General features: G+C 47.2%; 2 protein-coding genes and 3 long non-coding RNA genes across 6 annotated transcripts; 3 read left to right on the top strand and 2 right to left on the bottom strand.

The window, feature by feature from the left end:
- The first annotated feature begins 200 nt into the window (after nt 1–200).
- LOC133221986 (uncharacterized) lies at nt 201–2,144 on the top strand. The gene is made up of 2 exons (XR_009728145.1): nt 201–611; nt 1,336–2,144. It is a non-coding gene; the product is annotated as an uncharacterized LOC133221986 (long non-coding RNA).
- Nucleotides 2,145–4,141: 1,997 nt separating this feature from the next.
- ST8SIA2 (ST8 alpha-N-acetyl-neuraminide alpha-2,8-sialyltransferase 2) lies at nt 4,142–34,236 on the top strand. 2 transcript variants are annotated; one of them, XM_061371289.1, is made up of 6 exons: nt 4,142–4,346; nt 19,168–19,230; nt 21,120–21,248; nt 21,764–22,021; nt 24,276–24,569; nt 33,814–34,236. In XM_061371289.1, exons 1-6 carry the CDS (start codon nt 4,249–4,251, stop codon nt 34,097–34,099), a joined length of 1,128 nt encoding a protein of 375 aa, XP_061227273.1. In that variant the 5' UTR covers nt 4,142–4,248; the 3' UTR covers nt 34,100–34,236. The 2 variants fall into 2 exon arrangements, with proteins under 2 accessions (XP_061227273.1, XP_061227274.1); XM_061371290.1 differs by lacking the exon at nt 19,168–19,230.
- A 23,724-nt stretch (nt 34,237–57,960) lies between these two features.
- FAM174B (family with sequence similarity 174 member B) lies at nt 57,961–77,488 on the bottom strand. Its single transcript, XM_061371288.1, has 3 exons — nt 77,146–77,488; nt 69,090–69,221; nt 57,961–61,775 (listed from the first exon to the last, which is right to left on the bottom strand). The coding sequence occupies exons 1-3, from the start codon at nt 77,418–77,420 to the stop codon at nt 61,772–61,774; spliced, it is 411 nt and encodes a 136-aa protein (XP_061227272.1). The 5' UTR covers nt 77,421–77,488; the 3' UTR covers nt 57,961–61,771.
- A 5,707-nt stretch (nt 77,489–83,195) lies between these two features.
- LOC133221891 (uncharacterized) lies at nt 83,196–84,396 on the bottom strand. Its single transcript, XR_009728098.1, has 2 exons — nt 83,696–84,396; nt 83,196–83,522 (listed from the first exon to the last, which is right to left on the bottom strand). It is a non-coding gene; the product is annotated as an uncharacterized LOC133221891 (long non-coding RNA).
- A 4,714-nt stretch (nt 84,397–89,110) lies between these two features.
- LOC133221983 (uncharacterized) lies at nt 89,111–90,953 on the top strand. Its single transcript, XR_009728144.1, has 2 exons — nt 89,111–89,300; nt 90,537–90,953. It is a non-coding gene; the product is annotated as an uncharacterized LOC133221983 (long non-coding RNA).
- Nucleotides 90,954–107,618: the final 16,665 nt, after the last annotated feature.

The raw sequence follows: 107,618 nt of genomic DNA, 5'->3' as shown, positions 1-107,618 counted from the left end.
TCAACAGGGGACAGATCACAAAATATTGCAGACCCCTCTAATGTGGCTAAATCCGATGTCTAAATGCCTGTGCTAAGGCTACATCACAGTGCTGTCTCCTCCTCAAAAAGAAACCATATTCATATCCCTCTGCCATGACAATTTGTCCAGCATTGGCAGGGGGTTGGAACTAGATGATCTTAAGGTCCTTTCCAACCAAAACCATTCTATGGTTCTATATGGGAGTCCTTTAGTAAGACCTCTACAGGAAGCAGGTGAATGCATTCTAGTAATGGACGTAACTGCATTGGGATCCAGCTGGAAAACATCTACCCAAGGGTAAATAAAGCCAGGTGAGGAGACTGACAGCTCTGGAAGGTGCTTGGTGATACCAGTGTTTCTCCATCTGTGAGCAAAGATGCTGGATTGTTAAACTCCAATCCCTTGTTCTGCACAGAAACCACCAAGAGCATTCAGGAGAAAATGGAGGGCATCAAACCTACTGAATCAGCATCCTTCTTTCCTCCTAATGAACTTAACTGTGGAGGAAAAGACACTTCACGCCCCTCAAGAGTGGCCTGACTTTCATGGGAGAGACTGAAGGTTTCACTGGAGAAAGCACCTAGAAGCAGGTTCGTTGCCAATATGAGGCAGTGAAACATGACAACCTGGTTAATAGAGGCTCCCATTCGTCATGCCCATTCATCAGAGTACTGTTCAGCTGTATAAAATGGGCTGTAAACTTTGTTCATTTGGGCTGACAGGTATGAGGAAGGCCATGTGTTTATTATGGTGTTACGAATTTGATGGAGAAAGGTCCCCTGAGACCTCTCGCTGCACCAAGCCTTCTCATTCGTCATAGTACAACAAAGACCTCATGGGTCATCTTCTCTGTCCCTCCTTTGCTTGTTCAGGAGCCACTGCCTTTCTCAATAATGCTTCTAAAATAGGTTAAAAGCATTTTAAATATGTATTATTTTTGCACTCCCTGTGTATCTGTGCCTTTCATACCCACATCTTAAATTCATCACCTCTCTGCCAGTTGTTTGTAAATGTCCCAAGGTGTTTAACTCTTATTCTCTGAATCCTCTGAGCTATTGTTGGTGAATGTGGCTATTACATATTCCTGATATTTCTCAAAGGTCAAAAAGAAAATGTAAAATGCCATTTCTTTTCTCTTCCCCCTTCAAAGCAGCAACATGCAATATTGTCCTGGTGCACTTACTTTTGCCTTTATGCCAAGATATTTTTTTTTAACTACACGTTATTGTATTTACTGCAAATGTTCTGGATACAGAATTATTTCCTCAAATTATTAGGAACTAGAAGATATAATAGCCTTTTATTCTGTTTCAGGACGTATTACTCTAGCACAACAGTCTATTTGCGACAGTTTGCTCTCATCTTCCTGCAACCCATCTTACAAATGAGACATAAAGTTGAGGCTCTGGATGCTTACAGACCCAATCCTGCAACATTTACGCACCTGTTTAAATCTGAATCATGTGAAGATTCATAGCGAATGGGATGTGCAGGACGACTAACACTTGAGGAACTACAGCAATTTCTCCAGAGCAGTTTTGCAGTTCTTCAGGATAACGAGCAACACATGAAACGAGGGTACATTATTTCCTCCCCAGATCTGGCCAGGATGCTGTAAAGGATGGACTTGGAGTGAATGCAGAATAAAATGTCCTCTCCTGCAGTCAGTACCTATTATATTCATTTCTTTCTACCACTACAGTAAGACTCCTGATCATGCAGAGCTTAGTACAACAAGATCTGTAGGTTTTCATCTCAGAGTCGCACTTGGTGATGTTATACAGCCTCGTTAATTGATTACACAATAATTCAGCAAGCTGCTCTATTCCTGCATCCCCTATATTGCTTGCTGCCTCCTCACTCACAACCAGCTGTTCTTCAAGGTCCTGGTCCCTGTGTTTGAAGCCTGATCAGCTGAAGAATGACCTTTTTCTCTGACCTACATCTTTCAGAGGAATACAGCAACAGATGACACCAAGTAGAGGATTCAGAGAGCTCTTTGTGCAAGCCCCTAGCAGCAGAGCTCTCCAGTGAAGGGCATGAAGCTTAACTCCCAGCTTACCCTGCAAGGAGGGGTTTTATTTCATTTCAGTGAACAGCAGCATTTCCATTGACTTATGCAGGAGCAGAGTCAAATCCCAGCATGTCTTTTAAGACAAGCTACTCCTCAGCAGACAGGACGTCCCTGCCTCTGAGAGAGTCCTCATCCAGGCAAAGCAACTCCCACCACACACTGACCAAACCCCTCACTTACTGCACAGATTTCTGCTCTTTCACGTCACCATCGTGATTGGTGACTGGAACAGAAAGACAAAAGAAGCCAAAACATCACCTGGGATGGAGCTGAAAGAGATGTAGGAGTAGGTATCTCCATCTGTATTCCTGTGGATGCCTGCATCTCGGGAAACCCCTATGTCCATCTCTGTACCAGCAAGCTCACCTCAAAGCCTGAGGTTTCCTCATCCTCAGGCCAGTCACACTGCTGTGAAACTCTAGAAACAGCATGAGCAAAAGGAGCCCAAGAAGAATAGAAGGAAAAAATGAGACTTTTCTCAGGCTTATGAGGAAGGTAAATTATGGGGCTACTTACACCACCTAAAATCGCTTTCTCCCCAGAGGCCTGAATGTGCTCTATTACAAAAGCCGTGTATGGGATTGTAAATTTGCCATACACACTACAGTGTAATTGTACCAGACTCAACTATGTTGTATTTTTTTACCTATAAATGTAATGGTGATTTGTTTGTCTCTTTCTACACGAGTTTCAGAATTTCCAGGAAAGTACCTTCCACCATTTAATCCAGATAAAGAGAAAAGTCTTTTGTTGAGCATGCCTTCCCATACACAATACACAACACACAACAGGAGTTAGTTACACCTTCCCATACTAATGGACACGCTCCTGTGCAGAGCACCTCAGCATCCTCGGTAGGAATCACACATTGACAGTGTTTCACGCCCTGAGCAACATACTTTTGTATTGATGCAAAGCGCCGTGCACTGAAGGGAAGGTGGCAGCTTTCCAAGTGGCCCCAGTTAATAGCTCTGTTTTGCTTAATGGTGCCTCCCATTCAGACTAAAGATGCTGTTTTAAATATGTAAGCAATTAGTATCTCTCTCTCTCAACACATCTGTGCTTCTTCTATCTGCTGCATTATAAATCCACCGCGTCCCTCGTCCCTCGACAGCCCGCTGGTGTGTGTATCGCCAGATATTGCCATTATCAGCAACTTTCTGGTCTGAAGGGATTATGCTTGCATTTGGAGACTCTCGGCCAGGCTGGCCTTGACTCACCCCAGCACAGTGGGATGCTCCTCTCCAAGGCTGGCCCTAGACTAAGATAACAGGGGTATGACCTCTTAGGCTTTTTTTTGGCTGTTCTTGGATCCAGCCAATCCCTTTCTCCTTCTTCCCAACTTTCCTCCACTTTCATCTACCTTTCTAGTTAGAAGATGCAGCCTTTTCTCTCCATGACAAAGGCTGCAGGAGGCTGCTCACAGGGGCTGTGAGTGTGGCAGAGACTCATCCCAGTGTTTCAATAGCAGAGCCCCTTGTGCACCTAGGGCTGAAATAAATCCTGCCTGTTCAAACTCCAGGGAGATTTAAAGAGATGTGGCCAGACCCGTATGGATGTCATGGTTTGTATTTATAGTAGAGCAAAGAATTATTGTTACTGAAATAGGAATTAATAGTGATGGAGGTAATTAATGGTGATTGATAGTCATAGTGATCATCCTCTCCTTTTACAGTGTTTTCCATCCCAAAAGGTCCGCTTTACTGTGCACACCTTTCAAGGGAGGACAAGGTGCCGCCGCCACCACCCCCGCGAGCAGCAGTTGGCTTTGTCTGATTGATGACAGTTTTCGTCCTTTCGGTGAGAAACCTCCCCCCACCCCCCCCACCCCCAAACCCCTCACCCTGACCCCGCCGCAAGGGGGGGGATGCTCCGCGGCCGCGCAGCCGGCAGGTCCCGAGCGTCCCCCGCGTGTGCCCTGGGGGGGACGCGCCGCAAACTTTGTCTGCGGGGGGCGGTGAGGGCAGAGCCCGCCCCGAGCCCCCTCCCCGCGCCGGGAGGGGCGGGACGGGCGCTCCGCGGGCGCCGGGGGGCGGAGCGGCCCCGCCGGGCGGCGGCGGCGGCGCTGAGCCGGGACGCGGCTCCGCGTTCCGCACCCCGCGGAGCGGCCCGGCTCGGCTCAGCCCAGCCCAGCCCAGCCCAGCCCGGGAGCCATGCCGCTGCCGTGCCGGGGCTGGACGCTGGCGTTGCTCACGCTGCTGGTGGGGTTCCTCATCTTCGCCGATATCTCTGAGATCGAGGAGGAGAGCGGGTAAATAAATACCCCCTTCCCCGGCGCGGAGGGGGGCGGAAAGGCGCGGATGAGAGGGGTGCCGGAGGCGGCGGCGGGGAGGCGGCAGTGGTGGTGGCGGCGGTGGTGGAGGAGAAGAAGGGGGCGGGCGCCCGGACAGTTTCTTTGTCTCCGGCTCTCCGGTTCTTGCCGTGCCGAAGTGGAAGGAGCTCGCTCCGCTCCCGCGTAGTGCAGCGGAGCCGGCGCAGCCTCGGGCGGGACCGCCCCGCCGCCGGGCAGGACGGGGCGCGGGGCCGCGGTCCGGGCAAGGGTGCGGGAGCTGGTACCGGTCCCGTTAGAGACGTTGAGGTGCCGGTCCGGGTAGGGATGCTCCATAAGGTGCAGGTCTGGGTAGGGATGCTGGAGCAAATACTGGTCTGGAGAGAGGGGTGTGGGCTCTGGCAGTGCTGATGGAGCTGGTGTTTAAGCGGGATGTGTGCAGGCAGTCTGCTGGCCGTGGCTGATGGGGCAACTTGCAGCCCAAAATGTTGGGTGCTGGTCCAGCTGGGCGTGGTGGAGAGGGCACCAGCCCGCGGGGCTGATAGGTGAAGGACCAGTCTTAAGGGTGGTGGGGCAAGGACCTCTCCGCGGGATGGGAGAGGGTGAGCAGGGACCAGTTGGCTGGTAGTGATGGAGCAGGGTAAGAGAGCTCAATCCATGGGCTGCATCTGGGGCTTTGTGATTACCCCTTCCCGATCACTTCCATGGTGGGTGTTTGCCTGCAAGTGCCCTGTATGGTAGGGGCTAATGCAGCCCCTAATTCTGAGGAGATAAACAGCACCCTCCATAGTCCATAAACCACATCTCTGAAGGCTGCTGGAAACTTAGGGGATGAGAGGAGCAAATGCAGAGAGTAGGGTTTGCATTAACTTGAGGAACTCGCTACGGCGGTGTGGGAAAACAAATCATTTTAAGAAATGTGGGGTGCACTCGTAGTGCACAAATGGCACAAGGGCTTTCTGTGCCACTGTCCACTGCGTTACAGCAAAACAAACACCTGCCTGAAATCATAAGTGAAATGCAGTGATGTTTGTCATTGTTTCATTGTTATATTATATTGGGTGCTGCAGGCAAGAAGTGTTTAAAGGTCAGGAGCCATGTCCAGAAACATCCAGCACCGGGCTGTAGGTTACCAGGCTGGATGAATTGTTGCTCTGCAATGAGCTGGCACTATCTATATAATAATAAAGGAAATGAAAAGCTTCTGAGGCTTCCTCCCCCATCGGACAGGCTGCTGCGATCCCTTTGCTTTCCTCCCATCTTCTTTTCTGGCTTCTGTTCTCTCTCCTTGCCTATCTGCTAGATCTGCCTGCTAGAACTTGCTGTGCCCTTATTGGAAATCTATTCTGTTTTGTTACTTACTTGTCCTGTTTTTCACCCTGGTTCATTAGGGATTCCCAGTGTTGTGGGTGCACTGGAAATTGAATGTTTGCTGGTTGCTTATCTCCAAGCCCTCGTATCTGAGTTTGTTGCTGTAGTTTCTCCAAAGGAGTACTGCCAAGCAGTGCCATGGCAGAGATGGCTAAACCCAGGACACAGGGTCAGATGAGTTCTGTAGAAACAACAGGCAGCTTGTTTCATACAGCATTCCAGCATGCACGAGGTAACTGGAAAGGAAAGAAGCACTCTAGACCCCAGGTTGTAAAGGTCCTGTGATTTCAGTACCGGGAAGCACAGAGCAGAGATGGGACCCTGCTATATCAAGAAGTAATCATGAAGTAGGACAAACTGACCCTTTCTCTTGGTTTGCCCTGTCTCACACCCTTTTCCCCAATTGCTTCTCCAAAATGGTTTGGGTTTGGTGAGCTCAAACACAAACACAGCAAGGGGCTGAACAGTATTCATCTTACACCTTAAGCTCTTAGCACAGGAGCCTGGCACAAAGAGCACTTCATCTCTGTGCTGCAGTGATACCAGGAATCGTCAAGACAGTGCTCTGACCTGGCTGAAGTACATTACTGGGGAGATGTGGAAAAGCCGAGTGCCTCATCTGCAGTAGGTCAAGAGATGATGAAGGGTTTGAACTTTGAGGGCCCCATGATAACAGCATCTTCTGCAGACAGGTCCTGCAGGTAAAGGGGACTGTGTGACAGCAGCAATGCAAAACAGTGTAGAGAAATAGACCTTTACAAAGTTTTCCAGGAGCTCTCTATGTGTCTAGGAGGGAATAACTCCTCTTTGTTAGAGGCTTGCGTGGTACCGTATATTTGTGCAGCTCTCCCCCAGGTCAGGGATATTTGGCTGATGGATCCTGTAGCTCAGCATCCTCCTCCATACCCCACAGAGCGCCTTGGCTTTGGCCAGTGCAGCCCAAGCCTTAGGAAAAGCAAAGAGCTGAGCAGGCACAAAGGGGGGGCTGGGAAATGCAGGCAGGTGCAACTCTTTTCTTCTCTTTCCTTGGCATCCAAACACTCTCTAATTATTGTGAGGAGTGAACAGCTTGCCCACTTTTACACATACCCTGCCCCCTGCCTGCAATTTGGATTGTCTTTGGAAGAATATGCCTCATACGGGTGGGAGCAGGGGGGAACATATTTCTCTCACCTACAGATACTGAGAATAAAGTAAAAATACAATATTGCTGGCAAACGCACAAAAAGACAACCCAAGAAACAAGCTGTTTTCCCAGAAAATAAGTTCCCATCATCACAGGTGAAGGGAGGCAGGAGCTGGGGGCGACTGGAGCTGCTCTGCCTGCCAGAGGCTGCTGAGAAAGATGTTTGCTCCTTAAGCAGTCCCAGTTTGCTCCTCCGGGTATTCCTACACCACCTCTTGCAGCCCAGAGATGCTGAAACAAAGAAGTGTCAGGGCAAGGATGAACATTCAGCAGTTTTTTGCTCTCAACACTGTGTCACTCTCATTACCCTGTCCCTCCCACCTTGCAGCCACCCCTGCCACATCCCTGTCGTTGTGCATATAGATCACCCACGGACACAGCGCTCATGCTGCGGGATGGCAGCGGGCAGGCAGATACGCTCGTCCCGCTCGCCTTGGCTCGCTCCTCATCCTCACCAGTGTGTGCTGCCGCGGTGAGGTATTGCTGCTACGAACGGTCCTGGCACTTTGTTCCCAACCAACCACCTGGTTCCGGGCTGCTGAACTTTTCCTGCATCCCAGTGGCGCTTACGTTTCCTTCCATCGCTCAGGCTCTTTGTTTCCCAGCAAGGAAACAAAAGACACATTCAGTGTCTGTCTTGGGGAACACTAATGCAATCGCAGCCATTTCTTCATCCACCCCAGGATAGGCGAGCGGGACAGACCTCTCGTTGCACAGGGAGACAAAGGACCCGGCATTGAGTGGAATAATTGTTGCCGGTGACGAGGAGAAAAATTCTGCTCCAGTTTAAAGGGACTCTTTGTTATTATGCGTCGGCGGTAGCGGTTCTGCAGGGGTCCGGCTGTGTCCTGATTGTCTGTAGAGGGAGCTGCTGACCCGCTGCCACCAGGTGACTTCTCAAATTAGCGCCTGAGCCATCTTAGGGAACACTTGACACTTGGTAATGGGCTGGTCTTAGTATGAGCCAACCTTTTCTCTGCTAGCCCAGGCCACATGCCTTTCCATCCTCATCACCAGAGGAATTACATTCTGCTCTTTTTTAAGTGATGAATAGGAGCATCTCATATTTCCAGCCTGCCTGGAAGCTTGTCAGTAAATTGCTGCTTTTTCCATGCGTGCCCTTTCCTAACGCCTGCCTCTCAAAGGCTCAGGAATGCCACAGAGAGATTTCGCATCCTTTATGGTGGCTGATGTGCTTGCTGTGAGTGGTCTGTAGCGTGCTGTAGTCATAACGCTTCTTGTCAAGGTTGGTCCAGGGAGTGTAAATGTCCTGCTTAGATGTTTCAGGCTGTGATTTACTGCGCTTGACCCAGAGTTAGTCTAAGACTTGCTCTGCACCAGAAGGTTTTGTTGGAAAAGGTGCTGTATTCTACCAACATGCACTTTTTTTGCACTCACACAGCAGGTGCACGCAAGCCAACAATTACTCAGGTTGGTCTGGAGGAGTAGTAGCTCTCTGCAGGACAGAAGCCCACAGATACCCTGTACCTATTCATGTAAATGGAGCCAGTGGAGAGGCCTTTGTGTTCATTTGGTATGGCAGGGCTCTAACAAAAGCCCCATGATGCATTGGGCTTGAAAATAAAAGCAATGTTGGAGCACTGATTTGAGTAGGAAAATACTTGGTGCTGGCTTTAATTGCACCTCTTCTGACAATAACTTGAGCTCAAGCAGTGGGTGTCAGGTAGGCTGCAGAGTTCCCCTTCCTCCTTGTGAAGCACTCCTTCACCTCCTGCAGGGGCAGGGGTGGCTGCCACAAAGATGCATACAGAACCCCTGTGCTCCTGCCTAGGGCAAGCTGAAAGAGGTCATAGAATCATAGAATAGTTATGGTTGGAAAGGACCTTAAGATCATCTAGTTCCAACCCCCTGCCATGGGCAGGGACACCTCACACTAAATGAATATGATACATGATATATGAATATGAATATCCATAGCTTGTTTCCTTAAGCTTAGCTCCGAGGGAATGGCAGGAGCAGTGCTGCCTGCAGGGCGTTGGTGTCCTGCAGGAGGGCTTGGGAGCAGCAGGATGGAAAGGACTAGCAACCGCCCCATATAATCCAGTGAAACAAAAAGAAAACCCAGCACCATGAACATAAACAGCCCTTCTAGGGGCTTTACAGTGCAGTTAGTGAAAAGCTACTCTTTGGTCCAGTCCTGATTGTCAGCAGCAAGACCCCCAAGGATGGAATTTCTTAGCTTGCCAGTGAGAATGGCAGTAGCTGTGACAGGAGGATGCACATCTCCAGCCAGCACTTCTTAGGTGCAGACTTGCTGAAGCCATTACCAGTTCCCACCCTCAGAGCAATGAAGAGAGCAAAGCAGTTCCCACAGGGCTTCAAGTTTCCCTTTTGCCCAAGTGTGCGTTTTGTTTCCAATCTCTAAGCCCACAAATGCACAATCCCAGTCTGGGAAACCTTCTTTTCACCCTGCAGAGAACAAGGAGTTCCAAATGTTGGTCCATTTAGTGAAGGCTTGTTGAGCAGCTAATGGTGGGGTTAAGTGATTCAGCCATCAGCAGTACAGTGCCCACTCCCCCACGCTATTGCTGAACTCATGGGCATAGAGTGAAGCCCTGGGATGGTGGCCAGCAGTGACCCAGCAGATCCCACTGCCACCCGGAGCCCTCCTGGCTTCTCCTGGACATTGATGAAGGGGTCGTTTTCTGTTGTGTTCTCTGCAGCAACCATGGTTATTCTGCTTGGACATCTGTTCTTTGGTGCCTACTGGCATGCCAGATGTGCTTTTGATCTTCCAGGAAAGCGTTTGATAAGAGCTCCCTTACCTTTCCTTGAGCTTTCAGGCTACAGGTATTTTGCTTTTTCATCCCTGTGACCAGCACTGCTTAAGTACATCTACAGGCACAGTTGCTATAAAAACACAGATGTTCCAAAGACAGACTTAGAATTGCCTCTGTTATTTGTTTTCCCTGGGCCTAGGTCATCCTCCGCAGCAAGAAATAAACCCACACTGCAACATTAGGCAATAATTATTTTGCTGTTTCTCTGGCTTGTGTCCCCTGTTGCCTCTGGAAACAAGGGAGTTTTTTGGCACAGTAAATTCACTGTAGGAGTGGAGTTTCAGGTGTCCTTCAGCAGTCACCACAGCAGAGCAAGCTGGTGTCAGCGGTGCTGCCCCTCTCTTGCAGTATTAAGAAAAGGGGAGGGGGGAAGCAAAGAACCAGGACAAGAGTGTCTTTACAGCTTCTTTTTCTTTGTGTTCCCACTGTAAAGATATAAAGAATTTCTTGTTTTGGCTGAGCAGCAGCCTTGGTGTTGTTGGTGGACTTGGGAGATGCTTCCTTACCAACCATGACTTCAGTCAGGATGGGAAAGGGGCAGTCCAGGGACATGGGCATGGTGCTGCCAAAACCTGCCATGGAATTGGCAATGGTGCAGGGTGAGAGGGCAGGGAGGAAGATGAACTGGGAGGGTAGCACATGGTTAAGGTGCTCATTGTGAGGGTGGTGGGACCAATATGGTCCTCCTGAAGCAGCAAGTGATGCCACAGCACAAATCTATGTCCTGTCATCATGTAACCCAGTCTGATGTCTTTGCACCAGCCCAGGAGTGATGGTCGCTCTTGGAAGTGACACTACAAGGCAGAAACACCACCAGCATCAGGAATGCTCCCCTTTGCCAGGTGGTTAGCAGCTTCATCATCCTGATCCCACTAACTGTGCCAGCCCTGCTCTTGACCCTTCTGAGGTTTTCTGATTCATCAAGCTGGCTGCTCATGCACCAGGTCAGCTCTTTCCCAGTTTAAGTGCTGGACTCTTTCTTACTGCTACTGCAAGTAAAGTTCTTGTTATTGCATACAGAAATCCATTGAAGTTATCACAAACAAACAACAGAAAGATACCCAGCCTGGACATCTGCACGCTGAGTACGCCATGCGCATCCAGCACTCTCCATGAGCAGGGCTGCTTTTAAAAGCATGTACTGTCACAGTCTGTGACATGGTTTTTTAAGTGCTCTCTCAAGGCCTCCCTCAGTCAAACAGCATTGTGGTGGCCCCCTGGTATTGCCGTGTGTCTGGCAGCTCGGAATCCAAGGATGGTTCTTCCATGGAGACCCGTTACCTCCAGCCCCAGTTTTACTGGCATCTTCAAAAATGTAATTCAGCTCTCAGCCAGCAGCTACAACAGGGGACGTGATTCTCCTGAGAAGGTTAAGCATCGTCATAAGGCGTCTCCAGCATCCTTTCAGGCATCCAGAAGCACACTCAACTGTTGAACAGCAACTTGAGCTGGTCACTAAACATCTCCTTACTGCTGCCTGTGTTTCCATGGTGTGGCTTTATGAGCCAGGTGAGGAGAGAGGAGGCCAAGCTCTGAAACCGCTATTGGCTTCTGGACATTGTTATCTGGGGACTAAGTTCCTGTGAAGGTCCTTGCATGGCTCCATTGCTACTGAGTGTCTATAAAGGTGGGGAAATAGCTCAGACAGCTGCTGGTTGCAGGGTGTAGCTCTCATCCAGGAGCTCCCAGCTCTCTTTGTGTAGGCACCAGATGTTATTTTGAGGATGCTCATACAGAAGAACCACTCCAGGAGGATGTCAATGCCCAGGAGAGGTCCTCAGCATCCACGTCAACAGCAAAAGAGGAAACCAGACCTTGAGTATTCCAAGGGGCTGCGCAGACCAGTGGGAAAAGTAGGCGAGAGATGGGTATGGGAGGATGAGCCAGAGGAACCGCAGCCCCTCAGACATGATATCTTTTCATATTGCACCATTCCCATTTCCCAGGGTACGTAGCATCCAAGATGCTGCAGGAGCCAGTGGGATTTTTGTCTTTTGGGATGTGAATGCTCAGGGTGACAGATCTGCTGCAGAACTGATGCTCTGCTGTTTGTGCTCCCTGATAGCTCTGCTCTGCTGGCTGAAAAAATTATCTCAGGGAAAATGTATAGTGTAGATCTGTTTTTTAAGCAGTGAGGCTTTTCTCTCAGCTCCTTTCTAGGCCTTCAGTGGGCTCTTGGGGTTTTTTTCCTTCTCTGTTCCAGAGGGGGAAAGCTAAACACACAAACACACCCCAGTCCCAAACTCCTCACTGCATCCTTTTTGCCTGCTTCAGCGTCTTTTTCTGTGCTGTTTAATTAACACAGCCAAAGAAACTGAACTGATGCCAGGAATAAACTTCTAATGGAAGACCTGAGATGAAGGAGGGAATAAGGTCCTGTTAGTACATGGGATGGGGAGAGGTGAGATGTGTGACATTTGAGCCCTGCCAGCACATGAGCATTTTGTCTTTAGAGCAGCGATAAAACAAGAGCATCATGGGGTGATCGGGTCAGATTGTGCTGATGTGATGGTGAATGCATGTTTACGTGAGAGCTGACACTCCACACATGCAAGGGAGACTGTTCTGGCTCAGGAGAAGCACTTGTCCTGCACCATGGGATTCCTGATGGACAGCAGTGACCATCAGGCTGCTCTGAGTATCTTCCTGCCTCTTACATGTCCTTCAGAGCAGGTAGCTCAGGGCAGGGACAGGGATTTGGGTTTAGTGCTGTGGTTATCCCAGTGCAGTGATCCCCAAGCAGTGTCCTGGTGGCAGGCTGCCACGAGTGTCCCTCCCATTGCCTCATGTCCTTTAGTGATCAGAGCTGCACTGTTCCTGCTGGTTCTTCGCTGGTTTTGCCATATAAGCGTTTCTGCCTAATTGGCTGATTCTCTATTCAGCAATAGGTGTCTCTGTTTTGCAAACTCATGTGTCTTGATTCCCGTGTCCTCAATGATCACACAGTGATTTGTAACCAGGCAGAAATCTCAAAGCCAAACCCTCCTCTCATTTACACAGGAGCTGATGTAAAGCCACAGTTACCACCTGGCAGGGAGGAATGCTGAGCACCTCTGACCTTTCTGTCTTCTTGTGGTCCCTGGGAAGGAGCCTGAAGGATGCAGGGGCATGGGAGGAGGTGACCAGATTAGCAAGGCTGGTTTGCAGGAGACGGATAGATCTGTGTTGCCCATGGTGGGTAATAGCAAGTCTAGGAACATCATCAAGACCATCAGCTGGTGCCTTTACACCAAGTCTCCTTGACTTGCTGGAAGATGCTACACCACAGGCCTGGCTGTACAAGCACTGCCCCTGCAGGTGCGTCAGAACCCCAGCAGAGCAGAGTGATTTTCCTGAATGCCATGATATGGGCGCACTCTTCCAAATGCAGAAGTATGAAAGAATAGAAAGAATGAAACTTGGGAGTAGTAAAAATAGCACCTGATATTTAGGAAGTTTTTGACACTCAGGCTGCCAAGCTGTGATAATGTGAACAAGTGAGATTTTAAACACATGGAAGTGTGATTTCAAATGTCTCATCAAGATGTATTGCAGGATCTTTCATCCTAGCAGACAGAATGCTTTAGAAATGTCTTTCCAATTAATCCCTGGGGAGGGAACCTTCCTCACTAGGAGCATGTGTGTACACAAGTTTACCCAATGGCTACCAATCCTCTTAATTGTAATCTCCTCCACGCCCCTGGGATGACAGACTTGGAAATGACTGATGAAACGTCACAGGGAATGATGTGCAAGTGTCAGATGCCGTGGCTCCTCCTGGTGTGTTATGAGATGTGACGCACGAAGGCAAGATGAGAAGGGAGGCTGCGAGAGCTGCATGTCTGGGTTGGGGAATGCCTGTGTTAGGGAGGATGCGTGGTGGTGTGTTTGAGCACATGGTCTTAAGGTTCCAAAATGCATCTCCCATCCCATTGGTTCTCACCTGGCTTTGGCTTTTGTTTCTGATTTGCACAAATTCTTCCCTGTGAGGGTGCTGAGGCGCTGGCCCGGGGTGCCCAGAGAAGCTGTGGCTGCCCCATCCCTGGCAGTGTGCAAGGCCAGGCTGGATGGAGCTTGAAGCAACCTGCTCTAGTGGAAGGTGTTCCTGCCCGTGGCAGGGGGTTGGAACTGGATGAGCTTTAAGGTCCCTTCCAACCCAAACCATTCTGTAGTTCTAAGCAGCAGCAAAGTCTTTCCTCTCTAAATTCGACTCTGATAGAAGAACATTTTATGGATATGAGTGGGCTTTTACCTAAATGCCACAGAAACCACTTCAGTATCTAGTGAGAACCTCACCGGGGGACTTGCTGATGAATATGGCCTTTCCCCATCTTTTCAGTGAGACCTGATATGCAGATGGAAAGCCAGGATATGGTACCCAAGAAATCCTGGTTTCCAGCCTCTGGGCTGGGTTCCTGCTCATTTTGGATTCTCAGGACACCTTTGCTTTTCCACCCTGCAGGACAGGCTGGACAGGTTGACACTTGGAAGGCAATTATTTCTCTTCCACAGACAACTGGAATCACATCTGCTGCTCTGCTGGTCTCAACACAAACCCTGAATTTCAGGGAAGAGGAGGGAGATTTGAAACCTGTGTCCTGATCCATGTCATAGCTCTGGCTGGAGGGAATCCTGCCCCATCTTTGAGGACTCAGGGAGGGCATGGTTTAGCTTAATGACTGCACTGCTCTTAGTCAGCAGGATTAATCCACTCACTCAACAGGGCAGTCGGTGCATCCAAGCCCATCTCCAGCGAGGTGCTGTGCAGGTGTCAGCTAGTCCCTGGCATTGCAAGGTCTGGCTTATGCCTGTGAATGCACATGGGATTATATGTGACTGTGTCTGCAGCAGTGAGTCTGTCAAGTCTGGGAGGAGGGGGGAGATCTCTGTGTTTGTATTTGTTTTGCAGTGGCTGGGCAGTGTGCCCCTTTTCCCAGTTACAGTGACTGGGTCTGCCTGGCTGTGAAGCAGCATCCTGCAGAGGGGCTGTGAGCAGCCTGCTCCGCATCCTGCTCCACATCCCCTCCTCACACAGATGCATTGGGAAGGGGAGGGAGAGCAGTGATTTTGAGAGGGTGGTGCCCGAGCAGGCTTATGTGCCCTTCAGATAGAAAATAGCAATTCTGGCCTTGAGGACAACATCAGAGCAATCCTTAAAAAGCAAAGTAAAGATAGGTGGTGGTTTCTTTTTTTAACAGATACAGACTGCCTTACGAGTACCGCCTGCAGCCATTTCAGGAGACCAATGGCTGCGTGTGCTTTTCAGGCCAGTGAGACCTTTATAGATTGATTCCTGTGGTCTACTGGGTACGTATCCTACCCTCTCACCCTGCAGGAGCCATACTTGCTCTCAGCAAGTAAAGAGCAGCATTTTCAAGAGGGCTGGTGTGCTGTAAGCCCATATCAGTGCTCCTGTCCTGGCTTGTGGGACTGTCATTTCTTGGTGTTATGGGCCAAGCCACTTCCCCCCGCAGTGTCCCAGCTGTAAAACAAGGGTCGTAAAATGTACCTAACGCAAAAGCAGGTTGTGAAAACTTAATTAGTGTGTGTTAATCATGTGAACCCCCCAAGATAAAAACTGTGGCAGTCTGAACTCTCTTTCTGTGGAATTCAGATGGGGGATTGTTAAGCAGAATTTATCCAAGGGATCATTATCTCGCTTTCATATGGAGAAGGGAGAAGAGGAGGACCTGGGTTAGGAAGAGGCAGAGGTTTTGTTCCACTGGGAATGAGCTTCACAAATGTGACTAAATGGGTGGTTAGGTATGGATGAAATTCCTGGCTAGCTCTTACTTCTCATGACCGCTTCCCATGTGTACTGTCTGCAGCGGATGCTGGAGGAAGCAGGACTCAGAGGTGTGGGCATTGTAAAATATCCATGGAAGAAAGGTCTTGGAATTTGTAAGCCCGACAATATGAATGCATAAAGCCTGTTCTTAGAGATCTGCTCACCCAAAGAGGCTGTGTGACCTACTTGTTCAGTCAAAGCAGCTTTGATTTCACATATCGAAATTGCTGGAAGCAAGACCGAACCGTACCTCGCAATAATTAAGAGAACCATTTAAGAAGTAAGAAATTATGAAAGGGGATGCAAAAATCCCCAAACAGCCCATTCATAGTGGGTGAATAGAAAAGTCTTCACATATCTGATTTGCCAGAAATTATTCAGCCAAGAAAATTTGGACCTGAACCATAAGAAAATTCTTCCTTTTTATCCTCTGATATATGAATCAGTGTCACTTTACATCTGAGCACAGAATGTTTTGACCTATATAATATCTTAGATAGTGGAAATTCAGCTTGAAAATCTCAAAGCAAAAATGAGAAAGGATGGCATAAGCCAGTAATATGGCATTAGCACATATAGATGCGATTTATCACTGGAAAACATCCCCACAGAAGTAAAAAAAAAAGAGTGTTTTGTAAATAATAGGATTAGGAAGCAGGTTGGTACTTTGTGGAGCTGGCTATACAATCAAACTGATAACAACCAGATTAATAAAGCAATTCAATCTAAACACGATGTAGCACTAGAAAGCTTTTCAAAATCAATGCCTATCTGTGCAATTTTAATCGAGGTTGTTCTTTGCCTTTTGAAGCCAAGAGATTTGAAACTCCAGGTCAGTAAGGGATAATAAAATGGGCTGAGTTTTTTTTCTGAACCTGTGCCTTCTAATTAGTGCCCTCAATTTCTTAATGTTCTCCTCTTCCCAGGTGGGAGGAACGAAGCAGTATGATGATACTGACTTGCTGTGTTGGTAATGAATTATGGTAGACCTTGGGAAATACCATGCTTGGCTAAACTATGGGTGTTTTGAGCAGCTGGTTTGCCAGGCTGGTACCCACTGATGAGCTGAGCTCAGCAGGGCAATACACCTCATGGTATGATAGTGTAAGGCGTCCCTGCCCATGGCAAGGGGTTCAAATTTGATGATCTTAAGGTCCTTTCTAACCCAAACCATTCTATGATTCACAGTGCGCATTGTTTTCACCTGTACAAAGGGAGATTGTAAGGAAGATATTCAGAAGTTGCAGTGTAAGATTCAAAGGGCCAAAAGGCTGATGGTTTTGAAGCCACAGGAGCATCTTAGGATTCATTGAACCAGCTAAGACCTTCAGCCAAGTTTCATATCCCAGCTTCAGGCAAGCTCCATGGCTCTGAGAGAGATACCAGGCCTGGTAGAGGGAGCAGTGGCTTTGTCAGTATCTCAGGTGAGAGCATCCTGGCTGCTGCCAGCCAGAAAGCAGTGAGCCCAGTGCCATGGAGCAAGTCATGGGAAGGTGGCTAGCAGCGAAGCCCTGCTCTCTCCCCCATGTTCACTTATGACAGCAGAACACTTCATGCTCTGTTGGCACTACAGTATGTTGAAAACTTTTGCTTTTCAGTGTGTGAGGGGGAAAGAAACTGCCCTTGAGGGGCTGCTCAACAGCAAGATCCCCTTCCCCACCACCGCTGCACACAGTTTGCTGGGAGATGTGCTCTCAACCTGCCTTCCTCACATCCAGCATTGATGCCTGCCTTAATTTCAGGAGGAGACATGCACAGACCTGTCGCTGGTGGCATGTAAAGCTAGATTGGATAAATGCATTTGAATAATACGATGTGATGCTTTGGATCAGGCCTGCCATAGCCACAAAACAGGGATGGGGTGGGAGCTAACAGGTCCTCTTCACTTTCTGATTTCTGTGATTTTTTTTCCTTGTCCTTTCACAGAGACTGTGAGCGAGCACTTATTCAGGGAGCAGCATTTCTTTTTCTAAGCCCTTAATCCAGTCCCTATCTGTCGTATGGCAAGTGTGAAGGAGTGTGAATCCCATTTGGAAGGCTCCTTCAGAGACATCTCAGCAAGTGTGCATGGTTTGCACACTAATCCAGTCTGCTCCCACACCCTGCAGTGAGCCCCATTAAAGCAGAGGTTGTTAAATGCCAGTAGGCTCTAGGAATAAGCTAGTCCTGCTGTTCCCTTGATGCACCAAAAAATGAGGCAGCTCACCAACTCTCAGGTTTGCCAAAGGAAAGAGGGTTGGAGCAAGAATCACTCTGACTTGACTGTAGATGGTCCCCAGCATGAGGGAGGAAAGGGGCAACCACTGTTGTCCCAAAGGTTTGATGTTAGGCGGTGCTGAGGGCTGTGCTCAGCCTAACAAAGGGATTTACTTTGCATTCCCCAAGTCTGATGGCACCAAACGTTCACACACTCTATTTCTTTTTCATTTATGTCTAATGCATTTGGGATTTTTTTCAGGACTGGTAGAAATACGTGCTCCTGAGATACATTTTCATTAAGGTATATATTTCCAGGTAGCAGTATTTCTGCTGGAAGAAAATTTGGTTCTCTTTATGAGCATGTTCATTTGGATATCTGTGCAATGGAAACAATAAAACAGAGCAATGAGCACGTGGCAGTTAAAATGCGTCTGACTAGGAGCCCAGGTCCCACTGAGCATCAGGAAGTGGGTGACTTGTTCTTTGTCACCCTTTGGAAAACAGCAAGTTACAGCAAAAAGGGGCTCTGCAGCCAAGTAGATGCAGACCAGTACTTGTATGTGTTTAAGTGAGGATTCACAGGTTGTATGAGTGGTGGTGGTGGTCTCTGAAGGGTCTTGGTCCCACCTATTCTTCATTATAACACTATACAGGTGCTGGAAAGTTTGGCTGTCTGCTCCCTTAGGTCTTGCTCAGGCAGGTCTGGTACCTGTCCTCCTGCAGTAGTGTTAAGCCATGGGAGTGACAAGGATGTCACTTCAGATCTCAGCTCCAGCGTGCGAATGACTGTGGTGAATTGGCCTCATAGCTTCAGCCGGGTAACACCAAAGCTGAGGACAAGGAGCTTCAGGGCACTCAGGAGTTGGAGCAGGCTGGAATGAGACTCTGGGTCTGGTTTGGGTCAGTGGGAGCTGGGAGATGGTGCACTGTGAGGATGAGGTGACCCAGGGGACTGGTGGCTTGGTCTGGGTACAGTAGAGATGTTGGGTGGTCTCAGCTGACAACCCAAGAACACTGGTGGGAATCCGGTCCAGATCTTTCAGCTCAGTCCCCATTTGAAAAGGATACGGAAAGTCCCTTGGCATCCTGGGGATAGAGGAGACCTCAATGCACCGCTAGCACCTGACTCGTAATAAAAAAGTAGAGATGTATTTAATGCAACCTGTAGGCTGCATGCTGATTTGATGACAGAGACCAGATGTCTTTGATGGCTGGTTGGATTGCACAAGTATTATTAATTGGGGTGGTTAGGAGCTTTTTTGTGGGAATGGTTTTACGGTCACAGTAGGGCAGCAATGACGATGGATGTGAAAAGCCCTTCACAGGCATGAGGACTCATCCCTCCTGGATGGGGTGGGATAAGGTTGGCTCAGCAGTGTCTCCGTTCAGAGCCCTTCAGAGCAGGATCTCTTGACTGTTGAACAATGCTTGGCAAAGAGGCGCTGGGTTTATAAATAATGCATTTCCTTTGTCTTGCAGGAGTTCTGGAGGCAGAGGTACAATCAGATCAGCTGTGAACAGCTTACATAGCAAATCTAATAGGTTTGTAAATTAGATTTTGTGTTCATTTGTTTTTGCTGTAAGGCAGCTATTAATCTGCTTCTCCTCTTCACTGGATAGTGCTGTTCTTATTTAGCAAATGTATCTGTTTCTTTTCACTTCTGCTTTGCATTTTCTTAATCGTTTCTCCCCCTCCTTCCTCCATCTCAGTGCAATAATCATTTGCAAATAACCAAAGATCCGCAAGTTGTGGTGATTGAGAGAATGAGGAACAGAGAGTTACTTATTGTGAAAATAAGTCAGCATTGGAGTTGCCATTTTCATAGGTTTACTAAGTGATGTTAGAAGAGAGACCACTGTCTTTGACACTGGAACTTCATTCGGCTTTATAGTAAAGCACTTCAGTAACATTGCTCCATTGCAGTCAGTTCATGGCATCACAGCTTCATTCAGAGCCTCTCAGTGTGATTTTCACAATGATTTCACATCAGCGCAGCATTACCAAGCAGCCCAGTTGCACAGCTTAGTGATGCCATGTGAGAAAGGGGGATCTCATTCTGTGATGATGCCACCACCGGTGATCAAAACACAGAACATGGGCAAAACCAACAAAAATCTTAGTTATTCCCAAGATTTCTTTACCATGTTTCCTTTATGATTTTTGACACCTTTTTATAAGCTTTGCAAGACACAAAGTGATACAACAAAATACACGATGGATACAAAGCCATCAGCCTCGACTGGCAGGTACTGTACAAACACAAACAAGGACACTGGCAGCCAGCTTTTATAAACACATTCCCTTGCCTTTCCAAAACACTACATAGTGTGAGCCACAATGTGTCCATGGGAGCTCCTTGCCTGGGCCACCAGCTCTGCTCCATCTCTCTTCTCCCTCCTTGGAGTTTATGTGCTTTTTTATATGTATGTATTTACAAACCATTTCCCAGCTGGAAGAAGCCCTTTGCATCGGAGAGGGAGATTCTCTTTAGCTAATAGTGAGTGCTCTGCCTGTATGTTTTTCAGAGTGCTCTGAAGTGTGAAGGTTTTTTTGGGGCTGCAGATACACGCACAGCCTTCTGATGAGATGCTTGGGTATTCTCTTTGGAGAGTGGCTGGATGGCATCAAGTATTCGGAGGCTCCCTTAATTCATGCCATTTGATGTAAGCAGCACTGAAGTGCTGGGGATGGTTTGCTCCTTAGGGCAGGGTTTAAAAGCTGGGGGCTCCCAGTGATCATCTCCAAACCACAGCATCTAGTTGTTGCCTGTCCCCCTGCTCATTTCTGGTCCTGGAGCAGGAATAGGGATGCTGAAATCCTCATTCTAACAAGGGAAAAGTTACCAGCAAGCCAGCTCCTCCCTGTTCAGTATGGGATGCTCATAGCCCAGACTCACAAGCAGCACCCAGCAGCTCAGCTAAATTAATCTCTCCTCTGGGTGAAGATTGCACTTCTCTGATGAGGATTCTAACCCTCTCCAGGAGCTGAGCTGGCTCCCATTCAGAGTGTTCACATGTGACCACGAGGCAGTAGGGTCCATGTAGGAAATGTCTTGGGGAAGTCAGTGGGCTCCCGAGGGTCTGCGGTGTCTTGCCTGTGTAAGTGTCCATCTGCCAACCTGTCTTAGCAGAGCCTGCTCATGTTTGTGTGTGCATGCCTTTCTACAGCTACATGTGTAAGATTTCTGTATTGCTGTGCCTGGCTGTAAGTCTGTGTTCATGTAAGTGAGCAGGTATTTAAGGATTTATGTCTGTTTGAGTGCAGCAGAATACAAACAGGCTTTCAGTTCTTGTTTAGCTAATAACTACAATTTTGCTCTTCTGATGAAGTTTGAATGCCAGCAGCCAGAGCTGAAGACAGTGATTAGAAGTGCCATTGGGATGCTAACGGATCCTGCCTCTCTCCCTCTCCCCATCTTTCTTTTCTCTAGAGCTGAAGTAGTAATAAATGACTCTTCGTCTCCAGCTGTTGTTGACAGAAGTAATGAAAGCATTAAGCACAACATTAAACCAGCCTCATCCAAATGGAGACACAACCAGACACTCTCTTTGAAGATCAGGTACTGGTAATTACCTATAGGACAAGAGACAGATTTGGTCCTCTCTAGCGCAAGCTGGCAAATTGCCTCTGTATATCATCTAAAGAAGTCAAGGAAGAAATAAAAGGCTTATCTCCTGCTGAGCTAGGCTTCATATCTGTAAGCGATCACTTGGAAATGAATTCCCAGCTGAACCAGCTGGCCTCGCAACAACAACATAAGGAGAACTTGAGCCCCTGTTTTCCAGGTCAAGTGGGAGCAGCATGTGCTGTCAATGGGTCATGGAGGGGAGAAGGACACTATCTTCCTGGAGTAAATGCAGGCACCCTCCACTAATGTTGGGCTGATGCTAGTCTGTGCTGGGAAGGGATGGGTGGAAAAGGAGCAGGAGCTGAGATGGCGATACCCATTTGTAAGCTGTTCCTGGGGAGCATCTGTTGGATGGACTGGCCACAGAGCAGCCAGGAGGCAAGAGTTCATCTCATGTATGACCTCTGTACCTTATCTGATGGGGCTGTTTTCTTCCCTGTCCTCAGGAAACAGATCTTGAAGTTCCTGGATGCAGAGAAGGACATTTCGGTGCTGAAGGGGACGCTGAAGCCGGGGGACATCATCCACTACGTGTTTGACAGGGACAGCACCATGAACGTCTCGCAGAACCTGTACGAGCTGCTGCCCCGCACCTCGCCCCTCAAGGGCAAGCAGTTCCCCACCTGCGCCATCGTGGGCAACTCAGGGGTCCTGCTCAGCAGCCACTGTGGGCCTGAGATCGATGCGCACAGCTTCGTGATAAGGTAAGGACATAGCAGGGTGGGGCTGAGAGGGTCTTGGGTGGGGCTGGAGCAGTGACTGGAGTCCTGGTGGCGTAGTGCTGTGCAGCCCTGCAGCCCCATGGGCATCATGTGTATTGTTCACCGATGCAAACACCGTGCTGCAAGCTCTTCCATCCACCACTAAATGCTCACCCATTGTTCTTGCAAACACACCCCGTGCCTTCTCATGGTACACCATTAACCCTCATCACCACCAGTCCCAAGCACTCCCTCTTCTTTTCCCACATGCTTGCCCTCTTGCAAACAATCCCTGCCCTGGACTCTCCCATGGAGACAAGCTCAATTCTTCCCCAAACCACTTCTGCCTTCAAGCACTGGGTGCGCCACACAGTGCCCTAGCACCACACTTGTGCACACCCAGCTCTGACGCTCCCCTGTCACCACTCCATCCCCAGCACTGATGTCCCTTCAGATGTGCTGCCCCATGTACCTGCAGCAACAGATCCTGACCCCCAGTGGGACACACACTGAATCGGTTACAGAAGATGCTTGAAGCGGAGAGGAGGAGCATGCCTGCCCTCCTATCGCTGACACCTGTGTACATCTGCTAGCTGAGGGGCTAGAGCAGCCTTCTGATGATTTATGTATGTGCAGACATTTGCTTTCTGGTGAGTCTATTATGAAGACAGCCCAATCCATCAGCGGCTCACAGAGGTGGTCCCCAGTGTGACATGGGAATGAGGATAATGTCACCTCTGCCCCCTGCTCAAATCTGGCTGCTCCAGCCTGCCTGGCTGCTAGCAGTTTCCATCCTGTCCATAGGGGACAGGGTGTTATCGTGCACATCCTTGTTTAATCAGAGTGAGAAAAGGGGAAAATTGCTTATTGCATTTCTGGCAAAGTTTAGGGAGAGGCTTTCGTGTCAGGCTGCAAAGCTGCAGGAGAAAAGCTCTTTTGGGTGTAAGGACTGGGATTTTGAGCAACTTCTCCCCAGATAGTGCAGCTCTGGCATGGTCATGCTTTTGCCACCATAGGTTATCTGAGCCAGCACTTGGACCTCATCTTCCTGATCCATCCAGGCAGCCTTTTCAGCAAGGCTGACAGTGACCAGTGATGGGCTCTGCATCCAAGATACAGCTCTTCAATTCAGTGTTCATTTTCAGTGATTTTACTCCTGTGATGAGTGGACCAGAAGGGCTCAGTGTGCCAATAGCTGGATCTTCTTTACACCGTTCCCTTAGTTTCTCTATCTGTAAAGCAGAGAAAACAGTAGTGATGGCTGATTATCGACACAGATGGTTAGGATGCAATTCCTGCTCGTTAAATACTGTAACTTCTCTATAAAACGCCGCAGGAGAACACGCAGTGTGCAAACACGCATCTACCCTCTGGTTTACCACGCTGAACGAGCATCTCTCTGCATCTTCCCATTAGCTGGTCCCTGGTGCCATTTACCCGGTGCCATTTACCCAGTGCCATGTGCATGGCACAGCTTAGTGGCAACAGATCCCTCCTGAAGGAGCTGTACGAAAGCACCATATAACAAGGCTGATTTGTTGGCAGTTTATCCCACATCCTTGGTGTGACTCAGGAGCCGGTGGCACAGGAGCTCCTGGAGAAGCGTGTGTGCCCATCCCTGCGTGCACAGCCTGGGAGGAGGCACCAGTTAATCCCACAGAAAGAGATGGGGTTTGAAGGTCACAGCCTTCAGACAGCCAAGCCCTGTGGAGACCATGTCCTGGCATCCACCTCCTGCTGGTGTCGTTATCACTGCTCGTGCCACTGCGCCTGCTGTTAGCAGAGACGCACCAGGAGGAGAAAAGAGATTAAGGGTAATATTACCCTAGCAGGGTAGACATAAGAGGCAAGCACTTTCTTTGCGTGGGAAAGGCGGTTTCACTGCAAACCTGCCGTGGCAGCAAAGATGGGAGGTTTGTTGCTATATGTTATTTCTGAACCGCACCAGAAGAGATACCAATCCATACGAAGCCACCCACCAGACACCAGAGTTATGCCTGTTATTAGCATTGCCCCAGAGGAATATGCATGCGCACGCCGTCATGCTGAGGAATGATGACCTGGTATTAAGATGGCTCATCAGTACTGGGTCAGAGCCTCTCTTTATTGCAGAGATGCATTCTCCCTCCTCCTTCTCCCCAAAGCAAGGGCAAATGGGCACATCTGGCCCTGGCTTTTGGCATCAAGTGCCCCTGCTTGTCACTGCCGTTGTTTGTCACATCCATTGCATAGGGCTCTTTGGTGTTTCTCCCCACAGGTGCAATCTGGCCCCTGTCCAGGAGTACTCGCAGGACGTGGGCATGAAGACAGACCTGGTGACTATGAACCCCTCGGTCATTCAACGCGCCTTCGAGGACCTGGTGAATGAGACTTGGAGGGAGAAGCTGCTGCAACGCCTCCACAGCCTCAACGGCAGCATCCTCTGGATCCCGGCGTTCATGGCCAAGGGGGGCAAGGAACGAGTGGAGTGGGTGAACGAGCTCATCCTGAAGCATCACATCAACGTCAGGACTGCCTACCCCTCGCTGCGCCTGCTGCACGCTGTCCGAGGGTGAGAGTGCTTCTGGTGTGCTCAGAGCCAGGATTTCATGAGCTTCCTGAGCTAGAGAGAGATCCATTGGTTTGTGCTGGAGCTATTTCTTTCTTCAGGAGCTCCATAGGCAGTGGCTGGTCCCTAGATGAGAACTAAGGACCACCTCACAAGCAGGGGCTCCCTGCTCTGCTCTTTGAGTGTGAGGGCTTTTAGTCATGCAATGTAGTGAGCCTAAGTCTTGCAATGTTTTCCTGGGTGTGTTGACAACTCCCCAGCCTATGGTTAGACCTTTCCTTGGAGAAATGTGTGTGCCAAGCTAGTGGTGAGGTTTGACACCTTGTGCTTGAGTGAGGTCAGGGAGCTCAGAGCAGCAGCAGGGCTGTTCATGTGTAGCCTCTGTGATGGTGCTAATTGCACTGCTCATCTTAAATGACCAGCCAAGCCAAGGAGGGGATTGATACGCTCTGGTCCTCTTGATTAGGTAAATAGGGCCAGGTGGTGGTGAAGGGACTTACTTGGAGGGAAGGAATGGGTCTTTCTGCTCTCTCCTTATAACTTCAGGTGTGTGGGACACACAGGTTGTGGTGGAGATGGGCAGGTTATAAAAGAGGGAGCCCCATAGGTGAGAATTGCATGTAAGTGGCTTCAGGATGGGGTGGGCTGTTGCTTTCTTGCTTTGTTTCTCTAAGGAGAGTTATGATTCATTTAGGGAGTCTAGGCTGGTGGTGGCTTATGCTGGAGTGGCAGTAGCTGTTCTTGTTGATCCTGACTAACCCTGTTGGTCTCCCAGGATGGGAATTCACTCATGTAGCTGATGTTCTCACCTCTAGGTTTCAGCATTAATGTTTCTTGATCGTTTTGAGTACTTCTAACCCCACACATCTCTGAACCTGATCTCTTCTGGTCTGTTGGTCCATGCTGGTTGTTGGTCTGTCTCAGTTCAGGTTATGTGTAAGCACAAGGGGTGGGCAGGGATGGATGTGGGGGTCATTTCCTGCAGGAGCAAGCTTAAAAGGGTGCTCCAGGGAAGGGATGTGAAGGGCAGCTCTGCAGACAGGCTGGGAGGAAGGGAGTTTCTGATACCACAGTGCATCACAGGCAGCAGTAATGGGAGAAAGAATGAACTGTGCTGCCCCAAGTGCCTGTGTTTGAGGCTTCCCTGGGCTGGAAAGGCATTTTAGAGAAAATGCTGGCTTTGAGGTAGGGGAAGGGAAGTAAATGATATCACAACTCTGTGAAAGGGAGGAGAGAAAGTGGAAAAAAAAACCCCACAACCCAAATTCTGAGCTATTTCTAGCTGTAATTGACTTACTTTCATCTGTCAAAATAGAATTAAGCTCCTGTAATAAGCCCTTTAAATCAACAGGCTGCTAATCCTGTGCTGGCAACCATTCCCAGTGCCAGAAACTTCCCGTAGGAAGCTTTGTGGAGGGATTGGCAAGGCTTGGGCATCGCTTTCCTGCAGGAGAGGAGGAGGATGCCTCAATAAGCTCTGCTGCTGAGCTTCCAACTCATGGTATCTTCCTGGTTCTTCTGTGCCACAGCCTTGTGGTCCAACTGGGCTGGCTGGCACTGTGGTTGTCCCTGTGCATCCATAGAGCAGTGTTGGAGCCTGGCTGGAGGGGATGCAGGGATTCTGGGATAAGCCCAGGGCTTCAGCATTGTCTCTCGGTGTATGGAGTGATGCACCCCTCTCCCCTGTGGCTTGGAGAAGCGTCTTCTTTTTGTGTTAGTATTCCTGGGGGTTTTAATGGGGGTCTTGTGCAAGGAACATGGGTTTGTGCTTCTGAAAACCTGGTACTCAGGGGGATTCAATCAGTCAGGCCAGAGAGTGAGTCAAGTGGCTGCTCTTGGTGGGTGTCTGGGATGGATGTGGTACCCGCATGTGGTCAGACACTGGCAGATGCTGATGATAGGCTCTCGGTACCCAGTCTGACCTACAGTGAAGACCATGGTCCTGTCCTTTGTGCTGGTCACCATACTGAGGGCAATGGAGAAAGGTGGGTCCTGGCTGCACAGAGGCAGTACTAATTCAGTTATATGCAGAAGCCAGAGCTAATCCCTGTCAGGTTGCCCTCTAAGCCAAGGGAGCTGCTGCCTGACCTGCCCTCCTGCTCTCACACTTATCAGCAGGAAAACAAGGATACCTGCTAATTAACAATTAATATGATTAAAGCTGCAGCTCCCTAGAAAGCCAGAACTCACAGGAGCACTTCAACATCCACCCAGTGTGTGTGACCTGGCCAAGGAGCTATGGGACCACCCAGGGCTGGGGGCAAAGGGCTGTGCTGTTCTGGGGGAAGGCTGGAGTCGGTATTAACCCTTTCCTTGGTGCAGCCTCCTCAGGTTTGGGCTTGAATGGATTTAAGAGTGATTCAGGCAGTATTGAATGAACTGGCAATAGCTGGGAGCGGTGGTGCTGATGCTCTTTGTCCTGTATTAGGAAGTCTCTCAAGTACCTATAGGTACCTGAAGGAGGAGTCTTTCCTTCTTTCCTCAGGTCAATCTGACCAGAATCACTAGGAGTTTACTTATTCATCTTCTGTGAAGCTGCCTAATTCCAATAATCATCCTATGTTTTTGCTTTGGAGCTCCTTGCTGTTACAGGGATATGGTCTCCAACGACTTCCTCTGTCTCTCCAGCTCTCTTTGCAGAACATGCCAGTCTGTAGCATCCTTTGACAGATCCTTTGACAGATCTGAGATTTGTGAAATGAATACATTTTGTGGCATGTAGCGTGCAGCAGAGAATTGATAATCCACAAAGCCCCACAGAATATCCCTCTGTGCTGTGCTCACAGAGATGGCCCGTCTTCTTTGCTGGATCTAGCTACCCTTTCTGATCTATCCTAAATTGATTTGGAAATCACAAAGAAATGCGGGAAGTCTTTCAGGCAAGGCACTCTTTCATATATTTTGTATTTTTCAAGGAAGAGCACTTTCTACAAAGGCTGCCATCTCAGCCAGCTTCAATTTGGCTACAAAAGCTTTGCCTTTTCTCTTCTTCCTTTACTACCAGTGAAATACTTTTGTGAGTTCTTGACTCCCCCTTGAACCGCAGTATTTATTGTCCTGCTCTGCTTTCCCCCAGGCCAGAATGCATTTCAGTGGCAATTGAGCGTTTTTCCCTATCATTTTCAGTGCATTTGGGGCATTTGTAGAGTGTGTGTTGCTGAGATAAGTAAAATGCATTTGGTTTTGTTGTCCTTAACAGCATCATTTGAGACATCACCTTCCTAGCTATGAGGATGCCTTAAATGCTTGCTGATAGCTTTTTTTGTGTGGATCACTCTGGATAATCGGTGCAGGAGGACAGAGCCTCTTCTTACATGGTTAATCTCCCCATCTTCATGCCAGGAGGGCAGAGAGCCATCAGGATTTCCATGGAGGAGCTCAGAAGGAAGGTGAGTCGTTACCTAAGGCTGAAGAGGAAAGCTGTGCCATAGCAGGGAGCCAGCTCTTGGGGATGGTGCCATGCGTTTCAGGAGTGTGTGATTCACTTCGGAGCGATTCTGTCTCCTGAGCAATTCATCTGGCGAGCGCGAGCGCGGTGCTTGTCTCCTGGCTGGGAAGCAAGCAAGCCACTTACAAGTCCTCTGTGAGTGTCTCCAAAAAGCCTTGTAATCCCTATTGCCAAGCAGCTTTTGTTGGAGAAATAACATGAAATGCAGGAGGCAAGGGAAAATAATTGTGTCTGGAGGTCTGACTATCACTCCTCACGGAGAATTCATGGACACGTTTCAGTTTGCCTTGCCGAATCCAGTCTAGCATTTCTCACTGTGTCCATCACAAGGGTCTCTTGGCAGTCTCCAGTTCTAATCCCATAAGATTTTGTCAAGAGCTTCTTGAAAGAAGAAAATAAATAAATAATCAATACATCTTCCAGCTCCTTGGCGAGGTCTCCGTGAGGTTTAGCATCCAAATAGCTGTGACAGTTTGCATGCGATCTTCATGACGGTGAGTGCCTTGCTCAGGGTCTGTAGCTTGTGTAGGGCTGTTCTGCTGTATGTCCTCAAACGTGGTGCAGGCTGGTGGGGCATCAGGTGGATTCATCTTTGCTTCAGATGTCTCCCTGGGTGCTCGCACCCAAACAATGTCTAAGCCTTTGCTGGTTTTTCAGAGCAGTGATGCTCAGCTGCGTTTCCTATCCATCAGTTGGGTGGAAGCCTTCCTTACCCTGTGTCCTGATAAACTTGAATCCTCTCTAACAGCTTTGCCTTGCTTATAGCCATACAGGACACACATGTGCAGATTGTTCTCCTAACCTGTTGCTTTCGTTGCATCACCATGCTCTTTTGTGTTCATCCACAGGCTCTCCTTTTCTCTAGCACATCCTGCCTAGGCTGCCGCGTTTCCTTTTCACAGCCCTTCCAGCTCATCTTTTCTCACTCTGTGTCTCAAGATCAGTTCTGCTGTTGATTAGCCAGGGTCACCCACTTGTGGGTTTTCTAAACCCGCTGCTTCATGCTTCTTCCCTTATGGTACTTCAGGCTTACAGGGGCTCCTCTGAAACATCTACCCTGGGGACATGTGCCTTAAAAGCCCTTCCTCTCTAGTCCCACAGATGGTTTAAGGACAATGGTCCTGTGCTCAGGTGGGAAACCAGACCCAAGCCAAGTCTGTGTATATATAGGCCTGATTTGGTGTTTGGGCTTTGCCCTGCTTGGGGATACAGCTCAACTCTGACTCCAGATCCAGCTTTAGGAGTTAGTATTAGCATGAATCTGGATGTGGACATGCACAACCCTACCTTGTCCAGCACAGATCTCATCACTGTATGTGGTTCTTGGCTATTTTGGTGGAAGTGACAGAGGAGACTGGATACATGGACAGGAAAAGGCTGGAAGAAGCTGGATGGGGGATAGCAGTTGCTCCCTGCGCTCCAGCACTTAATCTCCATCCACCCAGTAACTGGGATACATGCTGTGCCCTTCCAGCACTGGTGGGTCCTGTCCTCTCCTGCACCAACCCGAGCACAGGGCACTGCAGGGGCACTTGCTCTGATATCTGTAGCTGGTTTTTCATGAGTACTAATGGGAGCAGGATGTGTGTAGCAGACTAATAATATGCTCCTGACAGTCAAGGACTAGCACCTCCACAACAGCTTGTGTTTGTATCATGCTTTTATGAATAAACTGGTTTAAAAGGGCCTGAAGTTGCATTATTTCAGCTATTCTGATTTGTATCATTAGATAATGCAGCTGATACTGCTGCAACTTGATTTCTTCATTGACCTGAGGTTTTTATTCATCAGGGCAATGGATTTTCTGTTTACTTTATCCTGCAGGTTTTAACCCTTACCCTCCAGGTACAAATTACTTCAGGCTTTCCTCATACCTTCCCCTCAGTAGTGGTCCTCAAGCACTGCCTCTGGGGGCAAGTTTTTTACCCGGTGTTTCAGCCCCTATCAAGGCCAGAGTCTGCTCTCTGAATTCATCGAATGGTTTGGCTTGGAAGAGATCTTAAAGCTCCTCCAATTCCAACCCCTGCCACAGGCAGAGACACCTTCCAAGCTTCAAGCTCCATCCAACCTGGCCTTGAGCACTGCCAGGGATGGGGCAGCCACAGCTTCCCTGGGCACCCTGTGCCAGCGCCTCAGCACCCTCACAGGGAAGAATTTTCCTAGTGTCTAGTCTAAATCTCCCCTCTGTCAGCTTAAAGCCATTCCCCCTTGTCCTGTTTCTACAAGCCCTTGTGCTGTCAGTGCGGTGTGGTGCATGCTCTAGATGTGCGACGTGGAAGTTGCCACCTTCAGTGTGAGCTGCAGCTTCCTAGGGGAGTTTCAGAGTGGTTTGTCTCCTGGAGTTCCCACTGGGCTTTAAGGTCCAAATGCAGTGGTTGCCTCACAGGAGGCTTACACCGGTGGTCGGGCAGGCGGTAGCAATGCAGTGCAGCTCTGCTTAGGAGGGTTCTTAAGCTTCTTGGAAACCTGTTGGAAAATTGATGTCGTTGAGGAGCAACCAGAGGCATGTACTGTTCAGAACAAGACTGAGCTTCCCTTCCTGAAGCCTCTGTCCTTGGCTACCATCATGTATTAGTTCAGATAGGTTCTACAGCTTATGTGTAGGCTGCCTTCTCACAAAAGATAGCCTTGAACATCTGATGACATTTTCTATCTGTCACTATCATGATCCAAACCAAGAGCTGTCTTGGACAATTTTTGCCTGACAGCATCACGGTTCCTGTTCATAGCTGCATCCCACTCAGGCACCAGCCTATCTCTGTGGCTGCTTCCACCCCTGAGGGTTTATTTGCAGCAACAACACAGCACCAGCTTTTGAAGGAGGTCCACGCTGTGAGAATAGCTCTGAGAAAGGAGGGATTGGGTTTCAGGACTGCTCTTTGCTCTTCTCTTTTAATTGCTGCCTGTTTCCATAAAGTGATGCAGTTAATAGTTATGGTGATTGGTGTAGCCAATTTGAAAAATAATTACTGTCTGCTTCAAGATTATCTTTCCTCCTAATTAAAATCCCGGACCTCACATATTAAAGGTGTGCTGTTGACACAGCATCCCATGTGTGCCCAGACAACCTCATTTGGATTTACAGAATTAATTAGGTTTTATTTCCATCCCCAGCTGTTCTTTCCTGCACCAGGAACATGGCCACTGTCTCAGTTGGCCAGTGGTGGGGGAGGAAAGAAGGAGATCTTCCTGCAGAGCTCCCACACTCCTATCACAATCCAGTCATTTAAAACAGTATTCCCCAGACCTCACCGGAGAATTTCCCACCTTCACTGTGCAGGAAACAAATTGCAAGTGCTGTGGCATGGCCTGTGTTATGGTTTGGGCAGTATATATTAGGTATGTCATCTGTGTGTGTGGGCTGGGACAGCCTGGAGTCCATCACCCCCTCCCAAAGCTGCAGCCAGCAGTGAGAATTTATGGTGTTGTAGGAGCAAGGTTTATCATCCTTCTCATTTTCACAATACCATGCCTGCAGTAGAGTGAAATACAGATAAAAGAGCCAGGTTTTTTACTTTGTGTTATAAGAAACTAAATTTTAATTGTTCCCACCCCAGAATTACTGAGTGAATGCTCACTAGCTGTGTGTGCTGAGGTGGATACGCTTGGTTGGTGTTGGTAGGGCTGCTTTTGGGTACCAGTTGCACATGCTTTGTCTGTCTTGGTAAGGCAGAGGACAGTGTGCTTCTGTCGGGCACTTCTGTGTTTGATCCAGGTCGTTTTTGTCACCATTAATACACTTGAAAAATTGGTGGTCACATGAATGTCCTGTACCCATCTGCAAGGGTCACTTCATTGTGCTGTTAAGGTCACTGTGTGTTCATAGAGTTTTTACAGCCTCTTGGCAAAACCCAGAAGTCAATACTTTGGGCAGGATTAAGGTCACCAGTGTCTGCCTGTGCTCCAGCTAGTAAATTGATAAAAGGGCAATTTAAGGCTGAGGCAGCTGCAAGACAAGCCCAGCCAGTTAATGTGGCTTGACAGTTCTTCCCAGGTAGTTTCCCTGCTGCATGAGGATACCCTAATTCACAGTGTTAAATGGTTGTGATAATCTCCCATTTCTCTCCGCACACCAGGGGTCTAATGTGCTTACCCATAAACTCATCAAGGAGGCTGTTTTATGGCTACCTGTGGGAGAAGGGCGAGCTTCGCTGTGTCCCTACAGCACAAAATATACCACTGGGCAAGCCTAGAAAACGCTGATGCTGTGCCAATGAGATACTGGTGTTCCCTGTTTCTTGGTCCTTTTACATGCTGGATACCAAGATAAGTTAGGCAAGCAGACCTCCTTACCAAAACATCATACTCATCCTTTGCTAAAGCTGCAGGCACTTTGACCCCAAACCCTTGGGGTTTGGGACCATGATAAACCCCACGGTGACCTTCCTGCACATGCTCAGGCGATCACTCTGCTTCCAGAATTTGATTTCCCAGAAAAGTCAATTTTTCTGTTATCTGGCTGAGAGCAAGCAAGTACATTTTGTGCGTTGGTTGCTAAATCTTAATGGCTTTCGTGAAAAGCTAATTTGCAGGATTAAGGTTCAGCTCTCCCAAGGGTTCCTGCTGTCTGAGCACCAGAACCTCAGCAGCCCAGCAGAAAGTGCGAATGAGGAGCAACACTTTCCGTGGCTCCCCATCCCTGTTCAGCATCCCAAACCTCTGGAAAAAGCACAGAAATGACACATGCTCCCCTCCACTTCCTCACCTTTTATCCAAAGTGCTGCAGTGGCTTGGTCTGTGATATTGATCTCCTGGGTTGATTGGAAGATAATTGTAGGCTGAATCTAAATGCAGGCCCTTTGAAATATCTATTAAAGATAATCCATGGGCCTGAACAGGCATCAACAGGATGCGCTGCCTGCATTAGCCCTGCCTGCTGTGGGGCAGCACCAGCATCGGACTTGCTGGGGGAGAAGGGGTGGACCCTGGAGGGGACATCTACCTTTTTCTTTCTGATTTTGCTCCTCTGACAGTGTTTTTCTGCTGAGGAAACCACATAAGTTGCCAGTGCAATAAACGCTGGGTGATAGAACATCTTCTTACAGGATGTTGATGCTGCAGTAACTTTTATCAGCAGCCCAGAACACCACTGCTGATGCTCGTGCATCGCTACATCCTTCTCCTCATAAATACTAACCCACTTCTCAGCAGAGAGCACAGCTGACCCCTATATTACATATTATACACTGCAGTATCCCATGCTGTGTGTCTCATGAACTGATGTTGCAGAATGTGGTGATGTGTTTTGGTCCAGGATCACAGCAGCAATCACTGGGTTAATGGGAATACAGCAGTGTGTTTTAGCTCTTTCAGCGTGGTGACCCTTTATTCCAAGACAAATGATTTTACAGCCCTGTTGTGTTTACTGTCAGAGTAAATATCTCCATCGATGAAAATCATCAGCATGTGTGTATGAGCATGTCTGCTTCGAGGGGTTTGATGGAGTCTACTTGACGTGTGGATGGTTTGGTCTGTGATACTGATCTCCTGGGTTGATTGGAAGATAATTGTAGGCTGAAGTAGTGAAGGCCGCTGTTGCAAGCGATTTGTTTTTCATAAAGGATTGCCGAGGCATGAGATGCTTCAACGCCATAGCAACACGTGTGATGTAACTGCAAGACAGAGAGCAGGAGGACGCTTATTCATGAAGCAATCCCTGGGGAGGCTTTTTCTTGGCATGGAGAACTCTTCTGCTAGTCAGCAACCTCTCACTTTGAATCACCAATATAACTCAGTCAGAGGCTGGAGGGATAAAATGCAAGTGCAGGGGGAATAACACACTTTGCTCTCCCTTTGCAGGTACTGGCTAACCAACAAGGTGCATATCAAGCGACCCACCACCGGCCTCCTCATGTACACCTTAGCCACTCGTTTCTGCAACCAGATCTATCTCTATGGCTTCTGGCCCTTTCCCCTGGACCAGAACCAGAACCCTGTCAAGTACCACTACTACGACAGCCTGAAGTACGGCTACACCTCGCAGGCCAGCCCGCACACCATGCCCTTGGAGTTCAAAGCCTTAAAGACGCTGCACCAGCAGGGAGCCTTGAAGCTGACTGTGGGGGAGTGTGATGGGGCCACGTAGGGTGGTCACTGGCCACGTTCCTGCACAGCCACGGGAAGAAGGGGAGGGGGCAGAAAGGACAAGTGGTGCCTGGTGGGGTTGGTTGTCTTTGTCAATGCGCAGAACAGCGACACAAATATATATACGTGGTACCTATATATATTGACCTGAGTATTTTAACTGTTTGGTGTTCACCAAGGAAGGGGCAGGAGAGATGCTGGAGCATCTGGCTTGACTGGCCTGGGTGAGACCCCTTGCCGTGGGCTTGCTGGGCTCGCCCTACGTCCGAAAGGTGTGAAGGTGGCCTTGGTTTTTGAGGGTATGTTAGGTGATGGGTAAACGTTAAGCCATTTGTCGTGACTGGTCCAAGGTTGGTAGTTAGTTTGTTTGGCCAAGGATGCCAGCGCTATGCAGCAAGACGCGTTCTTGGCCCCGTGCTCGTGGTGGGGAGGGGAAGGGGCAGGGAGCGGGGTGGGCAGGGAAGGTTTGTTGGTGGCTCTCACAGCCAAGGGACTGCCCATGGAACCAAGCAGGACCTGTCTCCTGCCCTGCAGGGATCAGTGCCCGGCAGTGGTGTACAGTTCCATCCAAAACATGGACCACCAGGCTGAGCACAGCCTCCAGAGAGGTGAGGGTGAAGCCTCCAGGGCTGCAGCTTGATCTTCAGGAGGTGGTGGGGAGCAGTGCTAAGCTGATCCTAGTGATATTTGCTCAGAGAGGAGATGTGAGGGCCTCTGGAGAACGGGCACATCGGTGTTGAGCCAGGCAGATGGCAACAAGGATGCTGAGCATGTATTTTTCTCTTCCTTTTCTAAGGAGTAATTTAGAAAGGAGCCAAGATGCTGGAACGTGGCAGAGAGGAGGTTCGCTGCTGCAAACTGGCACCATTAGTATGAAGTGTCTCACTGTGCCACAGTCGAAGACACTCAACATCTGTCAGGGCTCGTGAAAACCATAAGTGCATCTAGCTCTTAAGTCCCAAATGCTACCTGCTAAGCAGCCTGCCTTCTCTCCCTCTCCAGAAACAACCACTGAAGTATTGGTGATAGGCCTGAGACCCAGCCAAGCAGAAAGACCACAGGACTTCAAGAGACTTTGTCAACTCTGAATACTTTATTCTCTTTCCCCCCCAAGAACCAGCACACAGCGCTGCACTCCCGAATCCCGCTCTGACCTTCCTGTCAAGCTTTGATTAGCTCTTACTCTGAACAGTTAAATGAGATGTCAGATGGACCTTGGTGGGATGCTTGCCTAGTGATGAATGTCAAAGAAATAATCTTTTCCCATTATAAAGGAATATATTCCAAATATATATTGGAATATATATATTTGGAATATATATTCCAAAATATAAAGGAGCTTTTATAACCACATTTGCTTTTCACTAAGTTTTGGGTTTTTTGGGGGGAGTAACTAGATTGATCTGATTAGCCTGTTTAATTTTCTGCTTCTGCAGCCTGCTCTGTTTATCTCCTAATTAGCACTCAGTGCCAGGATGCAGGTGAGTCCGGGGTTCAGTGAGTGCAGTTTGGGTTTAATGTGCGGGAGAATAAATAACACTACACAGGCAAGCCTCAGATGTGTGCTGAGGTGCTTTCCTGGCTGGGTATCATCACCTTTGTGCCTCCTCCTACTGCTGTGTTTTGTAGGTTAAAAAGCGTACAGTTTGGGGCTGAAATACTTGACATTGTCTCTTTAAAAAATGGAGTGTTTCAAGTGGTAAAAGGAAGAGCTCGCTTTCATGTTTTGGGATGTAGAAGCTACTGTACCCGTAGGAGCCTCCAGCCTGCTAATTAGTGTCAGATGAAGATGCCTAAGATTAAGGTATAAGCAACATTATAGTGGATAAATGTGGGCTAATCTGCCACCGAGGGGATGTTCCTTTCCAACTCCAGAAAATGATTTCTTTTATGTATTTTCCTAAAACCTGGCACTTTTTTAATTATCTTTTTTGCTTGAGTTTCATTACACGATAAAGCTCAACCTGGCTGTGAACCTCAGCATAAACTGTAGGGGTGTCCTGAGACAGAAGGAGACAGAGTAAAACTGCAAGGTGGAAGTAGTTCTGCAATCCCAAGGAGCTTCCCGTGATTCAGGAGTGGTTGTTAAAGCTGGGTAATTCCCTGGCTTGTCCCTAGCACAGAGGAGGGACTGCTAAAGCCAACTGTTGTATTGAGGGGCCTGGGCACGGTACTGATTGCTGTTAGCAAACCTTCTTTTTAAATAAAAATACAAGAAATGAAATAAAAGTGCAGGGGTTTATGTTTGTTTTGTATTTATTTTTATGGACCAGAAGGGTGAGAAGAGGGGCAAGACCATAAAATGCCATGAGATTAAAGGAGAGACCCTGAAACCTCCTTTGCCAGTGAAGGAAAGGGGAAGGCTGCGCTTATTTGCCCTTCTGGGGTGGATGTCAGTGCTCTGCCAGGGGTCATCCAAAGCCACCAAGATGTCTTCCCTGTGCCTACAAAGAGTACTGAGCTGAATCCAACAGCAGCACAAGTGGGATGAAAAAGGGATGGGAGAAGGAACGTTCTAGTGCCCTTGAAACAGCTGCTGGATCAAAGCATAGGCAAGTTAGAGGCAAATTATTCAGGGAGATGAAATTGCTGGTGATGTTTCCAGAGTGGGTCCTGCTCACCCCTGCTTTAAAAATACATTAAACCAAGAGCCAAGACCCTGCAGCTACTGAAATCAATGGCTGAGCTCCCATTTCACGGCCATGCAGGTTGATCCCCACTGAGTTTATATGCACAAAAACACCTAGAAATTTCTCCTTGCTTTAGTGAGCTGTGTCAAGCCCTCCGGTCTGGTTCTCTGAGCAGTTCCTCAGGTAGGAAATGCACTTTATCATCTCTATTTCCAGAAAATAGCTGCGACCTGGCTTCACCAAGCCCAAACCCCTGCAACTCGGCAAGCCCATGGAGTAGCAGCAGTTTCAGGTCCACCTTCTGCTCTGCACAGGGAGCAGCAGTGCTGGTGGTAGGTGGATGATATTTGGGCTACTTTGGGGCAGGCACCAGCAGTTGATCAGCCACGGGGCAGCAGCACAGCGCCTGCCAGATGCTATGGGGACCTGATGCCACACTGGGCTGCTGCTTGATGAGTTTCTTCATGCCCAATTAAGGCTCTCCTGTCATCAGGAGAGGAACAAAAAGAGTATTGATGCTATTCAAGCATGTGTTGCGCCATGAATGTACTTAAATGCCCTAAACAACAGCAGTAGCTCCCTTTGGTCTTTGCTCCTCCATCCTGCTGTTCTCTCCAGCAGTGAGGACAGCCCAGACTGGTGATGCTGGTTGCTCTGAGGTGGGGAGCTCCATCCCATACGTTAGGCATATTTGTGCCAAAAGGCTTTCAGATGGTGACAAGTAACCTAAACTTGTAAAATGGAGGTAAACTTGAGTCTCTACCTGGCTAAGCCCAGAGTTTGAGGCTGTGTTTCCCAGAGTGGTTTTGGGCGGTAATAGTCTAATGGATGATTCTGGCTAAACCCATCCTTTTCCTCACCATGTGCCTCTGGTGCATTTTCTCTTTACAACAGCTTGGGGATAGGATTCTTATCTTCCAGCACAGCCACACCATGGCCAGAAGCACAGCTGCCTGGTCTGCTTTGCTTTTTAACCATGGTCTGCCTGCTTACATCCCAGCCTTCAGATCTGCCACATGCTTCTTTGTGTCCCCAGGCTAACAGCCAGCCCTGCCATGGAACCACTGCGCTCACAAATGCTGTCGGGCTGCTGGCTCCTGTTTTCCTCTCCCCTGGATTACTCCAGTGATTTTGTTCCCTGGTGGATGCACCTGTCATTACAGACCTGCCCAGGCTGAACAAGGATCGTTCAGACAAGAAGTTTAATTCAGCTCATTCCATGCTCGTTGCTCCGTGTGTGTGCTGCGGAGCCATGCAGAGGAGGAATGCAACAGCACAGCAGTTTTGTTCTTCCTATAACAGTATCTATATATCTACAGTGACGTGGCCGTTGCTCTCCTGGGGGAGATCTTGCCTTTATCTTGCACTGGCACAGAGTATGGTTCCTCTGGAGCTGCAGAGTCCGCAGGCTCCGTGCTGCCAAGATCGCTTATAACTAATGCTTGTTCTGCCTTATTTAAAGCTGACCTGGGTGAGTTGCAGCAGCTCCTCTGAGCGGTGGTGCAGGACCCCAGCTGCCTCCTGCATCCCCAGCCCCTTGTCCAGGCAGGGCTGGCAGAGCAACCGCTTCCCTCCCAAGCAACTGATTGATGGATGATGGGATGGAGGAGGGACAATCACCTTCCCCTCAACGCTTCATCAGCCAAGGCTTGGTGCAGGGTCAATAACCAATCCTCTGCTTCAGTCACAGCCCAGATAATAAGTGAACAAAGTGCAAATAGCCGTTGTGAATCAAATTACTTCTTTTTCTCATTTATTTCAAGCTGCCTGAGGGGGTTTTAGTTTAATGCCAAGAGACTACTGAATCATCTTCTTTTTTTATTCTTTAAGACACCAGTCTTGCAAACCAGGAAGATACAACATTTTGTTTTGAAGGTGTAATGAAAATTGTTTGCATTTTTACATTGCAGTTTGGATACTGCTTGGGAATAACACTGAACACTGTGGACATCACAGTCTCGCTCAAAGGACACAAATGGTTTCAGCTGATCCCAATGGAATTTGGTTTTAATTTTGTGTAAAACAGTCTAAGAGAGGTTAAGCCATCTACAGATCTTGAGATGTAGATGCTATTTTTTGACCACCAGTCCTTTTAAAGATTTAAAGGATCCTATTTCATGCTAGAGAGGCTTGAAACTATGGAAATTAAAGCTTAAAGCTTTGAGAGACCCACAGGGAATGGCAGGGAAGTGGTTTTACTCTAGAGTGCCCCGCAATGTCAGGAGGTAAAACCAAGCTCATAACCATGGTCTCCAGGGGAATGCTTTGTTAAACCACACATTTCTCAGCTCTTTCAGTGTTTTACTTGCTTTCCTTTTTAGACTTCTCACAATTATGAATGGTTTATTAACACCTATTTTCAGCTCTAAATGTTACCATAGTGCCTTTGGCATCAGACAGCAGAATTTCACTTTGGGGTCCCCCCTTTGACTACATCAAATGCTTTCTAGGTTTCCTTTTATTCACCTCTATTTAATCTTATTTTTTCCCTATGATCATAACTGAGTACCTACAAGCTGGCAAGTCTTCTCTGTGACTCCAGTACCATCATAGGATGGCTTGTATCCAAACTCTAAGTCGGGTCATCTCATCACTGTGGATACTGCAGCATTCCCAGCTTAAGCTCCAGTTTGGAGAGGGAATGGGCCTCATGTCTTGTTTCTGCCCCCAGACAGTTGCACATCACCCATGTATGTAAAGAAATGACTGAGAAAGACCTTGGAGAGAGGCCTGAATGATAACCAAAAGAAATCATACTACCAAGTGGATGGACTTTTCTCCTAGTATTAGCAATGTCAAGGCATTCCTTTTCCATAATAAACTCTTTCTCCAGCTGGAAATAACTCCTGTTCAGCTCCATCAAACCTTGCCCGATGCAAGAGCAAAGCCATCACATGCCAATTACATTTACAATCCAGCTGAAGGCAGATGCATTTAGCTGCTTGACATCATCTCCAAGCAAATCTACAAGCACTTCTACAAGAAGTGCAATCAGCACCCACCAACCCTTCCCACTGTGATGCTCTCATGACCTTGTGAATGAGCTGAGAGCAAACATGAAGTAAGAGCCTGGATGGAAATATCTCCTTCTTGGTTAGCATGAGAATCCTCAGCACTCAGCCAGCAGCAGCTACCTCCAACAGCTTAAAAAAGGCACAGGACAAGAGGAGGGTATATGCCAGGGATAGCTGAGGAGATGTCACCTTAAAGGAGATACCAACCTTCCTTAAGACTGCACAGTGCAAGCACTGACCGTACTGCTCACATGCTCAAAACAGAGGTGAGCTGTATCTGTTGCACTGTTTCGATGAGAAAAGCACAGAGTTTGAGCAAGGATTAGGCACCAGGACAATGCCAAAAAGCAGCAGGGGTGTTGTCCCCCCTCAAAGTGCCAGAACAACCCTGCCAGCACTGCTGCAGGAATGCAGCCAGAAATAAAAGTTAAGCCTCTCTATGCTGAGATGGTGGCAGGCCATCTGATACTAATCCTGTGCCTCCAGCAAACAAAACCTCCCAGGCGTTGTGCAACATCCACAGCTATTTGCTGGTTTGGTTGCTCCAGGAATCATCTCCAGCAAGGGCAGACGAAGCATTCCATGTTCTTGCACAATCCAGGCAGCAAAGGTTAAAGCATATTGTAGGGATGTAATGGGGTTTTTAACTAGCACTCTGAAAAGCCTGACACCGCTTTCTAGAGAATGGTGTAATTTAGGCTTCAGAGGAACCACAGAGCAAGGGAAATATTGTGCTTGGACCACCAGTCTTGCAGCATCTTGCTGCACAGGTTCCATATGAACTTGCCTAACTCTGCTCCTGCCTGAAAATGACTTTGGATTTGAGATTGCTAGAAAAGAGGAGAAGAGGCATGCTCTGTTCCTGGACTGCATATTAGTGTTCCATATGGGTGCAGAGCCAAAGCATATGGACCTCCATCTGCTAGGCAGGCCTGGCCTGGCCCCATGGATGGTTTATAATGCGTGTGTAGATTCATCCAGATTTGGGATGCCTCCAAAGCAAGAGGCGAGCCAATGACTCAAATATTGTGTAAAGCCATTGAAACTAATGGCACTAAACAACAGTCATTTGTCTCCTGTTTGATTTTACTTGCTGTAAAATAATGAATTCGTTACGGGGGTGGGTGAATGTTATGTTGTGGATGGCAGCTTTGAAGGAAACATGGTTAAAAGAAGACAAAACAAAAATCATCCTAGTTATTCTGTATCATCTTACTGCAGTGTGTTATTCCCCAGAAAGTAAGCTGTGTCCTTCAACTTCAATAACATGGCATTTGTGGTCCATCTGTGATCTGATTTAAGGAGGTTTACAAGCATAATTCAGGAAACCTTCAATGACAAATTCAAGCAAGCTGTAGAAAGGACTCTTGAAGTTCTTCCATAACTAAGATAACTCTAGGAAAAATGAACTTCACTCCTACAAGCTCTATATTAACCACAAGCCCTGGATTTGGATGTTTTCTTATGTTTAAAACATATAATGAGCCCAAAAGAGTCCAAGTCTTTCTTAGTATGCAATGCTGTTCCTTGTGTTGAGAAGCTAGCGTATGGTGGGACACATTCTGGCCTCGCTGCAGTCATAGAATCACAGAAGAGTTAGGGTTGGAAAGGACCTTAAGATCACCCAGTTCCAACCCCCCTCCCATGGGCAGGGACACCTCACACTAAACCATCTCACCAAAGGCTCTGTCCAACCTGGCCTTGAACACTGCCAGGGATGGAGCATTCACAGCTTCCCTGGGCAACCCATTCCAGTGCCTCACCACCCTCACAGTAAAGAACTTCTTCCTTATATCCAATCCAAGGATTGTCAAGAGGCAGCTTCCACCAATCCCATCAAGACTGTGATTTCATCCACTGCATCAGAAGCTCACATCTCCCAATTCAAAGGATGGACCTCAGCAGCTCGATTTCAGGCACCGTGTTGGGAAGATTTCTGCTGAATCTTCCTACAGAACTGTGTGGGACACATGATTAAAGGCACGGGATGAGCGCCAGGGATACAGGCTATTGTGTCAGCCCCTGGGAGAGTCCATAGCAGGAAGAAATCCCTCTTTCCGCTATAAGAATTAATCACCATGCATGTTAGCTCTGTGGTTTGGGGAAATCGCTGTGGCCTGATTTCCTTCGGCACTTTTATTCCTGGCTGGAGACCAGGGGAGTTGTCGAGGCTGCTGACTTAAGACACCGTAACAAATGCCTAGAAATGACTGGTCAGGTGCTGTGATTTGTAACCTGGGTGTCTCACCTGCCTCGATTACGGGCTTCCTGGCATCTCCCCTTGGGATCTTAAGGAAGGGGCAGGTTTACAGGCATGCCACCCTGCTCCTGGGCTTTCCAGGAGGACACAGATCTCCTGGCTGAAACCCATCTGAGAAGGCAGGCAGCTCTGAACATCCTGTGGTTTATTCTTGGAAGGAGTCATTTTGGTAATTGCATGTGTTAAATGAAATGCAATTAGGGATGGAGGGAAGGTGTTACATGTGTGTTGGAAGAGGAGCCAGCTCCTAGCCAAAGGATCTGTTAATAATGTGGACCCCCTGGAGCCCTGCATGTGCTGCAGGGTAAAGGGAGCAGAAAGGAGGTTCTGTAGGGGTGTGTGGTTATTTATGAGTGTTTAATGTGAAACGGGGTATGGAAACAGTTGCATCTGTGATGTGTCTTTTATGGTCTTCCCAAGGTTTTAATTAAAAACGCAATAAAAGCACAACTATAGGAAACCAGGATGGTTTAAAAATCATCTGCTTGAAGTTGTTTGGGAGGGGGAGAGAAAGAAAGTTAAAGAACAACTGTTTGTATAAAAGCTTTCAGGACACTGAGTTCAGATGGAGAAATAAACCCTTTGGGAAAGGTTTTCCTGTTAGGAAGCACGTGCTGCATGAGACAATAAAGTGCAGGGAGCAGCTTCCATGCTGCCACAGGGATCTGCTGGGCGGCTGTTTCCCCATCGGATGCATCTGGCTGCAGTGCAATGCGAGAGGATGGAGAGCAGGACCACATGCCAGGAGGTGGGATACAGCGGACATTGGGATTTGGGCAGGGATGATGTTTGGATGGCTCAGAAGGGTTTCGGCTATAATTTGCAAGATGATAGAGCACGATGCATTTTGTGCTTGGCGACAGAAGCACTACAATCATCCTGTGCAGCACCTGTTGCTTCTGACAGGGAACAACAGGAAAATGCTGGCACGTGATGGAAAGGAGGTAATGAGGCCAGGAGAGGCAGCTGCAGGGCATAAGGGCATCATCACTGGTTGTTTTAAAGGGGTTATATGAGTTCATGGTCTTGGAAGCAGTTAGGGGTTTGCTGCCTATGGCTGCCCACGCCACCTGGAGATAAACGCAGTGGACATCCCTGAGAGCTGGAGCCCTTCCTCATGCCTGTGAGTATTGACATTTCTCAGCAGAGGAGGGAACCCTGGGCCAACCACCCCAGCACTCCCTGGCTCTTTCTCCATCACCCCCCTAACCTTGGTGCTTTTAGACCTTAGTTTTCACTATGCATGATACTTGGATTTTTGCAAGAAAAGAACTGCCTACACCCCAAAATGGTCCTCATTGCTCCTGCAGAAGCATCCTGGATTAGTTTATCCCTGACAGTGTTCAAAAGCTTGGAGCAACTTGGTGTAGTGGAAGGTGTCCCTGCATGTGGCAGGGGATTGGAACTGGGTGAGCTTTAAGGTCCCTTCCAACCCAAACCATTCTATGGTTCTGTGGTTTTCTGTCTGCCTTCCAGGTGAATTCAAGCAGTGGTGGCTCCAAGCAGCCCCCAAAGACCAAGGTTCCCTGAGCTGATAGCTGAAACAGCAGAGATTAGCTTCTAAAATTTAACGAGTATCCCTGTGAAAACAGAATCCCAAGGATAAAACAACAGCCGGGGAAAAAGCAGCCCATTGAATGCTGATCCAATTAGGGCTCCCAACTGATCCTCATTACACATCCACTCCTGACATTTGACAGCGCAGTTTAGAGCGGTGAAAAATCCCCTTGAAAAGGCAGATTGACATTTTGCAGAGGAGTGTTTTCATAGCGCTGCTGTTGGCTTTCAGCCCCCAGCTCCTACCCTCACGTGGGAAAAACACACCCTTGGGCTTGGCAAAGGGGTAAGGAACAGCCACGCTGACTGATGGGGAAACTCCTGGTGAGCGAACTCCTCGCTGCAGTGAGCACAGGCAACCCCTGGCCTTGGCTTTCCACACACAGGGTCCTCAAGAGGGAGCATTTAATAAGATACAGAAGCTGTGTTTTTTTGGCTGAGCAGAATATGAAATCGCCATGGCAACCTTTCTTCTGAGGTGATCCGAGTCAGGTAGCAACGGCAGAGATGAGTTAAAGGTCATCCCTGCAGAGGAAGATGGGCACTGATGAAGCACTTTAACAAGTCACAGGGGAGGTGGCATTTAAAGCCACCCAAAGGGCTCAGGCAGACCCATGAATGGAGAGAAACCCAAGAACAGCCGTGATTTGGGATGCTCCTGCCTAAGAGCAGCATCTACAAGCCAGCAGTGCCCAGAGCTCACTTCATGAGGGCACAAGGAACCAAGAGACACAGGTCCAGCCCCAGGTCTCCAGGAATGGAGATGGGTTTGCTTAGCAGCTTAGCAAGCAAATGCTCCTGCTCTGGAGTGAAAGCAATAGCAACACGCAAGAAATGAGACCTCGTGCTCCAGCAGGGAGATACAGGGAGAAAATCATTTCAGAAGCCGTCTGACTAATTGCAAACCGATTTTCACCAGGACTTACACTTCCAAATGCCTGAGGTCCTTTGAGAAACGTCCGCTCCCTCCTCGGACGAAAAGCTCAGTGCAATTTATGACAATGAGCCAATGCTATTATCCTCACTGCACAGATAAGGAGAACAGAGGCACGAAGGGTTTTACTGTCATCTCCATAGCTAAAGCCAAGCACTTAAAAACAGAGCGTGGTGTTCAGCAGAGGTGGGTGCACTGTATTTCTGCAAACCAACTGCTCACACGGTGCTTTGGATGATACAGGATGGGGTAGGTTGGTCTAAGTGACCCACCGCAGGTCAGGTAGCAAGTTAGCGGCAGGGTCAGAGAGAAAAGCCCAGATTTCCTGGTTCCTGGACCTCTGCTCTGCTCCTTAAATCGCATCAACCAAAGCATCCTTTGCAGGTAGCAGGCACCAGACAGAGGCATGTGGCAGAGACAGACACTGTCTGGGTCACTGCAACCCAGGGTAGGAGTGGGAGGACAGAGCAAATTCCTATGAAGGACTCCTGCCATTTCAGGATGCTTCTCTCTCCTGGGAAGGAAGTACAAGCGCTGGAGCCGGTAACTGCAGAGTTCAACCTTTCTCCCAGATCGCAGCAGTATTTTGGTAGAGTACCTGTGGGAATGTTTCTGTATGCCATCTATTTTTAATCCTGTTATGTTTCTCTGGTTCTTTGAGTCCTTTTTCAAGCTTTTTTCCCCTGCAGCCATGAGGGTTCGAAACTTGCAGCTTTTGTTGTATTAATGAAAGCTGAGCATCGCAAATAATCTCAAGTTCAAGAGCTGTGACTTCAAACACCCCAATGTATCACATGATCTGTGAAAAAACCTTGTTCTAGCTCGCAGCACTTCTGTTCCCCATCCCTGCAAAGCTCAGCTTTTCCCCAGAGCTCGCATCATGCTCTCAGCTGTAACTTCATCTCCTCCATGGCTGCAGCTCCTGAATCAGGACCTTCACTGCTAGAAATGAGGTAGGAAAATCTCTTCAGGGTAAGCTCAGTGACTGGGGGAGAAACCAGAGGTTCAGGAGATATTAAGAGCTTGTTCTCACTCTGCTGGGAGCAGAGACCTTGAAATCTCCTACCACCTTCAGCCCTGTTGTCTCAAAGCCCCTTTACTTTGCTGCACACCCTTCAGATCCTGCCTGCGCGCACTGGTGGATTTGTCCAACCCAATGTATATTTACTTGCAGCAAAAACGTCTCCGTAGCTCTATTTTAGGGGGAGGAGACCAGGAAAAGGTGGATCTGAAATGAAACCCAAAGAAAGTGCCCTGGGGACACTGCAAAACACAAGGAGGCCACAACTTGCCCGGACCCCAGGAGTTTGCTGGTCCTTGCTGTGATTTCTGCTTCTCTAACCAAAGCCACATGCTCACTGCTGGCCCCAGACCTCCTGGCTGCAAACCCAACTGAACGCAGCATTATACAAGTGCTTTGTGCCTGTTCCTCTTTCCAGAAACTGGGACAAACTAAACCATTCCGCTGTGCTTGTGAGCAGGGTCAGTCCGCACCTTCCTCAGGCATTAGAAGCTGGAGCTGCCATCGGACTTGTCATCAGAGCTGCTCTAATTTGAACTAATGGCTGGGAAACTCAGTGCTGGTCACAGGGCACTGACAGGCTCCTGGCTGTCAGCGTGCAACCACAACAAGAAAACAATCTCGCCCTCCCCAACCTGGTAGGATGCTATTTCATCGCATTGCCAAACTGGGCTTCAGCCATTTGTTTTGACAGCTGTAGTTTTAGTTATTTATGGTAAGGTTTCACAATGGTAAATGGACTGCAATTTCATAAAAAGGAAGAATCAAGTCTTGCAGTGGGCTGGTCTCAGGGCTCTACTAAAGCGGGAGGGAGAAACAGGGAAAGGCTGTACCAAAGGACCTGGGCTAGCAAACTTCTACAGACCACAAGGGAAAGCTGTTTCCTTTTGGACACCTCAATAGTTATAAAGCTGAGTGTCTGGACAGTCCAAAACTTCGTGGCTGGACACAAATAGGCTCTATTTTAAGCACTCAGACTTGCTGCAGAAGGGAGGGGGCCTGTGAGCAGGACAATCAATGTAATCCATCCCTTTGGAGCTTTAATCTCATCCTGCCCACCAGGGGGGAGAGGAGCATTCCCACTGCAGTGTCTCAGCATTTGCTTTCTTGAGGAATGAGGAGAAACCCCATAGAAAGAGAAAACCACAGAAAGCCACATACAAGGGCATTAGGAAAACTAAAAACCTTTCAGCCTGACACTCACCTGTGTTGCTGAACTGCCCCACCAGCATCACAGCTTGGCTATAACACACCCTGGTGCTCCTCTGCTAATCACGACACTTCACTGTGGGGCTTTGGGGTCCATCATTTAGATGAAAACGCACCTGAAATTTGCAGGTCAGATCATCTCGTCGTGGCTTGGGTTTTTCTCAGTCAAGAACATCTGCAGAGATCCTGTTGTTCCCATGGAAAACTCCGAGAACACACAACTGAGAATTTCCTCGAAGTATATTTAATGGGTTTTATTTCCTGGTGGCAGCCCTTCAAATAAGTGAGCTTGAGGAGGTAATTTAGTGTTTCTGCTGCCACTCTTCATTTTCTAAAGGAGGAGAGAAGCAGTAGCCCACCTTGTTAAAGCTCTCGAAGATAGATTGCTGGAGAACATTAAATAAAACCTCACTGCTGCTGTTATACAAGGGAGCATTGAAGGTCTATGCCATTCTCTTGTGAAGTTGGATTTACACCATAACTGGTGCTTGATTTATCCGTGCCCATTGCAAAGGTTGTCCCAGAGACACAGCCATCATTACATTAGCATTAGTCTGAGGGGACCCATCACTTCAGATATGATTTTAGAGAGGTGCATTAAATGAGCTGAGGCTTAACACCTGCACATCTAGAGAAGATAGATATAAAGACTTTCAGTATCTCAGACAGGGCGTCAGGCTTGTCACCTGCTGGTCCTGTTTGCTTGGATGTGTTTCTAACACAGCAACTGGCCTAGACTTTGCCCATCTCACAAAATAAATTAAGTTATTTTGTCCAAGTCTTTGAGACAGGATTCAGAAGGGGTCCTTGCTCTGGCAAGTGCCTTCTGCTGTGGTTTTCCTCACATGATAGATCCCTTTGCAGTGAGACATGGCTGTGCCATACCCACACTGAAGGACACACTCCAACTCCAAACCATCCAGACTTCAATAACTGGTTAAGCCATGCCTGAACAGTGTGCGCCCACCCCTTCTGTGGTCATTTACAGCGCTTTAAAGTCCCACCAGGTCATTTCCATGGTCACACTGAATTGATATAAATGACTGCAGAATACGCAGGGCAGAGGAGATTCAGACCAGCAGAGCGTTTCGCAAAGAGGATTAACAGCTGTGAGGGGACAATTATTATCATTAGCGATGTCAGAAGGAAGGGAAGTGGAGAATTCAGCATTTGGTGTTTTGACAAAAGCCACAGGGTCCAAATTTGCAGTCAAATTCTACAAAACGTTCTGTGCTGAGGATTGAAACAACAAGGAAAAACATTTATTATACCAATACTTCTTCAGTTAATGTCAAGACAGCTGAGCAGGGTATCTAACACTTGATCGCTCGCTAAGGCTTTGGTGATTGCAGCTGCTAAGAAGACCAATGACACTACACAGGTAGTGCAGAGGTAGCAGCACACGTGCTGCTGGGACTTCCAAAAGGGCTGCTAATTGCCCAGTGCTGCCAAGAAACTTTGTGTCCTGGCTCTTGACCTCCACACACAGCCTGAAATCCAGCGTGCTCCATCTCTCCAACATCAAACACGCACCCAGGAGGATGCGTTTGGACCGGGCACAGCAGCTCTGGCTCTCATGCAACGTGTGAGAGTGCTGCACTGGTGACCTGAGCACACCTCTGCAGAGCACCGTGATCCTCCTCTGAGCCTCCTATTGCTTCAAAGGGCTGGGTTTTTCCTGCAGCTGCAGTTCTTGAAGCCAAGTCTGTGCTGTTTTCGCTTCCGAAACACTAACTAGAAGACCTTGCATGGGGCAGGGGGTGCAGAGAAGTGTGCTAATAGGTGAACAATGAGATGATCAAATTAATTGACAACACTGTACAAAACACACTGAAGTACCAATGAATAAACAAATGAGATGCATTTGGGAGCTTCTAAAATCCTTTCAAGGCAGTGTTTGAGAGCCTGAGGAGGGGCAGGAGCAGTACTGCAGAACATGGGCCTGGAGGCAATAGGTGGAATAGGAGCTGTGACTCAAGAGAGGAGCAGATCTCATCTATTCATGCTCCTAGACAGCCTGGTTCATGGAACTCCGCTAAAATACCCTGCTTGACCTAGGGCAAGCCATTTAACTTCTTCTGGAGTAGTGAGCCTTGGTTCTTGCTGGGAAGATGAGCAGCTGGGAGATGTACAGCTCCATACAGCTCCCATCCGCACCACAGGCGTCCATGACCCCTCTACCCACAGCCACTCCAGGGTGCTCACAGCCCTTCCAGTACAACTTCAATATTGGCTCTGTATTTCCAATGCAAACTGTACTTCCCAGTTTAGTGCACCTCAGTTTTCCCTAAAACAGGCCATGTCCTTCCCTATTCCAGACCTTTGACGAGGTCTTCCCCCATCTCAGGGACAGTCAGGTCACAGGGCTCAATGACTGATGCTTTATTCTGCAGTTTCAAACCTGGGAAATGCAGGTTGTTCATCTTCAGCATGACCTACATTCATGGCTCTAAATAAGTCCCTTTTCCCAGTATTTCCTAGCTCCAGGTTGAATCTGGGATGCACACATGAATGCCCGGCTTTGCCAGGGTTTCCAAGGAGGGAAGTTATGACCGGATGCTGCTGAGACCAGCCATGTCCTGCACGTGTGCCTGCAACCATGCACTGCCTAAGCCAACAGCAAACTCAGGTCTCTGTGTAAAGGTATCTACTCACCCAGGACTATCTGTATGCTCTTACAGGAGAAGAATGGACAACAAAAGGAATTTTGCCATTCCTATTGTCTCTCTGATACTTTGAATGGATCTGGCAGGGACAAGCAAAGGCACTCACACACTGTGTGCCTTGGCCTCACTGGAGGCAAGTTGTTCATTCCACATTTCTTCTTCCTTCATATTGGGGAGGAAAAAAACCTCAACCTGGAAAATGCTTTTTGTGAATAAGGGAATTCTTCGGATGCTTCATCCATCTTTTACAAAAGCTCCGATTTCACTGATCCCTTCAGACCTCATCCTCACTCCATCCATCATGTCACCTCAACAGCAAGAATACCTTCAGTCTTGAGAAAATATGAGTAATACTAGCTGGATATTGTGCACAGGGAAAAAGGAAAAGCCCTCACATGCCTGCTACATTCCGCATGGTTGGGAGGACATTTTAAATGGTGCTAGGCTGTTATTGGTAACTCTTTGCACAAGCTGAACATGAAAGAAAAGACAAATTAATATGAAGGAGGAGGAATGGGGTGAAGAAAGAGGGAAAAGAGAAAAAGGAGCATCCTGCCATGATCTGGGGACAAAGCATAGAAAAAGAACATCATTCCTGGTCCCACACACCCTGTGTAATGTTAGCTATTACATGCTAACAACAGCCACCCAGGTCACCTACCTGTGCATGGTGGCTATTGAATGACAGTAATATCTGAAAGGACAGCAGTGTTCACCCAGGGCATGTCTCCAAGCCGTGGATAACCTGACATCAGGGAAACAGCACGGCTTGAAGAGCTGGAGGAACACAAATAGTCTCAAGTCTCTCCCGAGCTATTTATTTCAATACTCGGGTGCACTGGACAAATCACCATCGATGTTCCTCTTCTCTTCGTCTCATCTTTCTGAGGCAGCCCAGGGAGAGATGTATTTGTCACTGATTTCATCTCGTTATCGGCTGACGGGAAGCAGGTCAGGCACCTTGGTTTGATTTAGCACCAGCACACTTGATGCAGCACTGATCCCAGCACTAAGGGTCCAGCTCCAAACACTGCAGCCTCCCAGAGCCTTCCCAGAAACTACACATCCCTTCCGCCCTTCCCCAGCTCCTCCATCATGTCTTGCTTCGGTTTGGGTCCCATGTATCATGTAAAAATATAGGTCATTGCAAAGACTGCATCTCAGCAAGCTGCGAAATCTCAGCTTAGCCTCTTTTCTTACGTGCAAGAGGATTTTCTCACCTCCTATAGCTCCAGGCTGCTGCTACACTGAGTTCTTCCTTCTCAGTGAGTCCGTGCTCCCCAGTGCCAGGAAAACTCATCACAGCAGTGATGGTAAATACCCACTGACAATGCAAACGTTTCAGACTGGAAAGGAGATTGAGCTGTGGCAAACCCCAGCATCTCACATGAAAACCTTTCATGCGACCACCTATCTATCCACCACCCCCAATGCCATTAAAATGTCTCTTTAGCGTGTCTCCCTTCTGTGCACTGGGGTGAAAAGAAAATCAATCTATCTGTCTTACATGCATGAGGCATTGATATTCCTGCAAGCAGTGGGATGGCTCCACGCTTGCGTTGGTGGCAGTGGGAGCAGGATGTGAGAACTCAAAAAAGGAAAACGTGCCTACATCCTGAGACCTACAGTGTGCTCAGAGATGCCACCCTGTATTCCCAAACACCCGATTGATGGAAGCTGGCCAGTGGGATGTGATGGAGAGACAGATGGAGCCACAGAGTGAGATGATTTAATGTACTGGCCACGTTAAACGTGCAGCAGCAGGGTCTGAGCTGAGCTTCACAGCAGCCAGAGCGACAGGAACAGATTCTTCTCCAGCTCTTCAAGTCATGCTATGTCCCCTGCGCCTTCCTACTTCCACCCCAACAAGGCTTCTAAGCCACCAGGATGTGTTTTGCTCTGTGCTTAGTAAAAATAGCTTCTAACAAGGGGTATTGGTTGGTCTCTGTTCTAGCAGCTCATGCGTTTTTGGGAGGGTCAAAGATGGGGGGGCAGAAGCTCAGCTCTTCAGCACTGCAATCACCAACATCCCACCTACTGAAAACCTGTTATTTGTATTCTGCGCTCAGGTGTCCTGTTTGCACACATTTATATTAGCCCTTAATAGGCTGCATTGAAGTATTTTCAGGTTCTGCAGAAAAATCAAACTGCCAAAGGAAGCCTAGAAGCTGTTTCCAAATGTCCTTCCTCAGGCTTCAGCGTTTTAGACAGCGCATCAGAAAAGGAACATAACGAACCTGCTGTTATTACTGATGCTTTCCGCATTATTTGAGTCGCAGGGAACAATTAAATGTCATCAGTGATACGCTGCCACACTTGGGTACGCTGCCAAACTGCGGCTCCATTCACCTTCTCTCCTCTACTTGTGCTCTTCCCCACCTGCTCCCCATCAGAAGGCAGGGGCACAGCCGCATTGCTGCGCTTCCTCTGAAATTCAAATCAAAGACAACTCCAAACGCTCCCACTTCCTTTCAGGAAAATACAATTGAATGAGTGCAGAAAAGCATCACCTTCCAGGGGCTTCTGCCCTGTCACTGTGGCAGCCCCTTGATGCCACCGGTGCAGGGAGAATGGCACAGGAGCTCCCCTGGACAGAAGGAGCCCCACCTTGTGCCCTGCTGCCTGTTCTGCTCCTGAAGAGCCCAGCAGGGCTCCTCAGTTCCCTCTCCAAGCTTTTATGAGCCAGACTCATTAATCACCTCTCCCTTACCAAGTGAAACCTCGCTACACACTCCCTGCTTTGCCAGCTCCGGATAGAAAAAGAGCTGGATGCGGGTCCTGAGGTTTCTTGGAGCTTTATGCTTTGCAGCCCTCTGCGCAGGATGGCAACGTCCTGTCCCACCTGGGAAGCCCTGGTTAGGAGATGGAGCTTTGTGAGGCTGTTCTGGTGGCTCAGGCTGCACAGATTGGCACGAGCAGCACGCTCAGCCTTGCAGAAAGCCGGTGGGCAGCAATGCCAGGCCCAGGCGCACTGTTAACCGGGTGAATAACACTGCCCTAGCACGGGGATAGCAGATGTCATTCATTCTATGGCTGGAAGCAGCCAGGAGAAAGCATCTTCTGGGGCCGGGGAATGCAACACCAGTGTTGCAGACTTTTGCCTTGTGTTGTGAAGTTCTGGACACATGGCTTCCAAAACCAGCATGTTGATTGCATGATTCTATGATTGATTCTGAGATGACCTCTTGTCCTTGCCAAGCCCTGAGGCAGTGCTGGGGCTCATTAGAGAAGGGTCTTGGTATTCACAATAATCCATTAGTGACCTGGTTTAGTGGTGGACTTGGCAGTCCCAGGGTATAGGTTGGACTTGATCTTCAAGGTCTTTTCCAACTTAGTTGATTCTATGAACCCTGCAGTGTCCTGAGGAAAGTACAGCCATGGTGCAAGCACTGGGACAGCCTTAGCATCCTTGCGCTTACAGGGCTGTGACTTCGGGAATGTGCGTAACTCAGAAGCCTTCATCCCAGAATTATGTCTTTACTCAAGCTGCCAAGTGTTTTGGATCTGTGGCCTTGTGCCTTCTTAATTGGGATTCCTCTTCCACCTGGGCCTGATAGATGAGGACTGGGGTGGGAGGAGTCTCTTTAGCAACAAAGGTACCTGGCAGGCATTGGGTCACTTGATGAGGTGTGAAGGGCGGGGTGGGAGGGGTGTGAAGACCAGAAAATGATAAAGGGCACGAGTGGAGCAATCACTGCAAGTGGTGCATCGTGGCTGGGATGTGCTTCAGTAGTAAAGGGCTTGTGGAGACCAGAGGAGCTGAGCACTCTTGATGAGGATGTGCCTCCAGGGGCTTCCTAAAGAAGGTAAGTGGCTTTTCCTGTGCATCTAGAAAGTGTTTTGGTTTCATTTTTCAGTGAAAGAATGTTGGCATCAGAATCATATGTGTGTATATGTTTGCTCATGGGACATGTCTGTGAGTAGTTTGTTAGTGCTCTGGGCTAGAGATGGGATGCCTGAAACATCCAGCTTTGATACTGGGAATGGATGACCAGTCTGTGATTTCCAGCATCAGTTGGGTGAGATGGAGGAAGGTGACAGGGCATTTGTATCTTGTCTTGAGGCATGAATACAACAAGGAGGGCATCAGCATTCTCCTCAAAGGTACTGAAGCTTAAAACACCTTGAGATAGAGTGGCTGAGTGCAGTAACAGCAACTTGGAGAGTGCAGGTTGTGTTGGACAATGTGTTTATACAGCAGCAGGGTTGCACTATGTTGTGGGTTTATAGCAAGCAGAGTGGGGAATTGACACATTCTGAGTACTGTGTTCTGTGCTTGGGGGTTTTGAGCCATCTTGTGTGCATGGATTCCTTCTTGCAAAAAGCCCTTGCCTCTGCTCTCGCACTAATGAGAGATTCCTGCTCACTTCTTCATTACCCTGGCTCTAATTTCCAGCTCTCTGACACGAGCAACCGTTTTTCTCTGGAAGGCTGAGATCACATGGCAGGATTATAAATTTACTCCTGAAATGCTCTATTAATAAATAATAAAGTGTTTATAAATATGCAAAATAGATTATTAGTCAATTCTACAGGAATCTTGACTACGGGAGCATAAAAGTGTGCCCTGCAGCTTGTGTATCTATTATGAAGGAAGAGGAAGAAACCAAAAAGGAATTCAGATTCGCTTTTTAATTTCCAAGCAGCAAATGTTGAATAATTTACTTCTGATAGTGATTATGTTAAAAGCACATCATTTGTTTCCTTGAACAGCAGCAAACAATGTGCTGTGAGTCGGTGATTTAAAACATATTACATACAGGCAGAGGGACAGAGCAAGTTGTTCATTCAAACAGCTCATTCAACAGAAGCTCTTCAGCAAAAGCTCACCCTGTCTTGAAGTATCCTGAGTGGTATTGTTTCATTTAGGCTTAGCAAGCTTCAGGAATGCTAATACTGCTTAAATAGACCTGACTCTTAACTAAAGGAGCTCAGGCTGGAAGCTTGAATTAAGTCTTACTGAAGCTTGCTTGTTACCAAGCAGAACTGGCCAAAGGATGGTCCATGGCACCCATTACCAAGCCAAAAGCCAATCCATGGCCATGCAAGAGGAGAAGTGAGTGTGTCTGGGTACTCAGAGACATTGCTGTGCACAGAGCATGGCAAATGCCACCTCTGAGTGACTGATGGATGGGGCAATGTTAGTGGCAGAAACATCAGGGAAGCAGTTTGGCAAATGGGACTGCATTCACCTCTTGAGCTTTGAGAGCACCATCAGCAAGAGGATCCAGGAAAGGAAGTGTGAGAAACTGCCTAAATAGACTGGGTGTTCTGTTTACTGAGAAACATCTTAATGCTACTAGGATCTGTAAGGTAGAGAGAGCTGGGTAATTTCAGACACTGTCCAAAAGGTTCTACTGAGACAACTCTACTGACAGCCAGGCAGAAATGAAATGGGGAAATGCCAAATGTTCTTGACCTGAACTTAAACCTTTATGAATTGAGGGCAGAAGAAGAGGAAAGTGTGTATAAAGAGCAGCTTCTCTTCAGCTAAATATGTTTGTATTAGAGCAGAGGCAGGAAACTGATGGAGGGGATGGCTTGGGAGAGGCAAAGAATTTACAAGTGATGCTTCAAGGAACTGGTGGATGATGGTGGCTCAACAGCCTTGCAATGATTATTCGGGGGGGGGTGTGTGTGCATCAGAGCTGATGAAAACCAGCCCCATCAACCCAGGCCCCCACTGTGTCCCTTAAACAGACTCATTACCTGGCAAGAAATGTACATCTGAAACTAACAGCTGAGGATTTACTGTGAGTACGGCCAGAGGGTCTGCAGGAGGGAGTTCGGCTGCTAGGATTCTATAGCCCAGAGTGAGCCGCAGTCCTGCCTGTAAGTGGGAGTGCAGCTACAGTGGTTTCACTGGCTTTTAAGCTTGTGCTGCCCAAGGGAGGTCAGATGTCCAAACTGCTTCATTGGGTTTTGGAACTGGTTAAGGTGCTGAGCAGGTATCTGTTGCTAAGCCAGAATAACAACATGCTTATTGAATTATCTAGAAAGAGCCAGTGTAAGAAAGCCCAGAAGAGTCAGGAAGAGCTTTAAGCAGATGATATGTTACCCTTCACATAAAACCCTTGAAATAAATTGACTTGGCTGAGGAGCTGCAGTAGGTCATCTGATCTTTATCTCCTCATTTTTCAAACCAACAGTCCCCTATCTGCACACTACAAAAGCTGAAGCCCTGGCCAGGGAATCCTGGTCCTTGCTGCACATGCAGATCGGTAGGTTCCCTCCACCATGGGGAGGGATGGAGTGAGCAGTGACAGGCAACAACTAGGAGTGTATTCTCAAGCCAGGGCTGGCAGGCTTTGAAGGCTGGCAATTAAGGTCATAATCTCTTCCAAAATAGAGAATAAACATGCTGGTTGAAGCCATGAAGCAGCTGTTCCATCTCCTCAGGACCTTCCTTCCCCTGCCTCATCTATCCACAGCCTAAGTGGGTTCTCCCCCTGGAGCTGGGGGAACCTTTCTCTTCTTGGCTTCAAAAGCAATGTCCACCCCTTCCACACTGTGTTTTTGAACCAAAGGGTTATTTTTTCCTGAGATACAAATGCTGTTTTGAATTATATTCAGCTCATTTAACATGCCATGAGCAAATGGTCACTCATAGCATGGAAATGGAAGCAAGCCAGCCAGGAGCTTACTTGGCTGAGCTCAGGGGAATTGGTGTCTGTTAGAAACCAGAGCTAAAAGAGTATGTGGCCTCTTAGAATGTGGTTATTGCCAGCTGATAGATAGGGAGATGAACTGTCTTCAGTGATGTGTTTGTGCAGCCTAGTTACAGATTACGTGGTCTTAAGCGATTAGAGCTATTCCTGTTTCGTTCTCTTAACACAGCTCATTGTCAGGCATAATTCAACTCGTCTCGGTGTTAATGCCTCTCTGATGGCACTTGCCCAATGTTGCTGGCAGTTTTGCATCTATCAGTATCGAGGCATCCAAAGATCACTGACACCAAGACACAAGAAAGGCATCCCTCCCTTTTCATGGTTATGAATGTGTATTAGGCAGCTTCATTCAGTTAATCTTGCACTTGCACACACTCTTGATAGTAAAAGCTTGTACAAAGGTGGCAACAGCCATGTGCAGGGGAGAGGGGAAGTAGAATTTTTCTCTGGCCCATACAGAACTCTTTTAGATGCTGAAGAAATAACCCTTTAATAAAATTCATTTAAATATATATAAATATTTATATCTATTTCTTGTATATAAATTTATATATTCCTCATATGATGAATATAATATCTGTTATGATATCATTGTATAATTCTAGTATACATAATAAATTTAATATCTAAGCAGGTATTATAATACCTGTTATATGAGGAACTAATATCTGTTGCTCAAGATCTTAGTTGTAGCTTCAGGCTTTCCCCATGTCAAAATTCAGAAAGGATTAAACTGAGACCTGCCTTTTCTGTCCAGAGCCCCACTGCAATCATCTTCATCAAGCTCCAGCTTTTCAGCTCTTACTTACCTAATAATTTATAGCAGATTTTTGGTCATTTGCTCATCTTCCACTTGAGAACTCATCAGGAAGTTAAGTACACCCAGAGACTGTGGCTGCTGCCTTTCCATTATGTGGCATCTTCACTTCCTCAGCTTATGTTGAGCCTGTCCTACTTAGGTGCAGCTCAGTGTTAGGCTGGGGCTCAGGTTAAGGGGTCTTGAACTTCCTACACAAACCCACATTGCTGCACAACATCTGGCTCGTGGCTGAGGCCTGATAGCATTTTGTTGAGTATTTTGAATTAGGTTGAGCTTTGCCTTAGTGGTAGGATCTAATCCACCAGCTGGACAGCAGCTGCCTTTTGTCTGCTACACTGAACTACTCTTAAGACTATTACCAAAGAGATGAAGACATCAAGATGGGAGCAACCGTGTGGTACATGGGAGAGGAGACATAAAGAGCTGATTTGTGCATGGGGTACTGGATCTGTAGCTGCTCCCAAGGGCTAGGAGTGTCTGCAAGAGGAAAACGGTCTTCAGAGTACTGCTGAAACATAGAATCATAGAATAGTTAGCACAACAATAAACAAGCTTTAGCTTTTGCCCTGTTCCTTATCCCTAGCTCTTCAGCATCTCACCATGCCCTGAAAGGCAAACCTGCTTCAGAGATGGGTAACTTGGTCACGCAAAGCTGAAGTGGAAGGGAGTCTGCTTAAGGGCTGTGGTGTGGCCTGGTGAACTCGGGGATGGGACATGGCTTGGTTCACTCAGCTGGGTTTGGAGTCTGGGACAGCAGGTCTGCAGTTTGTGGGCTCCAAGGTACCAAACATGGTTGTGGTTGAAGTTTCTGAGATCTTCCCTGTTGCAGAGGGTTTGACATTTGAATCCAGGTGTAGGCCTAGCTTTTTGATGGTTGATGGGGGCTTTGTATGATTAAACATATTCCTCCACCATGCTGCTAAAAGCAGTTTTCCCCCTTGCCACACTCTGGATCAGGGTCACAGGACATGGGGACTTGGAGCCCTCTAATAAGGGATCACAAAAGGCTGTCCCAAATTCATCGGTCTTCAACAGGCAACAGCCACTCTCCCATTCCCCCCTTAAACATAATACAACACAAGAGGGATTTCAAGAACATGTTTAATGATGGCAGTTTCTACTGAAACATGAGAAGTTCATTCAAACCCATCCTACCATTTTTTTCTTAAAAAAGAAGCTTTGGTCACAAAGACAAATTCTCTTAAAACATCTTTAGAAAAAGGTTCAAGCAATTGCACAAAACAAAACAAAACACAAGGTCCTGATAACATCCCCCCCCAAAACCAGCAGTGCCAGAAATTCATCTAACAGAAGAAAAAACTCTTAATGAAAACCAGAGCCTGTCACCCTGCAGACATTGTACCACATACAGTGAACTAGAGGGAGCAGTTACAAACAAAAGGTTCAAATGCATTAGTGTTTGTGTGTTCAAGCTTCACTAGTGCTTGTAGGCTTCTACAAGTCAGTCTGGGCTCAGGACAAGCATTAGGCTAGCCTAAGTGTGCTAAAAACAAGTGGTTTTAGTCATTTCTACATCTTCCAGGGGGAAAGGCAGAAAAACCAAACCCCAAATACAAAGCTACGGTGTGTAATTCTGGCTTAATTCTGCAGGCAGGCATGGCACATTAACTTCTGGCTTCTCAAATGTAATCTCAGGTGACAGGACTGTGGTTGGAGTAAAGAAGCTGCAGTTCTGTGTAGGGTTTCTCCTCCATGGCGCAGCATGTGCAAATAGGAAAGCCTCTAACTTACCTGCTCTGTTTGACTCTACTACTAGTTGCTAGGTTTTGTAAGCAGTGAGCAAGCTACAGGCAGACATCTGAGTAATAATGTTTCTCTTTGTTTCTGTAACAAAAAATATGCCTTTAAGAATGCTCCTGAACAAGGCAAGTTTGACTACGCAACACAAAACAGCAGGAGATACTAAGACACATTACAGTCACAACTAGATTAAACCTGTGGCGTAACATACACAGAACATTAAGGTAAAACACTCATGTAGTGGTTAATGGTTATTTCTTCTCTGATAAACTCCTAGAACTACCTGAACCAAACAGTTCAAGTTCCTACAATTAAAAAAATATTCATATATATATATACTATTAGATGAGTCACATCAAGTGCTCTTAAAATCTTAACTAAATATAGCTATAGAATATTTAACCAGACACTTTAAATCACATACAGCAACTTCTGTAGAGGTAAACATTGCCTCACATTTGCAACAGCCATTGAGTATCAAATGAAGCATTTGGATTATTTTCATGACCATGAGCAACTGGTGAGGTTGGACTTTAATTTCCACCGAGCAGCTGCTGCTTCCCTATAAGCGCTTTTTAGCTTATGGCACACAGTTTGGGATCTCCCTGAGGAGCCAGAGCATGCCGGCAGCAGTTCAGCACCTCCATCTTCAATATCTTAAATACCTGGTCCCTGTCCACCACTGAGATTTGGCCATGTTATGGAAAAGGTGGGATTTTTTTTAGCCACAAACAAATGGAGTGGATGGCCTTTGCTAGCTGAACTTAGCAAGTGACCTGAAGCTGTTGGACTGAAAATCCTGATTTCAAGAACTGACTTGCCCTCAGAAAGAAGTGTCTTTTATGCACCTTTTCTTCTTATCTCTTACATGGTCTTACTTTTCTTTTGTGCAAAGAGAAGGTTTCATTCCCTCTCTACCACTCACCCAGAGTGCCTGACACTCAGCTTAATGAGTCTGGCAGAAGAGTGGACGTGAACATGTTGCCATGGTGTCTGCTCAGACACCTCACTCCATCACCTCCTCTGGAAACACAAACAGAAGCTTTTAATGTCTCTTCTCTCAGCACCGCCACCTCTCTACTTCCAAAGCACTCAAAGTTCAATTCCTGGTCTTCAACGTACTTGCCCTGAAGAGACACGGTATTTCCTTTAGCATCGTCCAGCCTATGTCTGAAACCTCTTTTGTAAGTGGGGAAAGAGCCCCAGATCTTATCTCAACCTGCAGCACCCTTCAAACCTACTCACCCCTGTGATTCCTATCGGCCAGGACACAACTTGCTTGGCCCCATCCTCATCTCACAATGACATGTTAAGTATTGCTTAGTAACAGTAATATGGAATGACTCAAACTCATTCCATGAATGAAAATAACATAGCATTTTTATATTGCCTTGATGACTAATAGGAACGCAACAGTCTGCTGTGGAATTTTTTCCATCCAGGCTGTTTGCAAAGCCTTTGCTGAGTCATGGCTAGGGAAAGTGAGCTCTGTTACAGGAGCTTCGATAACAGTCTAAGGCTGCTGGGGAGGAAAAAAATTCCCCTTCACCTCCTTTCACTGACTGCAGGGCCCAAGGGAGCTGTGCAGAACTGGGGTAGGTCACGGTATCATGACAAAGCACATCAGGATTCTCAGCAAGCCCCAAATCCCAACAGACTTGCAAAAAGAAACCAAGAAAAAACCCCAAATTGGTAGTTCACTGCAAGGCTGGTGCTTTGCCAGGAATTCCGCAGTCTCCTTGAGGGGTTGTAACTGCAGGAGGCTAGCGGATGGTCAAGCAAACAGTGGGACAATCCTAAAACAGCTGGAAAATATGCATTCCCCAAGAAAAGCAGGGTTCCAGCCAACTTAAATACCCAAAATGAAAGGTGTTAAGGAGTGCAGTAAAGTCTGAACTGCATCTGTGGTTACTTTAAAGGAAAACCACAAAGTAAAGAAACTAAACCAGTTAGGTTTGCCCTTTCTAATGATGGCCTGAAAGTGTACATGCTTGTGGTCTCCTAAACGTAATCCAGCCCACATGCAGCAATCTAATTCTCATAGTGTCATCCCACAGCTCTGACCCCTGCAGCATGAAACACAGCAGAGAGTGATGGCCAAAAATGCATCCTTGAGTTAAATGGGATTTGTCAAGCAAATGGTAGAGGAAAATTTCCAGTTTGATATGGATTAAGACCACTTATATGAAGCTTCCATGAAAAATAAAAGGTGTTGTTTCTGCAAGCTAATAATTCCACATGAGGGCTTATTTTGCTTAGAAAAAGTAATATAGATGAATTGTAGACAACTTACAGTCAGCACAGGACAGTAAAAAACATTCTTTTCACTCCCTGTGGAAGGACAGGAAATTACAAAAATATATCTCCTTTAATCCAAGATTGTTGTAGTTTAGGGCATGCCTGATTCTTCCTATTTCTCTGTGGTCTCTCTTATTGAAGTTGGTCTGATCAGAACTCCTTGGGACAATGAAAGTAACGTCATGAAAACTTAGTGCAATTGTTGTTTTAGGGAAGAATAAATCAGTAGCAAGACAAGAAAATCTTCTATATGAGTCAACCTCTCACCCCCTTCCCCCAGAATCCTACACTGAACACACAGTGTGGCATTTCAGCATGTTTTTACCACCTAAATTCGTAACTCACCTCTGTAATACCACAAAAATACACTCTAGTTCTTTTCAAACATATGATCTGATTGATTAACAATGACTAAAGTTTAACGGTGACTGAAATACTGAATTAGGATTTTAGAAAACAAGTCCTTTGGGTGGCTCGGTTCAATCTTCCTCATCTTCTTTCTGAAAAACTTTAGACCACAGTGAGCTGCAAGTCAGTACACAGGGCTGTACCTTGTCATGCTTTAGCGACACTGCAGCCCTCCTAAAGCAAAAGGGAGTTGAGTTTGCAAAGAGGAGCTCTGTTCCAACACAGTTTGGAAACCAGGAAACAGAATGGTGCTGTTTTGGTCAGAAGATCTGTAGCCTGCTGTAAAAACAGCACCTTGAGGAAGTGAGGCTTGGTTTGGTTGTAACGCTGCAGAAATGAAAGCCTCCCCTTTCACAGTTATGGCTTCAGCAGGTCCCTTGACAGCAGAATGACATCTTGCAGGGCACCAGCACTCCACGGAGCTGCTTTACCTGGAAAGCGGAAAGAATGAGTACAACTGTAGATGTGCAGTTAAACAGCTCAGAGACAGAAATGAGAACCCATGTGCAAACAATCTAAAAGGACACAAAGGAAAAGGCAGCATCATTCAGTATGTTTGCCATCAGCTCCCTCCAGCAGCTGATTTCTGTGGTGACATTGGACACTGATGTTAAAACCATGCCAAAGCAGCTAGACCAAGTGAAGAAAAAAGGAGTTATAGCAAACAAAACCCAAGTGCTAACAGACCCTGTGCCTGCCACTGTGCACACCAGAGAAGGGAGCGTGCACAGGGTGGCACATGAAACAGCGTTTTGGACCTTTCTGCTTTTTTCACACCAACGCACCTCTTTATTAATCAACACACATAGTCTATTCTCCTTGCTATGGATTCTCCTTCTGACACCCTACTGCTTTAACTGCTTCAGGGTTCAAAACAAGAAAGGCTTAATAGGAACTTGTTACACCCCATGAAGGAGGTACGGAGCCTCCCACAGGACTGCACTGCATTGTATCATGGACTGAATGAGCCAGGAGACCATGATGTGCTCTGCAACCATTGTTACAGCCCATAAGGAAAGAACCTGGCCTTCCAAACCCAAACAGAAATTGCTTTATGACCATCTCTTTCTTCCCCTGCTATGGACCCATGAGAAATCCTTAAGAGCAGCATCAAAGCTTTGGCAATTTGTTGTATTTATAGCAGCTGACTGTGCCAGTGATTTAACTTGCACCGCTGCCTGCTGGAAGAGGAAAAATTAAGCTGCTACAAACCCCAGCACGATTCACCAAGCACCATCCAGAATGGCCTGCAGCTCTCACTGGCAAAAACAAAACATTAGAACTCCTCCCTTGAGAGTAGATACCTTACTATAACAAGCAGACGATACCACACTCCAGTCAGAACTGCACATACAGTCGGTATGTGGAAAGGAGGCATTCAAAGAGAAGATACCAATAGTGTAAGTCTCATTTTCCAGAGACTCCCCAAAGACTCCAGTGTATCAAAAGCTGAGCCCCTGCAACTGTGATGAAGATGTTTCCACGCAGTTCAATGCTATCAGTGCTTGAAAAAGGCATGAATCCAGAATCCGGATTTTACATGTGGTGCATCTTTCCTCTAAAACATCCTGCAAGCTCTCAAAAGCCCTTTAGTCCCATGATGGCTGAATAAATGTCCCTGTCCTCTTCCCTCTGCCTGCCACCCCTCCTTACACATAAATCTTTCTGCATTAAAGAGCACTTTGGAAGATGCATTCCTAAACTGCTTTTGCATTCTGCTGCTGCTGCTGGAGAGACAATCCATGTGGAAAACAAACTGAGGAATTTCACTTAGCTGACAGGAAGGATGGAGGCTTCAATCCGCCCAGGAATAACTTCCAGTATTTATTTAAGAGCCTGACATTGGGACTGGGTCAGTTCCAGCTCTGGCATTGAGATTCCACGTTGTTCCCTGACCCTGTCCCCTGCTGGGACAGTTGTGACATCCACCCATCTGGGCTCAGTGAGCATGGCAAGGGCAGAGCACGCTGCCTCCAACAGCTGCAAGTCAGCGGGGAGAGGAGACACTGCTGATACCCCAGATTACTGAAGTGCTTTCAAAGCCTTTCATGTGCGAGGCGCCACAGAATTTATTCAGTGCTTGTCTTCAGTTTTCTATTGAAGTTGACAAGAAATCCCCCAACGAACTGTGCCAGAGTTAAGCTTAATAAGCTAACAATTTTATTTACCTTTTCGAAATGGGTTCTTTCTGCAGCTGTTTTAATCTCGTTTCTCTTCTTCCACCAAACAAGCAGAGTGCTCTGTGATGGGGGATGGATGCTACCACTGCTTTGTCAGGGACATTTGCCTGTAACCTACTTTACTTTGCTCCTTCCTTCTCGCATATCGCACAGTGCTGACTGCCTGATGAATCAATGGGTTAGCTCCATCACGTGTGAAACCTGGGCAACTTTCCCTTGCTTCTTGAAAGAAAGGGCTAAAAGAGCAAAGAGGAGAGGGAAGTCTTAAAATCAAGATCTATTGGTGGGATGAGAAAGAGCACACCTGGAGGATGGGATTTAGCTTTCCACTAACTTGCTTCCCAAGATGTACAGCAAGTGCAATCCCATCAAAAAACATGAAAAAATATCTGACATCTGGAAAATTATGAGCAATGCAGTCCATATGGTCCAAAATCACAGATCAGGGATACTTTCTGGCCTTCAGCAGCACAGTTTGAACTGGTGATCCAGAAACACACATCCTTCCCATGCTCCGTTTGCTTTCTTTGTGTAGCAATATAATACTTTGAGAACAATTCCTGAACTTGTTATCTACATGCCTCTTTCCATACCACAGCAAAACCAGAGAGAAAACTACCCTCCATACTATAAAAAAATGGTTCCCATGAAGCTTTTCAAGTTGGTTTTAATGCCTCAGTGATTTGGCATCTTTGCTCTGTGACCATCTCTGATTTCTGCTTTCAGCCTCTTGTCACACAGAAATTCTGCTTGCAGGATTAGAGAGGCCATTGACAGAACTGCTTCCCCTGCTACTGAAATGAGCTCGCAAAGGGGGTGTCTAATCCAGTACACACACGCTCCTGCATCTGTCAGAGGCAGCCAGTGGGTGGCTTTGCATCCACAGAAATGTGTTTAGTTAAGTTTTTGAAGTGGTCTCATTAGTCTGCTTTATGGGAAGAAGGTGGTTATTTCTTACTGCTTCACTGCCCATGGGAAGTGGGGGGTGGGATCTATCAGGAGCCCAAAACCTTAAAGCCTCCTAAAGAAAGAAAAAGGAGAAAGAAACAACCTTCACCCAATAGCCCAGTTTATACCCTCTGCTGCTCTTTGATGCCTCATGTAAGACTGGAAGCTAACACACACAAGGACAAAGCATTAAAGGAAAGAAAATTAACGCATGAGAACAATTGGAGAGGTAATGTTGCTTCTCCCCTGTTGCTGCCAGATATCAATTGCCTTTTAATTAGTGTTGTTTGCATTACGGAAGGGAGACAGCACAGAATCTCCAAGACTCCCGCAAATACAGATCCAAGTGCCAGCATGGATCTTTCAACAATGGGAGAGGACCTCAAACAAACCAGCTCAGAGCCTACCTACATCATCTTCAGCCAAGACTTATGCTACAAACCCAAAACAAGACCTGTGTTATTATTCATAGCAGGTTATTACTAGGGTAATGTACTTACTATTAGGCACAGGAGGTACCCAATATCATGACATTCCAGGTTTTTCCCTATTGCTATGCTGGTGGTAATACTAAGTGATCTGAAAGTGTAAGATTGTCATCAATATATAGAAGTGCCACTTGAATTGAATAATGCTTACAGACCATCACAGCCAACACACACCTGCAGTGCTGCTCTCTGGAGAACTGGCTCCCCTTCTACTTCATTCCCATCTTTTCTCAGAAGCCTGTATTTTAAAAGTGCTTTTGATGTCTTTCTAACGGAAAGCACCGTTCAAACACCATCACAAATCATCTCTCATATGGAGAATGAACCTTTTTCTTCATGGTTTCAAAACCTTTAAATTAAAAAATGAACAGGACAAAAGATCCCAGCTCATTTCACGTGATATTCAGGAGCCAGGGAGATATTGAAAATTCTTGGTTTTAACAGCTATAGAAAGCTGTTTTCTGATGTAGGTATGGCAGCACATATGTTACAACAGTGAACGATGGGCAGTCCAGCCCTAGGCATATCTTTCAGTACCAGCATTGTCATAAAGAAATAAGGAATTAGGAAATGAGAATAATGAATCTTGTCAGCCATGGCACTGCACCACTGGATTGTGCTGCAGCACGGGGCTTCATGAGGTTTAGCCTCTGTAAGCAACCTGAGGAACAGTAGAGCCACGAAGCAGCATGTGGTCAAAATGCCCTCACCAAGATGTGGTAGCACAGATGGGCAAGAAGTCTGTTGTGCCATAAGCCAAGGGAGCTCACTGCTAGGACGCTGATGGAATAAACCTGAGCAGCTGCCACAACTGATACTGACTGCTGGCAAAGATGCACCTTCATTTGAATTTAAAAACAAACAGCTGCAAGGGAGAGGGCAGAATATTCTACCTGTGGGTACTTGTCAGGAGCCACCCATCACTCCTGTCTCCATCATGACTGCTGCACCTCATGACATGTTGCTTTAGTTGCCTAACAAGGGGAGACAGCAGCATCACCCCGTGCCTTATGCATCTGCCCTAGTGACACCTCTACCAAATTCACATCTGCACAAGTTTTTTTTTTACTCTTTCTTTTTTGAGATAATGGAGCAGTTTTCCTGATACAGCAATTAACAAAGGTGCTTTTAAAGCTGTAGGCACTTGCTGAATATCCAAACCAAACCGATCTCTCCACTTGTGAAGCTACGTGTATGTATTTCTAACTCCCAGTAACCACAGAAAGGAATGAAGTCACCTCTCCTTACCCACTCTTCTTGGAATCTGCACCCAGCTGCAAAAAAACAAAGGAAGCCTTAGATGGCATGAGATGACTATTTCCTGAATGCCAGTTTGGGGGTTAGAGTACTGGGGAAGGAACCCCAAAGAAGACCTGGTAGAAGTGAGTTCTCTGACTTACTACAGGCATGTCTGAGATGCCCTTTCTTCCCACACAAGCACCTGTGATGAATCTGACTGGTTTGATGGATATGTCAGTGATCAAAGTCAGCGACTCAGATTTACAGAGAAGTGTCTTTAGTGGTGATGGGAGATAGGAACTACTTGGGGATGTAGTCTCCAAGCCTACACAAAGAAACCATGGAGCTTGGTACAGCAAATGTATTATCAAAAAAGCAGTCCCAAAATCAGTATTACTGAGGGGTTGTGTGTAAGATGATCTCCCCTGCTGAACTGAGGTAGCTCTGAGCTAAACAAACACATGTGAAAGCAGGACTTCAGAAAACATGGAATAGCTGTTGCACTGTGGCAAAAGGAGGAATTCCCACAGATGAAAAGAGGACTGGTTAGCTAAGTACCAAAAACCCCTACGGTCTCCAAACACAGCATCATACAAGGTGAAGAGCCATCTGTACTGCTAAGGAACCCACAAAGACAGAATAAGTTGTGTGGAAGCATCAGCACAGCGTGTGCTCTGAGAAAACGAATGTCAGATAACATGACCTCCACTCCCCCGAGTCAGACTATATCCAGCAAGCTCTCTTCTTTGTTCATCTAGTATTTTACTATTGGACATCATCTCCTAAAGCACTGCCATGACTTGAGAATCTTCTGTTCTCACTTTCTGGAAACCCCTCTGATCTGGCTACCAGAATCTGACAGGGAAAGTACTCAGTTAAGAGGAAGAAGGGCAGAAGACATGGGCTGTTAAAGCAGGCTGTGCCAAGACAGATCTCTGCCAGCTAGGTTTAACAAAGCTTGGTCCCAGACTAAGAACTGCACAACCTGAAATAATCAGAGCAAACACAGGGCAGCTACAGAGAATGGCAATGGTCAGGCAAGGACTGATAAGAGTATTCTACTTCAAGATCTAATCGTTTAAACATAAAGGCACAACACACACCCTTCATTGTTCCACGGCTTCCAATTATTGCCTGACATTTATAGAGAACTAACACAGCTATTATGAAAACAGCCAGCAGAGCATGCAGTAGTATGTGTTCTAGATGCTGGCACACATGTGCTTAGAGCAAATGAGTTGTTTTGCCCCTTCCAAAGTTAGGAGATGGGCAACATGAGTCAAGTCTGTAAAATCTCCTGTTAGGAGTTGTCAAGATGTGTGTTTTTATAATTAGGAATGCTTATTTCAGCCAAAGTGAGACAGATTTCAGAGTAGGCCTTATTTGGATGAGAATGCAACTCAAATGCTGTGGATGGCTTGATGCAAATAAAAATAAGAGATGCAGATATCCTCGTGCCATAAATCAATGTGCAGCATCTTGATGTGCTGAGTGGTTGCTATAAATCTCAGGCCCAGAATAGGCACCCAAAGTTTTGGGTTGTCACACCACTTGTATCTCAAAAAGACAAACACATTTAAGGAGAGTTTGTTGCTAAGGGATAACTGCTGACATCAGTGAGGGACCACAGTCCTCTGTTTAGAATCACAGAATGGTTTGGGTTGGAAAGGCCATTAACATCACCTAATTCCAACCCCCTGCCATGGGCAGGGATGCCTCACACTAGACCATGCCACCCAAGACTCTGCCCAACCTTGGACACTGCCAGGGATGGAGCATTTATCACCTCTTTGGGCAACCTGTTCCGCTGCCTCACCACCCTCACAGTAAAGAACTTCTTCTTTCTACCTAATCTGAACTTCCTCTGTTTCAGTTTAAACCCATCACCCCTTGTCCTATCGCTACAGTCCCTGACGAAGAGTCCCTCTCCAGCATCCCTATAGGCCCCCTTTAGACACTAGAAGGCTGCTATGAGGTCTCCACACAGCTTCTCCAGGTTGAACAGCCCCAACTTTCTCAGACTGTCTTCATAGGGGTGGTGCTCCAGCCTCTGATCATCCTCATGGCCTCCCTCTGGACTTGCTCCAACAGCTCCATGTCCTTCTTATGTTGAGGACACCAGAACTGCACACAGTGCTCCAAGTGGGGTTCCATGAGAGCAGAACAGAGGTGCAGAATCACCTTCTTCATGCTCCTTTTGATACAGCCCAGGATACAGTTGGATTTCATCAGGTCTCATGGGCTTGTGCACATTCAGATTCCTAAGATGATCTTGAACATATCCTCCCCTACAGTGGGTGTAAGGTCTTCTTTCTCACAATCTCTGCATCTGCCTTCCAAGTCTTGAGCAGCATGGCTAGAGCCCTTGCCACTGGAGTCACTGCGAACCTCAGTGTCACAGAACAACATGAGAGCACCCTAGTACAAACCCAGAGAGGTTGATGGAGATTGGCCATCATTTCCCTCCCAGGCTCTCAGCTATGACAGTGCCTGGGAAAGCAGCCCTTGATCCACAGCCCTCCATCCACTGTGTGCACAGACACTGAGAGCATACAGGAACCACTGCCAACAGCTGCCCAAGAGGGAAGTTCAGTTTGTTAAACCTTATTAGCTATTTGGGGCACTTGCATGCTGTTGTGCTGCTCTGCAGAAGAAAGATGAGGGCAGACAGCCTAGGGGTTGCAATGTGGCTATTGCAAGAGCAGGAGAGCACAGAGCAATGTGTGCTGAGAACAGGCAGAAGGGCTGTAAAGTGATAATACTTGGGCAAAGTGAAAGGCAGATTGTTACTGCCTCATCTCTGCCAAGTTGGTCCAACAGAGAAAAAATTGCTGTCTTCACTAGTAAGAGCTCAGTGAGCAAGCCTAACCTAACAGGCTCACAGCAGTACCTGTATTTCACATCAAACACTGTTGAGTCTTCATCCTCATCGTCTTCTTCATTCAGAGGAGCCATTTCTACCCGCTCAGCTGGAGTGGTGATTATGTCGTACTTCCTGGTCTTCTTAATCCTCTTGCCAGACCTGAAACAGAGAGATGGGAAGGGAAGGATTGTCTTTATTCAGTGCTCCTTGAAGCTGTTCCCACCAACACCAAATCACTGCCCTGTTTGATCAGGCCTCCCCAGACATACCGGCTTCAGAGCCTCTGTCCCTTCCTGCTGCCTTTCCAAGGCCACTGTTTGTACCCATCAGTGTTTCTCAGCACAGTTTCTCATCAGCTGCAATCCAGATCAATGTCAGTCTTTCAGCTGCTGACAAACCAGGGATTCTCTGGCATCCAGGGCAGGCAGGAGCAGGGCAGCCCTCTGCTGCCATGCTCAGTGAGATGTGGGCTTAATCAGCTGAAGCAGCCAATGGCTTAGTGAATATGGTTATATGTGAAAGCCTAGGTTAAGCCCTGCTGAGACAAGGTAGTGTTCTGGCCAGGATTTAGGAGCAATGGGGTGGTGATGTTTGGGTACAAGGCCAAGATCAGGACTCCCAAAGCAACAACCCTGAGCCTTGCCTGAGAAGTTTCATGCCCTGTGCTGTGTAGGTGCTATGGAAAATAACCAACTATCATTCAAAGCTAATGGCATCTGCTACCTCTCCTCCTATAGATACCAGCCTTACCTTCTGTTTGAAAGAGAGATGCTCGAGCACCTGCATGTCCCATGGTTTTGAGATCTATTTTCCAGCACTTACTCTCAGTTAACAAACACTTGGTGCATGGCTTTTCAGCTAATGTTCTGCCTCTAGCTTTAATTGTGCAGGTTCTTTTATTTTACCTGCTCCTTTTGTGCATATTAAGAGGGTCACGCTGCTCATGCCCGAATCCAGTTTTGCGTTTATACGTTAAAAGAGGTGCTTATGTGTACAGGGAGCCTTCAAGGGGAAAAGAATTTTCCCCTTCACCTTCCATAAAACAAAACTGGCAGCTGCCAAGCATGAGAAGGGAGCTGGTGCACAAACAACCAACTCCCAACTTCTGGTAATCACAGATCCTGTTCTGAGCAGGCACCATGTCATGAGTACACTTCCACCATCAAGAAGTCTTGCCCTGGCACATCATGCAAGGTATGCTGCACTCAACATTGACATTTCCGTATCAAGAATGATGGCTTTTAAAGTTTTATTCAGCATGAAGAACAGAGGTGTGAGCGTCACAGACAGACTGGGACTCAAGCCCTGCAAATACATCTCCACTACTACACTCCCTTCCAGACGTAAAAGGAAACTTAAACCAGTGAACAGCTCCGATGTGGCAGACCAGTGCCTCTCTCTGCCTAGCACTGCTTTTGGGCAGTAGTCCAAGCCTGAACAAACATGTCCCAGCCCTTGGGATGAAGCAGTTTGCATTTCCCCTCTGTTCTGATGGCTGAGATTGCACCAGAAGTGAGAAGAAAGTCATCTCCTGTCGTCTAATCTTTGTAGTAATCTGTGCCACTGTGTCACAGGGAGCACATGATGGTTTGTTCTATTACTGCTGTTGTTGAAACAAGCAATTTCATATCCAATACAGTAGGACTCTTAACCCAAACACTTGAAAATCCTTTTGAAAACACTTCTCTATATTATTCTGCTTCTCAGCCAAGACCTAGTAGCAAAGCGATGCAGGGAGGTCTCATCTTACAAGTAATGCAGTGTTTTCACAAGAAACATTTACTCACACTGTGAAGCCTAAACATAGACCAAAACTAACCTGTATCTACCTGTCAGAACAAACAAAGCACAGCCTTGCCACTCTGCCTTACAGATAAGAGTCTGCAGGGGGGTTCCATAGGTTCCTACTTAAGGGACCCATTTAAGACCCTACCTGCTATCAAACCTACTTCATTAAGAGACATCCTCCCTCATTCCCTCCATGAGCAAACATAACTTATTCTAAGGAGTTCATCTTACAACAGTTAATATTGGAGAGTTTAAAGCAATTACTGCAGAATGGGTATTTTTAGGCATGGAAAGCTAGAACCCTTTAGCCTCCAGCCATTAATTAGTCTATTTGGGTTAGACTTTAAAGAGGACCTAGAGCAGAAGTTGCTGCACAGTTATCTGTTAATCCTCCCCAACCCTCACCTTTAGAAAAGGGAGGAAGCTTATTTTGCTGCTGGGTTTTGGCTAAGCTGCTACAATCAGTTCTTTGCCATTGGCAAGGCAAAAGGGGCTTTCCTTGCCTCTTTTTCCAGATTTCCTGGATTATGCGTCATTAACCTGTACTTTCAGTGGTCCATTTTGCACACTTGCTCATTTGAATGACTCTCCTAGGCTTCATAAACGTGAGATGGAAAGCCTTGGGAGTGTCCCTGCCCAACAGGGAACAACTGCACGTTAAAACTCCCAAGCCTCAGTAAGATCCCTGTAATCATCAGGGAAAGGCACTTTATCCAGTGGGTGGGAACAGGCAGCATCTTTTGTTTGCAGACAGGCAGCAGAGTAGCACAGGGCAGGAAATACAGAATACAAATGTTTCATGAACTTTCCAGGATATGTTAACTCCTCATGGGCAAAGAGAGGATCCCCCTTCCAGCCATGTTTCTGTGGGGGTTGTTTTAAAGCAAGCAAGAAGCATGCTGGAAGCTGTGGTTGGAGTATGGCCCTTGCATAACAAGCTGAAGCACTCCCAGAGTGGTTTAGCCAGAGAAGTTGTACTGGGTATTTCAGTGCAGAGAACTATTTCCACTTAAAAAAAACCCCACATTGCTTCTGCTGTCTGACTTCAGCAGTAATTAAAAGGGAATGCTACAGGCTTTGCACAGAATCATCATGGGGGTGGAGTTACCTGCAATCAGGGATATTAACCTTTCACTGTAGACCACTGCTGCTCCCACCACAACCAGCTCACTGGTGTTAGCAGAATGCAAGTGGAGTGAGCACAGTACTTAATAGAGAGACGATGAAGTGGGTTTGCACACTGGCACTGCCCCGGGCTCGAATGCCTGTGGCGCTGTGCACCACACCAGGGTCTGGTCATCAGATACCAGATTTACTCCCTCCACCACACCACACAGTGCACAGAGAGATGGGCTGGAGCAGAATGCTGACTTTGTGCCTTTGTATTCTGGCCAAGCAACAGTCATATGCAGCACTTCATCCTCCTTTCCGAGGCATCATGTGGTAGAGTAAACGGAGTCAACTCACTAGTTCATTATACTATTTATGCCTCTAATCTATTTTAGTCAACAACCCTGATATTCAAAGAGAATGCTATTCTTGACCAGAAAGGGAGGTCTCTGCATTTCTCATCCACCATTAACACTTCCTGCCAAGAGGTGCAGAGGGAGGCCACCATCCCCCAGAAAAAGAAAAAAAAGCAAAGAAGAAACCCTATCCCTCCATAGCAGAGTGCTTCTTGGAAGTCTTATTAAGCCAGCTACAATCTGCCTCCTAGAACTGCAGCGATGTTATATCAGGAGTGGAATTGGGACCAGTTTATTTGCTGTTAATAGGCTCCCTAAGCAGTTTAAAGAAAAAAAGAAATATAAACCTGGGAAAACTCCAGGCTTACTACCAGCTGATGAATCAGATCAGTGATATTTCATTACTGTTCATCTGTCTGGGTATCTCTGCTCTCTGGATAGTGCTGTATAAAACAAAGTTAAACCATGAAGCTAAGCCCTTACATGTTTTCTGTAATACACATTTTGCTGTAGCAAACTAAGGTGCTGTGGTTTTGAATCAAGTCCTTAAGATGGCACATATGAAGCCACAAAGAGCAGAAGCTTCCCTTGCTTAACTGCTGCTAATAACAGAAATGAATAAGAGACTGCTGCTGGGAATAACTTCAGGAACACCTAAATGGATATTGCTGTGGTTCAGTGAAGCAGTGATGTTTGTAGGTAATTAAAATACAGCCATTCACATCTGGTGGTCAGTACCAGTGCCAACATGTACTTCCAAACATAACAGCACAGTCAGACCAATATTGTCTGAGATGTGCTTGAAATGTGTCCTTGTTTTACAGGGCAGAGCTATAGAAACTTTTACGATTTACCCAAACTCTTCAAGGTAGCAAAACCTACAGGAAACAGCTGTGACTGTTCATATCAGAGCTGTAAAGAGCTAAAGACAGTGTAAGACAGCAATCCCCTCTCCTTTCTTTCTGCCATTCATTGTCATGCCCACGTCAAGACAATCCAGTCTGCCCAAAGACTGGACCTCTGAGATCCAGGAAAAGTGTTCCATTTGCCATTCTCTGTGACCCTAACTGAACTACACACAGCTTACACAAAGCTTTCACAAACACATGTTTTGGGGTTTGTTGTTTGGTTGGGGGATTACTTTTTCTTCTCCATTTAAGGTCATTTTAATGGTGAGTTTTTCTTTCCTGATCCTGGTAGAGGTCTTATCTTTGCTGGAGTTGAATTCTAACCAGTTTTGCTGGTTAGAATACAATTAATTTTAAATCAAACTCTCTATGGTTAACCTTGCATGGCCCAGAGCAATTGCCCATGGAACACAGGGTCTTGTATCCTATGATCATATGCTTTAACCTCTCTCCTCTATCTGTAATTTATACTAGTCTTGCAGTTACTGGAAAACTAAGTTTGAAGTGGATTTTGAGGAAGAAATCAAAATTGAACCAGAAGCAATGAGTTACAAACTATGCAAGTAGCTTCTCTGTAAAAACCTAAATACATAGGTATAACACATAGCAGCTTTTTCCAGCCTGGGTTCTGTTGGTTCAAGGGCAGGTCAAGACATGTAGCAAACACAGCATAGTTGCCTGCAACTAAAGCTTTGGGTTGCTTTCAGCTGGTCATCTGAGCACAAGGAACTTACATGGTTTCCCTAGAAGGCATATGGTCTATCAGCACAAATAGCCACAGCTGAAAAATAGCATTTCCTGGGGGCTGATCCCAAGAATTGTATTGCAATGGAATGAACAGCGGAAGAGAAATAGGGAAGAATATGGGGGGGGAGGCAAAATCCAAAACACAGATCAAAGAGTGAGTTTAGTAGCATGAACTGTTCACAACACTGTCACAAGACACTGATTTTCTCAGTAATGCAAACTCCCCAACTACTTGACTGGGAACAACATGAAATCTGGTCTGTTGTGGACATGGCTTTGGTTTGGGAGCATGCAGGGCCCAGGGGTATAGTGAATTTCAAAAGCAAGCCCAAACTGAGCTGGCCTCCCCCCCAAAAAAATACTATGGCAAATTAGACCTTGCCACATGCAGACAAGTAGCAAAGTCTTGGCTGGCCTTCATAATCCACAGAGTGAAAGGAAATTCAGACCACTTTTGATGATACCACATTCTGAATCACACGACCACCAGAGGAATTCAGAGCATCATATTCCCAAAAGGAATGAAGAGGAATGTCTGAGTGTTGTCTTAAAAACAGAGCTGGAAAGCTGGAGAAATACATTTAACCTCGCTCAAACAAACAAAGGAAAAGAATATCTACATAAAACTATATAAAAATGAGATGTATGCAAAAAGATAATGTATTAAGAAAGAAATCCAATGCCTGTGACAAAACTATCTGGTCACTTATTGGTTCATTTCATCTCTACAACCCATACCTAAAAGGATAATTTACTGCCAGCAACTTCACAGTGAAGGTTTAATCAAAGACTGGATTTCAGCAAAACCTCCTTAATAGGAATCCATGACACCCAGAAAAAAAATCCCAATGGTTTTGACTAAGTGTGAACAAAGCTCTTATTCTGATGGAGAAAAGCTTTACATTTACTGAGGGTTAAATCCCTTATCTCCCCTGCAACAGAACCTCCTCCAATCAATGTCGTCAGCTGCAGCATGACACTGTGCAAACATACCTGTTGGTATTCTTGTCTCATTTGCAACTGGGATAACTGTTTACAAACAAGTGCTCTGTCGCATAAAGAAACATACTCAGAAGCCAAAAGCTTCATTTTCTACTTTCCCTGCTGGCTCTATTAAAGATATATGAGAGACCTCAGAGGTTGGGATTTTCTGACATTATCTTTAATGCTGCATTAACTCCGATCAGTTGCATAACAACGACTTGGGCATGGGAAAATTAATCCATCAGTCCCAAGGTTACTTTAACCTGGACCTGGTTTTGCTGATTATGGTGCAGGGAAAGGTCTTCTTTGTTCTCTCTGGCTTAGAAATGTTCAGCCTTATGTCAGGTCTCCTTGACACAAGGCCTTGCTTTATAGCCTAGAGCAAACTGAGGCAGAGGAAATAAACCCTCCAAGATCAAGAAGAACCAGGAGTAGAAACTCTTCATTATGAACTTACAGTCTTCTTAATTCTAGCTATATACCTGCTACCAATTTTGCTGTGATTCTCCACAACTGTGATTCTCAACAACTTTTTATGGCTGCAAAGCAGTTGTATTGATTAAACCAAAAAAACTCTTTAACGCTTTACTGTGTTTTCCCCAAACACCTCACTTTAACAGGTAAGTTTATTTGCACTGTCTTTGCCAGCTGCTGCAATGCATAAGAATAACTCAGTTAAATGTCAATTTCTTTATAAAATATCAGTTCTTATCATTCCTGTCTTCAAGACCACACTTTATCACCCTTGTGAATATCACCCTTCCTACATGGAGTTAATTCAGAAGCAGGAGAAGCAGAGCATTCATCTGCAGCCGTCACCTCAATACAAAGGAGCTGCTCCAAGACAGAACAAGGGAGAATTTGCCTACTCTGCTTGTTCAACTACTTCTGTCACCTGAGACGTGGCACTCACCTCCTCCCCATCACACTGCTACACTCCTGGCTCTTTCCTGCCGCTCCTACCTGGAAGCCAGATGCCTGTTAACTCCTGAGAGTTTTGTGATCTTCCTGGTAAAGCTGGGCACAAACAGACAACTGTGTTTTATTTGCAGACTGTGTGAGTCAGGAACAGCCTCATGTCATGGGGACTCTTGCCACTACCTGGCGATAAATAATAATTGACACTAACAGTGCCAACGGAGCTTTAATATTTGCCTTTCATCTGGTCTGGCAACAAGCCGAGAGGAACATTGGGTTTCTAAAGGGACTGAGTTTAATTTGCTTGTGTAATTTGGACATTACATGAGCTTCAAGGGCCGTCTGGATAATTCAGGCACATGCCAGCACCAGCCCACTCCATCCAGCAGCATGAAGGGCAGTGAATGAACCGGCCAGTGCTGGTTATACCACGCTCAATGGAGGAGATCTGAGCACCAAGCTGATGCAAACCTCTGCCCAGCTTCCTGCTGCTCACCAGCACTTCTCCTGCCTCCAAGAGCAACCAGGAGCTTCTGTCCTCAGCTGGGAATAGGACGTTGTGTCCATCAGCAGTCTACCTGATGGAAACATCAGGGAGTTTGGTAACACATCACAGTTCAAGTCGAATCAGGACTATGGTCTAACCAACATCTACTTTTGGCTATGTCGGACCTCCTCAAGCCTGCCTGCTTAAGCTTCACTGAAAGGAAAAGGAAAGATTCATCTTTCACCCAGCATGAGTGACCACAGCGGTGGCAGCTGTGTTATCCCATGGGTGCCCCAGACACATATGACCGAGGCTGGACAGGACCTCTTAAGCTCAAGCAGGGCTGTCCAGTTGGGCTTTGGTTATCTCCATGGATGGAGATCCCTCCCTCGGCCACCTATCCCAGCGAACTGCCACCCTCACCACACAAAACCCCACGTATTTCCGTAGGTTTAGCTGGGATTTCACATGTTTTGGCTCGTGCCCATTCCAGAGCTGGGACCATGCCCCCCACGCCTGAGAAAACGCCACCTGAAACACAGCTGCTGCCCTATTTCAGAGAGGTTTGGAGGCCAGCGGCACCACTACGACTGCCCAGGAGTTTCACAAGGCATTTACACTGCTGTGCTTGGAGTCAGGCTTCATAAACACTAGTAACAGGCGAGCACCTCAGCACCACCCCGCTTCCCACCGCACCGCGGATTAACGCCTCCAGCCCAACCCCGGCCCCATTCCTCCTCCGAGGCCGTCAGCACCTGCCGGGGGCGGCCGCGGCCGGGCCCTACCTGAAGACGCGGAGCAGGAGGCAGGCGATGAGCGCGGCTGTGAGGCCGCAGGCCCCGATCACGGCGGCCTTCAGCGCGGAGAGGTCGCGGAGCAGCGCGGGCACGGGCCGGAGCTGGGCCCCGCTGTGGTTGCCGGGCGCGCTGGCCGGCTCTGCGGGCAGGCGGCTGCCGTTCACCGCCGGCTCCTGGCTGCCGCGGGCGCCGGGAGCGGCCGGCAACAACACGGGCAGCAATAGGGAGGCCCAGAGCAGCAGCAGCGGGGCTGTGGAGCGCATCCTGTCCGGCTCCGGCCGCCGCCGCGCCGAGCCCCGGAAGGCAGCGCCGGCCCCGGCCTGTCCCGCCTCCCCGCCTGGCACCGCCTCCCGCGGCCGGGGCCCAGAGGCCGGGCCGGGGTTCTCCGGGGCTGTGAAGCGGCCGCTCCCGCAGGCTCCGGAGCTTTCTCCCCGCCCGGCCCGCGGTACCCGAAGCCCCGGCGGTGCCGGTGCCGGTGCCAGCGCCGTTTCTTCGCCCACAACGACTGCTTTAACCACAACACGCACCATCTGCCCACATGCGAAGCGATCACAGGGTTCAAGCTGCGATCAGACATGCAACAGACGTGCCTGTGATGCCGCTTCAGCGCGGCGTAGCTGCTGAACTCAAGTATTTATAGACCAGATTTGCTGGGTTTTGCCTTTCTTCTGGTCCCCCAGGCATTGCTTCCCGGTTAATTTATATATTCCCATTTCACATCGTGAAATCTGACAGATTCCTGGAAATCCCAGCCACGGTTCTGCAAACCATCCCGGGTGTGCTCAGCATGCAGTGCCATCCACTGAGCCAGGCAGGGCAATGAACGGGGGATAAGGGAGCCGCTGCTGTGATAACTTTCAAGATACAACTTACTTTGGTCCCTGTGTTTAGTATGAGCATGAGTTTCCCTGCTGCAAAGTAGTTGTGGGAAGAAGGGATGTTGCCACTGAAATGAAACGAGGAAGGGAGAGAAGAAGGAGCTGATTTCCTTTCCTTCCTGGTGGCATGGCTAGGTGTAATCAGTAGGAATGTGTGACTAAACTGCAAAGATTACAGGGATGTATTCCTGCTGGCAGTGCCCATTGGAAAGGCGGCAGTGAAATAACGTGGTCATCGGCTTCCCTAACCAGCTGGGATGCTGCATGGAATGCCACCCGCTCGGTTAGAAAAGCATCCTATGTTTTTTTGCAGGAAGTTCTTTGCGATGAGGACATTTTGACGTTGACGGTGTGCAGAAGGCCCCTTAGGCTGTGTGAATCGGTCATTGTTGCAGCTTGATTTCATTGCTGACTTCTTGTGCAGTTTCCAAGCGGGGCCCCAGTTTATTTCTGAGCAGGAAGATAAATAAATAGATAAAACCCAGCACAATGCAGGAGGTCAGGTTGGTGATGCAGGCTCTGAGCGCTTCTCACATGATTTGTTATTTGTAGCTGGCCCTGTCTGTTCTGTTTGCCAGCTGCTGCCTGGCTTCTGTCAGATTCCTCTTGGTCCTACCCTGCTGTCCCTCTTGCAGTGCTTCTCCACAGCACAGTGGTGGTGTTCAAGGCCAGGCTGGATGGAGCTTTGGGTGACACGGTCTAGTGTGAGGCATCCCTCCCCATGGCAGGGGTTTGGAACTACAGGATCTTAAGGTCCTTTCCAACCCAAACCATTCTATGGAAGAGAAGTAAGGGGCTTCCAAAGCAAGAACCACCTCAGCTGTTCATGGAGTTTAAGGTCCAAATCCACATCTACCAGTTACCTTTACTTGTCTGTGTGAAATCAGAGCTCCACAGTGCCATGTGCTGGGCATGTACCTGGGGAAAGACACTCTTCACCCTCAGAAACTCATATTTCACTGTCACTGTATGGGGTGGGTATGAATCCAGTCAGGATTCTGCCTTCCGTGCTCAGTTATTAGACAGGAGTGATGGGTAAACACTAGCTGATGTATCACGCTCATCCTTACATCTGTTCCTTTCATTTTCCTTGGGCCAGGAGAAATGAATAGCAAAGACTCCTCCTAAGCTTGCTCAAAGCCAGCTTCACCGCAGAGTGATGCAGGATGGGTGGGTAGCACAAAATCCTTCTGAAAAGCATGAGAAATTAATATTGCTGGACCTACAGTGTTCCTGTGATCATCTTTAACCTTATCTGGGTATTGGCTGCTGTGGTGCTGGGCTGGGAAAGGGGCTCTGTGGGCTTTGCAAGCCAAGTCGTTGTGTTGCAATCTGTTTTTTAAAAGAGGCAGACTTATTCCTGAAATAAACATTCTGCCAATGTGCAGAAGGATTTGCTGTATTGTATGCGCATAGCTGTGTAATTGCCTCTGAAATGCGCAGCCTGGAACATCTATTACTTGACTAGCATAAACTGGGCAGTGGTAGATGCTGAATCTGGCACTTTTGTTTGACTCTTATTGCTACTTTGTTTGCGTTTTTTATATTCCTGTGACAGATACTTCAATCTACTGAGATTTAGGCTGAAAGCCAGCACAGGGAATTAATATTTATTGTCGCTGCAGAGTTCCTCTATTTGACAAGGTGCAGCGTATGGTGTCAAATATATTCCTAACAGTCTGGAAATGATAAAGCTCAAAATTCTTCTGGCTTGTTCCTAACCCCCCTAAGAAATAAAGTTTATGCTGATGGGGGTTTGGTGCTCAGGTGAGAAGCTGCACAGCAGGAGGAAGAAGAGGAAGGTGTTAACCATGTGCAAAATGCAGTTCTATTTGTACCATTGCTCTGTCCAGTGCTGTCTAAGGATCTTATTTATACACTCTTCTGCCTGAGTCTGACAATAACTGGGAGCAAACAGCCTCTCTGTGATGGTGGTTAATGATTTTGATGCTTTTTATTGCATTACTTGCATTCTGTTCGGTTTGATCAGTGATGTTTAGATACGTGGGGTACAGGGTGACTCTGTTTGGAGACTGAACCTGCAGCATCAAGGGATCCCATAATTCATACCTCCATGTACCTCCTGCACGAGCCCCATGTGTCTTTTCCACTGAAAGATGCCAGATAAATGCAGACGTGACCCAACATAGGGTGTTTCAGGAGGCTGCTGCTGTGATTATATATCAGCAGTGCTGGGAGCTGCATCTGAAGCTCTCTGAAAGAAAGAGGAATCTTCCTCTTGGCTTAGGCGACCCTTCCAACTCTGCATTGCTTTGAGGAGCTGAGTATGTGCCTGGAGGTGTCTGTGACCTTCTGGGAGGAGACGGAGCAGGGATGCTGGCTGGTGCTCCTCATTAGTCCTGTGGCTCATCAAGGGAGCCACGGAGAATGGGCAGCATGGGATGGGTGGGTGAATGTGTAGCATTCATGTACAGCATTCATGTAGGACAATTCTGCTGCTCCTTCTGGCAAGGGATTGCCTCATTCTGTGGCTTAAACACTGTACTTGGAGCCTGGAGGACTCAGATTTATTCCATGATGTCTCCATTCTGCAGTGCAGAGGGATGTTATATTCACCATCTTGTGCAGGATGCTGAGGAACTGCTCAACTATAATTTAATTTGGTTTAGTTCTTTAATTAAGCCAGACTGGGCTTTGTTCCCACCTGTTCGATAGAAACCTCAAGTGACTGATTCTTAAGAAAATAATGTCTGAGCTCTGATCCATTTTCTCTTAGCTACACAAGGTATTTAGTGGAGTCTCTTCCCTTCACATATTAAAAAGGCTGAACCAGTGTAATATGGATGAACTTGCTTGAGAACAAGGCATAAAGCCCCAGGAGGTGTTGTATCTCCTGAGGACTTCCCAGGTGTCAGCTACCTTAAGACAACATGAACTGATCCAGCTGTCCTTGCTGTATTAACTTCCTTTAGAGCCAGAAGAGGGAGATTCTACCCCAGAAGTAAAAATACTGAACCAAGAAATGCTATCCTGGAAAGGAGTCCTGAAAGTGTAAGAAAGGGGGAAAGGGGCCTTCATCTTGATGACGGTCATGGAGTAGGGCCTTCCAGGTTTTGTGCCCCTCAGAATAACATTAGATAACATTAACTTGCCCTTCATATTAATATTCAAACACATAAATAACCTGTTGGAGCAGAGGGAGCGTGGATGCTGTTTTACAGTCCAACCCCTAAAAAGATGCCATTAAGGTGGGAAGCAAGGCATCTAAAATCTCTGTCAAACAGCATTATCAAAAGGAAATATTTGCAGATTGCTACTATCTAAATAATGGGCAAATATTGCTCCTGAATTCTAAATTAACTTTTCAGTCCTAGCTCCATATTCTCCAGATACTGAGGACTTTGTGAGTAAATGCGTTTGAGATGAGGAGTCATTGCCACAACAGTTTTGGAGGCTGTAATTTGTTTCATATGGCTTCAGGGTTTTTTTTTGGGGTTTAGGAGGGGGTTTTGTGGGTTTCCTTTTTTTCCTCGTGGATGCCTTCCTGATATTTCTCATGTCATTTGCCTAATTTGGAAAACATTCCTGGTTCCTGGTCTGGAATGTGGCATTTCGCAACTCTGTTGTTCAATGACATCATGTGGTTTGTTCTGAACAGAGCAGTAATAAAGAAGAGCAAGGGGAGTTTACCAGCCCTTCTATAATAAACATTTTATGTTAATAGACATCTTTTGGGGATCCGACCTGATTCGTGGGGTTTAGATTTTACCTGGTAAATTGTGTTTTCCATGGGTATAGGACAAAGAGTCCCACTTGGATAACAAGGAAACCACATCTCAGTTTCATCTTCCCCTTAGTGGTGGATGTGGACGCCTGCATTCCCCAGAGGAGAACAGGACTTTGAGACGTGGAGAGGAAATTCAGAGTCAGTGAAAAAGGCAGAAAGTGTTTGTTTCCCTTTTTTGCTTTTCTTCCCTGATACAAATAGGAACCTGGAGGAGAGGGCTGTGCTGATCGGAGGGGTGAGAGATGGTGAAGCTTATCTCCCCGCTGAGCTGTTCTACACCTGCTCAGCATCATTATAAGTTTAAGCTCTCACTTGCAATTGCACTTTCTATACAAGAGTCTGGTACTGGCTAAATAGAAGAAACAAGAGTGTTTCTATATGCAATTGCTTCTGGGTATGGCAGATTTCTGTATTTATGGAAGCCTATTACAAGAACATCCCCATTTGTGGGGAGGGCTCTTCATGCATTGCTTAGCAATGCATATGAAGCTCAGGCTGCCCTTTCCTTTGTCAGAGGAAAATCGTCAGAGGCTCTCTGATGGCCTCCAGGCAGCACCCAGATGTATTTTTAGCTCTCAGAATAGGGGAGAAATTGCACAGAGAAGAAATAAGCAAAGGAGTTGAAGCTGGCTCAGTCATTGGATTTAGGCAAGCTGGATTTGCAGCAATGAATACACGTTTCTGTGTGAGAAATGGAATGTATACAAAATGAGGCAAATCACCTTCCCAAGGATTTTGTGCAGAAGTAATATACCTTCTGGATAAAGAACAGAGTTCCACTGAGAAAGGAAATAAAGTGTAACCTGTAAAGGATCAGTGCTACATGAGCGCACCTCTGACGTCTCACAACTAAACACCCAGCCTACTGGCAGAGATAGAAATTCAAGGAGCAACCAGGTCTCAGTCAGAGTCTTTGGGCTTGGATGTCAGACAAGAGAGCACATGATAATTGCAAGGATAAATCATTCTTCCAGTGGCTATCGATAGATAACCTCCACCAGCAGAACAGCAAAATTGCAATGCTTCACCTACCACAAGTGGTCTGTGTGAAGCCCTATTGCTAATTAAAGACCGGTGATCTAGAGCAAGCTTCAGATATACTTGGACAAGCCTGTCTCCTTTGCACATTTCTAGTTAGCACATTATATTAGCCTGTTATTCCTATAACCTTTCTAAACCATTTATGGCTTTTTTGCAGACACTTAAAAGCTTTATTGCTGCCAAAGGCTTGCAATTTAAGTCTATGATAAGCAGCAGCTTTCCTTTAAACAAAGGTTGGTGCAATCATTAAGTCGGGGTGCAGAGATTATCTCCTGAACAGCTTCCTACACTATCACTAATACACAGTGTCGAAGTCTAGCAGTTAATCTGAAATAAAACCAGGGAAAAGAAGGACACCATTAAACCACAAATCTTTGTTTAGTTTGGATAACAATAATCAAAGAACACAAAAGGCGATTATGACTTTGCCTCCCACTGCTTCGCTGCCTGTTCACGCAGTACATCCTGCCTGGCCCGCTGAAGTGCAACCTGAAGGAAGCTGACAAATGATACAAGTCTTTATCTTTTTCAAAGATTATCTGCAGATTGTGTCCTTAGACTGTATTTCTTCATCCCTTCAACTGCATAAAATAAACTCATCGGGGTGGCAGCTGCTAATCTTGGAGCCTTAGATGGCTTCGGAGGTTTACTGATGATGTTAAAGGGACTGCCAAATAGCAGGACTCCAGCCAAGTGACCTGGATGTGAAAAGAGCAGAATTGCATTTTATACCATCTCCTGCTCCAGATGAACTGTCGTCACCCCCAGACATGGCACTTACTTCGTCATTGCAGGAGAGACAAGTCAGATTAGATCAAAGGGGAAATATGTGTGCTGTATTAGTATTCCTCATCCATCAATATCTGCTTACCTGTGTCTTAGAAGTCCTGCACAAGAAGCAGAGAATCCACCTGAGCAGGATGCTGCATTAGCACATCGTCATTGTCACTTTGAAAGCAACTCTGAGATGTCTGCACACCATTTGTCATGCTTTGGAACACATTGATGGTCTCCAGAAAGCCTGAAGCTCAGAGTTGCTGCGTGACTTGTCTATCCATTCCCTGGTGGAACACCTCACCCGATGGGTGCCGCCCCATCCCGCACTGTGGATTGGAGGGACCTCGCTGTTCCCAGGTGCTGTATTGTAAAGGATGCATCATGACAAAGTGCTACAGAAGAGATAGTTACTGAGAGCAGCACGCCTTGCCAAGCATCTGCTTGCAGTTCACAGGAGTCCCAGCACCCGACGGAACAGGGATGAGATAAACTGCCTCCTGGCTCTGCTGAAACATTCCCCTTTAAGCAGCAGCAGACTTTAATTCTGGTTTAACGGAGCAATACCTACAACTGTCATCCCAGCACCAGCCTTTCCCTGGGAATGACGGTGAGCTTGATTTGCCTTAAATAACTCCCCAGTGGAGCAGCTCCCCTGGAACCTGTGAGATCAAACCCTTGGCATCTTGTTACAGGAATCAGCAGATAGAGGATTAGAGACATGCAAGTGGCGCCCACTCTCTGGGGAAGACAAGGAAACATCTGTTAACATCTGCAGCCAGGCTTCCAAATCCCCAGTGTCAACCAGACCTAAACCTGTTTCATGGCAAGATGGATACCAGGAGGAGGACATCCCTAAAGGTGTACTGCCAAGGGACAATCCATGAGCTGCTGCTATGGTTTGCTGCTTTCAAAACAGACTGGATGCTGCAGCTCATTAGTGAGGATTTTGGTTGCTTTTGCTGTGATTTCCAAAGAAGGCTCTTTTCTGTTTTTACTTTAGAAACATGAAGCTTTATCTTTGGCTGGAGGGTGTCTGAGGATGAGTGGAGAAATAGTAGGATTATGACCTTACTAGATCAAAAGATAAAATACAAGCAATTGGGAAAGGAAGGATTATTCCTTATTTTGCTAGAAACCCTCTGTTGCTTGTTATCATCTGTTTAATTCAAATATCAGAAAGACACCTGGGGAAAGAATCTGGATGTTCAGAAGCTTCAGGTACCTCATCCCTTAAAAAAATATCACACCTACTTTCCACTCTGTTTAAAAATCAAAGCAGAAAAGGAAACGTCTTGATAGTTCTCAAACAGCAAACATGTTTTTCCAGCTAAATCTTCAAGCCTCTGTTACACATGAGGAGTAGGTGTAAAATGTATTTGTTTCCTTTACAGAGCACCTTTAAATCAACTCAATAAATGTCGCTTCCCACTACACAAATTGTCACTTAAACCAGCCTTTGTGAGCTGCAATTTCCACCCATCCCTTGGTTTTGCTGCCTGTAACACCATTTAAAACATTTCCAGCATCACTCCAAATGCAGCTGAGGGTTTTTGGAAGGAAGCACTTCAAATAAGGTTGGCTGTAAAGAATTTGCCTGGCACTAAACATCTGCTGTCAGTGCTGTTATCAGCAGAGTGCCACAAACCCTTCCTCACCTGTGGGCTGCTAATAGGTTTACTGCAGTTGAGATGAAAGATGCCTACTCCATAAGCCTATCCTGTTTCTCCCTATTCTGTTCCCCCAGTGCAAACACCTGTGAAAGAAGGTAGTGTTTATGAAGGCAGGAGTCTAACAGCCCTGTTTGGAGCCAAGCATAACAAACAATCCTCCCTAAGGAGGTTAATTCACCATGGTCCTAGCTGTGAGAATTTGCCAGTCTCGCTTCTACTCCAGCTCCTGTCCCCTGCGCAGTCTGCTCTGCCTCTAAGTCCTGAGCACCAAGACCCTTACAAGCACTTCTCCAGAGCCAGATGTACTTAATGTCTTCCAGTGTACCATTAACTTCATCTCAAACCAAGCCCCTTAAAATTTCAGTACAGCTCTACCCAGTGAATCCTTACTGTTAGAGTGAAGAACCTGTCAGAGCATTAAACCTCACACAGCCCAGGCAATGGGATACCCATTCTCTAGAAGAAAAGCTGATAGAAAAATCAACTCATTTGAATTCAGCTTGGCAAAACTTCCACTTCATGTCATGCTTTCTGCCAGCAGAATGCAAAGCCTTTTTATCTGACTAAACCACCTCCAAATCCCTGGGCAGTGGGTAATAATGTCGACTTCTGTAGAGTGCTTCAAAGCATTTCTTCAAAGCCTTCACTACCTGCACAACACCATAATGACCTTTATTTTACAGCGAGATAAAGCCGTGCTCAGGAGCAGTGCAGGCCAATGGAGTAAGGTTCCATGGCACAGTATGCTCTGCATGAGGATTTGTACATAATGCTTTGGATGAGCAATGGGAGCGGTAAATTGGAAAGAGCTTCTAGGTTACAGAAGAATGAAATCATGCAAACTGTTGTTCCACAGGCAGTAGCTAATGCCAGACAGGGTGGGGTGGACCTACAGATAAAGGTCATTCCTCTGCTCTCACCTAATACAAATCCTTTAGCACCTTTAGGTGCTCTAGGGCCACATAAAGCAGTCTGGTGGTGGGTTCTCTTGTTCCTGTTCCCTGCCTGAATGCTCCATCATGCTATGCCTCCAGGATATCCTTCCCTGGCTGCTGGTGAAAGCTCTTTGGTGGAAGGAAACTTGCACAGAAGGGCTCTACACAGGCTAAATTTGCCTGGTTCCCTCTAGGGCTTATAGATTCATGATCCGTTAGCAGTTGAGCGTGTCAGTAGGAGTCCTCTGCCTGCTTCTAGTCCCCTTGTCCTCCACTTTCCAAAAGGTCTGGCAGATGGGTTAAGGGAACCTCAGGCTCCGAGTCCGAAACCCTGTTTGGGATCCCTGGAATCCCACCTTAAATCCAGCCCCAAACACCTAAACCACAGGAAATACAATAGACATTTCCACTTGTGAATTTTCATGCAAGTGTAGATTTCATAGAAATAAGAGAGTTAGTTTTGCTTCCCTGAATAATCCACTCTTGTCAACAGAGGTTGCTAATAGAGGCTCTGCCTGGGCAGTTGGATGGAAATGAATGTATCGAGGAGACAAAGCCTTGTGCAGTTTGCAGATGTGACACTAGCTCAGTGAATGGAAATTATACATCCAGGTTTATTGTAGAAGATTCTTGGTAGATGTGTTTATTAAATGGCTTGCCTGCCAAAAGTGCTAAAGGATTCTCTGCTGTTTTCCCTTCTAGCTTGCTGTATCACGTATCTCTAGGGCTTCAGATGGAGCATCTCCACATACACTGCCCTTTTTTAGGCTTTTCCTCTTTGGCATGATCTTAATGAGCACCGCCTTTAAAGCCTACAGGCATCAGCAGATATGAGACTTCCAATCTGCCCTGCTCAGATTCACTGCACTGAGAGATTTTCACTCTTGAGTTTCAAGTCTATCCAAATGCCTTTACATGATCTTTCTGGTTTCCCTCGTGTTTGTGATCCCTTTCAACTTCATGTCACTCTTGTGAATGCCTGTCATCCTTTTGTTCAATCCTTCTTTAGAGTCATCAATAAAAATGTCAAAAAGACCAAAGACCTGATCTCTGGGATGCCCTAATAAACATAATTCTATAATACAACAGCTCCCTGCTTAGTATTCCTCTTTCTTTGCAATCGCTCAGCTGTGATTTGGTCCACGGACTATATCACTCAGATCATCCAAAGGGCTGAATTTTATGATATGATATCAAATGCTTCACCAAATGCAAACATGCTCATGGATTTTTAAGATCAGAAAGAAGCATGAGAGCATCAAATATGCTTCTTTCAGTCCTCGGTTGAGCTTGCTAATGGGTATCGCTAAAGCGTCTCTTCCAGGATGACTGGAGTTGAAGACCCCATGAGATGAGAAATCAAATAGTTTGCTTCATTAATCACACATATTGCTTTTTTGTGTGTTTGTTTTAAAAAACTTTGTGTTAAATTTAATCAGGCTTTACTTTCTAGGCATTGTTTCTGTGTCTTTTCTCTCTAAAGACTGTCTAGTAGCCGGTTGTTTCTCACTATGCTTATTGATGTTTCATGCAGTAATCTTTTGGGGTTTCCTTCTCGTTTTTTATTGACACTGCTCTTGATTCTGCAGATTTGTCTTTTCCTATGTACCTGCATGCAGAAGTCAGTCAGTCTCTGTGATGAGGAGGATGAGAACTGGAGTTCCTAATTCTCCCCATAAACAGCTATCTGTCAGCTGTAGCAAAGGCTTCCTTTCCTGCACATGTTGCTGTTGCTTGTGGGTCTGCTGATGAGCTTTAATTTTCATGTCTTTATACATAACTCATTTTTGATCATTTAAAAGGGGAACTAAGGTTCAAGATTATCTTTAAACAATGACCCTGATTCCCTGCTCACTCAAATGTGAGCAGATGCGGAGCAACTGCTTTGAAGTCAGTGATGGAAAACAGGTATAGATGTCAGGGGAGACAGATACACTCTTTTGATATCTCTGGAGCAGGTCATGCAGAAATAGTATCCCAAACAATATCTGTGACCAGCTGCTCATCCTGTGCCTCCAGTCATTCTCCACATACCTCTCATCCCATCTCCCAGCTGACAAGAAAACCAACTAGTCCAAAAAATGGAATTACCTGATTTGCTTCCCCATTATCCGAGGCTTGTAATAGAGATGTGAAATGACCTGCTGTATTTCAGCAGCAGAACTGAAGAGGCAACTTGAGTCTCAGGTCTCAATTCTCACTACATCATATTTCCATTTGCAAAGGTCAGGGTCAAGCCTGGTGGGGTTTTTTCCTTTGTTCAGGAATAGCTCCCTGGAGATTAAGTGGGATTCTTCCTGAGTTAAAGAAGGAAGGATGGGAAAGGAGAGAAAGATCCATAGGATGTAATGGAACAGCCCTACATCTCAGGTGGTATTATTGAGGATAGTTCTGCTGACTCAAAGCAGTTGAACACTGGGAGCATCCTGTGCCCATGCTCCAATGCCTCAACCCATCAAGTGTGGCCAGGATGATCCAGGTTTCATTCAGTTCTTTCATTTGAGCCTTCCTTCATGGCAAGGACGGTGACTCACCTGCTTTGGATTCCCCAGAGGCATCAGTGGAGGAGACAGGCAGCTTCTCCTCACACCCCTACCTGTGAGGGGTATTAATCCCACAGGCAGGGAATCAAGAAGGGAGAGAGATTTAAACATTACTTGCTCAGCCTCTGAATCCAAATATATGGGTGGCTGGGTCTGGGCTTCAGCCTGAGAGCTGTAAATAAGGACCTGTAAGCTATCTAAAGCTTGTAAATCTCCCTGTCACCCTGAGAAATCAACTGACATCGTCAGTCGAACCAGTCAGAACACATTTCATTACGCTCATTACTCAGGGTTGAAAGCAAACTGCAGCCTGCATTGCTTGGGCTCTGAAGAGAAAGCAGGGTGAGCACAGTACCCATCCAGGCAGTGAGTAGAGCTGAGGTGCTTCCTCTCCCGGGCTGCAGCATTAGAAGGACGTGTGTGTGTTTGGTTTCCTGGCATGGAGGTTGCCAAGGAAGCAGAGTCTCCTCCACAACCATCTGCGTTGTCTCGTACAGCATCAAATATGTCAAGGAGATTTCTCCCCTGGGCTATCATGTAGATGCTTGCTGGTGTGTTTGACTTGCATGGTAGTGAAATGCCATAAAGTTAAATGAATTATTCCAAAAGCAGAGAAGGTAAAATCTCTGCTGTGAGCTTAGTGCCATGGCAATAGGAAGTGATTTTTGCTCTTGGGTTTGAGTTTCACAGTGTCAGAAAGGCTCACATTTTATATCTGAGTACCAGGCATCTCCATCCTTGTTCTTGTGCCTAAGTGAATGTCAGCCCCAGGCAATGAACTCAGGCCAGGGCCCTGCAGCAACTTTTCACAAGCTCTCCAGCTGCCTGGCTTCCCATCCATGGCACCTCTTTGTAGACATGATGGAGGGCACAGGACCTGCCTGCAGCTCAGTGACAACAGGGTGAAGACATCCTGTCTATTCACTGTCCATCTTTTTGCAGCAGGAAGCGCAGGTTTCTCTGGGATGAAAAGGAGCAGCTTCTGTGAAGTGAGGAATGGGGAGAGTGAGTCAGGGAGCACTGATCCACATCCTGCACTGCACAGCACACTGGGGGCTTTTTGAACAGAGAGGCCAAGCCCTGGCTAGCAAAGCTACATCCAGACAGTTGCAGTGATGAATGGGATGTGATTCATGTAGCAAATACGCTCCCAGGATGGAAACAGCTTTGCTGGGGAATTGATGATGGTCAGCACAGGACAGTTGATCTCTCCTGGTTCCCTGCCCCTCTGCCTTAGATCCTGCAGGACATAGAGACCACAGCTCACCCTCCACCAGCCCCAGGGATCACCCAGGTTGTAGGAGTGACTCAGGGCATCTGCATGGCTGGCTCTATTGGAAGGATGGATCCATTTGTGGGCAGCTGAGAGTTGTTAAGGATCTTCATCAGTGTGGTTGGAACAGCTCTGCAGCCCCCCCGAAAACTCCCCATGGCTGTAGGGAGGCTGCAGTGACTTCATGCCACAGGCTTCACCCTCTGGGCTTGATAAGCAGATTGCAAGGGGGCAAAGGGGTCTAGAAGAAGGCGTTTCTTATTTCAGACCGCAAGTAAGAGTGGAAGTTGCAATAGGGCAAATCCTCAGTGGAAAACAGAAGGATAAAAGCTAGAGACTTCTGTGCTACTGTGTGAAGAGGTGTTTGGGACTCCAGGGATGAAATAGTCCTTTAAAGCTCCCATTTCATTCTGCATTAGGGTGTAGTCAAGAAACAATATGAGACGGTGTCAAAACCAGTTCTCAATGAATAGGAGGTTAAATCCAAGCAGTTTTATACCTTTCTTTTCCGAAGCTCAGGATCATCTTGCAGAACCTCTGGGGCTGAGAGAAGGGAATTTTCCTCCTCATTGGAAGCAGCATTGCTGTGCAATGCAGGCAGGCTGGGAAGGACCACGGAGCCTCATGTGGTGGAAGCACACCACCAGCCTGCCTCGGAGACTGCTGCTGCTGCTGCTGCAGCTTTCTCTCCTGCTGTATTTCAAGAGGGCTTTAGTAACTCTTGGGTCCTCTTAAAACAGATTGTCTGATTCTTGGCAGTATATTCTGAGCATCCGATTTGTTTCGTGGCACAGAAGCATTTGTGGACCATGATGTTTCTATGTCAACACATGCTTGAGGAGGTAATATTTCCCCCAGAAACGGTCGGTGTTAGAATCCAGATCAGAGCTCTCTCCACATCATTATTCTCAGTAAAGGACTATCTCAATAAGACATGCTGATATGTTTTCTCTAGGTGGGATTAAAAGCACTTCAGGCTCATGCACAGAATTTTGCTTTATAAGTCTGTGGGAGAGCGCATTTTCTCCACTCTGGTCCACTCTGGCGATGCTGCCTTTGTGAAATGGGAATAATAAACTTCCCCTGCCTCCTGACGGGGCAGAGAATTAACTCTTTGAAGTTTGTAAGGCCATAGAAATGCCTTGCTATTCTTAAAATTACTACTGCTCGGGGCTTTTAAACAGCTGCCACAATTCACTTCAATGGAGGCTGCCTTGAACCGGTGGGTGAACTGAACACAGTATATCAGGTGTTAGGCTGAAGAAAAGCTTTGGGATCTGTGAGGTTGAAAGGCACTATATAAATATGAGTTATTTGTAGAAATGGGTTTTATAACCCTATCATTCTCCTCTGGTGTACCTCTTAATCTAAGGGTTTCACTGTCCTTTACGAACACTTAACAAGACCTATATTAAGCTTCAAGCCTCTTCAGTGCTCATGTTTTACATTTACAGAGTGAATGCAGCAGGGACAGATCCGTTGTTTGCCCAGCTTACACAGCAGGTCAGTGATGGGCCTGCTTTGGTAATTAGTCATTCATAATGACCATCTGCATTGAAAATGGTGCAAGAAACAGCTTTAGGAAGAGGCGGCTTCAGCGCTTCATGGCTTTGGCAGATTCACTGCCTCTTCCTCTCCTTTAGGAATAGCTGATGGTCTCATTTAACAAATGTTAAAGCTGCTGCTGAGTGGACATGGGTTACAGGCACAAGGGCCAGTCCCTGAGCCTCTGCATTTGATCTGCATATACCTATTGTGTACCTTTCATAAACAGCAGGACAAGGATAACACATGAAATGTGAGTGTCGTCATTAATGCAGTTATGGAGGCACAGTGGGGAAACTGAGGCAATGAACGGGTATTATCCAACAATGTATGTGGCTCGCCAAACTTCTCATTGCTAGAAGGTGTACGATTTGGGCATATAAACATTTCCTGAAGGAAGATGCATGAGGGTTTCACTGCTCCTAGCCCCTATGTTTCTGGACTGGGAATCTTTTGAATCTGCGTTGAATCTTTTGGAGCAAACCCATTTTTCCTAATCTTTGATTAGTATTTCTGATGGAGGAAGAAAGAATCAAATGTTGATCCATAATGCTCAACAAGTCAGTTTAATCCTGGGTAGCTCTTTATGTTGCCTGTGAAGTTTCCTCTGGCTGCCCATCAGGCAGCTGCAGACTGGCTCACTCTTGAATTGCAGCCATAGCCCCCAGTTCTTACATGATCATAGGATCACAGCATGGTTTGGATTGAAAGGACCTTAAGATCACCCAGTTCCAACCCCCTCCCTCGGGCAGGGACACCTTCCACTACAGCAAGTTGCTCCAAGCCCTGTCCATCCTGGCCTTGAACACTGCCAGGGATGGGGCAGCCACAGCTTCTCTGGGCACACTGTACTTCACAGTGAAGGATTTGTTCCTAACACCTCATCTAACTCTCCCCTCTGTCCGTTTTAAAGCCATTCACCCTTGTCCTGTCACTACATGCCCGTGTAAAAAGTCCCTCTCCAGCTTTCTTGTCACCCCTTTAGGTACTGGAAGGCTGACGCCTGTGTCTGGGATGTGTTTTAGCACTGAATGGCTCTTGGTGCTCCAGCTGCTTCCCAGGAGCCCAAGACATTCACTTCTTTTCTCTCCTGCTGTCCCTGCTAAAACTTTCCCCAGTGTGCTGGCTCACAGCTGCTCTACGCTGCATCCTCTGCCTGGAAAGGACAAATCCACCCCTCCCAAGCCCAGACAGCTTCAGGGCATGAACAGTCTGATGAGCCTCTTGTCTGGGAGAACTGCTGCTGCTTTCGAGTTTATTATCTGTCAGCTTCAAGGCGGTACCAACACATCCTTTATGCTGCTGCAGGCAGTAGTGGGCACATATGCAGGGGTGCATGTGTGGATATGTGTGCTCTCCCCTATGGGTCAGGGACAGGACCTGTGTCCAAGTCCCTGCATGCTTCCACACCATCTGAATCCCTTCACTAGTGTCTTTGCCAAGTACCTATTGATTTCAGGCATGCTGAATACAGCCCCTTAAATGCATTTGTTGCTTTGTGTCTTCAAAGTACTCAAGGAGTATTATTAGCTAATTAATCTTCCTAGTGTGGCCTGTAAAATAGGTAAATATTATTCTTGTTCTGAAGCCAGAGACGTGAAAACAAGAAGATAGAGTGGCTCCACCAAGCCAACCCAGAACGCTGCGTTAAGACCACTAGTGAGGACTCCTGCTGTTGATGGCAGCCATCATCCGTGCTGCCACAGGCATACGTATGTATGGCATCTTTTTCTATAGGAATTAACAGTATGGATTGCATTTGTCATCATGGTGATATGCTGAGATGCACCTTGAACTTTGATTTGTAGCCCTGTAACCTACATGGGCTCCAGAAGGGACAAAGTGGAACATGGTCCTGGTTCTCTGCATCACTGTGTATTAGACGCTGAGCTCTCTGTGCTCAGTTGCATTTACAGGTGCCGTGTGTGTTAGAAAATGAGATACTGTGAGACAGCCTCTCCTTTTACAGCCATTTCATTTACAGCTGCCAAGTAACTTGGGTTTTGAAGAGGCATCAGAATTTAGGGTGTTTCCTTCCACCAAACCACTGGAATTCCCAGACAGTTGACCTGTGGAGGAAGGAGGGTTCCCTGGTGCAAAATAAAGCAGTTTATTATTGCTGTTTTCACTCTGAGCTAAGATTTCCCTATAAAAACACATAGCTGCCAGCACTGTGGGTGGACATTATTTGCCTTACTTTTTGAATAACCTACGTCTGTATAAGAAAAACACTCAGCCTAAGAGCTTGATGCCATTTAGGCCAGTTTCAAAAGTGAAACCATCAAAAGCGCCTTTGTTCTTTCTGCTGCTCCTGTTGTGTTACATAGAGAAGACAGAGAGCGAGGCTGCCCAAGCAGCAGCACAGAAGAGGATTAAACTCAAGGCGAGAGGCACAGACGATACCTGGAGGTGACACGCTTTGTACTGCACGTTTCATTAGCTCCCATGAAGCTCTTAGCTGACGCCTGTTCATTAGCCACCGACATCCCAACCCATTTGCCCATGTAGCTCCGCAAGGGATCCCATCGCTTTATCCCAGTGGAGCCGCATGCAAAGCAGGAAAGCTCCCGATTTCAAGGTAGGAGGTATCATTAGGGAGCCTGGTCCATCAATATTTCACTGCGACTCTGCTCCACGAGGGAACGGGCTGTGGGATGTTTCTCTGGAGCTCATGTGCTTCTTAAACTTATCTCCTTGGCAACTCTTTGGTTTAAACAAAGATTATTTTGGAACTGGAGCTGTCAAAAAAACGCAGCGGCTCCAGGAAGTTTTCTTGTTGAAGTATGTTGGCTCGGCAGCACCATCTTCTGTCCTGCCCTTTAAACAGCCTTGGATGTCACACTTCAAAAACGGGTGCATGCGCCTTGGTTAGGAGGGAACTATGTGAAAGAGATTGAGTTGATGTTTTCCATGCTGGGAGTCGAAGCCATAAACCAGATACAGCCCAACAGGTTGGGAATGTGAACAGCAATGCAAACGAGGGTGAGGTAAACCCTTCCAACAAGGGGCAAATTGCTCCAGGTCAAGCAGTTTCCCGGTGAGGAGCCTTTGCTTCAATGGTTGTACTCCTGCTCATAGGATTTTCACTGTGATGGCTTTAAGGGACCAGGAACTCAGTGCCTGCTCTGCACAGTCCATCTTGTGTGCTCACTGAGCTCTGCTTCCCTGGGGTTTTGGTGTCAGCTTTGCAGGGCTTTGAGGTGAAGACTTTCCTCCTTGCCACAGAAGTTGCTCCATGGTTGTGTTTTGGTGGTGGTGCTTAAATGCCAGGTCCCACTCAGCAAAGCCCAGGGAGATCCAGGGGCAGGGAGAGGGCAGAGGGAGGAAGGACTCAAAGGAGCCAAGGTGAAAAATCAGGAATTACAGGAGGAGCTGCTCCTCGTCCCACTTCCCCACAGCGCACTGGGATTCAGGCAGAGGTGGCACTGGGATTCAGGCAGAGGTCTGTGGCAGCAAGGTTAAATTAGGAGGGCAGCCACAGTAATTTCTCATATCTTTTGGCTGGCTGCTGTCTCCTCTCAACGTCCTGCATCCATCCTCTGCACCGGCAGCTCACCCCCTTTTACCTCCAAACACAGCTCAGCTTCTTCAGCCCACCATAGAGGCAACTGCCTGCATGTATCACTGTAGTGTGTGTATGAAAGAGAATATTCCTATTTACTTTTTACTTCAGAGTATTGTTGCAGGCCCTCCGTAATTAATACCAGAGCAGCTCAGCTCCTCGCATGGCATTCACCACACAAGAGAAAAGTGTTCTTATGAAAAATACAACAAAGCCCTCAAACCTAACACACAGACGCTTGCTTGTAAGAGACACTCTGTGGCAGGATTCTGCAACACAGCGATCAGTCTCGCTTTAATATGCAGGCCGGGGTAATGTAAGAAATACTTGGAGAGCAGCCACAGCCTTCACAGCAGCTGCTGTTACGGTTTTTTGTCAGGATTAAGTTCATTTCAATTATAGAAAGGCTTGTGATCACCTGCTAGGAGGCTTTCAGCGGTTCAGGAGGCTGAGGATGTGTATACAGCTATATTTAAATACCAAAAGCATCGCATACTCCGCCACCATCCCATTTGCACAGCGCTCCGCAGACATCCCCTAATTAAGTGTTTAAGTATAGATTTCTTCTTCCTTTATGGCGTGGTATCAGCGGATTTTCTTAAGGAGATAATTTAAGGGAAGCGTGGAGGCTGAGTACAACAGGCATCGTGCCTTGCGAGCCTTTGTTACCGCTTGCATTGCTCAGGCAGGGCCAGAAGAGGGCCGAGCACCGTACCTATATTGGTGCTGCTCCAACCCTGCACTTCATGCGACGCAGCCATGAAATGTTCCGTCCCAGTGTTAAGTGCTCAGAGAAAAAGGACTTTGATTTTGCACAGGGGGTAATGGTTGCACTTGATGATCTTAAAGGTCTTTTCCAACCTAGTTGATTCTATGACTCTGTGTTTCTATGACAATGCAGGCAGAAAAAAAAGCCTGAGAAACCTGTGAGAAAGCCTGGAGTGAGAATAAAAGTACAGGGAGCTGGGAAACATGGAAGCACTGGTCTATGGTAGGAGGATGCACAGCTCCACGTGCCTCTTCTGCCAACCACTGACCCCAAAGGTCTTCTCCATGATGCAACTGGACCTGAGCAGGCAGAGCCTGCAGTGTGAAAGGGAAGAGGCTGACAGGGATTGTTCAGGGGTTTAAGTGTCGCAGCCTGTGCCATTTCCCACCCTGCTCCAACCCAGGTACAACCACAAACTCAGACCTCTGGGGCTCCTGAATTTAATCATATTAAGAATTTGCTCTTCTCTGCCCGTATCTGTAGGAGGTTTGCAGAATTAGCAGCAGATGGTCCCTCAAGAAATAGCAGCATCCCTGTCTGACTGCGCAAGGAGGAAGGCATGAAAAGGAACAGCCATTCAACCCCTGCTTCGCCTCCCCATGGTGTGAATGTAAGGGATGTCACCTTGCAGGGCTGGCCACCAAGGTCACCACTGATGCTTCTCCTTCCTACCATGCCTGTCTTGTCACCACCAAACCCCACAATCACTGTGAAGGTGGCAAAAAAAGGGGCTGAAAACAAAGGAGGCCAGAGGCAGCTCAAGCAGAAGGGAAACCTTTCAGGGTGACAACAGCAAGGAAGTAGCTTCTGGTGGAAGGTCTGGCACCTCCTTGTCTTATAGCGATGCTGACAGGCAAGTCACAGCTATCATTTGACCTGGGGAATGCTGTGATTGGATTGTCCTTCCCAATATAAATTAGGAAATGGCTAATGCCAATTCTTAAGACGTGTTGAAACAACAGAAGCACTTTCCAAAGGTTGTTTTCAAAGGAATTAATTTTGCCTAATTAAGTATTTCCACGGATCTCTCCGAAACATCAACATGCAGCACTCCACAGACTAATGGGAATCACGCTGCAGCTTGGCATCTTGTGGTGAAGTGTCAACAGATGGAGGGGATGGTCACGACGGAGGAGTAGGAAGACAAACCTCCCTTTCTACCTCTGCCCCAAAAGATGCTTCATCGCCCATCTCAGCTTACCCATCTGTTAAATGCATGGAAAATACCTACTATAGATATGGATTCACCCAGAAGGCAACGAGCTATGGTCACAGAACGGTGCAGCAGAGGCTTTGAGGGATCTGAGAGCTCTGGGGGTTTTGCACGAGGTTCAGATGAACAGGGGTAGAAGCCCTGCTGGATTACACCTCACTCCCAAGTCTCCCTGTTTCCTTGTAGGCTGAGCTGCACCCTGGAGGCAGGGGGCTGCTGCCACAACCTGCCCTGATCATCCTCATCTTGCTTGCTAATTTACACAAAAAATCAAGCATTTCTGCTTTCAGCCTGATTCAATTACTGTCACTGGCTCCTTTTGGAAGGGGAAAGCTTGTGTTTCAGCCAGCTCTGCTGCTGCCCCCAGTTGTTGTTCTCAACTCCTCCTTTTTATTGAAGAACAGTACATTTACATCCATGGCCATGTTCTGACAAGCTGGAGAGATTGCAGACACTTGGAAAACAGAGCTTTTTAAAGTGTTCCTTACCTCAATACCTTCCATTTTATAAATATGGGACTATTCGTTCCAAATTAGGTTAAACAGACAAAAAAAAATCAGAAGTGGGAAATAGCAAAGTCCTCATAGAAGTATAAATAACCAGTTAAAACTGCTGGTGCAGGCTGGTACAAGGTATAATGCAGCCATTCAGGGCAGGCTCAATTATTTCTCAAACTGGTGTGAAAAGCTCACTGGCTTTGGTACCTCCTATGAGCATTTACTCTATTTACAGGAGACATTTCCACACAGAGCAAACTTGGGATGAGATTCCACATGGTGGCCTCCTTATGCTCCTGGGATGTCCTCCCTGAGCCAGCTGCTCACAGTGCCAATGTGGTGCGTTGGCACAGCATGGGATCATCTGCTGCCAGCCAGGAGCATCTTGGCTCTTGAAACTGTCAGATTACCCACCCCTTGCAGCAAACAGTAACATTATGCCAGGGTAGAGGGATTCTGGCTTTTTTAATGAAAAGACAGACACTCATGAATCATTTGCATCATTCTGTGATTTGGATGACTCTTGAGTTCCATTGACAAGGATAAACATAGAATCCTAGAATCAACCAGGCTGGAAAAGACCTTTAAGATCATCAAGTCCAACTGTCACCCCAGCATTGCCAAGGCCACCACTAAACCATGTCACTAAGGGCCTCATCTACATGGTTTTTGAACGCTGCCAGGGACAGTGATTCCACCACTGCCCTGGGCAGCCTGTTCTAATACCTGACCACCCTCTCTGTGTTCCTAATATCCAATCTGAACCTCCTCTGGCACATTTCCTCTTGTCCTATCACTTGTTAGGACAATAAATAATCTTGCTGCAGGGGGGGAGGAAAGCTTAAAATGACCTTTTGCTTTGTAAAGCCACAGGAAATAATAGAGATTAATACAAATTATCAGTGCTGTGTATCTAAATACATTGAAAGTTTCCTATTTCTAGCATCTCACATTTCCTGAGCCCCATAAATGTGGGTAATAGCAACAGGTCTCCCGAGGGTGGGTAGGGCTAAAGATGGTTTCGACAGGAGAGAGAGCTCTGTCTGCACCGGCTCCTGGGCAATCACTGCTTGCTTCAGGCAGAAGGAATGTCAGGGGAAAAGCTGTGCTCCCCATTGTGTTCCTTATGTGTATTCTCACCTGTCTGCAAGAATTTCACATGTATTTAACTGCAGTGATTTGGGTTTACAGACACATAGTAATGCTCTATAAATCTAACAGTAAAACAAGCTTCCATGCAAAGCATGCTTTTGTTTGGTTCAAGAAGAGATGACATACCCTCTTCAACGCAAGGGTTTAGGCTTTTGGGATAGCTGGGCACAGGAAAGGCAGAACACGTTTGTCACAGTCCTCCTAGGTCTGCAGGTGGGAACATTTCCCTTATCATCTCAGCAGGTTTACAGAACACTGAAAGCTGTGCAAGGCGCAGCCATGCTTGTATCTTGATTTCCTACTTAAAAATGCGAAAGGTCAGATCAGATCAAAGGATTGTTGCCCTGTTGACCTAAATAAGTTAAAACAAAACAAGGACTTAGAACGTATATGGAGAGAACAGGAAAGAGAAAGAGGGAACATGAGGATTCAAGGGACTCGGGGCAGTTCCATTGTTCAGAGCTGCTGGCTCAGACCTTACTTAGGTTTTTCAGCATGGCACACCATGTCTTGTTCAAACTGTTCAGGAACCCCCTTATTTCTCACTTTCAGTAATATTGCTGCTTCTCAGTGTGTTTCACTCTCCTGTAAGCCTGAGGCAAAATGCCCACCATCCACACATCCAAAAGTCTAGGATCATGGAAACCGAGCTCCAGACCTGTGGCTGTCCCATTCCTGGCAGTGCTCAAGGTCAGGTCGGACGGGGCTTGGAGCAACCGGCTCCAGTTGATGATGACTGAACAGGGCCCCGGGGGTGCCGCACCCGGCTCAGCCCCTCCTGCTCCCGGGAGCCCAAGCGCTCGGTGTTTCCCTGTGGGGTCCTCCAGCCCCGCTCCCCGCCCGACACCAGGTGGCAGCAGAGGCAGGTTCATCCCCCGGGATGAGCCGGAGGAATCCGCGGTGCGGGCTGGAACGGGGCTCGGGGCGGGGCAGCCCCTTTGTCCGGCAAGGGCGGCGCGGGGTGGTGCAGGGGGGCTGCGGGGCGGGAGGCGGTTCGCGGTTGGGTCCGGGGGCTCCCAATGCAATGGGCCGTCGGGACCCGGAACGGATCGCTTGGGAGCTCGGTTGTGGTTTCTGTCGTGTGTCGTGCTTCGTTCCATCCCGCACGTTTGACTATCAGATGTAATACGATGTACAGTTCCATCCTCCTGGCTTGTCAACACGCTGAGCAAGCAGGGCAGACCAGCAGCCCTTTCAGTTCAACCCCTACAACCTTTTATTTTCCCTTTATTTTACTTTTCATTTTTCCTTTTAATTTTCCTTTTTATTCTTACGTTTATTTTTTCCATTTCCTCTTTCCTTCTTATTATCCTTCTCTTTCTTCTTTTTCCTTTTTCTTTCTTAATTTTCGTTTTCTTTGCAATAGGAATGTCTTGACTCACAAGTGAGATTTAGTTTCCAATGTACTGCTATAGACAAAGCAGTACTTGGCACAGATGTGTTCCCTTTCTGCACAGTGTGTTGATTCTGGCTGGATTTCAGGTCTGAACTCTCCATATATATTCATCTAATGCATACATACATACATACACATACTAGACGTTCTGCACCATTGTGGTTGCTGTGAGACAGAAAGCTTCAGCTTCACTGGACATTCTTGTGTTTTGCAAGGGCTTTACCTCCAGCTCAGAACAGGGGGGTTCACGTCTGCTGGTATCAATTTAATCAAGAACGCAAGACATTTTCCATTCTTTCTTTCTGCGTTTCTTCTCTGTTGGGATATTCCTAAGCTCCAGGAAACTGCAATCAAACTGACTGCTTAACTCAGAATTGCCACAACTCGGAATTGCAACAGCCTTTGGAGTCAGCTGAAATAGTATTATTCATGGATAGAATATTTCTGTGTTTAAAGAGGAAAGCCTGTGATGCACATCCTTAAAGCTGTGACTTATGCTTCAGTCTTATATGGAGATGTGGAAAACAACAGGGTTTGGTTTGTTTCTCAGCCTAGGAGACACATATCCACCTCTCAGCTTTGGTCACAAAATTCCTGTCAGAGTAACGACTTGTTCAGGACTGATTTAATCTCTCTGTATTTCAGTTACTCCCATGAGGCACACAGGGGACCTCAGCGTTTCACAGTGACAACAGGACTGAGATGTGGATCTGCCAGTGCAAATCTCCCTTAGCCAGCAGCAGATTAAGGTCTTGGGCCTAGAGCAGTTGCAGACCCACCTAGAAGGAGATGGGGCCAGGTACCACATATTAACCATTTCCTGGCAAAACCCTCTCAAGAAAGGTCAGTAAAATGCCTTCGGTCCCAGTTTACAAAGATGCATGTGCATTTACACGCCCAGATGATATGGTCAGGAGACACCACACATCTCATCATAGGCCAGCACTGGTGGAGTGACTGCCTTTCTCTTTAATGGTAGCTTAACAGAAGCTGGAACAGCAGGGATGAAAACTGATGCAACTCTCCCAGCAGGTCAATGGTCTCATTAGGTACATATTTAATAGGGAGAAATTCCAGCGCTGAGCCAAACCACAGCATGAGAGGTGAAGTCAGAGTCCCTGCAACACCCAGTGTCCTCTGAGCACTGCTTTAATCTCTCACCTACCTTTGGTATTTACATTCATTTCTCCATTAAAGGTCTTCTGTTTACCCAGGGCAATGTGTCAGTCTTCCCACTGCACCTCAAATTTTAGTCACATGCAAGCCATGGCAGAGCTTTGCCAAGTGACCCACTGCACTGTGCTTGATGGCACAGTTCCTGGGTGGGAGAGGAGATGCCATAGTGTTGGTATTCACCAATAGCAGGATGCAGGGATTAGGGTGGGATGCTGATGTTTGACCCAGCCTGCTGAGGGACCTCCCCATCTTCTAATGCCTTTGTGATGGAAGGCATCAGCCCAAATATCAGTTTTGGGGAATGCTAGACAGGCATTATGTGTGTCCTGCAAAGAAATACACATCCTCTAGCATATTCCTTCAGCTTTATGCCTTAAAACAGACAACTGGAACGTGATTCTCCACGAGCAGGAAGTAAAGCCTCCTGCAAATCTGTGTCCTGTGTTACTAGACTCTACTTCAAAAAACAATCCCCTTCCATGTGTCCCATCATACCCACAGCAAGCAGAGAGTGCGATGTGATGAGATGCACACTAATTAGCAGGCTAATGGCCGGGCAGATGCCACTGAGCAGGATGGCAGATGGCCATGCTCGCAGCATCCCTACCCCGAGCCACAGTATTCAGAGGGTTGAGTGGGGGAAGTTTCTGTCTGGTTCTTCTCCCTGTCTTTCAAGCGTGGTTGGATTCGGTAAATGTTGTAGGAGGCACTGACAGATCATGCAGCACAGTGTTCCCATAGGAGAGCAGGAGAGCAGGGCTGGGCTGGGCTCAGTGAGCTGCTGTTTTGCCTGATGCCACAAAATCTCTCCCTTCTGCATCTTCTAAGCATCCTCAGCAAGTCTGGAGTTGCAGATGCTGTCTCACCAGAGCAAGCTCCTGTTGGCTGTGGCCTTCCAGACTCTGCCTTTTCTGGGGTAACACAGAAATTCATGCTGGAGATAGAAAACGTATAAATATTGAAACCAGAAGTGGGTAAGTTCTGTGTAAGAGTGAAAGAGTTGGGTAGGCTCCCTCCTACAGTTCCCTTTCCTATAGTTCCTCTGCACCTACTTGCCCCTTTGATGGCCATTTACTCCAGCATTAAAGGCAGTGCAGAGTAAGGTACAGGCTCTTTCTCTTCCACTGCAGATTTCTCAGTGCACTCGCTGTGTGCTGGCCTAGGAGAGAGGAACTGGCCAGGCTGAGAGCTGTAGCACACAGGGCTGTTTTGGGTTCAGTGTGCACCAACCCAGGTCCTTGGTGTTGCTGGCAGGAGGCATCTCACACTCCTCTGTCCCAGTCCCCTATCCCACTCTCTGTCTGCCGGCCCTTGTGCTCAGGGAACTGATCCAGCTGAAAAGCAGAGGAAAAAGGAAAATGATGGAGTTTGAATCTGCAGTAAGTCATCAGTCTGGCTGATGAGCAAGCACCAGAGAAGGGGCCACTTTCTCCTTGAGCAGCAGCTGATACAGGAGCTAGTCATTACAAACCGTCTCCCATAGGCACTACCACTGGTGCTAAGAGCTGTCCTGCTTTTCCTCAACCCCAGGATCACCATTGCCCAACACCACAGTGCCTCCACCTCGCACTGATGGGTGGTTTCAGCCAGGCTGGAAGCTCTTTGTTAGCTGTCAGCTAAATGAGTTCCCTGGCCCAGCACCATGGGTGGCTGTGTGTGGCCGAGGGTGGTGAGAAGGCCATCCATCTCTCCCATTCAACACAAGCATGGATGTGTGCCTAATTAAAATGACTATGAACTGTGGCCTTCATTAGCAGGATTGACAATGGCAACTTTTAATGAAGCGTTTGGCTTGTGCAAGAGGCGGAGGAGGGGAAGGATCACTTCTCCATTTACCATGGATATGTTTAAAAAATAACCCCAAACAAAGTGAAAAGAATTTCCCACAAGTAATTTGAGTGGGATACAGCTGGATTTTGAAACTCAGGGTGTAGGCGTGGGAGGGATAAAGTGTATTTTAAATCCCCACTTTCTCTCCCCAGCCAGATGAATGTTAGCGGATTAAGGTGGTGACTGTTTTCCATGTTGGTTCTCGAATGTTTCTGCCAGAACTAGATTTTTATGTCCCATTTATAATGGGGTTGGAGCAAGGGAAAGGTGCTGTAATGGAAGTGCTGACGCCACTTCATCACACAGAGCCCTGCAAATGATGCCGATGCCTACGCAGCTGGAGGAGCCGACTTGGCAGCGTAGAGTGGGCCAGGTCTGACAGAAAGGCTCTTTGAAAGTAACTTACTGCTCCAAAAATAAACAAAACCCCCCAACCTTCCTTGTACTGAATGGATGACAAGATTGCTCTTGGCTGTACTGGAGTCCCAGGACATTGTCCAGAGCTTCCCCAGCCAGCACTGCCACAGGATGGGGTTAACTGCTTGAGGTGTGGGGGGAATTGCTGGGTGTGATTTATTAAGGCTCTTTATCTGATATAGGAGGTACCAGGAAGAAAGAGGAAAAACTAGTTAAACCGGAATAACCCTGGTCTTGCTGAGGGTGGAGTGAAGGAGGGTGTAAGGCTAAAGGTGTTATCTGTGTCACATTCTTCTGTCTCTGTGAGCCACTAAGTATCCTCTCAGCCCTCCAGGATTGGGCCAAGCTGGTGAGGTCCTGCTCTGGGCCTCCTCACATGTTTTTCATCACTGTGATGCCTTTTGCTTGCTCCCTCTGCTCTCAGGGAGGAGGAACAAAGGCTGGGTGTCTTAAGTCACCACACTGGGAGTTTCTGGCTATGTTCTCAGAGGAGCTGCCTTTCTGTTTAATCCCATTGAAATGCACGTTGTGCCACAAACCACAGGGGAAACAGCTCAGCAAGCTGACTGCAGGTGTAGGCACCAACTGCTCTGCTCAGCACAGGGCACAAACCTAGGAGAGGTGGCTACTGCAGAAAAGGAGTTGCTGTTTAACACCATGTGAACAGAATTTATCTTGATTTTTCAGGAAACCAGGTCCAAAAGTGAGTTTTGAGCAGACCTGAACTTGGTTGCAGTGGGGGAAACTGTGCAAAACTCAGGAAGTTCTGAGGCTTGGTGAAGCAGAAACGCTTGCTCAAACCACAACATCTAAAGGGAAATGTAAGGTAGCCTGGGGCTTTTTAACAATAAATTGTTCTTTTTACATAATGAAAGTTTCTCACAGCAACGCACTGGTGTTCCAGTATGGAGGTGTCACCTCCCCAGCAGAACCCAGAGCACTGGAAATGCAAGGGATGCTCAGGAGGTGGGACAGCAGTGGGGACATCACAAAAGCTAGGAAAATGAATTCAAAATGCGTATTTCAAGTGAACTTCTAGAAGCTGGACAAGTGTAGGGGGTCACTTGAGAAGCAGGCTATGCACAGAAGTTCTGAACTTGAAACATATTAAGGTGGATGCAGCCACTGCTCAGTGAGGCCCCTGGCACAGTGCAGCACATCCCTCACTGCAGTGCTCTGCCTTGCACTGGAAAATGTATTTAGTGGTGGCCAGTGGTTGTGTTCACCCATTCCCTTGTGACAGTGGCACCCGCTGTGTGGAAGCCCAGCTTGTATTAGTAAAACTGGGGCACCTTTGGACTGACTGCCTTGCATGTGTTTACTGAGCTCAAACCCTCCTGGTTTCTTTGTCTCAGACTGCAGCCTTAGAAATGGAGTATAAAATTCCAGCAATTCCCTCCAGTGGAGCAGAGGCTGCCACGTGGGCAGGTCCATGCATGACCACCGGTGCTCTCCACCATCAGATGTCTTCATGTAACTCCAGACTCGGACCGAGATTAGCTTTCACCTGGAACGCATGCTTGTGGCTTTTACAGGCAGTCTCTGTAGGAAGCCTTGTATGCTGTTGAAGGGTTTCATTTCATTTCCCTGTACAGCTTGTAAAAGGCTTCTTGGAAACCAGATCTTTGCATTTGACTTGAGTTCACTTATCTGCCAAAAGCTGTTTCAAGTTACTCTTTCCAAGCCATATTAAATGAATCCTTAGGTAAGGAGGTAGTAACAACAAGAACTGTGCATCTTTGTTGAGAAGTCACCGCTTCTAATTACGTTCTCTCCTTATAAGCTTTAATATTGAGGACTGCAAAATGAGGTCAACCTCTATTAAATGCAATGCCTCTCCCTGTGGAGCTGGCAATGAAAGCAGCTTCACAACAAAGGTTTCTATTTAAGGGGAGGAGGGGAGTTTCTATTACAAAAGAAACCCCCTAACTCAGGGTAGCAGCTTCGTTTTCATTTGCTGGCTACGACAAAATGAAAAGATTTAGGCTGAGACTTTAACTGGTGCTTATCTGAGAAAAACAGATAGGAGATGAACTAAAATATGAAGATGGGGAAGAGCAAAAGCTATGTTGCTGCATGAGCTGACCTAGAACCAGTCTGACATGCAACACCTTAAACTGCAGGCAGCTCCAGAGAAGGTATAAAGCAGAGCTGCACCCGTGAACCAAATCAGGGTCATCATGAGCCACAGCTGAATGCAGTGAGCAAAAGGGTTATAGCAGGAGGAGCAGGTTTGCCTTTCTCCTTTTGCTGCAGTTGGCTCCTCATAGATGCCTCAGTGAGTAGGCAGAGTGTTCTGCTCCTTAAGGAAGTGAAATAAAAGCTGTAATGGATACAGCAGCTAATGCTGAACCATGCATAGAGTGCTGTTTGTGCTGGGACCCTCTTGCTGGGCAGCTCTTGTGACCATCTGCCTGTCAGGCAATGTCCTGCCTGGCTGGTAAGTGCAAATCTGTGATTTTCACGTGGCAGAACTGCAGTAGCTTGAATGGGCTGCTTGGTGCTACTGTAGCTGTTTGTGTGGCTCTTTAGCTTGCTGTTTTAAGCTAGGTAGGCACGATGCTGCATTAAAAACATATGTTTACGCTATAAACTGGAGGTAAACATGGCTGTTAACTTTCAAAACGGCTCTTGCTGTGATAATAGCCTAACAACTGGCAGAGAAAGTTTGCCCTTTCTTTGAAGGCATTTTTTCTCCCTGCAACCTTGCAGGCAGGTATTTGCCAGGCAGTTGCTAAAACACTGCGCCTGCCAGACGCAAGGGGATTATTTTGGCACCAGCTCTTGCCTAATATTAACTGTGCTGTGTTCAGGTCGCCATGCTTGAGGCTGTGTCGAAAGCAGCTTTAAGAAGGCAGCTTGCTACCTCCTCTTCCATCTCCTGCCTCTGCCTGCAGTCCCCGTCCGTGTGTCGTGTGTCCCCCCCCCCGCAGCAGCTGAGCTCTCTGCTTTACACTTTTAATCACTGGCAATATCATGCAAATGATATCTGCCTTTATTAACGCCCCGGCATGCCAGTGACGCACTGCAGCCAACAAAACTCTATCCTGGGGTGTGCTGGAAGCGGGGTTCGGATCAACCTTCCCCGCCGACGGAGATTCTCGCCCTTTAAGAGAAAGCCTGCAGTAATTTTCCATTACCCTGCACGGTCTTGTCTACGTGGCAGGAATTGTTTGTGGAGGCTGGAGCATCACGGGTGAGGCGCAAGCCCCAATCCGGCTGCCGTTGCTTGGCTACGCGCTCGGCATGCCGGCAGCGCGACAGGCTCCTGGGAAGCACCTTTGTTCCCGAGGAGGGATTTGAGTTGTGTTTTCATGCCGAAGGCAAGGGACAAATGCTGCCGTTCTCCAGCAGCCCGGCAGAGCTGGGCTTTCCGAATAGCATGAGCCAGCCAAATACAAAGTGGTAATAATATGCTCAGCGTTCATCTCCTGTGACGGTTTCTCTGCTTTTGCACAAGGAAATGCCTTTCAAGCAGCACGTGTTGCTTGTTTGCTTGTAGCACTGATCATGATAGTCACTTACTCAAGGCAGCCTGTTGAATCAGGGGGAAGTAATGTCAGCAAATTCTCCCCCTGCTTTTGTCGTTTCATAAACGGGATGGCTCGTTGTTCTGCAGCTTGATAAACAGATCTATGGTTTTATATGTCTTTATGGTGTATAGAAGTCCTTATGGGTGAGTCTCTGCTCTAGTCTGTTGAGGTTTGTCTGAAATGCCTGAAATACTTCAAATGCCACTAGCAAAATCTGCAGGACCACTGAGGATCGGTTTGCGTGCTGTCCCTGCTCACTGCGGTTGGACTGCAAGTAGAGCAACACCGCTACTAGAACAGGCATTTTCATGATGTCTTGACATAGCTTCAGCTCCAGGATAGCTTAGTTTAGTTGTGTGAGGCTTGATGCTTCCGTTAATAACACAGCTTTGTGTTCCTGTGCTAACAGCCTGTGTTGTCAAGGACTTTTCATTATACCAGCAGCCAAAGCTATGCTGTTAAGCAAACAAATCTTCACTGCTTGGGGAGGTAATGCTTTTTTAAAA

The sequence above is a fragment of the Neopsephotus bourkii genome, unplaced genomic scaffold (genome assembly GCF_033783945.1).
Source record: "Neopsephotus bourkii isolate Nb327-2 ecotype Australia unplaced genomic scaffold, CSIRO-AGI_Nbou_v1 NB_1572, whole genome shotgun sequence".
Classification (NCBI taxonomy): domain Eukaryota; kingdom Metazoa; phylum Chordata; class Aves; order Psittaciformes; family Psittacidae; genus Neopsephotus; species Neopsephotus bourkii.
The sequence above is the reverse complement of the archived record's forward strand: the minus strand, read 5'-3'. Positions and strand labels throughout refer to the sequence as shown.

Coding starts and splice junctions, on each gene's coding strand:
- ST8SIA2 (XM_061371289.1), top strand. CDS start 4,249: ATGCCGCTGCCGTGCCGGGGCTGGACGCTGGCGTTGCTCACGCTGCTG. Junction 4,347..19,167: donor GAGATCGAGGAGGAGAGCGG/GTAAATAAATAC, acceptor TTTGTCTTGCAG/GAGTTCTGGAGGCAGAGGTA. Junction 19,231..21,119: donor TTACATAGCAAATCTAATAG/GTTTGTAAATTA, acceptor TCTTTTCTCTAG/AGCTGAAGTAGTAATAAATG.
- FAM174B (XM_061371288.1), bottom strand. CDS start 77,420: ATGCGCTCCACAGCCCCGCTGCTGCTGCTCTGGGCCTCCCTATTGCTG. Junction 69,222..77,145: donor CTCCTGCTCCGCGTCTTCAG/GTAGGGCCCGGC, acceptor TCTCTGTTTCAG/GTCTGGCAAGAGGATTAAGA.